Source organism: Solanum verrucosum, unplaced genomic scaffold (genome assembly GCF_900185275.1).
Source record: "Solanum verrucosum unplaced genomic scaffold, falcon-dt-bn FXZP01000261.1, whole genome shotgun sequence".
Taxonomy (NCBI): domain Eukaryota; kingdom Viridiplantae; phylum Streptophyta; class Magnoliopsida; order Solanales; family Solanaceae; genus Solanum; species Solanum verrucosum.
In genome coordinates, this window is record NW_026019969.1 from 6,011,997 (window position 1) to 6,156,175 (window position 144,179).

The following is a 144,179-nucleotide window of genomic DNA, read 5'->3' on the forward strand; positions in this document are numbered from 1 at the left end:
AGGCAAGCCCTATGCAACATGCTCGACTCAGAAGGCATTGAGGGGAGATCGATCCCGGGTCATCCATGTGGATAACCACTTTCCAATCCAACTAAGTCATTCCGAAGGACGTGATTCATAATTTCAATCATACAAACAAGCATATCATATAAATTGATATTATTACTGTTATTAAAAAGTAAGTAAAATTTATAAAATATCATTCAAATCTTCTCTTATTCTCCGTATAATTAGATTAAACTAAAAATTATTGACCAAATATAAAACTTAATAAAGCAATCCCTCGATTTAAATACCCATAAAGAGAAGTAGAAAATCTTAGAAACTAACTAAAATATAGTAGAAGTGGGGCCCTCTTTAAAGTTTAATCTAGAACAAGTGAAAGAAAACAAAAAAACAGCAGTAGAATGTCTACAAGTAAAGCTAAACGGAACCTTCTGCCCGTAAATTTTCTTCTACCTTACACTTGCACCCCCTATTTTTCTTCAATCAGTTCATTCTCATCCTATTTTCTTCTCTCACCGCCTCTCTTTCTCTCTCTACGCTGTAACACGCAATTCCTCCGCCATCTGCCGCCGTTCTCCGCCCTACCTCATGACCTCTACCCTCTCTGCCTCCTCCGCTTGGCCCGAAAGCCCTTTCGTTCCCCCTCCTATGTCGGAAAATTCTCCTGATTCCGATGATCGTTCCTCTCTCTCTGACCTCTCCGATATCTCAGCTGCCGTAACTGACGCCGTTGATGATGATGAACGTCGCTCTCAAACCTCGGTTGCCTCTCCCACTAATACAGCCGCCACTAGCGTACAGAACGTGAACCCTAGCCCTAATTCTATTTCTCTTCCCGTTGATTCCTCTACTCCGAATGTCCTCTACCTATCCTTCAACCAGGATTACGGATGCTTCGCGGCAGGCACCGATCGAGGGTTCCGGATCTACAACTGTGATCCACTCCGTGAGATTTTCCGCCGCGATTTTACCGGCAATTCTAATGGTGGAGGTGGAATTGGTGTTGTTCAGATGCTTTTTCGGTGCAATATCTTGGCGTTGGTTGGTGGAGGTCCGGAACCTCAATATCCCTTAAATAAGGTGATGATATGGGATGATCATCAATCTAGGTGCATCGGCGAACTATCGTTTCGATCTGAGGTGAAATCTGTGAGGCTGAGAAGGGATAGAATTGTGGTTGTTTTGGCCCAGAAGATATTTGTTTACAACTTTTCGGATTTGAAACTGTTACATCAGATTGAGACAGTGGCGAACCCCAAGGGTTTGTGTGAGGTGTCACAGGTATCGGGATCAATGGTTCTGGTTTGTCCGGGTCTTCAGAAGGGTCAGGTGAGAGTGGAACATTATGCTTCTAAGAGGACCAAGTTTATAATGGCACATGACTCGAGGATTGTGTGTTTTGCGCTTACAAATGATGGGAGGTTGTTGGCTACTTCTAGCAGTAAAGGGACTCTTGTCAGAATATATAATACTTTAGATGGATCTTTGGTCCAAGAGGTATACACTTACTCTGAATTAATGGTCATACTTTGTTGAATTGTATTGTTTACATGGTTAATATGGCCATTTTTTTGGATTTATGGTTAATATGGTGGTGTCAATTTCCGATAGAGATAGTAATCCAAGGTGTGTTGGGAATAGAGAAAAAATGCTTTTCATGGAAAATGTGTTCTTTAGGAGATAGTTGTCCCATTTTTGGCTAGGTAATAAAGTATATGACAGATGATACTTGTACCAGTAAGAGCATAGGGTGTAAGGATAGTGTTTTGGTACTACTTTTAGATACTAAAGGTTGACGGTAATGTCTTAGTATTATTGAAGCAACTGATGTGAAGTAGGAACTATGATATTGGGAAAAAAAAAAATGAAGCCCACTTGTGCCTTCTTTTGGTGGGTGACGTTTTCCACAACGGGAGGAATACATGGCAAACATTTTCTACGTTTTAAGTAACCAAGGTAGCCAAACATTTGAAAGATATTTCAGTAAAAGCATTTTCTGTCACTCCACAGACACCATAAGTTTGACGATGTTTTCTTCCAAATGAGCTGCTGCATCTGCAATATCTTACACGGGGATCTCAAGTATATTTCTTGTAGCCCTTGGACTTCTCATAGGTATTTTTAGTGAACTTAACCTTCGGCAAAATTTTTGAAAACCATGATATGAAGCTAGGTGGTTTTTCTGGCTAATAAGCTCAACATGTGTGGAGTTCTTCCGAAATGGAACTTGGGTGGTTTTCCAATAGCTGTCTTACGGGTGCAACATCAGCAAAGATCATTGAAATGAAACTAGATTGCTCTCATAGCCAGTTATTGATTGCCTTAACTTACATGGGTCTCTGAAGTCTAGATGTTTTATCATTTTGTTAGATGGTACTATAGCTTCCCTGTAAATGGTAAGGACAGGTTTTTGGACTTTGTTAGCTCCCTGATTTTAGTTTAGACTTTACTGTAATGGAGCTAACCATCTTTTGTAACCTTTTGCCCACATTACATTTTACTGATCCCTTCCAATGATTACTGTGTACTTCATTAAAAAAACAATTACATGGGATGGTTTTACCTGTCAATACTTTCCCCTTTTCCCTCACTTCCAAGGACTGTAAAGTTACAGTTTTTCTAGGTACTGGTTCTGTTATAGCCTCAGCTTGCACCTTGATTCTATCCCTTCGTTTCTCAACTATCGGACCTATCAACTGGCAACTAATGTTGTTCTCTGTTAAGTAAAAAGATAGAGATGAAGTGGATTTAAGTTGGTATTATTTCAAAAAGTTAGTTTTCAGTCTCATGATAATTTTATTTTAATGCATGAATATCTTCTAGTTTGATAACCAGTTTGCCTTTTTATTTCTTGTGTTGTAAAGATTTGTCTTAACGGTCTCCTAATATTTGTACATTGCTTTACTATATGAATAGAATAACTAAGACGATGTACTTTTTTATTTTCTAGAGAATCAGTTTGCCTTGGTATTTGCTTGTATTTGGCAAAACCAAGTAATTTGCTCATTGTAATATTTTCCTGAGATTTGATGTTTCCATCTTCATATATATGTTTGATGAAGTTAGCCTATCAAAAAGTACAAGGAAAGTGGCCTCCATATACTTGAGAAAAATTTAGCCAACTTCACAACCAGTCTACCTAAAAGTATGAAAAAAAAAGAAAAGTAGGTTGATGTCCTACTCAATGCTAGTTACGGTATTCATGCATGAAACACGATCAAAATATTAGTATGTTCTTTCAATGCTTATTGCTCTTCCACTTTTGAAGGACTAGCAAGTAGCAACTACGACAAATAATTTGGACAGAGACTCTGCATCAGGCATAAATAATCTTTTACATGCATTGCAAATGCCTTCTATTGCTACCATTTCACTGAAAAATTTGAATACCTTTTGATTGTCAATGAACAATTTGGTGTGTTATTGGCTTATTGCTAACAACTGCCACTTCAGAAATGGAATGTGCTCTTTGGTCTTTAGTTTTTGATCTTAAGCATGTTTTTTCGCTTAATACAGGTCAGAAGAGGTGCAGATAGAGCAGAAATTTATAGCCTTGCTTTTTCTCCAACTGCACAATGGCTAGCTGTTTCCAGTGATAAAGGAACTGTCCATGTGTTCAATCTAAAGGTTGATTCAGCAGCTTTAGGAGTTGATAGACCAAGAGGGGCAGCTGAGTCAAATGCTACATCTCCATCAGCTGGGTCTCATCTCTCCTTCATAAGAGGTAATGGGCCTGTTATATTATTGTCTTTAGTTACTAGACTCTAAATGCAGATGTTCCTGAGGAAGTGTGTGATATTTGTAGTGTCAGAGGTAGTTCTGTTATTCAGAGAACTCCATGAAGTGCAAGCATCTGTTTGTTATAATCACTGGATGTGACATTCCTTCATGTCCCATGGAACTGTTATCTTATGTATAGTGCCCTGCATTTACTTTAGTGCGTGGTTCAATTATTTCTTCTCTGCTATAACTGTGATGTTGCAAGTTGCAACACAAGGAATTTTGAAAACAATTTTTTGGCAATGGTGAAAGAGCTGCCATAAGAACTGGACAGAAGACACTGATGCTATACCTGTTTGGGTCTAAAATTTGCTCGAACTAGGAATCTGATGGAGGTTTTTGGCCTCAACAATTGAGTCGTGTCTACTAGAAAATGTAGGAATTTGTTATTCCAAGTATGATCCTTCGGAAGAATTAGATGAAGGCAAGTAATCTGAAAGATAAATTATGCTTAAGAAAAACATGCATTACATTAAGTTCAGCATATTTGCACCCCTAAATTATACGTCTTTCTCAATTCAAAGGACTTTTATGTGCAGTTATTTTTGAAACATATTTTACTGCCATCATATGGTTTAGATTTTAGGAAGAGGTTCTTGCAATTTCAATCTTTTCTTGGTTTATTTTTGAGATGACACTGACTGTAGGTTTCCGTCGAACAGTCAGAACAGGTTCTTCGATTTTGTAGTTTTGTCGCCAATATACTCGGGACAGAATTTTTTGGAGACGTTGCTTAAGAATTAGTTGGAGAGTTTTGTTAATAACTCAATATTTTAAGCTTATTGACAGACCTTTGTGGTGTTCCTCCATGCAGGTGTGCTACCAAAGTATTTCAGCTCTGAGTGGTCTGTGGCACAGTTCCGCTTGCAAGAAGGTCTGCAGCACATTGTGGCCTTCGGTCACCAAAAGAATACGGTTGTGATTCTTGGCATGGATGGCAGGTAAGGGTGTTGTTTTGTAGTCCTTGTATCATTTTTTTAATGTTGTCCCAATTTTTGTGACAAGTGAATCACATCTTTGGAAGTTCGATATTAATTCTTTGATGAATTGGAAATGCAGTTTCTACCGATGCCAGTATGATGCAGCAACTGGTGGGGAGATGACCCTGTTGGAACATCATAGTTTCTTGAAGTCCGAGGAGAACTTCTAACTTGGGAAGCTAGCTGGGTGCATGCTACCCTACTTCTTGTGTGGCTTTTGTTTTTATTGTATCTATTTATAATTTCGCAGGTGGACATGGTAGTGACTGTAAATATGCAGACATAATCCAAAAAAAAAAAATGTACATATATAAAAGATGAGAACAGGTCGGCTTTTGTAACAACCTTCTGGCTGTATATAAGTTACTGTTGTGTCATCGTAGAACTGAAGTATTGTTATGTGCATGTTTGTCATCGTAGTGCTGAAGTATCTATTTAGTTATTTGTCTGGCTCCTTACTCTTCTGTTTCTCTAGAAAAAAAACTATGGCCAGTACATGAGGCTGCGGATGGAGTATATCATTAATGGTTTCTGGTGAAAGTGTACACATAATTTGACGCTTCCTAAAAGCTTATGCAAACATGGCAACTAAAAAGTGCCAGCAACACAGAAAGCAAACAATATCAGGGAATGGTTGTTTAATACCGTCAATTATATAGCGACTGTAGGTCCAACTAGTTTCATTTTTATATATATCAACAACTATGATCGGCCTTCAATTTTCTAGTCCATAGTCTAGGAGAAAAGACGCAGACGTCTACAATTTCAATGGACTTTTTAAACAGTTTTAACTGGAGAGCTAAAGCCTAGTGAGTGAAAATATAGGAAGGTGATGACTAATAATTTCAACTAAACTGGAATAGCAGTCGTGAAAATCCTACCAAAAAAAGTGGCTTAAAGGAGCTCTATCTCTGAGTGTATACCATACAAATGGCACTCTAGCAAAATTACTTGTAAGCAGGATTCTTAGGAATATGTTCATAACCTTCTCTGCTTGTGACAAATTACTGAATAATGTTATTTCTCTTCTTTATCTTTTTAGAATGTACTTGTGTACACAAACAGGCATCCCATAAAAGAGAATTGGTGAAGGAAAAGATGCCTCTAGTGGTAGCCTTTTTTCTGTTTTGACTATTTTGGAAGAAGCACCGCCTCTTGTTTCGTCTATCTTGGCACCTGACCAGCGTGGAGAAGAAAACGAAGATACACTCCAGCTGCATGCAGAGTTTCTAATAGCATAGGCTCTAGTAATGATACCGATTTTTGTGCTACTCCTAGTAGTAATTTTTTGGGCAACAATGACCCATTGGATCTAGACAGGCAACTAGAGCCGCAGAGTAACCTAACAATAATCCATGGTCTGATTTTCAGGATCAGATTTATGGTCCAAAAGTTGCCAGACAAAGGATCTGCACCTACAGACAAGCAAATTGAAGGAGACTTACAGAAGGGTCTATCTTATTTATTTCACTAATCTTTACTCTAAATAGCACATCTATAGCAAAACTGGCACTTAGTGATAATATAGACGTATCTGTACTGCATATTTAGATACTTAAACGCATACTCATTCATTTTATACAGGTAGCAAATGGTATTCTACTATTCTTCATATAATATGTAAGGATATTTACATTGTTCCTCAAGAGTGCTATAGCATCTAATTTCCAAGATATAGAAGAGGACAAAACATTCAAAATAAGCAGCAATTTACCTCCCCAATAAACTTGCCTAGGAAACAAAAGAAATGTTACATTGAATGCGAAATCTTTACATCACTAACTACTAACCAATGCACTTTACAGCACTAAAAGTGTAATTGATCCTATAATTTACTCTCTTTGCGTGTCTCCGAGACCAAGATCACTACTTTTAACACAGCTGCAAGGAAAAAGGAACAACAAAATAGTTAAAAAGGACAGAAATTTTTCCTTGCAGATGCAAACACTTGATCAAACTAGATATATTAGGTCTCACAACCATCCAAGTTTCCCCAGTACACTTTATTAGGCATGGTCATCCACATTTGATCTATGGCACAGAATTTATACACAGTATATGAGCAGCTGCATGTTCTGATCATATACTTCACAACACTATAATGGCTAAGCCAATCCCAGGATGAAACTTACTTGAAGTGCCTTCTTTCGCAGCTGGAAGTGCACTAACTAGATTTCACTTTACAGTAAAAACCCCAGAATATAAATCAGTACAGACAACAGCCCCTGCAAACACATGAAAATCTTCTAAAGCTTACATCGGTGATCAACCTGCAAAAAATATAATTTGCAAGGCTGGCTCATACATACATGGATAGTCACAAGTATGTGAATTGAATTCATACAAGTAGAGGGAGGTGATTGTACATGACTGTCATAGCATAATGGTTTGTGTACATGGCATGAAAATGTACACAAACTTCCATCCATCTGGTGGTACCTGATGTAATGGGTCTAAATGAAAAATAGCACTCTACTCTTGACATTTTGCTCAGTCTAAACTTCCATCCATCTGGTGGTACCTTGAGTAGTAAAGACTTGAAAGAATCTGATGTACCTTGTTCTATCCATGGAACGCCAGACATAAAACTTGCCACAAATTTCAGTAACCACACAAAAGAACACTAGCAAAAAGGAAAATAGATGCCAGATATCCCTGAAGAGAAAATAAGATACTAACCAATGCACTTTACAGCACTAAAAGTGAAATTGATCTTTAATTAACTCTCTATGCGTGCCTCAAAGTCCAAGATCACTACTTTTAACACAGCTGCAAGGAATAAGGAAGAACAGAATAGTTAAATTTTTCCTTGCAGATGCAAACACTTGATCAAATTTAAATGCCCATGACAGAACATCAAGTACTACTAATTGCTACAAAAACAATAAGCTTACAAACAATCCAATCCCCTCCTTCTGCACTTCACACCTATGCTTACTTCTTGAAAGCTGAAAGAGAAAGCAACCAACAGGATGGCAAAATCCTAGACTTGTTTTATATCAAGAGGCATTGAGCAATGCTAGAAACAACATTGCACACACTATTCCTGGAGAACTGACCTTCAGTTAACAAAAACTCTTTGAACGAAATACTGAATGAAAGAGCAAATCCACAATATTTCAAAGAAAAGATAAATGGGACATGTAAAACAGCTTTCTGAACCGAACTAGAACAACGCATCAAAATTTAAGTGAAAGCAACAGATATGTTATCCCTGCCACTACAACAAAAGAGTCTACAATGTTATCACACAAATGAAGATAATGCAATTAGAGACAAATAATACGGAATTGTTTTGCTTGTTCACTCAATCAAACCATTTAGGAACATAAAGGATAGGCTTCAGTTGTTTTGGCCTACTTTGGTTTACAACACAGGGACCAAAAAACCTCGATATTGAATCTATGGATTTTAGTCATTCATTTTAGTACTTTCTATACTTTCGATTAGACAAGCAAAGCGACACAAAATTTCACCTTATAATCAATCAAAATATCAAAGCACACAGTGAACACAAAAGAACTGCGACCGGATGATAGAAAATGAGATAATTTCTATTATATTTCCAAGCACGTTACACCAAGGTTATCAAACCATAACAGAAATCTACATCCTACTACTAGAAGTACCGATAAACTAGACAAAAGATTGCCGCATATTTAACCCAACGGTGAAACTTCTAATTGAGTCTTATGCCTTCTTTGGCGACTTTGCTGCCTTGGATTTAGGTGCTTTCTCATCGGCAACTGCGGATTTCTTAGGCAACAGAATTGGGTTAATGTTAGGAAGAACACCTCCACTTGCAATTGTAACTCCAGCCAACAATTTTCCCAACTCTTCATCATTCCTCACTGCCAAAAGCACATGCCTAGGAATGATTCTGCTCTTCTTGTTGTCTCTGGCCGCATTTCCAGCCAACTCCAACACCTATAAACAAAACCCCATAAATCAATACAAAATCACTATCTCCATAATCAACAGAAAAATACGGATCTGAGAGAAAATTAAATGGGTTTATTAATTTAATGTGTTTTAGTACCTCAGCAGCAAGGTATTCCAGAACAGCAGCGAGATAAATTGGAGCACCAGATCCTACACGCTGAGCATATCGACCTTTCTTCAAGTAACGACCAATACGACCGACTGGAAACTGAAGACCAGCTTTGATTGACTTGGTGACGGACTTCTTCCTTGGGCCACCCTTTCTTCCTCCGGCACCTTTGGTTGTCTTAGTAGCATCCATTGCTGTGTGAAGAAAAGCTTAAAGAGAGTAATACAGATGAAAGCTTGAGTGTTTTGATTGAGATTTGAAAGCTGATGAGAAAATGAAAGTGAAGAGTTTATTATTTATAGGGATGAGATGAGATTGCCACGCTGGCGATCCGCGTGAGGAGCATCTAATTTTAACGAACGGGATTCGTTTCTGTTAATGTGATCTAACGGTTATAAAAAGATGAAAGGAGAGCGATCCTCGTCTAACGCGAATAGCCAATGATTTAGTGACACGTGTATGTGCTTAAGTGAATTGGTTGAGTAAGTGGTAAAACCGCGCGCGGGGATTTTGAATTTTCGTAAAATTTTAATTGCGCTAAGTTGAGAATTCGTGAATGCTTTAATTAAGGAAATCCTAACTCCTATTTTTATCTAGTTACACATTTAATTAAGAAAATCCTAATTAATGGTCACGATCCACATATCATCGAGAAAAGTCTAATGGTGAAACAAGAGCTTATATGGATCGATTTAGTTATGATTTTTAGCTTATAAGTTCTTTTAGACAGACTTCTAATACGTTACATATTGTAAACACAATTGATTCCACATATTGTATTTTCATTTATTTGGTCCGATTGTTATGTATATTTGGTAGATAGTGAATTGAATAACTTATTGAGCAATTTAGCTCATACATTTCAAATAATAGCGGAAAATAGTTATTTTACACTGTACAATTTAATTTACTAAAAGATTAAAGTATCAATTTGGTTCAACTTGTTCAATCAGTATTAGTAAGCGATATACTACATATGTTTGAATTAATACCCTTAAACATATTACATAATTTATGAATGAATGAGATATATACCTCTCATAATCTATGAAAATCTATATTAACAATATGCATATCTAAAACTTGACGTATTAAATATGTTTATATGATTTGTAGATGATAAAAAGAAATTCTATATGGTCTCGACAATTGAATATGGATAATTCAAAAATATTACCAATCTTTGGAGGATGGACATAGAGTCGTATACCATTTAGGTGGTTGATGTTGTAGAGCTCATGGGATAAGGGTCACTAACGATTTTTTTGATAACGGTGACTTGGCTCGGGACATCTAAAAGTTTACTTGTAGTTCTTTCGGTGTCAACTATAAATACATTTTTATATATTATTTTAATTTATTATTAAAACTGAGAGTCCATAAATTTATTTATAACTATGAAAGTATATATATACCCTTATCGTATCATTGGTTGATGAGTAATTTTTTAACAAGAAACCCTAATGATATCAATACAGTATATATATATATATATATATATATATTGATTTAGTATCAATTAAGCGAAATTATCAACCTTAATTATTCTAATACAGTATATGATACTGAACTAGTATCAGTTAAGCGAAATTAGTAGGGGAATATATAGTAATTATTTAGTGGGGTATGAATGTAAGGGAGTATATGTTTGTAATTATAAGGTATTTGCTTAGTTTCCTCTGAATTCAAATGAGTTGGGTTCATGAGTAGTAGTAACTTTTTTTTATTACGGAATGTTTTTTCTTTTCAATTACTATTGTCTTTGTGTTATCTTATGTAAATAATTGGCCACCAAGTATATTATATTATATAGATGGTTAAGTTACAACACATTGTATGTTGTGTGTATATTCATCTCACACACAATGCATATTGTGTATATATATGTTGTCACAAAATATATTTATATGGACGTTTATGTTACAACACAGAGTATATTTATGTGGACATCCATTTTCCAACAATGAGTACTGCATTTGACAAATTTTAAAAAGAATTTTGGAAGCGTGACGTTCATGTGATGCCTCTTCCCCCCTCCCACCCCCATCCCCTCGTGGTTAGCGGTGGGAATGGTATGGTATTTGAAAGTTATGATACCGTAATTTCAGTATTCGATTTTTAAAACATTATATTATTACCATACCAATTTAATTTGGTATGGTTCAATATTTTGAAGTTCGATTTTGGTATTTTTACAGTATGGTAAATCGATAACCATAGTTTGTTCAACTTCGACTAATATATACTCGTAAAGTAGAGTATTATGACTTTAACAATTTTATAAAGGTCTCAGTTGTATCACACTAACACATTACAAATGTAAAAATACATATTCAAAATAAAGTACAAAACAACTCCTTTTGTTAATCAATTACATTCAAAGTTTCAACTTCTAAACATTTAGTGGTCATTTGGTAGGCCGCATTAGAAGAAATAGTCCATGTATTATGTAAGGTATTATTTAATACCATGTTTGGTAGGAATTTGTGCCTATGTATAACTAATTCATGGATTAGTAATACCTCCTATATGGTATTATAGGATGTATTACTAATACCTTCCATTTGGAGGTATTAGTAATACATAGGATATAATACCATGGGATAAGTCTATGTAAAGACAAAAATATCCCTCAAATCATTTTAATTTATTTTGTTTATTTTCTTGATTTTATGATTTATATTTGCACTAGTAAATTTATTTAAATAAATTAGCTTACAAATTATTTAGAGAGAGTTGTTTGTTACTAAATAAATCTAATACAAATTTAAAATGTGAGTTGTTTATTTGTGTATGACGTTTGTGATTATATACACACACACATATATATATATGCGTGGTTTTCTAATTATTTGTATTTTAAACAATTTAAAAAATTACATACACATTATAACTACCACTCGCAAATTTTATGTGTAAATGTAGATGGTTTATTCAATTTTACCATTGTTGACCCTTTTTTTTAATTTTAAAAGTAGATTGTTTATCTTTTTTAAATTGAAAAATGATTTTGTGAGTAATTAATTTATTAAGATGACAATTATTTATCATCAAATAATTTAAGTGAAAAAATAGCAAATATCACAACAAAATTGTTCTTCTCATAGCTAGTTAGAATGTTATAAAAAAATATTGTATGACAATTATCTACCTTGACCCAATTACGTAATAATTCAAGGATATAATTGGAAAGAAGCTTTTTATAAAGTTTTAATTCAAACACAAGATGAGGTTGGAAAAATTGAACCAAACACTTGATAAAAATAAACTCTGCATTACTAATCCAGACACTATTAATTCATGCATTATTAATCCCTGCATTACTAATCTCCGCGTTATTAATTTTTGTACCAAACGACCCCTTATAGTTTATACTAATACTAAGTTGCATATTTGTTAGTATTTTAATAATATATATGTTATTTATGTAACTATGTACCTTGGTATGATATTCGGCATTTCAATGTGTTGTTTTTAAATACCAAATATCAAGAATAATTAAAATGTATATCATATACATACTAATTATATAATATCAAAACCATAGTATTAAAATTTTCAAAAGGTATGATAATTCGGTATATACCATAACATGCCCACTCCCACCTATGGTACTTCAATATGAAAAGCTCATAATTGGGTAATAGAAAACTCCATATATAATTTAAGGGTCTGTTTGACCATGCGATATGAAATCATAATATGAAATCCTAAGATGAAGTTGAAGTTTTGTTTGGACATGCAATTTATATATATATTTTTTATATTGTAGGTTTTCTCATAAATATAAAACCCTCACAAGTTATAAAAGTTAAAACTATTAAAATTGTCTCAATTCTTTATACAATCATACCAAATAAGCAAAAGTTTATAAAATCATATATTACACTATCACAAAACTATATATTCTTAAAAAAGTACAACATTTATTAATCAAACTTTAATCAAATAAAAAATAAAAGTGAACATACGTCGTAATGCACTAGTTTTTAATATAATCCTTACATAGTACATACAACATTCTCACGTCGAACTTGCATTTCTCGATCACATGACCGAGAAGACGAATCAACATTGTTACCTTTTGCCATTGGTAAATACATTTGATCAAAAATAATAAAATTGGTGAATATAAATGGTAAAGTAGGGATTGATTTGAAATAAAAATAAATTTTATGTTGATGAGAATAATCGTTATATGAGATATAAATAATTTTAAAAGTAATGATATGAATTATAAATTTTATTTACATATGATATAAATGGTTAGTAGATATAAACGTGAGTTGTTTTTACAAAGTATAAACTTGCATACTATTTTTTGTATTTTCAAATCATGCTTTTTGAAGAATTTGAAATTTTATCTAACGATATGAAATAATGAGATCAACGTTTGGACATACATATCCAAAGGCCTAGTAAGTATAAAATTTACAATTTAGAGGTTTCTTGATATATTAACTATGTTAATTCAAATTGGATGACAATTTTCAAAATCTAAACCAAACCATGCAAACTAAAATTAAAACCAAACGCACACCCATTTTCAATAACTGCGCAAAAACTTTTCCCAAATATGTATTTACATCAGATTATAGTTTTAATTAATTATAATTAATAATATATTGAACATAAATATACATCTTTTAACAATGTTTTATAATTATAAATTTTTTACTAGTATTAATAAAAACGCGTGGCGTGATGGATACGCACCCCAGTGAATCACTTATATATATAACCTTGGCTTTAATTTATAGGCGGGGTAAATGGCGCGGCAGAGGAGGGGATCCAGTTTTCCCTTTCTTTAGCACTAGGGTTTTCAATGTCGTTCGTCTACGATATTGTAAGAATCTTTTGTTTATTCAATTCTTGATTAGCGGTGTTGTTCTGAATATTGCAGCATTGAATCAAGAAAACTGAAATATTTTCCGAATTTCGAAGATGATATTAAGAACAACCGTTGTTGGAAACAGTAAACAGTCAGTGTAATGGGGAATATAATTTGGCGATAATTGGGAAATTATGTAAATATTGTGAGAACTTTTTGTTGATTCAATTCTTGATTTCTTGATTGAAGTTAAAGGATTGTTAAATTATCCTTGACCATAAATTTTTTATTGGTAATTCAATTCTTGATTGAAGTTAGAGAATTATAAGATTCTCAGTAAACTTTCCAACCGTAAAATTGTTCTTGTTAATTCAATTCTTGATTGAAGTTAGAGAATGATTAGATTATCAGTACACTTTCCAACCTTGAAATTTTATTGTTAATTTCACTCTGGATTGAAGTTAGAGAATTATAAGATTATAATTCACTTTCCAACCTTCAACTTTTTCCTGTTTATTCAATTCTTGATTGAAGTTAGAGAATTATTAGATTATCAGTACACTTTCCTACCTTGAAATTTTGTTGTTAATTCAATTTTTGATTGAAGTTAGAGAATTATAAGATTATAAATACAATTTCCAACCTTAATTTTTTCTTGTTAATTCAACTCTTGATTGCAGTTAGAGAATTATTAGCTTATCAGTGTAATTTTCAAGATTGCAGCATTGAATCAAGAAAACTGAAATACTTTCCAACATTAAAAACAGTCAATGTAGTTGTAAGTGAGTTCTTTTTCCTCTATCCAGAAGTATTCAATTTGTTTTATTGTATTTACATAATCAGATAGATGATATTTAGAACAAATTTTGTTGGAAAAAGTAAACAATTAGTGTGATAGGGAATCACTTGGCAATAATTGGGAAATTATGTAAATAAAAGGTCGACTGTGAGAACTTCTTGTTAATTCAATTCTTGATTGAAGTTAGAGCATTGTTAGATTATCAGTGTTATTTTTACGTGGTTGCCGCATTGAATCAGGAAAACTGAAACACTTTCCGACCTTAAAATTGCTCTTGTTATTCAATTCTTGATTGAAGTTAGAGAATTATTAGATTATCACTGTTATTTTCAAGTGATTGCAGCATTGAATCAGGAAAACTGAGACAATTTCCGACCTTAAAATTTAGTTTTCTGTTTGTAAGTCCATTCCTCACTTCTTTCTCTCATTCAAAACCGTGCATGAGACTTTCATCTCACACGGCTCCTAAGTGATAAAAGAAAGAAGAACCCATTTTCTTTCTTTTTTGATTACCTTCCTCGCGTATGTATAAGACCTTTAAATCTTAACGCCAGCATAATCATTGAAAGAGTATCTTCTTTTTCGCCCTTAAAACAGTCAACGTTCTTAAGTTCTCAATTTGTTTGATTGTAGTTCAATCTGGATTCTCTGACTTTTGTGTGTATGTGCACTCTTAGCTGCATCGTTCTTGAATCAATTATTACAGTATGGACCCAGACCAAGTTGTTGCGAAATTGGTTGGAATGGGATTTAAGTTATCTGATTTTACAAATTCTGTAGAAGTTGTGGGTCCATCAATTGATGGTGTGATTGACTATGTACTCGATGATTCTCGAAGAAACACTGCAAGTGCATCAACTAGTACTGCATGTTTCAGCAGCCGTGCTGGTATGCTGGAAAAAAGAAAAGAGGATCCTCTTCTTCATCTTGTTCTGCAGGCAAAATATGGCAATCAAGCATAAACGAATTCATTCAATCAGCAATTAGACCTAAAAGAAGCAAGACAATGAATAAGTTGAATATGTCTCAATCAGAAGTCTTGCAAAGAGATACCGGAGGTCAAAATGTGCATCCTCCTCTAGAGGATTCTGATCTCCATGTTGCAATTGTAAAAGCTGTATCATCATCTTATTACAAAGATGAAGATATTGGACCAGATTGGCAAAAGAAGTCAAGAATTTGTTGCAGAAACACTTTGGACTTTCATTGTTGAAGGATTTTCAGAAGGAAGCTCTAGAAGCTTGGTTGTTTCACCAAGACTGTCTTGTTCTTGCAGCAACAGGATCAGGTACTATCCCCTCACACTTTTTCTTTCTTCGCCATTCTCTCCCTTCCTGTAAAATATGATTTTCGATGTCTTGGAGTTATGTTTCTGTCGGGAAATCTTTGTGTTATCAGATTTCGGCATTGCTGACTGGGAAGGTTGTCATTGTTATATTGGACCAGATTGGCAAAAGAAGGTCAAGAATTTGTTGCAGAAACACTTTGGACTTTCATTGTTGAAGGATTTTCAGAAGGAAGCTCTAGAAGCTTGGTTGTTTCACCAAGACTGTCTTGTTCTTGCAGCAACAGGATCAGGTACTATCCCCTCACACTTTTTCTTTCTTCACCATTCTCTCCCTTCCTGTAAAATATGATTTTCGATGTCTTGGAGTTATGTTTCTGTAGGGAAATCTTTGTGTTATCAGATTTCGGCATTGCTGACTGGGAAGGTTGTCATTGTTATATTGGACCAGATTGGCAAAAGAAGGTCAAGAATTTGTTGCAGAAACACTTTGGACTTTCATTGTTGAAGGATTTTCAGAAGGAAGCTCTAGAAGCTTGATTGTCTCACCATGATCTGTCTTGTTCTTGCAGCAACAGGATCAGGTACTATCCCCTCACTTTTTCTTTCTTCACTATTCTCTCCCTTCCTGTAAAATATGATTTTCGATCTCTCGGAGTTATGTTTCTGTAGGGGAATCTTTGTGTTTTCAGATTCTGGCATTGCTGACTGGGAAGGTTATCATTGTTATATCACTGTTGATTAGCTTGATGCATGGTCAGTGTTTGAAGTTAGCAAAACATGGTGTTTCTGCTTGCTTCATTGGATCTTGTCAAACTGATCGAAATGTTGAACAAAAAGCAATGGCAGGCATGTATAGCATCATTTATGTATTCCCTGAGACAATTCTAAGGTATTGAGCATGTTAATCTTTTGAATTGTACTTCTTTGACAGATGAGTTTCCTGGGTTTTTTTTCCTTTTCTTTCAGACTCATAAAACTCCTCCAAAGCCTTGCAGAAAGTCATGGCATTGCTTTAGTTGCAGTCCGTGAAGTTCATTGTGTTTCTAAGTGGGGACATGATTTTCCACCAGATTACAGGTTTATATTCTTCTATTTGTTTGATAAATCAGACCAATGCTATTTTTTGAAATCGGTCAAAAAATTTCAGCACTGAGTAAGTCCTTTGATATAAGATGAATCCTATAGTCTCTTTTCCTAGAGTGCAAATAAATAAGAAGGTACTTCTTATGACCAAGCCAGCTACAGTCTTTGCAGGAGGTAGTTCACATTGGGTGTGTGGTGGGGTGGGCTCACCTTTCGAATTCTAGTTCTATGTTTGTGTGAGAAATATATGGGAAAAATAATATTGAATTGTGTATCTAAATAATTACATTGAGACCCTATTTATAGGCACTACATTGGAATCCTTTTCCAACTAGGATTCCTATTCTTATTCTTATTCCTATTCTATTCCTATTCCTATTCTAAGTAGGAAATACTTATTTCTATTCTAACACTCCCCCTCAAGCTGGTGCATACAAATCATATGTACCTAGCTTGTTACAGATGTAATTAATACGAGGACATGTGAGGGACTTGGTGAAGATATCTGCAAGCTGATCATTTGACTTCACAAATTTCGTAACAATATCTCCCGAGAGTATCTTTTCTCTGACAAAGTAACAGTCAATCTCAATGTGCTTAGTCCTTTCATGAAACACTGGATTTGATGCGATATGAAGAGCCGCTTGATTATCACACACAAGTTCCATCTGATCAATTTTGCTAAATTTTAGTTCTCCCAGCAACTGTTTGATCCAAACTAGCTCACAAGTTGCTGTCGCCATTGCTCGATATTCTGATTCTGCACTAGATCGAGCAACCACATTCTGTTTCTTACTCTTCCACGACACCAAATTACCTCCTACTAAAACGCAATATCCGGATGTCGAACGTCTGTCAGAGGGTGATCCTGCCCAATCAGCGTCTGTATATCCAATGATATGCTCATGGCCTTGATCCTCAAAGAGTAGTCCTTTACCGGGAGCTGACTTTATATTTCGCAGAATACGAACAACTGCTTCCCAATGACTATCACACGGGGAAGTCATAAACTGACTTACAACACTTACAGGAAAAGAGATGTCAGGTCTAGTCACTGTGAGATAATTCAACTTTCCAACAAGCCGTCTATACCTTTCAGGATTACTAAGTGGCTCCCCCTGTCCTGGAAGGAGCTTAACATTCGGATCCATAGGAGTGTCAATAGGTCTACATCCCATTATTCCTGTCTTCTCAAGAATGTCTAAGGCATACTTGCGTTGAGAAATAACAATACCTGATCTCGACTGAGCAACCTCAATACCTAGAAAATACTTCAATCTGCCAAGGTCTTTAGTCTGGAAGTGCTTAAAGAGATGTTGCTTCAAATTGGTGATACCATCTTGATCATTACCAGTGATAACAATATCATCAACGTAAACAACCAAATAGATACATAGACTTGGTGCAGAATGACGATAAAACACAGAGTGATTAGCTCCATTACGAGTCATGCCAAACTCCTGAATTACTGTGCTGAACTTCCCAAACCAAGCTCGAGGAGACTGTTTTAGACCATAGAGTGACCTACGCAATCGACATACAAGGCTACTAGACTCCCCCTGAGCAACAAAACCAGGTGGTTGCTCCATATAGACTTCTTCCTCAAGATCACCATGCAGAAAAGCATTCTTAATGTCCAACTGATGAAGAGGCCAATGACGAACGGCAGCCATAGATAGAAAAAGACGAACAGATGCTATTTTAGCCACAGGAGCAAAAGTGTCACTATAATCTAGCCCAAATATCTGAGTATACCCTTTGGCAACAAGGCGAGCCTTAAGTCGATCAACCTGACCGTCTGGACCAATTTTGACTGCATAAACCCAACGACAACCAACAGTAGATTTACCTGCAGGAAGGGAGACAAGCTCCCAAGTACCACTCTTATGTAAAGCAGACATTTCATCAACCATAGCCTGCCTCCATCCAGAATGAGAAAGTGCTTCACCTGTAGTCTTAGGAATGGAAATAGAGGACAAAGACGACACAAATGCATAATGGGGTGATGATAGACGATGATAACTTAAGAAGGTATAATGTGGGTTAGTATTTCGAGTGAATCGTATACCTTTTTGAAGTGCAAGCGGTTGGCTAGGAGGAGGCAAGTCCGCAGAAGGGGCAGGGTCCGGCGCATGACATGAATCATCTGGGACTAGGGTTGGACGTGGACGGCGATGATAAGTCAGTAGTGGTGGCACTACAACTGGAGATGTAAAAGTAATCGTAGATTCCTCAAAGGTTGGCACAGGTAAAACCTGAGGTATGGGTAAGACCATAGATACATCAGGATGATCAGAAGATGTATAGTAAGGTTGAGACTCAAAAAACGTAACATCAGCAGACATAAGGTATCGATGAAGATCATGTGAATAACAACGATACCCTTTTTGAACTCGAGAGTAACCAAGAAAGACACATTTAAGGGCACGAGAAGCTAATTTATCTTTCCCTGGGGCTAAATTATGAACAAAACATATGCTCCCAAAGACACGAGGGGGGATAGGATAGAGATGTGACTGAGGAAATAGTATGGAATGTGGAACCTGATTCTGAATAGAAGAAGACGACATTCTATTTATTAAATAACAAGATGAAAGGACTGCATCACCCCAAAAACGCAGTGGAACATGGGATTCAATGAGGAGAGTGCGAGCAGTCTCAATGAGATGCCTATTCTTTCTTTCTGCTACACCATTTTGCTGAGGAGTGTATGGACAAGATGTTTGGTGAATAATTCCTTGATGAGACATAAACTCCTGAAACTGGGATGATAAGTATTCTAAGGCATTATCACTACGAAAAGTACGAATAGAAACACCAAACTGATTTTGTATTTCAGCAAATAAACTTTTGAATATAGAAAATAACTCAGAACGATCTTTCATTAAGAAAACCCAAGTGCATCTCGAATAATCATCAATGAAACTAACAAAATAACGAAATCCTAAGGTGGAACTGACTCTACTAGGACCCCAAATATCAGAATGAACTAATGCAAAAATAGACTCTGAACGACCCTCAGTACTACGTGAAAATGTAGCACGAGTGTGTTTCCCAAGTTGACACGACTCACAATCTAATGTGGATAAACTAGACAAACTAGGCACCATCTTTTGCAGTTTGGATAGACTTGGATGTCCCAAACGTTTGTGAATTAGATCTGGGGAATCTGTAATAGAGCATGCTGTTAAGGAATTTGAAGAGGTAAGATAGTAAAGGCCTTGTGATTCATGTCCTGTTCCAATCATCTGTCCCGTACTGCGGTCCCGTATGAGAAAAAAATCATCAAAAAAGGTTATGCTACAATGTAGGGCTTTCGTCAAACGACTAACCGATGCTAGATTAAAAGGAGAACCAGGGACATAAAGAACAGAGTCTAGGGTGACAGAAGATACGGGTTTGGCTTTTCCAACCCCTTTTGGTTTTGTTTGGATCCCATTGGCTAAAGTAATAGCTGGAAGAGATTGTGAATAAACAATATCTGACAATAGTGATTTATTACCAGAGATATGATCAGAAGCCCCTGAGTCTATGACCCATGATCCAAGAGTGCTAGACTGTGACACACAAGTAAATGAATTACCCACAACAGAAACATCAGGTTGTGCAACCGAAACTACTTGTGGAGACGTTTGTTTATTTGCACGATACCGAAGGAACTCTTTATATTCCTTTAGAACAATAGGATCATAACTGGGTGGTGGACCATGCAAAATATAACATACGTCACGAGTGTGCCCAGGTTTATGACAATGACTACACTTGGATCGAGATTTTCCAAAATGTTCTCTCCTTCGTCGATTCTCCATAGACTGGTATGTATGCTGGAAACTGACAGAAACTGCTATAGTGGTCTGAAAATATTGGAAGTTGCCGGAATCTGCCCACAGTGGCCTGAAAATTCTGATTTTATAGGGAACTTGCCGGAAACTGCCCTGCAGTGGTCTGCTTTCGCCGGAAACTGCCTGAAAATCACCGGAACCCTAATTCCGGTGATCGGATCTAGAGAAAACTGAATGGGTTCTGGTCGGAAATACTGGGCGACCCCAACAGAAGAAAACAGCTCGAAAAAAGATGACCGGAGCAGTATTCACGCGCCGGCGCGTGAACAGATCTCGCCGGAAAACTTCCACCTCCGAACGGCGCGTGGGGGGTTGTTTTCCGGTGGAAATTCTTGGGGTTTGGTCGCCTGAGCTTCCTGAGCCTCGTGATGGTGTTGTCTTTCGCACAACACCTTCAGAACGAAAGATGACACAAATCAGTCCCAACCGTCGTCGCCGGAATTTGACACGGTGACTTGAAGTTTCTCACCAATGCTCTGATACCATGTGAGAAATATATGGGAAAAATAATATTGAATTGTGTATCTAAATAATTACATTGAGACCCTATTTATAGACACTACATTGGAATCCTTTTCCAACTAGGATTCCTATTCTTATTCCTATTCTATTCCTATTCCTATTCTAAGTAGGAAATACTTATTTCTATTCTAACAGTTTGTTTAGGCACTTGATCAGTTGAAGCTCAAGGAGCCTCTGCTGTTTCTGTTACTACTGACAAGCAATTATTGAATTTTTTCTCCTCGTTAATCTAGTAACACACCACAACAACTTTCTTAAGTTCCTTGAGTTTTGTTATCATTCTGTTGTGAAGATAGTGCTTGCACTGTAGACGTGGTCTTTTGCTACACCTGACTCTAGTATGTCCCACTTATTTCCTAGTTATTTCTCTTATTCAATTACAGGGACTAATTTACCAGTTGAGCGTAGATATGACTCTTAATACATCATGCTTATTAACTGATTAGAAAATACCATGCATATGACTAGACAAACTCCTCGGATATATCTCATATCAACTCTGTTCTAGCCAAGCAAAAGCTGCAAGAAAATATTGTAAAATTTTCCAGGAATCATAGGCAGTTATCTGTTTTGAGAGAGAACTTTAGAATGGATACCATGAAGTTTCTGAAGTTTGACATTCCGATCATGGCACTGACTGCTAGTCTGCTACTGCCACTACTCGTGTTCGAGAAGACATTCTGCAGTCATTGCACATGTCAAAGGCGACACAAATTGTTCTCACTTCATTTTTCCTGCCAAATCTCTGATTTTATAGTTAATTAATCTACACCGTACTACGGTAATTTTTTTGGTTTGGTATTCCTTGTATGTCCTGCATTTGCAGTTGCTGCACCGTTTCATTCTTCGCTTTGTTTCTCTTATTTTTTCCTTATTTTGTTTGTTGTGTATGTGTGTATGGGGGGGTGGGGGAACTGGGAAGGGGCACACTTATTTATTGTTAATCATCCATACACCATTTAAACTTCCATGAAGTTAAATTATTCAGAGTACTCAATACTTAAAATGTGTCATTATGTTTGCCTATCAATTACATCCTGTATTTATACTCAAGAACTAAATTACTACTTTCTTTGACTAGTTATGGTATTTAAACTAGATCTTTAATCTTTGTGTCACTTTATGTCTGCTGCATAATACCATGACAGGGCTATAATAAAGTTTCCATTGAGTGTTTTTAGTTTTATTTTTGCTCAAGTATTAGTGTTTGAACCTTCTAAAGGTACAGTCTTCATTCTCTGTACATATGCTGATAGAAATAATAGTAAATCACTTCATTTCTGCTCCTTGCTGGTGAAGCACTCTAAAACATCATCTTTAGCATCCTACAAAATGGATTTTCATGATGGATAAATTACTTATTCCAGAAAAGGAAAGTCCTCGAAAAATAAGTTAATGTCTACAAATCTGGAGGAGAACTCTGAAAGCTCTGATAATGCTTCCAATGGTTTCATGGATGAATGTAATGCTTCATTGTTTCTGACAGTGACAATAAAGTATCTTCTCCTGGGAGATATGGTTTAGATTCATTGAAGATTGACAATTGTCTGTTGAGCATCCGGAAGATGAGTGTGATGTTATGCAAGTTGTTGATGATTTGGATGGTAAAACTCTTCTTTGGGTGAAAAGATCTGTTTATACAGTACAAATCCAACTTAAGAGAAAATTTGATTGATCCCATCTTCCACGACACTAAAGATTACACAACCATTAACTGGATTTGTCAAAGTCTGAAAGCCACTTCAGAGACCTTGAAAATTATTGTGTAAGCATAGGAAATTTTGAAAAATTTAATGTTAGTTACCTTACTGTGGATTGAAACAATTCCTCTTGTTTTGTTGTAGTTGCAGCAGTACTTTCATCTACAATGTGAAGTGTTTAAGTTTCAATTTACTCACTTGCAACAACCACTGGACAATCTATCGTCACATCGGTGTAAGATTGTTTAGTATGAGATTTCAAGAGGATATAACCTTAGCCTGAGATAGATAAGCCCCTGGCAATGGATAAAAGAAAAAACCTTGCTTCATCTTATCCTATGACACAACTCTCTTAATATATGATCGACCACATAAGATAACTCTTAATACAAAGTGTCTTCTTGAAGGTACTTAGTTTAGAAAGAAAAGTAAACATAATAATGACACAGGTAACAATTAAGGAAGAAGTTGATGATAGGATTTTAGTGCACTTACTAGGAAAATAGATATGGTGAAAGGAAATCTGACATTGTCATAATATTACTATATGAATAGCTTTGGTGATAAGCAACCTCATGCCTTCTCCTGGATTTAGCAGAGGATCCTGCAGTGCATAAAGTTTGATTTTGATACACTTACACCAAATGCTCTCTTATTCAACTTAAATTATCCAGAAGAGTCATGTTTATCTATTGATCTGAGACATCGGCTCCCAAGAGGGAGGGAGGCACTACATGTATTTTTAAGTTGTTTAATTTTTTTGTGAAACAGTTCTGTATGCAAACTTGTCAAGAACACCTACGCTTCTACCAAGTCAAAGAAGTGAGGAGCAAACAAAACAAGTATATAAGATGTTATCTGATTACTTTAGGTTGTAAGATAATTATTAAATGAACGACTTCAATTAGTACTTTGGTTTCCATCCTATGTGTTGGTTATGTTCAACAGATATGGAATGAACACTTCTTGCTATAGAGCCAAGACACTTGTGGAGTACTTTGGCGAGCACTTACTTTTGGAGATATATCTCATGTATGTCAAGACACACTGGCTATTGTGCTTTTTCTTTTGTTCCTTGCAAGCTGCTTCATGTCAAGGATGTGTGCTTGTGCTTCTCTATTGATTTTCTTCCACTTTTCTTTTCGGGGTGGGCTATTAATTTGTTTCTAATATTTGATTCCTCTTAAGTTAGTCTCTAAATTGAGGTTTCTGGTACTCGCTTTATCACAGGACATGCCACATAAAAGAGAGATTCATTTGTAGCAGTTTGAAGTAAAAAATGACTTCCTATGCATGCAAAGATGTGCCAAATGCATCCCATTGCTATTATCTTTTTCAATTCATGCTTACTGATGTTTGCCTTTATCTCTGAGTAAAGTTAATTTTCGCTCAAGAAAATACTTGTTTATCATAGGTTTTCTTACTTGCAATGAGAGGTCAGTTTCTTAGTTTATGTCATTTACCTGGCACATAATGCACAGGTGTGATATATGCATCAATGGCCCACCTGAAAGACAGAATTTAAAGGCTGAGGCGATGATCATCTTGCAAGTTGTTGCTACTCATTGTGTGAGTACGTCTGCCATCTCACATTTGCTTGCCCTCCTTCGTACTTTGTCATCTCATTTTGGCATTGCTGGTCATTGTTAATCCTTTCTGGCGCAGAGGAATTTTGCAGACATCTCCTATGGTGGTTATGAAGGGAGACTTGGCGAGAGGCCAAACATCAAGGCTTTAGTCAGCAGAATAAGAGAACAGGTACTTATTATGCTCAAGGCCCTCTCTCTACCTCTTATCCCTTGCTATCTGCTAGTTTGATGTGCATGCCCCATTGAAAATTCTCCCCGAGGGCCCTTTTAGAAAGCATGTCTGCCAAGGGATATGACAAAGAACCTACAAATCTTCCTTCAATTTGAATGAGCTTCTTGTTACCAGTTTCTGGGATCTTTCATGCCCTGCCAATAGAGTTCCTTGGAGATATATCATGTTTGCAATTTGGATTGCTCTCAAAGAGACTTCTTCAAAAAAAAAAGTCGACATCAATCATATGTTGGGATGCTTAATAATAATCTGCAATTCCCGTCTTATGGTGTAAAGCTACTACGTCATACGGAAAATAGGTTCAACTTGTCAAGCAGCTGTCCTCCTGCTACATGTTACTCTACTCTTAACAAGGTCGTGTTTTATTTTGCTCATCTCATAAGTGCCAATTTTCTTTTACAGAAAACTGTCAATCCGCTGTGCATTTATTCTGGTATACTATACCACTTTAAATTTTTTCATTTTGTAGAGAGTACCTTTAAGTTACTCATGCATTCTTCTATTCTTGTAAATTCTCGTACATATCGAGAATTATATTTATATCTACTTTTGGTTTCAATCTTTCCACTAGCATATAACATCAACTCCACTCTTCTATTTCGTGTTCAACTAATGCACGAGAATCGCCAGATATTTCTTTTATTGAAATTGATCTGTGTTTGTTGTTTTCCAACATTGTTGCTAAGGCTCTTTTGTATTTACCGTTTCCTATTGCAACTCTAATCTTGTCATTTGTCTTCTGTGTATTTTGTTGTAGTAGCAACAATTTAGTGTAAGTGACCTCTTGTGGTGGAGAGGTCTTGCTCGACTGTGGGAAGTTGAAGGATTTATTAGGGAGGGCGATGACATGGTATGCTTTCTGCATATAAGGTTGTACCGACTAAGTTTTGGCACTATGTTTCTCAAATCCATCCATTCTTCGTTACTTTTATGACCTATCTGATATATCCTTCTCATTTTATACTTTACTGTATTATGGATTAAGTTAGTCATGCTGTTCTCACTGCTGAAAACTCTGATTTTAGAATCATGTACGATGTTGCAGCCTAGCAGGGAGTGGAAACAAATACTTGGAATCCTTTCTAATTTGACCAAATTTGACCAACTATCCATAAAATATGCTATTTTTCTGTCATACCAAAAATACAAGTGAAATAGAAAAGATCTTCTAATACTTTCTCTGTCTTTCGCACTATTATGAAACATTCGCCTATTTGTACATATTCTGTTTGTTCTGTATACTCCAAAAGACACGAGGAGGTTTTGTCTTCCAAGCTGCCTTCCTTTCATTGCCTATCCTTTCCAATCTCCAACTTGTAATTGTTTCCTCCACTGTCAGTGATTACACCCAAAAGATGTAAGGAATGAGAATGCAACACTCCATAGTTGTATAGCCAACCACCAATGCAACGAGACATGATTAGTATCTTCTCCAGATTCTTCACACATACATACCAACTCACAAATATCCTCCTTAAAATTTCATCTTGCACCGCACACCAAACAAGAAAAAGTTGCTTCGGAAATTTGATGTTTCAAACCTTTTTCCACATATTGTTATTATATCCCATTTCTGACAACTCTAGAATAGTCTAGATCATAGGTTTCAATGGTCTTTAGCACCCACACCTCTATTTCATTTTATCCCCTCACTCATCCTCGGTTGGATAATTATTATTTCTGAAAGTAAAGCAGTACTGTTGTTATAATTTGAAATGTCCTGGATATGAGTTTCTTTTAATTTAAGAAAGAGGTCAAGGGTTTTGGGACAAAGCAAAAAGACAAAAGATGATTTTATTGGGACAGGACTGCCTTATGATAAGATTGTCTCCCAGGAAAACTGCAGTAGTTTGAAACTGTCACTAAGAATAAGACGTTTAATTACCCTTTTGCTTGGTTTGTGCTATATTTGTGATTTGCTTGTTTTACTTTATCCGTCTGGTTCCTCCTACTTGATGGAGAATGTGGAAAGATAGAACTAGTCAAACGTGTGGAAGTTTGATTGTTAAAACAGCTGTTGTTTCCTAAAGTGATGCATCTTTAGCGGTATATTTCTTCTGGGAGGGGGTGGGGGTTGGTATAGGTTTTCATTTGGTGCCTTATTTTCCATTTTCTTTATGTTATGTTACCTTTGAAATCAATCTTGAACTTTGGAGTATGTTTGTATGTGGTTATTTTCAATGATACGGATGATCATTTATAGTGAATGTTGCCGACCGTGTGCAGATAAAATATCCAGAAGTAACAGAACGTGGAAGGCAGTTCCTCAGTTCTGAAACATAGCAGCCATTCCATGTTTATCCTGAAGTAGATATGTTGCTGTCCATGACAAGTCCCAACCCCTTTTCCAGTTTTGCTGAATGGCAAATAAAGCGAACATGGAAATCTCCAAGAAAACGAAAATGTAAACGTAGCCTGATTCTAATACGGTTCGAGGAAGATTGACTGCCATGCTAACAAAAAGTGATGTCTATGTACACTTAGCTTGCCTTGAGAAGGAAGCTCTTAAGGTTTATTTAGGATTGAAAATAAGAGAAACACTTCTATAATACGTTATCTCCGGATCTGTGTTTGCCTGCCCCCCTCCCCCCTAATTAGTTAACTTTAGTGGCACCATTAACAAGAAGAAGCGCATCTGGTGTAGTGGTATCATAGTACCCTCCCACGGTACTGACCGGGGTTTGATTCCCCGGATGCGCAATTAGTTCATTTTTTACTTCTATTTTTAGCTTTATTCCTTTCTGGAATATAAATCACTTCAAGCAAGTGATATGAAGTTATGCCCCTATTGATTCAAAGCAAAGAATCAATTCCCCTTTCTATTTTACTTCAACAACTCATCTACTTTAGATGAATTCTTAACAGAACCTCAAATGTATTTTAACAACATTACTTTTGCAATTATAGGCTTCACATCATCATTCTTGCTATACTTGCCAATCTTGAGGAAAAGGCAAAAGAAGCAAATAGCAGCAGAGAAATTGAGGATAATAACACAAGCATTAGAACAAGCTGAGGGCAGAGTCTTAAGGTATGAAGAAAGATACTTAACCAAATTTGTTCACATTGTTGATGCTCGAGCTGATGATTATGAAAGTGCTTCAAGCCCTGTTTGGTTAATTGGGAAATCAAGAAGACAAAGGAACAATAATAATTAGCATAGATCAACATACTATTTCCTTTCATCTCTGAAGATTTGCAATATTCCTTTTCTTTACATTGAAATCTTTGCAAATTTTGGCAATAACAGGCAATTTGTCTAATATGTGATTATCATCATGCTAGTAAGGGTGTTCACAATATTAGCATCAACAACAATAATAATTACTTTACTATGTCCCAGTTTCCAAACAAGTTGGATTGGCTATATGAATATACACTTCTTCATTTAAGCTCGGATTATATCATTAAGAGGGAATCACAAATCACAACAAAATAAGTTAGAAATTTCAGGGTGGGAAAGATAGTAACATACGTAATAAAGAAAAAAAAACAGAGAAATATGTACCAATAAACTTTTTTCCTAAGTTTGCGAAATTATCCTTAATCGAGAGGAAAAATAAAAGAAAAAATTTAGGGGTTATATGTAATTAAAGGTTGTTTTGTGCACAAATGTGCAATAAGTTTCTCCAAAGTGGTACACATAATATTGTTTGCATTCCTAACACCAAAACAGTCCGCTGTAGCACTGGCAATTCTATCTTATTGAAGAATCCGGGTTCAAATCCCGGCAGCGGAATTTTTTAAATACATATTTTTCCCTTTATCGTTTGTGTAACATTATCTTTTTCAAACTTTCAATAAATAAATGTGAACATTCCCAACATTATTAACAATTGCAAACATTTAAGTTAGATTATTTGTACTTAATGAAGGTCATTTTTTAGATCTTAGTTATTAAGTGTATTTATTTTTTAATGTTGTAATCACATAATTAATAAATATATTTCTATCGTGATTATAGAATATAGATATAACATAAATATATTTTTACTAGTGAACTTGTTCGCACGATTATAAAAGACGATAAGATATCAATAATTTTATTAAATATAATATAGATAAAAGAGGTGTGCATATATATAGTATACACATTACACATATAATTGATTTCATAGAAGAAACTTTTAATTAGTAGTTTTAGTAGATTCCAACAAAGCCATATGTTACTATTTTGAACTAAAATAAATTGTAAATTTACGACAATTAGATATTCATATAAAATAAATTGAAATTATAGTGAAAACATAAAATAAAATAATGCAACATCACTCTTATGACCTTAATCACTGAAAAAATAGAAGAAGAAACAATACGAACTCAATGCACATTCCTATGAGATTTTGTTCATATCCATTCAAATGAGTTGATTGTCATTCAATATCCTTCATCTTATTCATTAAGTCAAATTAAAGCATGAATATAATATATATAAAACTATAATAACTTAAAAAACTAATTTAATAATTTCTATAGAGTCTTGTAATATCTATATTTATAGGACTAAAATATCAGATAAAGTCATGAGTATGACTTAAAATTATTTTAGAGGTTATGATAATAAAAGGTTGTGTGAGTAATAAAAATACAGATCATTGAGTTTTACATTAAAGAACAAGAATGGATTGTCAATGACATATTTATTATTTTACAATAATAGAGAAGTAGGAGAATTTATCAAAAATCATGAAAAAAAATTATAATGACCAAAAAAGTTATAAATTAATATTTTTAACTAACAAAAATTATAAACCACAAAAGATAGAAATTCATATAAAATACAAAATAAAGAAAGAAATTATGGAAAAATAAATATATTATTCTTACAATCTTAATAATTAAAGATAGAATAAAAAAATATAAAATTAATGTAAAATCTTTCAATTATTTTGTCAACATCCACTCGCTCAAGCCGTTCATCATTCAATAGTTTTTCTTATTCTTCGAGTCAAACTAAATCATAAATATAATAAGCATACAACACATACTTAAAAAAATAAGATCATTTCTATAAAGTTTTTACAATGTCTCTATTAACACTAACATAAAATATAAAAAAAATATAATAACTATAAGTAATAAAAGTATTCCTTACAATCTCAACAGTAAATGACACTGTAATGCATTCTATCATCATAATGTTTTTGGAGGATGATAAACTCTCCATGATTATTTTTATTTCTCTCTCAATATGCATATTTTGGCCTATGTGATGCAAATTCTAATTTGGTAGAGTAAAGTAAAACTTTTCTCAAACTCCATTATATAGCTTTCTTCTTACATAGGGGAATATCAGAGTGTGTTTTTTTTTCTTGTTCCTTTTCTTACTGTAATATAACAATGGCATGTTAATAATTAGTACTAGCAAATGATGTTTCTTTTGGCTTGTTATTTGTTAGATAATTTTTTTTGAAATTTTAGGTGTTACTAATATAGGGAAACAAATGTTTGCTTAATGGTGGATTTTATATGTTTTGAATTAAGTTTAATAAGTTGAAAATTAAATAAATGGTAAAAAAATAATTTGAAAAAAATAGAGAGAAAAAAAATGAATGGTCTAGGAAAATCATAGATATGTGTCAAATCACCTCTTTATTTATCTATTTATTTTATTTTTAATAGCTCCAAGAATCTTTAAATTCAATTAATCAACTATTCACCTTTCAATATTATTATCATCATTATTAATATAATTTAAAAGTTATGATCGCCAATAGTCATGGAAATAAGGACAATTAAATTGTTATGCTAAAGAACATGAACGAATGAAGAAATAAAAATTAACACATTCATTTTTACACAAAAATATCAAGAAGAAAAAATAATAAAAGATGTCAAAAAATGAGAAAAAATAAAAATAAATAGGATCCTTGGCCCAAAAAAAGGTGACACGATACTTTTCTTTTATCTAGTTTTATGTTATATATAACTTTCTAACAAATGTACGTCTTAACTAAAACCCGTATGACCTGATATTTAGATGAGTTGAACGTCATGTGAAAACCGCCTCACTATCCTCTTCATATTTACCCCCCCTAATAATTTTCAAGTAAGTAGATATCTTTTTTAAAATTTTAAAGTAAGTAAATATCTTTTAAAATGTTTTCACTTGTTTTTAATTTGTTCTAGCAAAATGATAAAATACAATTTATGCACCCAAATATTTATCAGCCATTATTAATTATGTTTGCAAAACATATATGACATAGTGTTTTGATTTTGTATTTTTTTTAAAAAGTATTAAAGATTAAGCATAACTTTTAAAATTTGGTTAGAACATTTATATGAATTTAAAAATTAAAATTTATTGCAACAGAAAATGACTTCCATCTAAATGTGACGGAAGTTATGTTCTCCTTTTTAAAAAATACAGTTTAGCAATCAAACAACAAAGAATGGTATATTTTTTTAGAAAATGTTCTTCAGTAAATATTTCTTGTAAAAAAATTAGAAAATTAAGAGAAGACGAGAAACACATATAATTTACAAAATTAGGTTTTAACTCTAGAGGAAAAAGGTCATTATTTTTCAATCCAAAGAAAACCTTTGAGGTTACGTGTAATGTTAATAGTTGCTCCTTTCGTTTCTATTTGTATGTCATCATATCAGATTTTCATGTCACTCAAGAAACTAGATAAATTTATCACTATATCCTTATTTAGTGATTTTTTTAAGTTAAGATTGCAATAAATAAACATAAATTAATTAAATTGACCAATAAACATGAATATTTAATCATTTAATTTTCATATTTTGATGAAATTCATATTTTTAAGGCTAATAAAAATAGTGCTTAAATTATATAGAGACTTCCTCCAGCGTACAAAAGAAAATTCAATAGCCTCAGCCAGTTTTTTTTTCTTCATAATGTGTTAAATATATTTTGTTCGCAACATTTATACCAAACTAGTCCGTTGTAGCGCTGGCAATTTCAATTTGAATACTGAAATCCGGGTTCAAACCCCGGCAACGGAAATATCTTTTTTGATGCATATTTAATTTCCTTGCCATTTAACATTATCTTGATTTAATTATTAAGTGTATTTCCTTTTTAATGTTACAATCACTTAATAATATGAATAAATTTGAATGATTGAAATATATAACACAATTTTAATATTATCAAGATGTTCATTCATTTTATTTTTTTTAAATAATGGTTCACTAATTTCATTCATATTTCACCATGATCGTAATCGTTTATCATTATAGGCAAAAAAAATAAAAAAAATTAACAAAAGTGATATTAGATCAAAAGTTTAACGAAAGACGAAATTGTTCAATTTCCAATTTCTAACAATACATAAATAAATTTGGCCTTTACCCCAAATCATAATTAGAACAAACTTAAGCGTGACATCAAGTTAGGTTAGGACAATTTTGAAACTAGATGTGATCAAATACATGATGATTGAACAAACGAAAATCACCAGTAGAGAGATGAATAGAGTCTTGCTCCATTTTGAAAAAGAGAAAAGGCTTCTTAATCTTTTCTTTTCGTCCCATTTTAACTGTCGTTTTAATTTTTTTCACTCTCATAAAGAAAAATAATGAATACAAGATTTAATTTACTAAGTTATTCTTGATATAGATGTTTTTTTTGAGAATTGAGAAGTATTTGAAAGAACAATTTCTTGGATATTATTAAGGATGAAGTTCAAAACAAATTTAAAACCGAATACACACCCTTTTTAATTAACCGTGTAAGAATTTACCCGAAATAAAAATTCACATCAAATGAAATAATACATTGAAACAAATACTAATTATAGCTTTTTTAGAAATAAAAAGGCGTGTGGCGTGATAGGTACGCATCACGCGGTTAATATCCTCACTTATATATATGCGGTGGGAGACGACGCTGTAACAATATTTGCCTTCAAACCTTGGCTTTAATTTAGGCGGGACAAATGGCGCTGTAGAGAAGGGGATCCAATTTTCAGTTTCTTTAACACTAGGGTTTTCGCTGTTCTTCGTCTCCATAGAAAGGTAATCACATAGATGATACTAAGAACAAATATTGTTGAAAATCTTTATTAGATTATCGGTCTTGTTTTCAAGATTGCAGCATTGAAGCAAGAAAACTGAAGTACTTTTCGAATTCTGACATTAAAACACAGTCAATGTAGCTGTAAACGTGTTCTTTTTCCAATTCGTTTCATTGTATTTACATAATCAGATAGATGATGTTAAGAACAACTGTTGTTGGAAAAAGTAAACAATTAGTGTAATGGGGAATATCACCTGGCGGTAATTGGGAAATTAGGTAAATAAAAGATATATTGTGAGAACTTCTTGTTAATTCAATTCTTGATTGAAGTTTGAGAATTATTAGATTATCAGTACACTTTCCTACCTTGAAATTTTATTGTTAATTCAATTCTTGATTGAAGTTGGAGAATTATAAGATTATCAATTCACTTTCCAACCTTAAATTTTTTTCTTGTTAATTCAGTTCTTGATTGAAGTTAGAGAATTATTAGCTTATTAGTGTTATTTTCAAGATTGCAGCATTGAATCAAGAAAACTGAAATACTTTCCAACCTTAGAAACAGTCAATATAGTTGTAAGCGAGTTCTTTTTCCTATGTCCAGAAGTTTTCAATTTGTTTGATTGTATTTAATGATATTTAGAACAAATGTTGTTGGAAAAAGTAAACAATTAGTGTGTGATGGGGAATATCACTTGGCAATAATTGGGAAATTATGTAAATAAAAAGTCTATTGTGAGAACTTCTTGTTAATTCAATTCTTGATTGAAGTTAGAGAATTGTTAGATTATCAGTGTTATTTTCAAGTCATCGCAGCATTGCATCAGGAAAACTGAAACACTTTCCGACCTTAAAAATTAGTTTTGTGTCTGTAAGTCCCCCAAAACAGTAAATATTCTGAAGTTTTCAATTTGTTTGATTGCAGTTCAATCTGTACTCTCTGACTTTTGTGTGTATGTGCACTCTCAGCTGCATTGTTCTTGAAACAATTATTACAGTATGGACCCAGACCAAGTTGTTGCTGAATTGGTTGGAATGGGATTTGAGTTATCTGATATTACAAATGCTGTTGAAGTTGTGGGTCCATCAATTGATAATGCGATTGATTATCTACTCGATGATTCTCGAAGAAACACTGCAAGTGCATCAACTAGTACTGCATGTTTCACCAGTCGTGCTGGTATGCTGGGAAAAAGAGGCTCCTCTTCTTCGTCTTGTTCTGCAGGCAAAATACGGCAATCGAGCATAAACGAATTCACTCAATCAGCAAGTAGACCTAAAAGAAGCAAGACAATGAATAAGTTGAATATGTCTCAATCAGAAGTCTTGCAAAGAGATATGGGAGTCCAGAATGTGCATCCTCCTCTAGCGGATTCTGATCTCCACGTTGCAACTGAAAAAGCTGTATCATCATCTTATTGCAAAGATGAAGATATTGGACCAGATTGGCAAAAGAAGGTCAAGACTTTGTTGCAGAAACACTTTGGATTTCCATTGTTGAAGGATTTTCAGAAAGATGCTCTGGAAGCTTGGTTATCTCACCAAGACTGTCTTGTTCTTGCAGCAACAGGATCAGGTATTAGCCCTTCACACTTTTTCTTTCTTCACCGTTCTTTCCCTTCCTGTAAAATGTGATTTTCAATGTCTCAGAGTTATGCTTCTGTAGGGAAATCTTTGTGTTTTCAGATTCCGGCATTGCTGACTGGGAAGGTTGTCATAGTTATATCACCGTTGATTAGCTTGATGCACGATCAGTGTTTGAAGTTGGCAAAACATGGTGTTTCTGCTTGCTTCCTTGGATCTGGTCAAACTGATCGAAGTGTTGAACAAAAAGCAATGGCGGGCATGTATAGTATCATTTATGTATGCCCTGAGACAATTCTAAGGTATGGAGCATGTTAATCTCTTGAACTGTACTTCAAGGATAGGATTGGCTGTTGTTTGACAGATGAGTTTCCTGTTTTTCTTTTTCCCTTTTCTTTCAGACTCATAAAACCCCTCCAAAGCCTTGCAGAAAGTCGTGGAATTGCTCTATTTGCAGTCGATGAAGTTCATTGTGTTTCTAAGTGGGGTCATGATTTTCGACCAGATTACAGGTTTTTATTCTTTTATTTGTTTGATAAATCAGACTAATGCTATTATTTGAAATTGGTTCTTGCAGTTGAAGCTCAAGGAGCCTCTGTGTTCCTGTTGCTTCTGACAAGCAAATATCGGCTTCTTTCTCTTCATTAATCTAGTAACACACCACAACAATTTCTTTAGTTCCTTGAGTTTTGTTATCATTCTGTTATGAAGGTAGTGTTTGCACTGTAGACACAGTCTTTTGCTAGACCAGGCTATCAAATTACACCGGACTCTAATATGTCCCATTTATTTCCTAGTAATTTCTGTTATTCAATTACAAGGACTAATTTACCAGTTGAGCGTAGATATGATTCTTAATACATCATGCTTATTAACTGATAAGACAATACCATGCATATGACTAGACAAACTCCTCAAATATATCTCTTATCAACTTTGTTTTAGCCAAGCAAAAGCTGCAGAAAAATATTGACACAAATTTTCCATGTATCATAGGCGATTGTCTGTTTTGAGAGAGAGCTTTAGAATGGATACCATGAAGTTTCTGAAGTTTGACATTCCGATCATGGCACTGACTGCTACAGCCACTACTCGTGTTCGAGAAGACATTCTGCAGTCATTGCACATGTCAAAGGCGACAAAAATTGTTCTCACTTCGTTTTTCCGGCCAAATCTCCGATTTTTAGTAAGCTAATTTACACCGGTATTTATTTTTGGTTTGGTATTCCTTGTATGTCCTGCAATTGCATTTGCTGCACCATTTCATTCTTTGCTTTCTTTCTCTTACTTTTCCTTATTTTGTTTGTTGTGTGTGTGTGGGGGGGGGGGGGGGGGGGGTTGAGAACACACTTATTTACTGTTAATAATCCATACAACATTTAAACTCCCATGACGTTAAATTCTTCAGAGAACTCAATACTTAAATTGTGACATTATGTTTTCCTATCAATTAATCATGAATTCACACTCAAGAACTAAATTATTACTTCCTTTGAATAGTTATGGTATTTAAACTAGATCCTTAATCTTTGTGTCACTTTATGTCTGCTGCATAATACCATGAAAGGGCTATACTGCATATTAATAAAGTTCCCATTGATTGTTTTTAGTTTTATTTTTTGCTACAGTATTAGTGTTTGAACCTTCTAAATGTACAGTCTTCATTATCTGTACGTATGCTGATTGAAATAATGGTAAATCACTTCATTTCTGTTGCTTGCAGGTGAAACACTCTAAAACATCATCCTTAGCATCCTACAAGAAGGATTTTCATGAATTGATAAGCATTTATTCCAGAAAAGGGAAGTCTTCCTCGAAAAATAAGTTAATGTCTACAAATTTGGAGGAGAACTCTGAAAGCTCTGATAATGCTTCCAATGGTTGCATGGATGAATGTAATGGGATCAATGAGATTAATGTAGACGACGTTGAGGGGGATGCTGTTTCTGACAGTGACAATGAAGTATCTTCTCCTGGGAGATATGGTTTAGATTCATTGAAGGATAGACAACTGTCTGTTGAGTATCTGGAAGATGAGTGTGATGTTGTGCAAGATGTTGATGATTTGGATGGTAAAACTCTTCTTTGGGTGAAAAGATCGTTTATACATTACACATCCAATTTAAGAGAAAATTTGATTGACCCCATCTTCCATGACACTAAAGATTACACTACCACTAACTCGATCTGTTACCAATGTCCGAAAGCCACAGCAGAGACCTTGAAAATTATTTTGCGTAAACATAGAGAATTTTGAAAATTTTAATAGTAGTTACCTTAGTGTGGATTGAAACAATTCCTTTTGTTTTGTCGTAGCTGCAGCAGTAGTTTTATCTACATTCTAAAGTGTTTAAGTTTCAGTTTACTCACTTGCAATAACCACTAGACAATCTATCGTCACATCGGTGCAAGATTATTTAGTATGAGATTCAAGAGGATATAACCTTAGCTTGAGATAGATATGGCTTATCCCTGGAAATGGATTGAAGAAAAAACCTTGCATCATCTTATCCTATGAAACAACTCTCTTAATACATGATCAAAAGACCACATAAGATAATAGCATCTCATCCTACTCTTTCTTGCATTCTCATACTTGACCTTTTTGTGTGACTGATAGTCTCTTCATTTCTTAAAACCAAATAAGGGAAATGTTTTTTGTGGGTTTTCCTTAGCCTCTAACCAGCACTGTTGCAGCTTAAGTAAAGACTTCATCTTCTCGTCCAGGGTACTTTTTAGGGGTTTCCTCAATTTCTCATTGGCTACTTCGAATGTAAATTTATTACTTTAAATTATAAGCTTGGTCATTTACTCCTATAACTTACTTTATGAATTCAAATAAATTGTACTGATGTTAATAATTGCTGCAGTTTCTTGTGGTGAATTTAGTGGAAAACTACCACTGAAAGGTTGTAGTGGTTTTCTGTTGCACAAAACTCCTGATCTGGCCAATGATCCAGGAGAAAGAGCAAAGCTTCGACACAAACCGTTGGAGGATGGACCAACAATAATCTATGCCCCAACTAGGAAAGAAACATTAAGTATATCAAAATTTCTTTCTAAATTTGGGATCAAGGCTGCTGCTTACAATGCTAAGGTAATATATATCCATTCAGTTGAATTAATTATATTGCTTTCCCTCTGGTTTTATCGAGTTGCGTTTAATTCACCACAAATTATAATTGTTTGAAGGACATCAGATAATTTTGCATGGTTGCATGGTGTAGGAGCATGTCTTTAGGATTCAAAATACCATAGTTGTGAAAGTGGACTAAAGGTGATCATAAGCATGCTGTTCAATTGGTTTTCTTTCATGTAATTTAGGTATAACTTGTCACCGAGATATTATGTGGTAGATGTCTGCTAGATTATAGTCAAGGTCTAAAAATTTCACTGCTCAAGCATTTGGACATATTGTCCACTTTTGTGCAATTGACCTTACATATTGGTCTCTTATGCTACATCACCATCGAATCCAAAAACACGCATACCATCCAAACTTATGGTATGTCTTATGTAACACCTCACTCTTTTCTCCCTTTTTGATGTGAGATTTGCCTAAAGTGTCATATGTACCCCTGAAGCTTGCCAATCTAAAAACTTTCCAATCCTCATTAACTGAAAACTTTGACTCGTCCTCATTAACTCACCCTCCGTCGTGAGTGTCACATGAGGGTGCCTCCTTACAACTAAGTGTCCTTGCTAAGATTTGCCCCATCATCGTACTTCGGGAACTTGGCTTTGATGTCATAGTTGGTGTAACATAAGCCTGTGGCACATATTGTGCGCTTTGGCTTAACAGAACCCACAGATTTGTCTCCTGGACAACACTATCATCAAGCCCAAAAGCACTCATACCATATGAACTTGTGCTATATGTTCTTATATATCACTTCACTCATTTTTCAAACTTTTCGACGTGAGATTTTCCTATGGTGTCATATGTTACCCTCTGTCAGCAGCTTGGTAACATAGAAGCCTTCCAACTCTTTCTCTTTGACCCGCCCGCATCAGCCCTGGGCATTACAAAAATGATGCTGTTTAGGAATGAAGTTTCTTGATATACTCTTCCTTGTCAATTGAGCAGTAATGTTTGCTCTTTCGCTTTTCAGTTGCCAAAATCACATCTGAGGCAGGTGCATAAGGAATTTCACGAGAACACTCTGCAGGTAAAGCTAGGTGATGTGTTAGATGGAGTAATATTAACAAACATTTTGTATCTTATTTAACAATTTATTGCATGTCTGTAGGTCTTTGATCCTTTGCACTCAATATTTTAGAGTGATATGTGTATACTCCCGCATGTTCATGAAGAAGAAATTCATCGTTGAACTTATTGTCTTCATTTTTGTGTGAATCAAGTTCGATCAATCTCTATGTCCTGATCTCATATGCTTTATAGGTTATTTATCTGAACTTGGTCCGATTGAGGATTCATATGCTGAACCCTTCTAGTTTGGCATTGAGGCATAGTACTAGTAGTATTTGTTTTTATTGGTTGAATTAGTTTCTGTGTTGTCCAATCTCTGTACTGTCAGATACAATTTACTAATAGATGATTCTAATATAAGAGGGTTTTTGTTCATTAAGAATATAATGTGGTATGCAAATCTAGGTTTTGACTCTTATTATTTAATTCCTGCCTCAATTCTTATGGATGAAATTTTTTTAAAATAATTTATTAGTGACTTCACTTCTAAAAAAGATTTCACCCGTTTACATCATCATTAAATGTTATTGATAAGATGCCACAAAGAAGTCCGCAACATGGAATTGTGGTTCTACGGTCATGTTTCACGAATCACGAGTGGTTATCGTATCTGTAAACTGTCTTCAAGTCAGGCAATATGATTTTCTTATTCTATTTTGTTTTGATTGAACTGTCATAAGTAAGTCATAATGATTTGAAAAAAATTCCTGTTGCATATTTCTTTTCAACATAGGCTATCATTTTTTTTACCATTATTGATAATTGGTATATTAAGATGAATCCATTGCAAAGGTTTTCTGCTAAATCTTTTACCAAGGTCAGTGATATTCAAGCATGCTGTGCAATCCTGCATCCACTTCAACTCTTTGATAATAGTATCTTCAAGATATTTTGACAGCAGATAGGCAATATTCTTGAGCTTAAAGTTGTTTACTTACATTTAGGTTTTATGCTTGTTTATTAGTTAATTGAGGCTATGCATTGTACTTTCTGATATTCAGGTCATTGTCGCAACAATTGCCTTTGGGATGGGCATTGACAAGTTGAATGTGCGAAGGATCATCCACTATGGTTGGCCCCAGGTGCAATTACTCAGCTAGATATCCTTAATATATTTTATTTAACTACGTCTGTTTACTCATGTAAACGGACTCCATGTGAATCTTGAGCACCTTTCTTATTTTGTCTTTCGTCCTTCTCAAAACATGATTGTATATATGTTTATATGTGTTGTTAAGAAGCACTATGTGAGAGGACTTATTTGAACTATTTTCTTTTAGTTGCCTTTTTGTTACTATTTCAGTTATGCTTCTTGGTCAAGCTATTGTAACCTTTACAGAGTCTGGAGGCTTATTATCAAGAGGCTGGTCGAGCTGGTCGGGATGGAAAAGTAGCAGAGTGTGGTTAGTTGATTTGATTTTTTTTTATGTGTTGTTTATTTGTCGTTATCTTGAGAAGAATCATTTTACTTCCAAGAGAAAAATAATGTTATCCGCTGGTTCATCATTTATACTAATGTTTGGGATTGTGAGATGAACAATTTCCCAACTGATGCATGAGATCAGTTTCTCCGAGAAAAATAACCTATAATGGGCATTGAAGCAGTGCTGTTTTCTAGTAAAATTGGAAGTTCTATGTTAGAATTCAAAAGCTAAGGACATAATTTCTATGAAATACTTAAATATTGTGGATTTGCAGTCATGGAAAAAGGTTATGCAACCTCTTAATTCTAATCTAACATGGATGCACATTTGATGTCCACAGAAATTTGGCATGATTACATTTAACTGTTTCACCTTTTCTAGTTGTTTGACATTTTTTATGAAGTGATTGACTTTAAAAACATAGGAGCTAATCCTAGAATCATATAAAAGAAATGCTAGACATTGTAGGGTCAAAATGGTTCTCATTACAAAAAGTTAAATGAATGTACAAAGTGTCTTCTTGAAGGTACTTAGTTTAGAAAGAAAAGTATACATAATAATGACACAGGTAACAACTGAGGAAGAAGTTGATGATAGGATTTTAGCACACTTACTAGGAAAAATAAATATGGTGAAAGGAAATCTGACAATTGTCAAAATATTACTATATGAATAGCTTTGGTGATAAGGAACCTCATGCCTTCTCCTGGGTTTAGCAGAGTTTATCCTGCAGTGCATAAAGTCTGGTTTTGATACACTTACACCAAAATGCTCTCTTATTCAACTTAAATTTTCCAGAAGAGTCATGTTTATCTATCGATCTGAGACATCGGCTTCCAACAGGGTAGGCACTACATGTATTTTTAAGCTGTTTGATTTTTTGTGAAACAGTCCTGTATGCAAACTTGTCAAGAACACCTACGCTTCTACCAAGTCAAAGAAGTGAGGAGCAGACAAAACAAGCATATAAGATGTTATCTGATTGTTTTAGGTAGTAAGATGATTATTAATTGAACGTCTTCAATTAGTACTTTGGTTTCCATCTTATGTGTTGGTTATGTTCAACAGATATGGAATGAACACTTCTTGCTGTAGAGCCAAGACACTTGTGGAGTACTTTGGCGAGCACTTTCTTTTGGAGAAATGTCTTGTGTATGTCAAGACACACTGGCTATTGTGCTTTCTCTTTTGTTCCTTACAAGCTGCTTCATGTCAAGGATGTGTGCTTGTGCTTTTCTGTTAATTCTCTTCCACTTTCCTTTGGGGTGGGTGTGGAGGGCAAAGAAACAGCACTATTGATGAGCTATAAGTTTGTTTCTAATATTTGATTCCTCTTAAGTTAGTCTCTAAATTGAGGTTTCAGGTGCTCGTTTTATCACAGGACATGCCACATAAAAGAGCGATTCATTTGTAGCAGTTTGAAGTAAAAGATGACTTCCTATGCATGTAAAGATGTGCCAAATACATCCCATTGGCTAATATCTTTTTCAATTAATGCTTACTGACATTTGCCTTTATCCTCTGAGTAAAATCAATTTTTGCTCAAGAAACTACATGTTTATCATAGGTTTTCTTACTTGCAATGAGTTCAGTTTCTTAGTTTATGTCATTTACCTGGTACATAATGCACAGGTGTGATATATGCATCAAAGGTCCACCTGAAAGACAGAGTTTAAAGGCTGAGGCGATGATCTTCTTGCAAGTTGTTTCTACTCATTGTGTGAGTACGTTTGCCATCTCACATTTGCTCGCCCTCCTTCGTACTTTGTCATCTCATATTGGCATTGCTGGTCAGTGTTAATACTTTCTGGCGCAGAGAAATTTTGCAGACATCTCCTATGGTGGTTATGAAGGGAGACTTGGCGAGAGGCCAAACATCAAGGCTTTAGTCAGCAGAATAAGGGAACAGGTACTTGTTCTGCTCAAGGCCCTCTCTCTCCCTCTTATCCCTTGCTATCTGCTAGTTTGATGTGCATGCCCCATTGAAAATTCTCAGCGAGGGCCCTTTTAGAAAGAGCATGTCTACCAAGGGATATGACAAAGAACCTACAAATTTTCCTTCAATTTGAATGAGCTTCTTGTTACCAGTTTCTGGGATCTTTCATTCCCTGCCAATAGAGTTCCCTGGAGATATATCATGTTTGTAATTTGGATTGCTCTCGAAGAGCTTTCTTCAAAATCTTTTTTGACATCAATCATATGTTGGGATGCTTATAATAATCTGCAATTCCCGTCTTATGGTATAAAGCTACTACGTCATACTGAAAATAGGTTCAACTTGTCGAGCAGGTGTCCTCCAGCTACATGCTACTCCTACTCTTAACAAGGTCGTGTTTAATTCTACTCATCTCTGAAGTGCCAATTTTCTTTTACAGAAAACTTTGTCAATCCGCTGTGCATTTATTCTGGTATACTATACCACTTTAAAGTTACTCATTTTGCAGAGAGTACCTTTTAAGTTACTCATGCATTCTTCTATTCTTGTAAATTCTTGTACTTATCGAGAATTATATTTATATCTACTTTTGGTTCCAATCTTTCCAGTAGCATATAACGTCAACTCCACTCTTCTATTTCGTGTTCAACTAATGCAAGAGAATTGCCTGATATTTCTTTTATTGAAATCGAACTGTTTTTGTTGTTTTCCAACATTTTTACAACATTGCTGCTAAGACTCTTTTGTATTTACCCTTTCCTATTGCAACTCTAATCTTGTCATTTGTCTTCTGTGTATTTTGTTGTAGTATCAACAATTTAGTGCAAGTGACCTCTTGTGGTGGAGAGGTCTTGCTCGACTGTTGGAAGTTGAAGGATTTATTAGGGAGGGCGATGACATGGTATGCTTTCTGCATAGTAACCTTTGTTATTTCATAAAAGGTTGTACAACTAAGTTTTGGCACTATGTTTCTTAAATCCATCCCATCTTCGTTACTTTTATGACCTATCTGATATATCCTTCTCATTTTATACTTTACTGTATTATGGTTTAAATTAGTCATGCTGTTCTCAATGCTGAAAACTCCAATTTTAGAAACATGTACGATGTGTTTGCCTGGCAGGGAGTGGAAACAAATACTTGGAATCCTTTCTAATTTGCTATTATTGGTCTAATGAAGGTTCAGTTGGTTTATTCTATATTGTAAGTCTAGAAGTTTCACTAACAAACATCAAGTTGGTGCCAAAAAGTTAGTACCCTTATGTAAGGATTATTTTTTTGAAACTAGTAATGTTGTATTCCTCAACATTAAGGATATGCTGGTGACCTCCAAAAATTAGTACATAGAGGGACTAGGAAGGCTAATTACAAAGATCCTAGCATAGCTACTAGTTGCTCTACCTCCTCTATACATTCCTGTTTACACCAAAAATACAAATATGCAATACAACAATTTTCTTTTAACTTTCTGTATGGAGTTTGATTTGTTCTCATAGCATCTTCCATTTCTTTCCTTCCATATTGACCACCATATGCATGCTGGAATAATTCTCCACCATGGCTTTTACTTCCTTCTCTCCTGATTCAGCAACTCAACGAGTCAGCAGTATGCCCTGGCATCATCCAGCTGTTACCAGTGAGCCTAAAAAACAGAGACCATAGTTGATCTGTGACTCTACAGTGTAGAAAAAGATGGTTGTTGGTCTCATTGCATAGAAAACACCTTGGTACTAGTTGTGCACCTTTACTTTGCAGTACCTCCTGAGTCAGACAAACCCTCTTAGCTACCATCCATACAAAACATTTGATCTTGGTTGGTGCTTGGCTTGTCCGTACATATTTCCAGCCAATCTGAGGCCTTGCTGAGTTTCCAATTCCTTCTTATAGAGCTTGTTAAATGTGAACCTTCCATCCTCAGAGTGTACCCACGAGACTGTGTCTGGCCTTGCAGCAAAACAATTAAACTCATTGATTACATGTAACAATTGTGCCACCCTATCTATTTAACAATCATTGAAATGTCTCATGAAAGATATATCCCATCCATTTGCCCAACTCTCAGCTAGAATGATATCTGGATTGCTACAGAAAGAAAATAAGTCAGGGAAAGATTGCATTAATGCTACCCAAACATCTTTCTAGAATAGTATTTTAGCTCCATTTCCTATTCTGAGTTTGATGTTTCCTGCTAATTTGGTAGTTTGGTCCAGAAGGATCTTATTGTTTTCCATGTTGAAACTCCATATGGTATAGTGACCTCATTGGTACACCATTGGGAGTCCTGGCCATACTTGTGATGTATAACTTATCTCCAAAGAGCCTGTTCTTCTTCCACATATCTCCACAGCCATTTCATCAAGAGACACTCATTGTGGATTCGAAGAATCCTAACTCCAAGACCACCTGAGAGCTTAGGTAGCTGCACTGACTCCCAGTTAACCAGATAGTACCCCTTCCTTTCTTTGTTTCCAAACCAAAGAAAGTCTCTTCTAAGTTTGTTAAATTTCTCCAACACCTTAGCAGGTAAGGGAAATAGAGACATGACATAAGTGGGGAGGGAGTTTAGCACTGCATTTATTAATGTTTATCTGCCCCCAAGTGACAAGTATTTGAGATTTCCATATGGCTAACTTCTTCTCTGACCTATGGATTATCCCATCCCATATTAGTAATTCTTTGTCTTTGCTTCCCACAGGCATTCCCAATAAGTTGTTGGGAATTGCTCAATCTTGCACCCTAGGATGTTAGCCAATCTTTGCATCTGTGCTACTTCCTTGATAGGGAATAAACTGCTTTTCCTCTAGTTAACCCTCAGACCAGAGACAACTTCCAGGATCACAAGTATCACTCAGATATATCTGATCTGGTCTTCTTTTGCCTCATAGAAGATTACAGTGTTATTAGCATACAACAATTGGCAAACCCCATCTGTCTTAAGATGTTTAGAAAAAACCCTCAATTTACATGGTCATATGCTTTTTCCAAATCAAGTTTGCACATGATGCCTGCTTTCTCTCCTCTTAAATTTGTGTCCACACATTCACTGACTATTAATGCAGCATCCATGATTTTCCTGCCCTTAATAAATGTCATCTGGTGCTTGTTCACCAGCTTGCTTACCACCTGTTTGAGCATTTTGTACATCCCACTAATTAGACTTATTGGTCTGAAGTCCCTCAGTGATGTAGCTCCACTTTTCTTTGGGATAAGTGCCATATAAGTGACATTTATGCTTTTTTCAATAACTTGGACCTCATGGATACACTTCATAGTGTTCAAGATGTCTTCTTTAAAGACACTCCAAAATTCTTTAAAGAAGCTCATTGGGAAGCCATCAGGTCCTGGTGCCTTGTCACTGACACAAAAATTGATGTCTTTTAAGACTTCTTCCTCCTTGAACTGTCTCTGCATCCAGATCTGTTCCTCCAAGCTAATTGTGAAGTCTTGTAAGTTTAGATTAGGTCTCCATGTTTGTCTCTTTGTAGAGATTGTGATGGTAGTCTTGTATTTTCATCTTGATAACTTCTGGATCAGTGATATGTCCCTTCCTCTTCAATTTTGTCAATGGTGTTAATCTCTTATTTGGTGTGGCCATTCTGTGATAGTATTAGGTGTTCATATCTCCATTTTTCAACCATTGGATTCTAGACCTCTGTCTCCATGCTATCTCCTCATTCTTGACCACCTTCTCAAACTCCATTACCAAATGAACTTTCTGGAGTAATTCATCAACCGTGAGTGCTCTTTGCTCCATGATATTTTCTATCCCAGTAATTTGGTTCAGGATGTCCTTCCTCCTCTGTCTCCAGTTATTCTTGTTTTTCTTCCCCCATTCTTTTAATTTTCCTTTTAGGAGTTTTAGTTTGGTAGTTAAGATGTATGCTGGGCTCCCAGTTACATTGAAAGAGGCCCACCATTCTTTTACCCTCTCTTTGAAACCATCCACTCCCAACCACCATTGTTCAAACTTAAATTATGACTTCTTGAAATCCATATCTCCACATGTAAGCATGATGGGGTTGTGGTCCGATCCCAATTTTGGCATAAGTGATTGTTTGATGTGTAGATATTGTTCCTCCCACTGTGAAGAGTAGAGGAATCTGTCTATTCTAGAAGCACTCTCATAATTTTCACTCTTTCTCCAAGTGTAAGACCCTCCAAATAAAGGAGGGTCTACAAGCTCCATGCCATTGATCTATTCTGAAAACATCACCAGATTTCAGGTGATGTAGACCCTCCTCTGGATATCTGGTGATGTTGAAATCCGACCAAAGTTCCCTCCTTTCCCCTCACATTCTGCATAAATTGCACTTAAAATGCCATGTCAGTTCTTGCTCTATGCCCTCAAATCTACAAGTAAGCATTTGATTTCCCCTGTCTACCATTTCCCCCTTCCAAACTCTTTTGTCCCATAGCACTACTATCCCCCCCACTCCTTCCAATAGCTTCTACATGAGCTTGTCCCAACCATATGTTGTTCTAGATTTGTTGGTAAAGATTTGAGTCATTCCTTGTTAGCTTAGTTTCAACCAACACATGAATGTCAGCCCTCTATTGAAGCAACAAATTTCTTACGAGTGCTCTTTTGCTCCTCCCCATTTAACCCCCTAACATTCTTAGATAATTTATTTTTTTGAGAAGGTAACAACTTGTATCCTATTCCAAAACAAAAAACCAAAACCTGGCACAACAAATTACAGGTTCCTAATTACAATTGTGGAGTAGCAGGAAGATCTTCAATCCTATAGCAAAATTTACAAGGAACCTAAAACATCTGTAACTGATTCTAGATCTTCCATGTACTCCTGTTTACACCAAAAAAAGAAACAACACTAAGCAGTTCATCTTAATCTTCGGGATGGAATTACTCTTGTTTTGGAAGCATCTGAGATTTCTTTCTTTCCACACAGACCACCAAATGTAAGCCGAAATGATTTTCCATCTCATTATCCCCAGTAATGCTTGCATAACTGCTCCATATCTTCAGAGGCTGGGTAACTTTCTTAGGCATAACCCATTTCATGCCCTTCAGATTGATGAAAACATATCACAAAATGTTGGTCCTTCTATCGTGAAGGAAGAGATGGTTGACAGTCTCTACTTCTTCACCACATAGGAGGCACCTATGACTCAATTGAATATTTCTTTTCATAAGATTATCTTGGGTCAAAACTGCCTGCTTAGCAAGGAGCCAAGTAAAACAAGACACTTTTTAGGGGATTTTAGTTTTCCATATCAGCTTCCATGACCACCTATTTCACTGACTGTTACAAAAATTAAACTTCTTGTAGGCTCTTTTGACACTGAAATTATTTTGATTGTGATCCTGCCATCCCAAACTATTTTGTGCATGAGTAGTTCTTTTGAGTTACCTCAAGACCTTGTAAAACTAACCTTTGGATCTCCTAGTCATTTAGAGGTCTTCCAAAACTCAGATTCCACCTTTGGTTTGACCACATCTCTGCCACAATGGCCCTTTGCTGCTGGTTTAGGATGAAAATATCCGGGAACAAGGTTTTTGAAGATCCTTGCTCTAGCCATCTATCTTCCCAAAAAGAGGTTTTCCTACCATTAGCCAATTTAATACTGCAGTTTCCTCTGAGCTTTGGCCAATGGTTTCTGATGGCTCTTAAAGGCTCGATCTGTAAGTGCTAGTGACCATTTTAGCTATCCAGAGATCCTCTATTTCATATTCTGCCTGTATTACATCTTTCCACAGATCTTGCTCACTGGAAGCAAATCTCCATAGCCACTTCATCATAAGGCACTGATTTTGGATTTTTAAATTCCTTATTCCCATCCCCCCTGCTTGTTTACTCTCAATAAGAGTATCCCACTTAACCAAGTGGAGTTTCTTGGTTTCACCCTCCATAAAGCATCAAGTCTGTCAATAACACCATCATGAATAGGGAAAAACGACATCATATAGGTAGGCATAGAGTCCAAAACACTGTTGATGACTGTTAATCTTCATCCTAAAGAAAGGTACTGACTCTTTTAATTCACCAACTTTTTTTCACTTTTTTCAATCACCCCATTCCAGATGCCTATAGATTTGCTTTTGGATCCCAAAGGCATCCCCAAGTATGTAGTTGGTAGGTCTCCTGTCCTTCCCCCCAAAATCCTAGCCAGAGAGGGTATCAGGGACTTCATTTCATTTACAGGATACAAGAAACTATTGTTCCAATTGATGTGAATCCCAGAGATAGCTTCAAAAAGAACAAAGATTACCCTTAAAATCTTGAATTGGTTCCTATTTGCATCATAGAAGACAAGAGTGTCATCTGCATATTGTAAGTGAGTAATCTCCATATCAGCCCCCACTCTACTGGATACCTTAAAACCTCTCAGCCACAACTTTTCTTGAGCGATTTTCAACATATCATTTAGCCCCTCCATAGCGATAATAAAAAGAAAGGGAGATAATGGGTCTCCTTGTCTTAAACCTCTCTGTGAAGAGAAGAAACCTGTGGGAGAGCCATTTATTAGAACTGAGAATTTCACGGTGCTGATGCAAAACTTCATCCATCTCAACCATATACTTCCAAAACCCCTTTTAGAAAGAGTCTCCAACAGGAACTTCCAATTGAGGTGGTCATAAGCTTTTTGAATGTCCAACTTACATAGGATGCCTGGGACACTGCTTCTAGTTCTAGCATTAACATACTCATTAGCCATAAGAATGGCATCCACTATTTGTCTCCCTTTTATGAAGGCCAACTGTTGGGGGGGTCCACCAGTTTGTGCATAACCATTTTGATTCTCCCGGTGAGTATTTTGGAGATGATCTTGTACACGCTATCAATTAGGCTAATGGGTCTGAAGTTAGTGAGCTCCTTAGAACCCATTTTTTTGGGAATTAAAGCCAGATAAGTAGAGTTGAAGCTTTTCTCAAAGACACATCTCTCATGAAAGTTCTTGACTGTAGCAATCATATCTTTTCCAATAACCTCCCAACAATGGGTATAGAAGGCCATGGTAACACCATTAGGGGCAGGAGCTTTGTCACTAGCACAAAGTTTGACACTATCCCAAATCTCTTGGTCCTCAAATTCCTTCTGAAGCATGAATCTTGCACCCACCTGAAGGTCTCCAGAATATAACCCCATATAGAAAACTACAATTTTCTTCTTTATGTCTTCTGGATTCCTGACTACTCCACCCCCCAAAAGCAGTAAAGTATATTGATGCCGCTAGGCATCTACTTAGGAGTTTGTCCGCCTTTGGATTTGCAGGCATGAAAAGAGTTTACCTCCTGCTGTATTTCTTGTTCTTTTTGAGCCCATCTGTTCCTGTGTAATGCTTCTTTATAATTCCTTTCCCCTTCTGTGTATCTGGATGTAATATAGTCTCTTTGGTATTTAATGCAAGCTGTGTATTCAAACCATTTATGAAGCCTTCAATTTTCGTTGCAAGCCCCAACCACCCCTCATTAAAGTTGTTCTTAGGTAGAATTATTACTGATCTGGATGCACCATTTACTGCAATCATAGAGATGAATCTACCATATTTATTGAACTTCAAGGATAAGTATAAATAGGCAATCAGATCTTTGCCTCTCCACAATTTAAAAGCTTTCCCCCTTATGTCTGATGCCTCTCGCAACCTCTTGACTAACCATAACAATGCTGCTTTGCTAAGTGTCACCTTCGCATGTGGAGTTTTGAGCTCTCCACCCAGTTGAACCAAGTTCCGTTAGAAGATTTTGTCTCGGTTAAGTTGTATGATCTACCCCCCAGCCTGAAATAAATACGATTGGAGGAGAGAAGGTTACATAAAGGAATGGGAAATACTATCCCCTTACGTAAGGATTATATTGCCCCCAATTTTCATGAAATACAAGATGCTCATTGAATGCAAGATGCGCGCATGACTTTGCTGGAGTCATACATTATCTTCCACCAAGTTTGACCAACTATCCATACTATATGCTATTTTTATGTCATACCAAAAATACAAGTGAAATAGAAAAGATCTTCTAATACTTTCTGTCATTCTCACTATTATGAAACATTTTCCTATTTGTACATATTCCGTTCATTCCGTATACTCCAACAGAGACGAGGCGGTTTTGTCTTCCAAGCTGCCTTACTTTCATTGCCTATCCTCTCCAATGTTCAACTTGTAATTGTTTCCTCCACTGTCAGTGATTACACCCAAAAGATGTTAAGGATGAGAATGCAACACTCCATAGTTGTAAAGCCAACCTCCAATGCAACGAGAGATGATTAGTATCTTCTCCAGATTCTTCACACATACATACCAAGTACCAACTCATAAGTATCCTCCTTTTTCTTGTGTTGTCCGCTGTTAAAATTGCATCTTGCACTGCACACCAAACAAGGAAAGTTACTTCGGAAATTTGATGTTTCAAACCTTTTTCCACATATTGCTATTATCTCCGATTTCTGACAACTCTAGATCATAGGTTTCAATGGTCTTTAGCCCCCATCCCTCCATATCAGTTTATCTCCTCACTCATCTTCGGTTGGATAATTATATTATTTCTGAAAGTAAAAGTAGTACTGTTGTTATAATTTGAAATGTCCTGGATATGAGTTTTTTTAAATTAAGAAAAGAGGTCAAGGGTTTTGGGTCAAAGCAAAAAGACAATAGATGGTCTTATTGGGACAAGACTGTCTTATGATAAGATTGTCTCCCAGGAAAACTGCATTAGTTTGATACTGTCACTAAGAATAAGACATTTAATTACCCTTTTGCTTGGTTTGTGCTATATTTGAGATCTGCTTGTTTTACTTTTATCCGTCTGGTTCCTCCTGTTTGATGGAGAATGTGGAAAGATAGAACTAGTCAAACGTGTGAAAGTTTGAGTGTTAAAACAGCTGTTGTTTCCTTGGAACTATGGTTTCACAACAATATTGGTATGATGCATCTCTAGCGGTATATTTCTGTTAGGAGGGGGTAAAGGTTTTCATTTGGTGCCTTATTTTCCACTTTCTTTATGTTATGTTACCTTTTAAATCAATCTTGAACTGGGAGTATGTTTGTATGTGGTTATTTTCAATGCTACGGATGATCATTTATGGTGAATGTTACAGACCCGTGTGCAGATAAAATATCCAGAAGTAACAGAACGTGGAAGGCAGTTCCTGAGTTCTGAAACAGAGCAGCCATTCCATGTTTATCCTGAAGCAGATATGTTGCTTTCCATGACAAGCCCCAAGTCCTTTTCCAGTTTTGCTGAATGGGGAAAAGGGTGGGCTGATCCCGAGATCCGTCGCCAACGCTTGCAAAGAAAGCGAACATGGAAATCTCCAAGAAAACGAAAATCACGTAAACGTCAGCCTGATTCTAATACGGTTCGAGGAAGATTGACTGCCAAGCTGTCAAAAAAGTGACAGATGTGAAGTTAAAAAGAATTCCAACTTTGTTGGAAATTGAAACAATCAGCCTTGTAACAAGGTTGAAAGATTCGTAATTTGCACCATCCCATTCTTTAGTTATTCGTCCATTATACGTTCTGGTTTTTAATTGGCGGATTCTTTTAAGATGCCACGTTTCTCTTTTTTATTTTTTTTATCTGAACTTGGCTCCAAACTTGAGAATACAACAATATCATACCTAGTGTAATTTCACAAGTGGAGTTTGGGGAAGGTGGTGTGTACACAACGTTGCTCTTACCTTGTGAAGATAGAAATTTGAGTGGAAAAACAGTACACGGGGAGGGGGTCACGTGTGAAGAGATACATTTCGACTTGAAATGCACGAGGGCCTGAAGCAAAGACCCTAAAGGAGAGACTTGGGCCGAGAAAGTGATAACAAATGTATAAAGGAAAGATCAAGCTTTCAACATCTATTACAACAACATACCCTAATGGGTCGTTTGGTGTGAATGATAATACCAAATAGTCTTGGGATTAAATTATAGTATCACTTATTTTGTTGTTTGGTTGGCAAGTCTGGGATACTTATCCCGGGATTAAAATAAGTAAATGACAAAAATGTCTATTTCAATTCTTTTTATACATCACTTTTTATAATCATGAAGGGAATTTTTGTAAGCAAATATATTTTTCTTAATATTTATTATTTTAGATACAACAAATCAAACACTCAATGAAAAATTATCTTATCATAACTAATTTCATCATAATTTATCCCATTATAATTAATCTCATCATAACTTGAATTCAAACCAAACGATCCTAAGTGGAGTATGGGAGAGTGACGTGTATGTAGACTTTACTTGCCTTGAGAAGGAAGCTCTGAAGGTCTATTTAGGATTGGAAATCAATGAATTAAAAATAAAAGAAAGAATATTTTAACACTTTTTTTCCCCTTTCATATGATAAGCCTTGTAATTTGCCTTTCCCCCTAAATTAAAAGAAATTATTTCACTTCAGTGATATTTTCACAAGAAGAAGCGCATCTGGTGTAGTGGTATCATAGTACCCTCCCACGGTACTGACCGGGGTTCGATTCCCCGGATGCGCACTCAGTTCATTTTTGGTTTATGCCTTTTCCATTTAGACTTATTGGTTTATTCCTTTTCCATTTATGTCTAATTTCTGCTTCCAGATTCTTTCATTTCCTTTACTTGAAGGAATATAATTATTCACTTCAAGCAAGTGATAAGAAGTTATGCCAATTTTGATTCAAGGCAAAGAATCAATTTCCCTTTCTATATTTTACTTCAACAACAACTCATCTAACTTTAGATGAATTCTCACCATGTATTATAACAACATCACCTTTGCAATTATAGGCTTCACATCATCATTCTTGCTATACTTGCCAATCTTGAGGAAAAAGCAAAAGAAGCAAATAGCAGCAGAGAAATTGAGGATAATAACGCAAGCATTAGAACAAGCTGAGGACAGAGTTTTAAGATATGAAGAAAGGCACGACAACATACTTAATCAAATATGTTCACATTACATTGTAAATCAAGAAATAGTAGAAGCACTTGCTGGTGCTCGAAAAGCGATGAATGAAGCATTAGAATTTGCAATTACTCTCAGAAATTTGCAGCTACAAGTTATCAGATTGTATCCTGATGATTATGAAAGTGCTTCAAGCCCTGTTTGGTTAATTGGAAAATCAAGAAGACAAAGGAACAACAATAATTAGAATAATTGCATTAGCATAGATCAAGATATACCTTCTTTTTTGTATTTCTTGATTAATTTCATCTCTAACAATAGATTTGTAATAATCCTTTTCTTTACATTGAAATCTTTGTAACTTATGGCGACAGTATTAGGCAATTTTTCTAATATGTGACTAGACTATAATATTCAAATACTAGCATAGTAGAGGTGTTCGCAATATCGACATCAACAATAATAATTACTTTATAGTGTCCCAGTTTTCCAACAAGTTGGATTGACTACATGAATACACTCTTCTTCATTTAAGCTTGTATTATATCAAGGGTATTCACAAATCACGACAAATTAAGTTAGAAGTTTTAGGAGGGAAAAAGATGGTAAAATAATAAAGAAAGAGAAGAAAAGTATATACCACTAAGTTTTTTCTAAGTTTGCGAAATTATCCTAAATCGAGAGGAAAAATAAAAGTTTTATCTGTTTAAAGAAAAAAATTGAGGGTTATATGTAATTTAAGGTTATTTTGTACACAAATGTGAAATAAATTTCTCCTAAAGGTACAAATAAAATATTCCCAATCCCAACACAAAATGAGTCCGCTGTAGCACTGGCAATTCTATCTTGTTAAGAATCCGGGTTCAAATTCCGGCAGCGGAATTTTTTTAATACATATTTTTCCATTATCGTTTGTGTAACATTATCCTTTTCAAACTTTCAATAAATAAATGTGACTCTCAACACTATTAGCAATTGCAAATTCGGATTTAGTCGGGCTACAATGTGGGTACCGGACACTGGATGGAAAACCAAAAAAAAAAACAATTGCAAACATTTAAGGCCGACTTATATATAACATAAATATATCCCTATTTCTAGCGGACGTGCACCTTAACTAAAACCCGTGTGATCTAATATTTAGGTGAGTTGAACGTCATGTAAAATACCACCTCACTATCCTCTTCATATTTCACTCATCCCCTAATATAATTTTTGAGTAAGTTATATCTTTAAAAATGTTTTCACTTATTTTAAATTTGTTCTAGCAAAATAATAAAGTACAATTTCTGCACCCAAATAATTGTTAATTATGTTTACAAAGACATATAAATTACAAAATTATCTTTAACTTTAGGTCATTATTTTTAAATCCAAAATAAAACTTTGAGGTTATGTGTGATGTAGTAATAATTATATGTCTTTAATAAGACAACTAAAATTTGTTCCTTAAACAACTACCAAAGGTTCCGCTATTGCACTGTTTGGAATCCGGGTTCGGGTGACGAGTTTCAAAAAATGAGTAAGCGATTGAAAAGGAGGTTCGATCTGGATATTTTCAAGTACACCCTTGAAATGTGCTCCATGCACAAAATCTTAAAACGAATGCCTAACCCATTCAACATTTTTATGTTTTTTTCTGTCTTAATTTACGTGGTACATTTTAATTATAATATGAAATTTAAGAAATAAAGTATGAACTTTTATAGTTATGACTAAAATAAGTTAATAGATATTTCTATGATTATAAATCATCTAATTAACTATGTTTTGTTGCTCAAATTTAATGAACACTTGATGTATTGACTTCTAATAATAATAATAATAATAATGTGTATCGACCTTTCTAGAAAAACCTAATAAGACTCTTAGGGCTCGTTTGGTGTGAGGTATAATAACAAATAGTCCCGGGATTAAATTATAGTACCGCTTATTTTGTTGTTTGGTTGGCAAGTTCGGGATAACTTATCCCGGGATTAATAATTAGTACCGGGATAAGTTATCCCTCTCCTTGGGTGGTATAGTAATCCCGGGATAACTTATCCCGGGATAAAATAGGTAAATGACAAAAATGTCTCTTTCAACCCTTTTGTTATATCACTTTTTACATTAATGAAGGGCATTTTTGTAAACAAATAAATTGTTCTTAAAATTTATTATTTTGAATACAACAAACCAAACACTCAATAAAAAATAATCCCAACACAACTTATCCCATCATAACTAATCCCAACATAACTTATCCCAACATAACTTATCCCATCATAACTCATTTTCAAACCAAACGACCCCTTAGGTTATGTCTCATTCTTTACTTTTTTCCGAAAGTTATCATTATTCATAGCTATTACCTTTATACTAAAGAAGAGTTTGATCAATGCTTTATTTCTATCCTAGATGATTCTAAATCAACATAAGGACGCACCCCAAATTCTCAACCCCAGCATATCTTTTGTGCTCTTATCTTGATGGGGCCTCAAGTAAAAATAAATAAAAGAAATGTAAATATGATGATATTTTTATTTTGAAAAATAAGTAGAATGAATGAATGACATTGGTGGTTGAAATGAACCTTTCATTAACAACCAACAAGCTTCATAAAGAAAACTAATAATTGAAAGACAAACCAAATCTAGTTTTAAAGATATATAGTTGATACTTTTGTTGTATGTTTTTGAGTAAAATCATTGAGTATATGGACTGCATGTGAAGACTTTAAAGAACATGAAAATCAAAATAAATAAAGCCACCAAATGCCATCCACCTTTTGATGAAATCTTTTTAAAACTTGAAATGACATTGTCATGATTTGTATCAAACCCTACTCACACTCACACCTTATGTTGGAAGATATTTTTATGTTGGGAAGATCTCTTTAGTACAATAATGTAACATTTTGATATTTCAAAATTGTGTGAAAAGATTGGTAAATTAACTTTGAGTAAATTTGTTCCTTTAGTCATTTGACTATTATTGTAATTCTAGAACATTGTCGGTAGAGATAATTTCTTCAAATGTTGATGATATTTTATTGGAAAACTAAAAAAGTACTAGAAACTTTATTTTCTCTGTTTTAAAGAAAAATGTTTTCATGTTTTCTTTTTAACTTATTCAAGCTAAAAATAAATTCTCCTATTTCTTTCATTTCTTTTGTTAAATGAAAGTTTAGATTTTCCTCCTTGTTTAAAAAAAATTATTGGGAAGAGAAACTCTTTTAAAAATTATCTAATTCTTTCATTTTTATTTAAAATATCAAATGGCTATTAAATTTATCTCAAATAGCAATATATATATTTTTTTATAGGATTTGGTTGAATTTTTGGACAAAATAGTTCAAGTGCTAAATATTTTCAAACTTCCAATAGCAAAAGTTGAAGGGCCATCGAAAGGGTTTTAACTAGAAAAAGGAAAAGGAGAATTGACATTGTGATAGGCATTAGGCAAGGCTCTTTTTTGTTTGATATTTATTACTTCTCCCCTTTCATTTCATGGGAATGTAACTATTTGAAAAGTCAAATTGTTTTTTATATTATAATATTCGAATTAATTTTAAAAAAATATTGATATTTATTTATTTGATGGAAACTATTGTATAAATATTTCAATCTCTTTGTTGCATTTGATTTCACCAAGAAAATATGTAACAAAAACATGTTAGCATTTTCAGGGGAAAAAATGGTAAGAAATAAGGAAAGAGAAGAGAAACTTATGAGTACCATAAAAACTTATTGACAATTGCAAATACTTAGGTCTAATTTGCTTACACTAAAATTTTAATTTTAATTTTTCAAATCTCAATTATTATTAGTTTACTTGTTTTTTTGGGTTGTTTGACAGAGTTTTGAAAGTCCATCTAACACAATAGTTAGAGATGTCGTCAAGCTATCTTCCTTTTTTGTCACTTCATTTATGTTTTTTGAACTCTATTCTTGTGTAATTTTTCATCAAATCTTGTTTCAATTAAACAAGAGCCAATTAATTATATATATACGAACAAAGAAAATTAGAAGGATATTTTTTTATCAGGTTAAATCGAAAATGAAATTATGAAAAGACATAACGAATATTTTATTAGTTCAATTATCAATTTAGCACGTACACAAACTGATAACTAATAAATCAAATCAATAATATATGATATGAAACCGATATTGGAACCCTTTGACATAAATTGGGACAAAAGTGAGGTGAAGGATATTATTGCCAAAACTAAAAAAAAATAAAAATGAATGGGGAGCTTCTACAGAGGAAATATAGACTTGATGGGTGGTTTTGCAATATTCATAATAATACTTAATTGCTTTGTACTATAATTCTGTTTTGTCTCTCTAATTGGAGATATACAAAAACATAGTTGTGGTCCTTGTGGATCATCACTATTATTTTAAGTACTACTTATTACAATAATTAAGAATACAACGCATTCACTATTTGCCGACAGTAAAGACCTTTAAACTTATACACTCATAAATTTAAATTCTTTTAAATTGTTAGGTGCAATTTAATTGCTTATAACGGATTATAACTCTATTTTTCAAGTCAATTATATTTGCTTGACATGATGATACATTGCTTTTATCCTAGGTCAATTTTACACTGACAAATGTAAATTATTTGTACTATGCTATTGTGAGAAAAACTACAGCTGATTCAGTAGATCTTAATGACATGAATTTTAGTCTAGCAGACCACCATATCAAGTCAAATAATATCATATAAAGGAAACAAATTATAAGTGCCCTACATAACAACTCGAATAATAGCAATAATGTTCAATTAGTAAGTTTTCTACTTGAGAAAAATATTCTTATCTCATCTCTTTTTTTCAACAAAAATGACTCTGGTTAAAACTTAAGAAACAACATTGCTTAGTTTAAATGATAATAACTCTTGCTTAGTTCTAGATAATTCAAATTTATCTCTCATCTTATACCAAAAGGAAAATACTAAATTAACTCAAAAAACTTAATTTGATTCCTTCATTGTTTTTTAATCTACTATACTTTCTGCAAGGAATCTAATTCAAATCTTCATCAAACCTTTCCCCTCTTTTGACTCATTTCCTTATTCTTTTATTCTCTCTCAAAAAAAATTTGTTGCAAGTAAAAAAGTGTAAACATAAGAAAAAAAAATTCAAAATGGATGGTCCACACAAAGAAACAGATCCACATACAATTTTTCTTTGTTCACATCATGAACAATGAAAAGTGAAAATTCAAACACAGAGCATTCAAAAGTTCTTTAAGTAGCTCAAATTATTAACAAATCAAATCAAATAACAGTCAATATCAAACAGTACCCTGTAATAAGAAGAAGACAACACAATTTCAAATCCAGATCTGGAAAAAACTCAGAAATGCCAATAATTTCCATTCAATATCAACAGCAATAAGGTTACTCCATTTGTGCAAACAGAGAATAAAAGCCAAAATCATAAATAAAAACAGATAGTACCAACAGTATGTTTAAATTGAATTATTGACAGACAAATTCAGTTTACTATAAGCTGTAGTATATAGAAACACCATTAAAAGAGAAAAAAATGAAAAAATAATTTTAAAAAAAAAGAGTTTATGACAACAATCAATACCCATTAAGAGCATCTCCTCATTCGTATACCAAACAAACCCCATCTCCAAAAAAAAGGAAAATAAAAATAAAAATAAAAATTCAATATACCAAGAGAAATACATTTTTTTTATGGATGGATCCTGTGGAAGAGGAAGAGAAATTAGAGAACCTAGCTCCTGCAACGAGTAATAGCACTGCATCCACGAGTGTAGGGATTTGCTTGAGCTCCAGGTTTGCAGTTGTAGTAGGAAGCTCCACGGCGAGAACACGGCACACTGTTCTTCTGGAGTGCACCATAGCTGATGTACTTTTTGGTTGCTAAAATACGCCTGTTTGACTCACTGTCAAGCGCAAACTCATCTTCTTCAGCCATGCACTCTGCAATACTCCCCTTGCATTCACCGGATCTCGCCGGCACCATCCAATCGTAGCTACCATTGTCGCCGGCGGCAGCCATTGAAATGAAAAAAGCTCCAACAAGAACACAAACAATCAAATACGAAGGAACTCCCATTTTTTTTCCTTGAATTGAAAAAAAATGAAGAGAAATTAAATCAACCTTTTGCTAATTCTTCTCGTTTATGGTTCGGACGGCTGATTTTGCTGTATTTTCGATGTTGAAAATTTGTTAATTTCTGCAAATTGTGAAGAAGACAAGTTATAATGGGAAAGGCCAGTTGTATTATAAGTAGAGGTGGTTGTTTATCTACCCCTAATACTTGACTTTATTTCCAAATTGCCACGAAGGATTAGAAGACTTTGATACTTTGGTTTATTGGATGTCCACTAACTTTAATTTCAACGCGGAATATTTAGAAGAAGAATTTTTTAAAAAAAAAATAGAAGCCAGCGTTATACATACATATACATAAATATAATTGGTGAGGTAGCTATCAAATATTGAGAAAATTCCAATCACGTATTGAGTTTGACAGTTTCCACAAAAATAAAAATTGCAAAAAATATAGTACTTGATATATAATGTGATGTTTTTCATATGGACCAAAAAGGATTAGCTTGTTGGATCAATTTCGTATAAATACAAGTTGTTTTAAATTTTAAAAAAAATATTCTTAGTAAAAATTGATATTTACCAAACTGCCTAATAATACAAATAAAAGCTAACATCACATATTTTTTGGCAATACATTTATGATGGAAGTTTCATAAAGCTCATTATCTTACAATTTATTTTTCAGATTCATAAAGCTCCTCGGTGTATCTTACAAGCGTGCTTTAAATAATTTATCTATTTGAATAATCCTAATTATGAAGTAAATTTTTATATAATTTGTTTTTGTAATTGAGCGCCCAGAAAACAATATTTGAAAGAGTGACTACGAAACTTTATAATGCAAGTTGCTTTTGTAATACTAACAAAAGTGATTTTTCAAATAGCTTATAAAAACACAAAATGTTATTATTTAAAATATTTGTTAATTTTTTCTTTTACAAAAATACTTTTTTCAAATATAAAGTGAGACTATGAGGTAACTATATGTTGAGAAAAATCAAATCAAGGGATGATTTGACATTGTTCAATAATTTACAAGTTAGTATAAAATACTTTGTCTAATGTGTGGTTTCTTATGTCACCAAAAAGATTAGAATGAATATTGGTCTTTGTTAATGTGCTTACCACTACTTAGTATGTAATTCTATTTAGTTGGACATAATCAATATGCACACTTATTTTATCATCAATTTGCTAACTTTGAAATTATCTTTGATCAACCACTTGAAAATCTCTTGCTAAAATAATCTTATATAATAAAATTACTTCTAAATTTTTTTAATTTGGAGATAACAATTTTTTTTAGAAAACGTTCTTACTTAGAGAAAATGTGAATGAAGGACACCTCATTTAAACATTAATGAAACAATATTTTTCCTTATTACCTTGAATTTTACATAAAAGAAGCATTGTTATGATTTTAAAATATTAAATGTTCAATAATATTTTCTCTTTTGCACAAGCTTTCAGCTTAGTGGAACTAATACACATAAATTTATTTATTTAATTTCAACTAATTTAAACAGAGACACAATTGCTAGATTGATCAATCTTATAATTAAAGCAAAGCATAAATAAAACATCAAGAAAACACAAAATTATGCAATTATTTATTACGAAAAATAACCATGAGTAGGAGCAATGTATATGATCATTCCTTAACAGGAACAAACAAAAATGATTGAAAATGATATAAAGTTGGTCGTAATTAATATTATTATGATAACAATATCTCTAGGAAAAAGAAAGGATAAGAAAAAAAGATTAAAAGGCAGTATGAACTTTTGATAAGGTTAGGTAGGGGCAAGTATCGTAATAAGTAGGAAATAGGATGTCCAAATTGGGTAGAAAACGAAAAGATATTCGATTGACTGAGTTGTCAATCGCTCACGTAGTAGTAGGAAGAAAAGAATAGTGGGGGCGCTGTATCCGGGTAATTCCGTCTCAAAATACCTGTTACGTTTTTTTATCGTCGAGAATCGAGATTAATTTACATGAATTTTGATTAAATTATTAAATTTATATGAGACTAAATATGATAAGTATATTGAAACGAAATAAAGAGGTAAATATTTTTTTATTCAAAATAAAAAAAAGAGTTGATTATATAAAAAAAAATTAAATATAAAAGAACAAAGACGGCAGAGTTAGTCCGTCTAATAATTTTGTCAACCGAAACACGTTTTTGCTCTCTTCTTCCTATGGTAGCTGCCTTTTGTGTCCAGCTCATTCCGTCACCGTTACAGATTCGCCGTTATCAATCATTGTGTTTCTGCTCAGTTTTTTATTTTTATTTTATAGTAAATAAAATAAATAAAAGGTATGTCAGTAATTAACTAGTTACACTAATTTGACTTACTTTGATGATTGATTAACCACAACAATTAAATATTTTTTCTAGATCTGGTTTTGCTAAAGAATAAAACTTTCCTGCAATGCTACTCTATTTTATGACAAACTTCTTTCCAGTCATTTCAATTTACTTGTTTTATTTTTTTTTTATATATTATATTTATGATCACATGATTTAATAAAAAAAATTGATTGAGCATAACACACGCTTAAACATGTGATCTAAGGTTAAAAGTAGACATGCATATTATATCGAAGTAATTATTAGGTTCACGTTTTACTTACTTGATGTGTGTAATAGGTTAACCTTGTAAAATGAGAAAATCTTTACAAGTTAAAGGATATTAGTGTATCTATACTATACTATATAATCTAGAAAATATTACTAGTATAAAAACAAAAATACATTAATCAAGGTTTTAGACAGAAAAGAGACAAGATAACATTTTCAAATAAGGCAACGGTAAAGAAGTCAGTCTCGAAATTATCACTAAGAAAGTTGGGGGAAAAAAGAAGAAGATAAAAGAGTACTACTTACATTTGTGGGGGAAAAAAGAAGAAGATAAAAGAGTACTACTTACATTTGTTTTATATTACTCGAATTAAAATTTTAATTAGAGGTGTATTTTATTAAAATGATACATATTACTTTATATGTAGTTATTCAATACTAAAAAAATATGAGAAATAAGTAATAAAACAGAAACAGAGGAAATAATGTAACACCAACATATTCCCTGAAATTTCACTAGTTGAGTTTGGAGAGGATACAATTTACATGGATCTTACTATATTGTGGAGGTAGAAAAACTGTTTTTGAAAGACCCTCGACTCAAGTGTAGTAAATCTAAAGAATAAAATAATAATACAACAATTAATGAGAGAAGCAACTCAAATCCTACCAAATAAAAAAGAACAAAAACACAAAATAGTTTGATAATCGAAACACAATAAATAATAAGCGATGAAAAAGGAAGAGTAACGGCGTTAAATTGAGTTTGAAAAGTGTAGTTGAGTATCCGTTATATTAGTGTGTGTGGGTGGGGCCGTATAACAGATCACAGGATCGGTCGGTGTATGCGCGTCCCTAAACAAACGCCAAAGCCAGCTGTATCTTTCCAATTAATTACTCAAAAATGCACCAAACTTAATTATTTTTTATCATAAAACTAATTAATACATACTATTTTCAGTGCCTTTTGTTAAAGGGAATTTAGCCACCACATAATATAAATATATATGTATGCGGGCGCTTTAATAAGTTGTTTTGGTAACTTCATTCATTTCCCCCAACTTTGATAATGCTATGTTGGTTGAACTATTTCCTAAAACAATATAATAACATAACAAATGAAATTTAAGTACTTTATGTGTTTCATATGAGTGTAAACAAGTTTGTATTAGTAACACTATCTTTTTTATTTATGAGTTTTTAAGAGACGTGTAAAGAAGAAAATGAACACCATATTAGTTTAAATAATAAAGCTTAGGCTTTAACTATTGGAGTAATTACTAAAGTAGAACTTATTAGCTGACTTTTAGGCATCCAATAAGTTATTAGTAATATTGTACTGATTTGTAGATGCCTAGAGAATACCAAATTCCCTTTACCAAACCCTATAATGGACTTTTAATTGAGAGTAGTTGTAATTTTTAATGAAGAGTTGAATGACATCCTGTCATGTAAGCATTGTCCTAGGATCATACTAATGTGAACTGTATCACATCAAAATTAGCTCAATTCTCATTGACCTATGACATATAAGAGGGAACCATTTAAACACCTAAAAATTCATGGGATGATGTTACTCAAAGAAACAACTATTCTGCAAAAAGTAAACAAATTAAATTACTGCTTTATAGGGATTATCCAAAGTATAAAAAAGATTGCAAGACCTCTGAAATTCTCTTTATTGATGGGAAAGCACTAAAGATCATCAAGAAAATTTCATGATCTGTCACATCTAATAATTTTAACAAGAAAGAAAGAATGTTCACTGAGCTGTTTAATAAATAAACGACTAGCTGTGTGGAGCCTGTGCTGAGAACGAGTCCGAGTCCGAGTCCAAGTCCAAGAAAACTAACTGATGCCGGCATTGTAAGAGCTGATGTAACTACATTAGCTGAAGGCCACAAAACTGAGTTGCAGAAGCTCAAAGATGGGAAACCAAATGCCACCTGATACAGAATGTCTGGTAGGTAAAATGCCGGAGATAAAGAGGAGAAAATGAAGAAGCAATAACCCGTTGGGTTTATAAACAATGCAGACAATCCATCGAGCAAAACTCAAATGCAATTTCAGAGAGACACAATGAACACATATGCTAGAACAAGTTCAATGTGGTGTCAGTAGCATGACTATTAGCAACCATAGATTTCCTCAGCAGGCATATTGCACCACACACAAAAAAATATACCAGAACAGTCGAGCCGTAAGCTAAACACCAAAATACAGTAGGAAAATTTGCACATGTAAGAGCTGCCCCAAACTTAAACGAATGAACTTTATGCATCTTTCTGTTCTTGCAGTGACAGAACAAGATAATTTCTGACATCCAGAGACCGTATCTATTAGCACTTTTGAAGCCCCTTTTCATTTCGCTCCATGACAGAGCTGATGTGTTTTGAAAAGAAAAAAAGGTTCAATTTTCAGCCAATATAATTGAACTCAGAGAATGGGCAACAAAAGAATAGCCCATTAATGAAGCCACAAAATGAACCAAACAAGGTTTATACCAATCACATAAAAATTCTGCACCGTTTTAAGCATTAACGGTATAACTAAAAACCCTCTCACACAAGCATAGCTCAATTACGTTGGCAATTTACTGCAACAGTAAGGACAAAGAAGAAAAACATGCGTCCATATAGAAAATTAAGAAACCAGACTATCTGAGATACAGAAAGAAGGTATCGTAAGTCTGGATCTTGATGCTAGATACTTTCTTTACAACATTAGCCGACTTCAGTGCAATTTTAACTTTGGGCTAGGCAGCATAGTTCCAATGTGGAACATAAACTGATCATCCAATTCTGATAAATAAACAGGAAAAAAAGGGAGTCCCATATTGCAACTTCCTTAGGAATAAAAAAGCACTCTTTAAGGTAATTAGTGCATACCATTTTCATTCCATTTCTTCAACCAGCTATCGGGCAAAATACAAACTGCTGTTCGTACTTTGGAGGACATTCTCCATGCTGACCTTCTTCAAATTATGCTATGGCACTCTTCTACGATTATGTTGAATAAACAAACATAAGTAACATACTAAAAGAAAAACAACAGCAATTTCCATCGTTCACCTTAGAAAAATTCCACAAAAGCCATTCGTCTCATCTTTAGTGATGATGACTAAAAGGACAATTGGAAATATCATATGGACAGACCAAAAAAACTATCAGCACACCCAAATAATAAAGGCAAAAATTCTGAATCACCTACAGCGTAATTGAACAAAATCATAGCTTTGTTGCTCCAACTCTTCAGAAATATAGACAGGTCTGTGTCAAATCCTCCAAAAGTAGTGCATTTTTTGAGTATCTGATACGGGTACGGCAACATAGCATAAAAGCTGTTGAATCTACAACATCTTCATTATTGTCATCATCATCTTTGCCAATTTGTGGTGGATGAAAGGTATTGAAAAATCTTTTGCAGGTACCGGTCCGGATTATAGGTTTAGCATCTTTTGACCCCTTCTTTGAATTCCCTTTTAGGATCTTGTGAGTCAAGCCTTTACTTGGATAGTACCATTCAAATGTCGGTCCTACAAGACATCCCACATCAAATGAACAAACAATAACAGGATCATATGATATAAACCCAAGAAGTTAATACCTACCATAAGGCCTTCTCCAATTTACGCTCATCATCATCAATCATGTGATAGGTTTTAGTAAAGACAGGACTCTTGAGAAAAGGTTATGTATCAAAGAAAGAAGTGAAACTTATAACCCTTTAGATCAATAATCCAGCACCACTTGATATCTTGAGGTAATTCAAAGTGTCTTCATCATGCTGTAAGATCTAAATCAGAGTCATTTGCACTCAGTTAAATGATTCGTGATTCAAACCACAGAATATTTACATGATTTGTTATTTACCTCCTCTGTGAATATCTTAGTCTTCAATGCAGTCCGCCAAAAATTGAAACATCTCTCTGCACCAAAAGTTCACACAAATAACAAAGTTAAAGCCTACCAATCAATATGCATGGATGAAAGAAACTATCCTATAAATAACTTTAACCATTTCAGTCTTTTCATGCTTGCCCTCATGGGAATTGGGAGCTATATTAACACCCTACACTTCGACAACCCCATTCATGCTTGTAAAGATATGACACTTGGGCCTAACTCAACCCCAAAAACTAGCTCATGAGGGGAGGATTGTCAAAGTCCATATAAGCAAATCACCAGTCCATTCCCCAACCAATGCGGGACTACAACCCACTCTAACATACCCCTTCACGTCTAGGCCTGACTGGAATGTGGACCGGGAAACCAAATGGGGAAGAACCTGCATATGATACCATGTAAATATATGGCACTTGGGCATAACTCAACCCCAAAAGTTAGCTCGTGAGTGGAGAATTGTTCAAGTCCACATAAGCAAACCACCAGTCCATTCTCCAACCAATGTGGGACTGTATGCCATTTTTTCTATTTGGAACGGAAAAAGCTAATTTCAACTCCAGCAAGCAGACGTGGAACAAACAACTGAAACACTTTCTCTTCTTACCACTATATTCCATGGTTCATACATGTTCTGGCATTTAGCTTCAACTGCAGACTTTTCCTCGAAACTTTGCTTCAAGCTCTCATCATGTTGGCTCTATATTTAGAAAAATCATGTCAAGTATTTGCGTCTTCCTTTTACAAGAGGAGCAATTGAAATTTACTCAAGCATGTTAATATACCAGCATAAAGTAAAAATCTTAATCCACATATCATATAATTGACCTGACAAGTTTGGTCCTTGGGGATTGAATCATCATTGTTGTTGTTGTTGTCATTAACACTTTTTTTGCATACCAAACTACCCCATATTCCCCAATTAAATGTCATATTTTTCCTGTAGGTTGTCACAAATTGTGTGGAAAATGAAAAAAAGAAATTCTACACTAACAAATATCTTTTGTCATCTATGATCAAAACCAATAAGCTTAGAAACTTGAAAGACTTCTCTTTACAGCATCTACATGATTTAGGATTGATGATCTTGTATAGTTTCTGAATTTATAGCTCTAAAAATAATCATTGTAAATGGATTGCATTAAGGGAAAAGCTTATTTTTTGTAGGCAATGAATATAGAACAGTTTTGACTTCCAATACAATTGAGTAGAAGTAAATGAGGTAGAAACCAAAAAAAATGGGAAAGAATAACTTACGAAAATTCTTGAAAAGCAGATATAAATGTCCTGATTTCTCTCCTTTTTCTTCAGGTCCTTTGCATTATTTGTTTCTTCTCATCTGCTCGGTTCTCTTATCCACATAACTTAACCTGATGTTTCAAGAGAGAAACCAAAAAAACAATAGAAATTCATCCTTAAGAAACTTCTTATTTTTTCAAGAATCAACTCTGCTTTGTCTTGTGCCATCTGTTCAACCACCATTCTGTATCATTTTCTCCCGATTTTGAAAAGCCAGGATTGATATAACAAAGGGTGGTTTCTTTTGGAGTGAAACCTTTATCTTTCATCTCTTCAAGTAGCTTTCTTACCTCACTCCGGCATGACAGTCTCAATGACCTTTCAAGCTCCGGCCTTTTTGATAGCTTGCACCATCCAACTAATAGTATGTCATATGTTGAAGAATTTGGTATTACCCCTCTGACTTGCATCTCGTGCATTAGTTCCTGGGCCTGTCTCATTTTTCCCGCCTTTGCAAAGTCAAAGATGAGTACATTATAGGTACTAGTGCGAGGAACAAAACCTTTTGTAATCATCTCACAGTAAAGTTTGATGGATTCCTTTTTATTTCCAATTTTCCCATGGCCAGAGACTAAAATGTCATATGTATTAGCATTAGGGACAAAACCCCTTCCCTTCATTTCATTGAACAAATCAGCTGCTTCATTCATCAGTCCAACGGCTGACAGAGATGCTAACATAGTGTTGTATGTTGCAACATTAGGAGGAACTCCTTTAGCCAGCATCTCAGAATATGTTGCAAAAACCTTTTGGAATTGGTAACTTTTGCAATATCCACGTATGAAGGCATTATAAGTGGTAGTATCAGCTGAAAATCCTCTTTCTCTCATGTTTTCTAGTACTGACATTGCCTTTCTGGTCATCCCAAGCTTGCATAAAACAGCAATAACAGTGTTGTGAACAGTCTGATCAAGCTTAAGTCCCATGCCTACAAGCCGCTCATGCATTCTCAGGATTATATCTGCTCTTGTATGGCCTGAAGCAGCATCGAGAACAATTTTGTGAATAGCTGGTGAAGGACGAAAACCAATTGTCACTACATCCGTTAACAAATCCATTGCTTTTTCAATATCACCTACTTCACAAAGTCCCTTCACCAATATATTACAAGTGATTGAATTAGGCATTATCCCACTGCTCTTCATTTCAACCCAGACTTTGACAGCACTTTCCAGCTTCCCCTCTTTGCAGTAAGCATCAATTAAAGAATTGAAAGTTTGAATATCTGGAACTAGACCAAGTTTTCTAATTTCAGCATAAACAGACTGTACCTCATACTGACCAATTCCCAATAATCCGTTAAGCAGTACATTGCATGCTATTGTGTCAAAGCATATTTTTTTCTCTTTCATCTCTTCGACCAATTGAAGAGCATCTGACTCCTTCCCTTTTTTGAAGAGTCCATCCATCAATGATGTGTAATTCACATGATCGGGTGACAAACCCTTAGATACCATATCCATAAAAATGGCCTCAGCTTCATCCATTTTACCCAGTTTTTTCAAATTATTCAAAAATGTATCTAACAAGAATTCATTTTCCTCAACACCATTCGACTGCATTTCCTCATACAGAGCAAGAGCCATATCATGTTTACCAGCCTTAAAGCAGCCATCAATCAGGGTATTATATGTGAAAACATTAGGGTTAACATTTATGCTTACCATTTTCCTCATAATTTCAATAGCTGCCTCAACCATTCCACTTTTGGCATAACCATTAATTACAGAAGAGAATGTGACAACATTTGGTAAAACACCTTTCTGTTCCATTTGTTGCAGTAAAATCTCTACACTCTTTAAGTCACCAGATTTGCAGTGCCCATCAACCAATGCAGTATAGGTAATATGATTTGGAGTTATGTTAGACTTCAAGAGTGTCTGAAACACGTCTTTTGCCTCCCTGGATTTTCCAACTTTAAAAAGCCCATTTATCAAAGAGGTAAACAAGACAACATCGAAAGGCACTCCTCTAATCACTATTTGACTTTGGAAGTTAGCAGCAACCTTTTCGGCCATATTTTTGTACAAGTGATGAATAAAAATAGAGTATGTCACGTGATTAGGATCCACACCCACTCTTCTCATCTCATCAAGAAGTAATTTGGCCTCATGAAACCGTTCATTTTTACAAAGACCATGTATAAGGGAATTATAAGTAACAATGTCATAGAAGAAGCCAAGCCTTGTCATTTCTTCATATGTAGCAAATGCTTTCTCAAACTGAAACCACTTAACATATTTACTAATCAATGTGGTGTATGTAATAGTATTTGGTTCTAAACCCAAGTCTCCTACTACCAGGCCCTTATTTTCACCATCATCATAGTCATGTTTTTCTTCATCACCGACATAACTAACATTCACATTTTCATTAGAGTCCAAGAGCTCATCCATGATACAATTTGCAGCATCAAAATCTCCCATTATGCCGAAACCATTAATCAGAGTATTATATGTAACAATGTCAGGTGATAAACCTTCTCTTTTCATCCTCTCCATCATCTCAAATCCACCACTCATCTCAACAGCCTTACAATATCCATGAATCAGAGTGTTAAAACCGACAACGTCTTTACAAACGCCCCTATGTTTATCACTCAACATTTCCATCACCGATTCTGCATTATACAAAAGACCCTTATCACAATACCCCTTAATTAATATATTACAAGTGATGGTGTCAAAGAAAATACCCTTCTTTAACATATCAGACACCAATCCAAAACCCATTTCAACAAACCCAATTCTGCAGAACCCCCATATCAAAGTGTTATAAGTAACTGTGTCACTTTCGTTCTCTCTAAGTAATTCAAGCGCTTTTTCCAGTTTCCCAACTTTGCAAAGCGAATGCACGACTATATTGCGAGTAACCACATTAGAAGCCACTCCACAAGCAAGCATATCAGAATAAAGGATAATTACCTGATCAACCAGACCTGCTGAATTGAAATGATGCAAGAGACGATTCCATGAAGGAAGGTCAGGGACAAGATTGTAATTTCTCATTGAAGAGAACGTTTCCATGGCTCTGGAAAGGCGATGGCAGCGAAGGAATAGATGGACAAGTGTGCAGAAAAACGAGGTGTAGAGGCTTTTCTTTGGATGAGTTTGGATTGGTGTACCGGTGGGCGTTGCCGATGAAGAGAATGGGAGGCATATTCTGAGCTGCAATGAGATAGCAACGGAGAGCAGAGGGAGGCTCTTTGTCCTGCCTATCAACTGTTTGATGAAATGCCGATGTGAGTTCATTGTCTCGCAGTTGCCACCATTCCCGCGGGCGTATATGTGGAGCTGTTATTTTCCGGCACAAAGTTGTAGTAATAGCTCAATTTTGACACATATTTGACTATATTTTAAGAGGATGTTTGGATTAGCTTAATAGTTGATTAAATCTATTTTTAGGTCAGTTTTTGACTTTTGAAATTTTTGATAAATATAAAAAATAACTTAAAATAAAGTAGAATTTGTTAAGCAAGGTAAAAAATGACTTAAAATAAGTCAAAAATAAAAAGTGAGGAAAATCAAAAGTAGGTCTTCCCTACTTTTTATTTTTTAACTTAAAAGTCATTTCAAACTTATTATTTTTGACTTATAATTTATTTTTATTTTTAAGTCAATCCAAACAAGCTCTTAGTGAGCAAGGTTAAAACTAGCTTGTTGTACTTTTATAGGAGATGGTTCTACTTGACCATCCATCAAATATGTTTTTATTATCTTATCAAGGTGCATTATTTCAACTTTCAAAATGTGAATCGACAACAAAAATATTCCTAGTTTAAAATAAATTGAGATCGACTATATAAATTTTTACTATTTCCTTTAATTTAACTCATGACATCATCACACCAAACATAATCATATAAAAGTAAATCGAAGCAATATACCGTTGATATTACTAGTAAATGAGTTATATTGAAGAACAACATACATTTGTGTTTGTTATTTTTGACATTACAAATAACAAACACATGTAAATAACTTATCTGAACTTCTTTTCTAATATTCTTTTATTACACAAAGGGGAAGTGAATGGGAAATTAGCGAGAGTATTACAAGACAGACAATCAAACCTTCACCAACAAAATGAAAGTCCAGCTAGTCAACTAACCGACATTGATCTAATTTCTAAGATTTAATTAGAGTTTTCTTTTGGGATTTTTTTGTAGCATTTTTTATCCCGCACTCTAGTTTTAACAAATTTTTAGCAATGTTGCCATTAGCACCACGAGGAAAGAACCCGCCATGAGCATTTTCACTACCAGTGTTATACATAATCCTTAGAATCTCTTCAGGAGTTCGCCACTGAGAAAGAGAATAGAAATCAGCTGATAATATGTTTGTTGTTGTCCGATTCTCTGCACCAAGCTGCCATGGCACGAACAAGCCTTCGTCTTTAATACCACACATTGCCAAACGGTTTCTTAAATTTGAAATGTGGATTGTGAACTCCGCCACAGTGTGTCTGTAAGGATATACTACTTTTCCAGCTCTCTCGTAAAGGTACATTCTGATCATCGCGTCTTGTCCTGATTCAACACCTAATAGTCCTGCCAAAAGCTGCAGTAACAAAGACAAGTTGAATTATTACTTAATCTCGAATACTTAATGAAAATTTAAGATTAATTCTTTACCCTTTTTGATTCATAGCCTTGGATGAGGGGATTTGTACCAACATAGCCAACTAATGCAGCATATGGTAGTGCATAGCAAGACAACATGAAATTGAGACTATCTCTATAAGGATCAAATGGGGGTTGTAATTTGTAACCAAATGCTTCATCAAATAGATGTGCAAAGTGTCTAGAACTTAGATCCATCAAAGGTCTTGGCAAACCACCTACTTTCGATCTAAGTGCCCTGCAATTATCCCAAAACAGAACAAATTAGTTATCGTTTGAGTGACCTGATACGTAAGTCTTTTTTAATATTGTCAGTGTATATAAGTTAAACTGGGATAAGAACGGACCTTAGATGACCAACTTCTTGCATGGCAAACTCATTGATGATGTTACTTGTAAAAAAATCAAGATTTGCTTTGCGGACACCAATGGGAGGAGGCCCTCCCATGGCTAATTCTGGTGCTACAATATCAAGACCATAACCATGTACAGCCCACAAGAAGTATTCAGCTTCCAAAAACTCTAAATTCTCAGAGAATTGCAACAAGTCAATATCTTCTTTGGTTACTGGGAGTCCGACCTTCGGAGTCCCAGTTGGACAAAGAAGATTTTGAGAAAGGGAAATGCAGAACATCTTGCTTGACAACAAAATCATAAATATTGTTATTAAAAGATGGGAAGGTGAAGTAATTGATATTATAGGCATCTTTAGTGTTTCTTTTTTTTGTTGTTGGTTAATTAAGTTGTAATGAAGATTAAAAGAGAGTTTATAGGGATATATACTATGTATTATGACATACTTTATACCTAATTTTAAGCAATGTGATTTGGATTTCTATCAATAAACACCTTATTAGTGACTAACCAAAACAATGTGAAGTTTATATGCCTTAGCTAAACTCTACCTGCCTTCAACCTACAACAAAATAGAAGAAAGATAAATTAAGCCTGGAAACTCAACAACTTAATGAGTGTGTTCAAGTTAAATACATCACTTATTTAGGAATAGAGTGAGTATCTTCTTGATCATTACACTTGTTTTAATTAAAAATTCTACTTTATTTGTACACAAACTTTTTATGATTAACATGATTAAAAGAAAATCAAATAGTTGATGAACTTAAAAAATCTCCCAAGTTAAATGAATCTTTTGCTTGACAACCCTATAAAATCCCCACAACATCAACCTTCACATTTCATCTTAAGAGAGTTAATACTACAATTTGTTTACTACTATTAACCATGGCCGAGAAAAATTGCCTTGTTACATTTGTCATTTGCATTTTCCTACTTGTCAACTTAGCTTTTGCAAGTGAAATTTCTGATTCATCCTCAAATGATGAAACTAGTACTACTCCACAAGCTAAGGGACTAGATAGTTACTTTCCATGGATTCAATATACACGTCCCTGGCTATTTCCTCGTCCATGGCCGTTCGTTTATGGTGGTTACCATCCTCATCAATGGCCATTTGTTCTTCCTCAAATGCCTACTGGTTTCTTTCATCCTAGGTTTCCTTATTTGTGGGCTTATCGTTTTCCATGGTCATTCGTGTATCCACCAGCTCCGTCTCCACCTAAAGGAGACGAAGAAGCAGGGAAGAATTAAGAATATTTACTAATAAAAACAAGTGAATTGGATCACATATTTGTTTCTAAGTTAATTTATGTCTTTTAAGATCTTATTGATCACATTATTAATTAGTTTTTTCTGATTTTCAATGTTGTTTGATTCAGCTTGTTATGAAATAAAATCTGAATTTTCATTTTTGTATGAATTGTTCTCCATAACCTGTTTTATGAAGACTTAATTAATGTTTACCAGCACAACGTAAACTTTGTATGCCCCAACTAGACTCCACCTATAATCATAAAAAGAAGATTTACAAAAAAGAAGAGTAAAAAATACTACTAATAATTAAAAAAAATAGAAGAAAGAAAATAGGCCGTAGATCCATAGGATTTAGGCCCCGAGCCTAGGAGCTTTTATCTCGCCTTGTGCTACCTTCTTTTATTTAGTACTTGTCATGATAACATTTTGCAACACTTCAACGGTAAAGTTGGAAGACAAGTAATATAGAAATAACTATATTTAGAATACATGACAACTAAAAAGAAGGAGAAGGAGTATATGTTATTTCACATATCACGAAGGGTAAAGGTTTAAAAAAGAAATAGTTTTTTTTTTTTTTAAAACAAGATGCATGTGTAGAAAACACTATTTCTTAGTTTTTTCATTTTTGAAATTCAAAAATTGCGACGAGGAGGAGCTGTGAAGGGTAAACAATTAGTATTTGGTTTCTGTTAAAATTTAAAATATAAATTAAAGAGATTACTTTCAAGCAAACTCTATTGATCCAATAATCACTACTATTATATATCTTATTGATTATTACACTTATTATAAGAATTCTATTTGTACACAAACTTCACTTATGATTAAGCTAATAAATAAAAGAAAATCAAATACTAGTTGATAAACTTAAAAACTCTCGTAAACCAAATGAATCTCTTGCTTGACAAGATGGAATAATTCCCCACTACACCAACCTCTTCACATTTTATATCAAAAAAAGTTGATAAACTTACTTTTAGATGATGGCCAAGAAAAAATACATTGCTACTTTTGTGATTTACATAGTCTTACTAATTATCAACTTATCTTTTGCAAGTGCTACTAGTAGACAACCTAAAGGACTAAATAGTCTCTACCCAATATGGATTCATCCTCATCCATGGCTACCTCCTCGTCCATGGCCATTTGTTCATCCTCCTCCTGCTAATTTCCATCCTCATCCATGGCCATTCCTTCATCGATTCACCCTTGCCTGCCCGCGGCTGGATTTCATCCTAAGTTTCGTTATTCATGCATCCGCCAACACAACAAGGAGGAATTCACTAATAAAAACAAGTGTGGGATCAATATCTTATTGATCACATATATTTGTTTCTATCGTAGTTGTTAGTTTCTATCAATTTCCAATTAATAACTAGTTTCGTTTTGGTAGGAATGTTGTTTGATTCGACTAATTATGAAATAAAATTTGAATTTTTATTTCTATATGAATTGTTATCCACTTCTTTTCTTTTTAAGTTAAAGCTAAATCTACATAACATTAAAATTCAATATTTAAAATCATAATTATTCTTATGTCAATATAATTAAAAAGATATTTTACAATGCGATCAAAGTTCGACTATTTTCTTTTATAATCTAGAAAATGCAAATTTTGGCTATTTCATCAGTGAGCCTAGCAAAGCGAAAAGTTTTTAATAGTGAAACATTTTAGAATTTTAAATTAAACTATTCAAATTTTTATACTAATAAATATTTTTTTTACATTAGCATCTAAGTAATCTATTAAAAATAGGCTAACATCTTCTTAAACTAAATTGCTATAAATAATCCTCAATATGGTTATAAATAATAATATTATATTAATACTATATTAAAAACAACAATTATGAAAGATTTTTTTTAATTTTAAGCCATTAATTTTATTGAAATATGTCAGAACATGTTCGGAAGTAATTGGACACAACTACAATTACCTTTAAAACAATAACTAATAAATAAGAACATTAATGTAAATGCGGAGACCTGTTCAAAATTCTTTCTTTTCTTATTTTTATAGAGAGATGGATGAGCTCAGGCTACGTGGTTTTGTTTGATTTGGATCCTTCTGTCTAAATTTTGTTTCTAATTTTATTGAAGAAAATGTTAACAAGCCACCAAAAAATGTTTTTTTTATGTCTACTGTTTACTTTTTTGGGTAGATAGTTAATTTAGTTTCTATTAATTTTCAATTAGTTTCGATTACCAAAATATTGTTTGATTGAACTAATCATGAATTAATTTTGAATTTTTTAGTTAAACTATATTCATTATTATTCACTTTCATTTTTATGTAGTTATTATATTTAATAATTATTGTTCTTAAATCCAAATAATTATGTGTTCAATTAAATATATAAGCATGCTAATTATTATGAAAATTGTGTATCTAAATTAAAATTCTTTTAATGACGATTTATAAAATACAAACATAAGTAATCTTACTAACTTAGTTGGTTGAGTGCTTAAATTTTCAATTTGTTTGTGAGCTTCGATTCCCCACATTCCCAATTCTCAATTCTCAATTTTTAAAAAATAAAAAGACTACAAATTGCATACACAACTACGCAGCCACATGTTTATAACTTTTTATACACAGTTATAATGAAATTAGTGGATAAAACATATTGCATAACATCATTTTATATAGTTATAATGAATTAGTGGACACCTTTAATTACTTATTTTCTTCAGCATAAGATATAGTTCCATGCAAACCATTTATTTTTTCTTTCCAATATGATGTTGTCCTTAATCTATTGGGGCCGAAAACTCTTGGTTGCTTAGTGATATTATCAAAGAGATTTGGAATGAGAAAAAAATTAAGGAACACCATTAAATATTTATATAAAATTTTAAACAACACGTTAAGGAAATTAAATAAAACAATATTTTACTTCATTTACTTTCTTTTTTTAAAATCAATAGGCTATTTACTTCATTTACTGCATCTTTATGTAAGCAATTATTGGAAAATTCTTTCAATATTAACACCATACTACATGTTTATTTATTTCATAAAAATTTATTACAAATATAGATAATGATAGTTTAATCATTTTCATGGCTATTTTAGAAATTCCTTTGCAATTTGTCCATTAGCACCCTTAGGATAAAATCCACCAGGCACGTGTTCATCTCAGAACTGTATACGATCCTTAAAATCTCAGCAGGAGTTCTTTTGTAGGAAAGTGAACCAAAATTAGCTGATAGTACGTTACTTCTAGTCCGATTCTCTGCCCCGAGTGGTGGTTGAATGTATACGCCCTCATCTTTGATCCCACAATTACCTAATTTATTTCATAGTCCTGATATACGAGAGGTGAAATCAGCCACTGTGTATTGATAAGGGGGAACTAATTTTGTTGCACTCTCGTAGAGGTACATCCTGATAACTGCGTCTTGTCCTGATTCAACACCTAATAATCCTGCCAAAAGCTACAAAAGAAAAAAAAGTATTATTTGCAATGAAAAAGGGAAATGAACTAATTTATTAACAGAAAAGAGTCATATTTTTGCCTATACTATTACAAATAAGTTTATTTGTCATTCACTATACTTTTTCAATATATTTGTTATTTTCATCCAACTTTAGAGTCATATTTGTTCAAATCTTTTGCCAGTCTTGAACTTTTGATCGTTGTTTCACTCATGGGCAAACCTTTAGTGTTAGAAGTTAAAATTGTTGAACTTAAATTTTTGCCCACGAGACAATCAAGATCAAAAGTTCAAGATCACCCGCCTCTAAAAAATTTCTCGTAAATCATCCAGGGAGGGGGAGTGGAGGATTAATACATATATATTTACTTACCCTTTTGGTTTCGTAGCCATTGATATTGGGTTTTGTACCAACATAACCAACCAATTCTAACATATGGAATTACATAGCAAGATAACATGTAGCTCAAACTGTCTCTATATGGATCAAATGGAGGTACCAATTTGTGCCCAAAAGCATCGTCAAATATCTTTGCAAAATTTTTAGCACTAAGATCTAACAAAGGTCTTGGAAAAACACCAACTGTCAAGTTAAGTGATCTGCAAACCAACCAAACACACATTACACAACCTAATTATATAAATACTTCGCACGATGGTACATAAAACTTAGCTTTCTTTTGAACATGCAATTTAATATTATGATATGAAATTTGGTTATGCGACGTCAATAGTCCAAATTTTTCAGGATTCCAAATTTCAATTTTTTTTTAAAATGCAAAATTCGAATTTACCTTAGATGACCAACTTCTTGATTAGCAAATTCCATAATAATATTGTTTGTAATTTGATCAAGATTTGCTTTTCTAGCACCAATAGGAGGTGGCCCAGACATAGGCAAATTTGGTGCAACTACATCAAAGCCCAAATCCATAAGAAGCCCATAAAAAGTACTCTGCTTCCAAAAACTCTAAATTCACTGCAAATTGCATTTGTCTATCTCTTCTTTCTTCACTCCCACTCCCTCCTCTGGGTACCCTGATGGACAATAAGTATTTGTTGTATATGAAAATGACATCAAGAAAATTTCATTAAGGACCATGTAAGTGATTAAGAAATGGATAAAGAGTAATTTAAAAGACATAATTAAGCTTAATGTAGAATAAGAAAAGAATGTTTTTTTTTTCCAAGATGTTGTAAATGTGTGCTTTTTGGTTCAATATATATACTAGTAATATCCTCATTCTTCTCTTCTCTCCTAACTCTCGCTAAAAATGTAAAAGTTTAGATACTCAATAAATCATGCTATTAATATTTTCCAACCCCATTTGATGTGGCTTGTGAGATTCATGTATTTGGTGAAAAGAAAAATACTTAATATATTTTTATGAAAATAAGGAAGTTTTTTACTTATTTTGCTATATTCGGTGTTGAAGGATGGAGAAGACACTATACGTTATAGATTCACCAACCTTCACATTTCAAAAAAGTTGATACAATTTCTCTACTTACTAAAGATGATGGCCAAGAAAAATTGCATTGTTACTTTTGTGATTTACAAATTCTTACTTATCAACTTAACTTTTGCTAGTGCTACTAGTAGACAAGCTAAGGGACTAAATAGCTTATATCCAATATGGATTCATCCTCATCCATGGGCCATTCCCGCGGGTGGATTTCATCCTAAGTTTCGTTTCATGGCTATATATTACGTGCATCCACCAACGCAACAAGGAGGAATTAAGAATATTCACTAATGAAAACAAGTGTGGGATCAATATCATATATTTGTTTCTACGTAGTTATTAGTTTCTATCAATTTCCAATCAAGTAATTTCGTTTTGTAGGAATATTGTTTGATTCGACTTATCATGAAATAAATTTAAATTTTTATTTCTATATGAATTCTCTTACGTGACACTTTTCTTTTTAATTTAAAGATAAATTGTATTAGATCTAATTCTACATAAAATTAAAATTTAATATTTAAAATCTATATGAAAAATACTTTTAACTTGTAATTATTCTCACATCAATTCAATTAAAAAAAATATTGTATAATGTGATCAAAGTTTAATTATTTTCTTTAATAGCTATCTAGAAAATGCAAACTTTGGCTATTTCAATAGTGAGCCTAGGAAAGACAAAAGTTTTAAATAGTGAAATATTTTAGAATTTTAAATTAAACTTTTCAAATTTTTATAGTAATAAATATTTTTTTTACGTTAACATCTAAGTTAATCTATTAAAAATAGACTAATATCTTATTAAACTAAATTGCTATAAATAATCCTCAACATTGTTATAAATAATAATAATAATAATAATAATATATTAATATTATAATAAAAACAACAATTATGAAAGAAAAAATAATAATTTTATTTTAAGCCATTAATTTTATTGAGATATGTCATGTTCTTAGGTAAACCAACACAACTAAAATTATCTTTAAAACAGTAATAACTACTAAGATCTGACTTTTGTCCATAATGTAGCATAACATGGAAAAAGATGGTGAGAAAAAAACAAAAATGGAAAAGTATGGTGAAGTAATAGTGGAATAACGGTGGAAACTTACATTTATACTCATATAGTTAATTTAGTTTTTATTAATTTTGAATTAGTTTCAATTAGCAAAATATTGTTGATTGACTAATCATAAAATAACTCTCAATTTTTCTATTTAAATTATATTTATTATTCAATTTCATTTTTATATTGTTATTATATTTAGTTCAAGTAAATATATAAGCTTGCTAACTATTATGGAAATTGTGTATCTAAATTAAAATTCTTATAATAGTGATTTAGAAAATGCAAACATTTGGAATCTTACAAATTCAATTGATTGAGTGCCTAAATTCTCAACTTGTTAACATACGTTTAGAGCTTTTTCATACACAGTTACAATGAAATTAGTGGATAAACATATTGCACAACATCGTTTTATATAGTTATAATGAATTAGTAGACACCTTAATTACTTATATAATTATTTTCTTTATCCTAAAATATAGTATCACAAGATTTATGTTTTCTTTCTAATATGATGTATAATATTAGATATTGTCCTTAATCTATTTGAGCCGAAAACTCTTGATTGCTTAGTGTCTAGTGATATTATAAAAGAGATTTGGAATGAGAAAAAAAAATAAGGAACGCCATTAAAAATTTATATAAAATTTTAAACGACACGCCAATGAAATTAAATAGAACAATATTAGTTAACCTTTTAGTCTGAAACTCAGGTTTTATATTAAGCAATAATTGGGCTTCTCTTGAAAATTAAGACCATGCTACATATTATTTTACTTCATAAAATTTATTACAAATAGATAATGATAATTTAATTATTTTCATGGCTCTTTGAGAAATTCCTTGGCAATTTTTCCATTAGCACCCTTAGGATAAAATCCACCAGGCACATGTTCATCTCCAGAACCGTATACGATCCTTAGAATCTCAGCAGGAGTTCTTTTGTACGAAAGTGAACCAAAATCTGCTGATAATACGTTACTTGTAGTCCGATTCTCTGCTCCGAGTGGTGGTTGAATGTATATGCCTTCATCTTTGATTCCGCAGTTACCTAATTTATTTCTTAGTCCTGATATACGAGACGTGAAATCAGCCACAGTGTATTGGTACGGGGGAACCAATTCCGTTGCTCTCTCGTAGAGGTACATCCTGATAACCGCGTCTTGTCCTGATTCAACACCTAATAATCCTGCCAAAAGCTACAAAAGAAAAAAAAAGTATTATTTGCAATGACGGGTCCCGAATTGGAGAAAAGATAATGGCATGTTGTTTTTCTATTAGTATGTAGTTTTTACTAAGGCTATTTACTATTTCTAGTTTCCCATCCTTGGCAGTTGGCATATAGGAAATTACACCCAATGACTTTTAAAATGAATGGTCTTGAACTTTTGACCCCGTTTGACTCATGAATAGACCTTCAAGATTAAAAGTTAAAAAAGTGTTATATTAAAAGGTTTACCCATAGGACAACCAGGTCAAAAGTTCAAGATCACACACCTCATCCCGTAGGGGATGCGGAGGATTAATACATATATATTTACTTACCCTTTTGGTTTCGTAGCCATTGATATTGGGATTTGTACCAACATAACCAACCAATCCAACATATGGAATTACATAGCAAGATAACATATAGCTCATACTGTCTCTATATGGATCAAATGGAGGTGCCAATTTGTGCCCAAAAGCATCGTCAAATATCTTTGCAAAATTTTTAGCACTGAGATCTAACAAAGGTCTTGGAAAAACACCAACTGTCGAGTTAAGTGACCTGCAAAACAACCAAACACACATTACACAACCTAATTATATATAAATACTTCGCACCATGGTACATAAAACTTAGCTTTCGTTTGAACATGCAATTTAATATCATGATTTGAAATTTGGATATGCGACGTCAATACTTCAAATTATTCAGGATTCCAAATTTCAATTTTTTAAAATGCAAAATTTGAACTCACCTTAGATGACCAACTTCTTGATTAGCAAACTCCATAATAATATTGTTTGTAAGTTGATCAAGATTTGCTTTTCTGGCACCAATAGGAGGTGGCCCAGACATAGGCAAATTTGGTGCAACTACATCAAGCCCAAATCCATAAGAAGCCCATAAAAAGTACTCTGCTTCTAAAAACTCTAAGTTCACTGCAAATTGCATTTTGTCTATATCTTCTTTCTCCACTCCCACTCCCTCCTCTGGGTAACCTGATGGACAATAAGTATTTGTTGTATATGAAAATGACATCAAGAAAATTTCATTAAGGACCATGTAAGTGACTAAGAAATGGATAAAGAGTAATTTAAAAGACATAATTAAGCTTAATGTAGGATAAGAAAATAATGTTTTTTTTTCCCAAGATGTTGTAAATGTGTGCTTTCCGGTTTTATATATATATATATATACTAGTAATAATACTAGTTGGAAGCTTATTCGGGAAACACCAAGAACAAGGTCCTCATTCTTCTCTTCTCTTCTAAATCTCGCTAAAAGTGTGAAAGTTCAGATACTCAATAAATTGTGATATTAATATTTTCCAACCCCATTTGATGTGGCTTGGGAGATTCATGTATTTAACGGAAAGGAAAATACTTAATATTTCTTTAGGCAAATTACAGAAATCACATACTTTTAAGGCAAAATTACAATCTATCCCTTAAAAATTTATAATTATAGAAATCCCTCAAACGGATACAATAATATAAGCGCTGATATATTAATCTGATGCGTGAGATACATTAATCGTTAAGTAAGATACGTTACATTTTATACATGATACACTAATCTGATGCGCGAGATACACTAATCTAATGCGCGAAAATGAGGAATTTTAGAGATTTGTAAAACTTATAGGGGATAATGGTAATAAGTAAACTTAAATGTGGGATTTCTATAATTTTTTCTTTTATGTAATATAAATACATTACATATATATGCGACCATTTTAACTGATTTTTTTTTTTTTTACTTACATATATAATTACATAAGATGCCCTTCCAAAGGGTCAAATGAATGATTAGCGACTTAACTTATTGGGTTCTAAAATATATTAGAAGTCACGCTCAATATCTCAACATCTTCCAAAGGGTCAAATGAATGATTAGCGACTTAACTTACACTTATTTAAGCTAATAATTGTAACATTAATATTGAGACTATATTTAATGGCATATCAAAAGAATATAATAATTTGGTTAGGTTCTTAATAATCATATAGAAAAAGACTGGGAAACTAATCTCACCTTAATCAATAATTGACATGTCTAAAATGGAAAACCACTTTTTTTTTCTTCCATTGTTTGAATAAACCAGTGAATATTAGTGGTCCATTTATCAAGGCTTTCTTTGTATTTGTTGGGTTGGTTAAGCAATCTTGTTTGAGCAGGCCGGAAGTCATAAGGTTGGACGCCAATCCTTAATTCTATTTGTCTCAATTTACATAGTATCGTTCAAATTTGAGTGTTAAATTTTTGGGTAAATTACAGAAATCACATACTTTTAAGGCAAAATTACAATCTATCCCTTAAAAGTTTATAATTACAGAAATCCCTCAAACGGATACAATAATATAAGTGTTGATACATTAATCTGATGCGCAAGATACATTAATCGTTAAGTAAGATACATTACATTTTATACATGATACACTAATTTGATGTACATTTTATACATGATACACAAATTTGATGCGTGAGATACACAAATTTGATGCGCGAGATACACTAATTTGATGCGCGAGATATACTAATCTGATGCGCAAAAATGAGGAATTTTGGAGATTTGTAAAACTTATAGGGGATAATGGTAATAAGTAAACTAAAAGGTGGGATTTCTGTAATTTTTCATATTTCTTTTAGGAAAATAAGGAAGTTTTATACTTATTTTGTTATATTCAGTATGTAAGGGGTGTTGAAGGATGGCGAAGACACAATCAATACAATACAATATATAAGAAGATACGTATACGTTATAGATTCACCAACCTTCACATTTCATCTCAAAAAAGTTGATACAATTTCTTTACTTACTAAAGATGGCCAAGAAAAACTGCATTGCTACTTCCTCATCCATGGCCATTCGTTCATCCTCAAATTCCTCCTCTTGCTGATTCCCATCCTCATCCATGGCCATTCGTTCATCGATCCACCCTTACCCGCGGGTGGATTTCATCCTAAGTTTCGTTATTCATGGCTATATATTCGTGCATCCACGGAGACAACTCAAGAAGGAAGAATTAAGAATGTTCTCTAAAGAAAACAAGTGTTGGATCAATATCTTATTGATTACATATTTGTTTCGAGTTAATTATATATTAATGTCTAAGATTCATTGTTTCATGTAGTTATTATTTTATATCAATTTCCAATTAAGTAGTTCTAGTTTCGTAGGAATGTTGTTTGATTCGACTTATCATGAAATAAAATTTGAATTTTATTTGGCAAAATGGTCTGGCGGACTCTTGTACTTATATGTGTTTGTATTGTAAACCCTTCTATTTTTCCATTTATCATCTGAACCCCTGAACTTATTGAAACACAATATTTTAAACACTATTTCTGTCTTGGCATCCTATGTGGCATCTAATACCAGAGTGCGTGTAAAACACACCTATTAGGAGCGTGAGACCCTTGGAAAAGGGTCTAAAAGTCACATTAGGGCTTTTATAAAGCCATCATCTTCCTATTTGGATCCCACATCATTGTTGAATAGAATTTGAGGTTTTCTTGGCCATTTATTTTTTATCTTTTCCCCCCAAATTTCTTATCTATTGTTTATTGTCATTATAATGCTATCTTTATTATGAAACACACCATGGAAGACATACACTACTCCCAAACATCTTACACTAACATTAAGCATAAAACAAAGCAAAATTTCCAAAAAAATCAATGTAATTGATTAAACCCCAAAATCAACAAAGACACAAATAGAAGACCAAATCTAGATTAAACAACAAATAAAGTTGAAAATAAATTGAAAAACTTACCTAGATAAGTTGAAAATCAAACAAAAACAACAAAAAAACAATTTTCGAGATAGACCCCTGTTTCAGTCATCCACCACTCAAATGACCCTTGTTTCAAATCCAACCAAACACAAATTTACTGCCTTCCTCTCGTCCCCTTAACCTTCTCTGACCAGAACGTCTTCATTCTCACAGCCTCCAACAAGCTTCAACCAGCAACTATAATCGAGAACCACCACCAACAACAAAAATACCAAACCAACTCCGCCAATAAGTCTCGACCTTCCTAAAGCCGCCAGCCCCGAGCTCTTGCGAGATTGTGAACAACTAGAAACAATCAGACCCCCACTCTTCCTTAGGCCACCGATCACCACCAAAACCCCAATTCAATAAAATTCAAAATCAACTCTGAACTCAGACGAGATTGTGAACAATCAGAAGTCATGCCAACATTTTTGACTCCAATGGAAAGAGTAGAAGAAGTTTGAAAAAGGAAAGGTTAAGGAAGATTAGATTAGAAGAAGGGATGAAGTGAAATTGTGATGATGGATACAGTTATAGCAAAAAGAAATAAAAATTGGAAATAAAAGTGTTGCTACATTAATCTAATATAATAAAAGAAAAAATGACGTGGAGTGACTATATATGTGTGTGTCATTTTATAATCATACATGTCATTTTATAATTATTTTTAAATTATGTGTCAGGCGTTTGTGATACACACAAATTGAGTAGTAAAAAATGTGTTTAAAATGTTGTGTTTCGATGGGTTCAGGGGTTCAGATGACAAATGGGCAAGTAGAAGAGTTCACAATACAAATACAAGGGTCCACCAGACCATTTTGCCTTTTTATTTCTATATGAATTGTTTTCCAATTTATCTTACTCACTCCTCTCTTAAGTGACAGTTTTCTTTTAATTTAACTAATGTTTAAAACTAAATTGTATTAGATCTAATTCTACATAAAATTAAAATTTATTATTTAAAATCTATATAAAAAAAAACACCTTTAACTTTTATTCTTATGTCAATATAATTTTTAAAATATTTTACAATGTAATCAAAGTTCAATAGATAGCTATTTTCTTTAATAGCTATCTAGAAAATGCAAACTTAGGCTATTTCAAGAGTGAGCCTAGCAAAGCCAAAAGTTTTTAATAGTGAAACATTTTAGAATTTTAAATTAAATTATTCAAATTTTTATAGTTATAAATAATATTTTTACATTAACATCTAAGGCAATATTATTTTTTTAAAAAAAAAAAAACTAACATCTTATTAAACTAAATTGCTATAAATAATCCTTAATATTGTTTTAAATAATAATATTATATTAAAACAACGATTATGAAAGAAAATAATAATAATTTTATTTTAAGCCATTAATTTTATTGAGATATGTCATGTTCTTGGATAAATAGAAAGTTGGAAATAAATCCATCAGCAAAAACGTTTTCGATGACTGTTGACCGAAAGGGTCCATCGTGGAGACAAGTTCAAATTAGGAAATAGATTTCTTTCCTTATTTTCATAGAGAGCTTAGATGGGATGGGCGTCATTTCGAGTAGATAGTGTCACGATTCGAATCTACACCCTCGACGTGGCGGGCACTTAAGAATCATTGAAGGTCCCCAAGCGAACTCTCATCCTGGCTGACTACAAGCGGAAGACTAACCTAAGCATGCAAAAGTTTAAAACTGAATAAAATTCAATAAACTCAACTTTTCAAAACTTTAACTCAAATGAACAATTTAGAATAAAAATAATATATTCAACTCGCCATAAAATAGGTTACTTAAGTCTTTAAAAAATTTAATAAAATAATGAATAATACAGACTTCTCAACTATACTGACTATCTATGAAGCCTCTAACTGATGAAGATGAAAGTCGGGACAAGACCCACGACATCCTAACTAAACTGAAAAGTAAATGAAATCCCTCGGAAAATAAGGAGGCTCACCATAGCTAACTCGAACTCTCGAATGTATCAACGAATCTCCTGTTGATGATCTTGAATACTTGTGTCTGCATCATGAAAAGATGCAGGCCAAATGGCTCAGTACGTGAAATGTATGAATATGTATGGGGAATTCTAAAACATAAACATAAGCTTGAAACTTGATAAAAAGGAAACATACTTACCTCTTCTCAATCTTACCAACTCAAGGAATACTCAAGGATACTCAAAACTACTGAACTTACTCAACTCAGAAGTACTCAAGGATAAGATACTCAACTTAGAGATTAGATACTCAACTCAAAAATATGATACTCAACTCAATATAAAAAAAAAATACACATGCAATATATGAAAAGCTTTATAAAACAGTAAAACAACTTAGTTCGTTAAAGAAAATGCAATAACAAACTCAACTTTACTTATATAATAAAGTATTATAGTTTCTCTGGGAGATTCTCTAACCGACAACCACCACTATGAGCCTAAGTGGTGATACAACGTTTTACCTCACGCTGCCAAGGACTGCCTTATACCTTGTCGTCGGTATAGAACCTGAACTACTAAATGGATCCACTAGTCTATGCTAAAAGAATCTTAAGGAGACATCTAAAAAGTATGATCATTTACTACCCATGATGGCTACATGGTTTATGGAGACGTAAGTTATCTGAACTGAAACTCGCCCCCATATCGGTGCTCACTACTACTCCCAAAATATACTTAGCTCATATATTTGTAAAAACAAAACTCTTTCTTAGTTTGAGATAATTACTCAAAAACTTAGATTAAAAGCTCTTTTGGAATCGATGTTCCCTTTCTTGATCAAAACTCTTTTGGAAATCTCAGTTTCCTCTCATCTTAAATGTGAAAACATTTACTCTTGGAAATACTTACTTCTCATATATCATTTTAAAGAAAATGAATGTTGCTCTTACTCTTTACTCAACTTCAAAGCTTAAGTATTAAAACAAAGTTTAAACATTTCTAAAAGACTTCTTAAAAATATGGTTCACGCCGAATTATAGACGTGAATGACTCAATGCAAGGTTTTCAATAACCATAGATAGAACTCAAATACTTGGAACTCAAGAACTTCAATGATACTAGTAATTTCAAGAATGCTCAACTCAAAGTTCATGCGAAATTATGAGCATGAACTACTCAGCTCAAGGACTCAAATTTAATTCTCATCTCAAAATTGTTCGACTTATAATGTTCATGCAAATTATGAGCATAAACAACTCAACTTATGGACCACATGGGTAATAGGTAATAGTCTCGTGATTAGGATTATAATCTCGAAAAGGTTAGAAACTTGATACTCAAGACTTAGAACTTGAAGATACTACTCTTTTCAAAGATACTAAATTGATGGAGTCCATGCGGAAGTTATGGGCATGAATGACTTGACTCAAGGGTCAATATATCAATAAGAAACTCAGGTATACGACTCTTCTCATTCTCTGACTTACTTCATCAAAACTTAGTTCAAATCGATAGTTGATCTCAAAGGATTCACAATTGAACTCAAAAGCTTTCTTGAACTCTACTCTTAACTCTCTCTTGAATATGAATTATGAATTCAAGAGTTATAGTTCATGATAAGAACGATCTCATGATGACAAGGTAGACTCATGAATACATTATTCTCACTCTCATACTCACTTGTTGGAGTCTTGAAACAAGTTATTAGAATTTGTAGAAAACTCCTCAAAAGGACAAAAAGGAATTTTCTGAAAAATGTTCGAAAGAACTCTCAAGACTTGACTTTCAACTCTACCTTGAATATGATTTATGAATTCGAGGTTGAGATTTGTGATAGGAAAGTTCTCATGATGTTTAGGAATGATTTTAGATAGCTAAACATGAGAAAAGACTGAAAACCAATATTTGAGAGTGGGTCCGCGACGCGGAAAGGCATTTAAAATTTGGTTTTGAAAACGTCTTTTGAGGCAGAACACCTTGTGTCAGCTCCATGACGCGAAGCTGAAATTTCAAATTTGGGCACTAGGTGCGCGACCACCTTCAAATTTCGTTCGACGAAATTTCTTCTACGTTTTCTAACTCCAATTCGCCTAAATTTGATTTTTTTTTTTCTCAATCTCTCTTTAGATTTAGATACCCAGCACATATACACTAGAATCTAACTTTAACCCCTCTGTAAATCGACACATTAACCTCAAGAACGAAAGCAAATTCATGAATACATAACAAGAACATCAAAGCTTTCAACTTTTAGAACGAATTTAAAGCTGAAATTAACATGATTGGCGTGTGGAACCCAACACTATGGAAGTTTACATACCTGAAGGAACCATCTTCTTGAAGCAACTTGAAGGAAAAATCTTGAAAGATGAACCCTGGCCTTAGCGTTTCTTGAATTCCTTGAGCGTAGAATTTTTGGACTGGATGAGAGGATTTGATTTATGAAAAAATTGGTTTTCTACACGTTTAGGGCAATTTAGATGACCTCATAAGGGTTTGTAGGACTAAAATACCCTCAAAGAAATAATTAAAACAAGCTGGGAGTCGGAATAATTTTTCACGAGGCAATGAGGTCCGTATTGGCTCCGTAACGCGGAGCCATAGTGGAGCTGCTGCCAGGTTTGCGCATCGTTAGTAAATCAGTCATAACTTTTTACTCAGAGCTCGGAATTTAGCAAATTTGTGGCGTTGGAAAGAGGACTCGAAGGGATTTAATTTTCTATCTTGTAGCTCACCTAACTCATCTTGTACTAGAAGTTATGGTCGTTTGAAGTTGACCCAAAACTTAAGAAAAATTTAGGAATGACTTGAATGAACTATCTTTAGTTCTTCTTGGAACTCAAGGTGCTACATCTAGTGACCTTAATACTCAAGAAATTTTAAATTCCTTGCAAAAATCTCACTCACTACGAAGAACGGTTCGAGTCTTAGCTCAAAAATTTTCTGGGGTGCTACAGATAGTTAATTTAGTTTTTATTAATTTTAAATTAGATTCGATTACCAATATATTGTTTGACTAAAGTGATCATGAAATAATTTTTGATTTTTTTATTTAAGCTATATTTATTATTCAATTTCATTTTTATATGGTTATTACATTTAATAATTACTGTTCTTAAATCCAAATAATTATGTGTTCAATTAAATATATAAGCATACTAATTATTATGAAAGTTGTATATCTAAATTAAAATTATTTTAATGGCGATTTATAAAATACAAACATAAGGCATCTTACTAACTTGGTTGAATACCTAAATTCTCAATTTGTTTATGAGCTTAGATTCTCCACTTTCCCAATTCTCAATTTAAAAAAATAGAAAGACTACAAATTGCATACACAACTACGGCTACACATTTATAACTTTTTCATACAGAGTTATAATGAAATTAGTGGATAAAACATACTACATAACATCGTTTTATATAGTTATAATATAATGAATTAGTGGACACCTTTAATTACTTATTTTCTTCAGCATAAGATATAGTTGCATGCACAACATTTATTTTTTCTTTCCAATATGATGTTGTCCTTGATCTATTAGGGCCGAAAACTCTTGATTGCTTAGTGATATTATCAAAGAGATTTGGAATGAGAAAAAATTAAGGAACACCATTAAATATTTATATAAAATTTAAACAACACTTTAAGGAAATTAAATAAAACAATATTTTACTTCATTTAATTTACTGCATCTTCATGTAAGCAATTATTGGAAAATTCTTTCAAAATTAACACCATACTACATGTTTATTTTATTTCATAAAAAATTATTACAAATATATATAATGATAATTTAATTATTTTCATGGCTATTTCAGAAATTCCTTAGCAATTTTTCCATTAGCACCCTTAGGATAAAATCCACCAGGCACATGTTCATCTCCAGAACCATATACGATCCTTAGAATCTCAGCAGGAGTTCTTTTGTAGGAAAGTGAACCAAAATTAGCTGATAATACGTTACTTCAAGTTCGATTCTCTGCCCCGAGTGGTGGTTGAATGTATACACCTTCATCTTTGATCCCGCAATTACCTAATTTATTTCTTAGTCCTGATATACGAGAGGTGAAATCAGCCACCGTGTATTGATAAGGGGGAACTAATTTTGTTGCTCTCTCATAGAGGTACATCCTGATAACTGCGTCTTGTCCTGATTCAACACCTAATAATCCTGCCAAAAGCTACAAAAGAAAAAAAAAGTATTATCTGCGATGTAAAAGGGAAATGAACTAATTTATTAACAGAAAAGAGTCATATTTTTGCTTGTACTCTTTACAAATAAGTTATATTTGTCATTCATTATACTTTTACAATATAGTTATTATTTTTCGTTTAACTTTAGAGTAATATATGTGCAAATCTTTTGCTTTGTGTGTGTGGAATACGAAATATGTTCTTGTACCTATTGTTCTAGTTCATATCATGCTATTTTTGTGGAAAAAATAGGAGTCCCGAATAGGAGAAGAATATGAAAGGTGGTCTTTTGATTAGTATGTAGTTTTTTCTAAGGCTATTTACTGTTTCTAGTTTTCCATCCATATAGGAAATTACACACTTTAAAAATGAGCGGTTTAAAATTTTGATTGTTGTTTGACTCATGGCCAAACCTTTAGTGTTAGAAGTTAAAATTGTTGAACTTAGAGTTTTGCCCATGGACCATCAAGGTCAAAAGTTCAAGATCATCCGCCTCCAAAATCATTTTCGTAAATCATATGGAGAGGGGGGAGTGGAGGATTAATACATGTATATTTACTTACCCTTTTGGTTTCGTAGCCGTTGATATTGGGATTTGTACCAACATACCCAACCAATCCAACATATGGAATTACATAGCAAGATAACATGTAGCTCAAACTGTCTCTGTATGAATCAAATGGAGGTACCAATTTGTGTCCAAAAGCATCGTCAAATATCTTTGCAAAATTTTTAGCACTAAGATCTAACAAAGGTCTTGGAAAAACACCAACTGTCGAGTTAAGTGACCTGCAAAACAACCAAACACATATAACACAACCTAATTATATAAATACTTTGCACCATTAGTTCATAAAACTTAGCTTACGTTTAAACATGCAATTTGATATCATGCAACGTCATATCCCAAATTCTTCAAAAACCAAGATGGGATTCCAAATTTCAAACTTTTTTTACTCATAAATTTATAATTCATGGGAAAAAAGAAACATAATTTGAATTCACCTTAGATGACCAACTTCTTGGTTAGCAAACTCCATAATAATATTGTTGGTAAGTTGATCAAGATTTGCTTTTCTGGCACCAATAGGAGGAGGCCCACTCATAGGCAAATTTGGTGCAACTACATCAAGCCCAAATCCATAAGAAGCCCATAAAAAGTACTCTGCTTCTAAAAACTCTTAAGTTCACTGCAAATTGCATTTTGTCTATATCTTCTTTCTCCACTCCCACTCCCTCCTCTGGGTACCCTGATGGACAATTAGTGTTTGTTGTATATGAAAATGAAAATGACATCAAGAAAATTTCACTAAGGACCATGTAAGTGACTAAGAAATGGATAAAGAGTAATTTAAAAGACATAATTAAGCTTAATGTAGAACAAGAAAAGGGTGTTTTTTATTCAAGATGTTGTAAATGTGTGCTTTTTTGTTCGATATATATAATAGTAATATTAGTTGGAAGCTTATTCGGGAAACACCAAGAACAAGGTCCTCATTCATCTCTCCTCTCCTAAACAATTCCTAAAAATGTGAAAGTTCAGATACTCAATAAATAGAGCTACTAATATTTTTCCAACCTTGTCTGATGTGGATTGTGAGGATCATGTATTTGCCGAAAGGTAAAAAAATGTTATTTCAGGAAAATAAGGAAGGTTTTTATTTATTTTCTTATATTGTATACAGGGGCGGATCTAGCCTTATGGGTGGGGTGCCACGGCACCCAGTGGCCTCGGTTAAAACTTTGTATATATATGTGTATGAGTATAACAAAATGAATAAATATTACATCTGCCACCCAATGAATAATATGTTCAATGGTGCAACTGGCAAAGGATGTAACTTTCAATGGAAGTGTTGAGTGTTCAAAACTCTTTTGCAGCACTAACTTTTTTTATTCTTCGCTTGTGTGAATGACTTTCAGGCTCTTCCTTTTTTTTGTCTTTAGTTTCTAGCCAATTTTTTTTGTCTTTTGCTTTAGTTTCTCGCTCCTCTCAATTAGTTTCTTTATTTGCTACTCCTTGCTTATTTATCTATCTTTAACTGATACGAGTGTTGCGTGATTTTCTATATTAATTACAGATTAATATAGAATTTTGAACGTCACATAGAATATTAATAAAAATATACTTAAATAGATTTTATTTTTTTTGAATTTTTTTTTTAAAATGATGGATATTATTATGTTAAAGTTTTTGAATTTAAAGGTTCTTTCAATCTTTAACGTCACACTAAGTGGAGATAACTAGATTGAAGCTATAATTTTTATTTTTTCTCAACTATATGGTGTTAGATTATGTATACAAATTTGAATTTTTAAGGTGAAAAATCTCTTGTTTTCTCAAAGTTATAGAGGTATCTTATTCCTAAAAAATATATCAAAAAACACACTATTTAGGTGTATATCTTTAATATTAGAATATTTAAAAGAATTTTTTTTTTACTAAATATGTATATTTGATCAATGTATTTATAGAAATCGAAAAAACTAAATAACTCGAATCATAACCTAAAATGAAGGAACCGACCCGTTTACCATTTAGATGACATGGCACCCCTAACCTTCGAATCCTGAATTCGCCTCTGATTGTATATATGAAGATACGTATACCGTTATATATTCATGGACCAATATTAGGACAATCATAATTTCACTACATTAATTTGTGAATAATACTCATGAAGCAATATTAGGACAATGATATTATTACCAAAAGATTCCAAGCAAAATAATTGTGTTCATTAATTACTGCCAACACATTGCCACCACGCATATATCCCACATGTTGAATTAGTAATACACTCTTTCTGTTTTGATTTGTTTTGTTTATTTTTTAGCTCTTTTTTTAGTCCATTAAAAAGGTATGTGGATTTTTTTTTATTTTATGGGATTTGTTTTTAAAAAAAATTCTAACTTTTCAGTGTTAATATAATATTTTAAGAGTTAAAAAGACCACAAGATTAAAGGAATATTTTGATACATTTTCATATCTTTAATTTAAGATTTTAAGAATCAATAATCTTCTTTATTTTCTTAAACTCCGTTATTGTCTAGTCAAAAAAATTTAAAAAAAAATTAAAACGAAAAAAGTACCGATAGACTAGTATTTGGATTATATCACCCGTTGCCTTGAGATTTTGAATTATAGAAAAATAATACATAAAAAGACACGTTTTTCCACCCCTGCAAGAAGACAATGTCTATTACTCTTGGTTGATGTGGTCTATGTTGCACCATAAAGTTTTTCATCCATTTATCATATGTGGATACTTTGTTGAGTCTATTGCCTTGTAATTTGCAGCTATTTTCATGGTCCATAGCTACAGCTACAAGGAAAAAAAGTATTATCACAGGCGGCTCAATAAAATTAGTGACTTAAAAGCTAAATTTTAAATTTTGTAACAGTGGGACAGACATTTATTTTTCTTCGGAGAATTTTGCCCTCGTGCTTTGGGAAGGGTGTTTTGGCATATGATGGGATTGTGAGGCCGTGTCTCATTTATGTATTGAAGAATGATGATAAACTCACATATTTGCTTTCCGTCATGAATTAGCACTGGAACTAACTGTCTTCTCAATAGGATTCATTTCCAGTTTCAATGTGATTTTGTTCATCTAATTTAATTGTATCGTATTGTATTGTATTGTATTGTCTCTAGTTAGCCAATTCTTGTGTTTTATCTAGAAAGTCTAAGATAACGCGATCGAGTAGGTTGAAACAAACAATGAACTAGTTAGTGTAAGAGACTAAACAGAATAAGTAATTTTCATCCATTTAGACTGATAAAATTAGTTCATCAAATAGAAACATTTATAGTAAGATTAATAGTTTACTTCATTTGAGATAGGCTAAATATTACAGTGGTTCGTCCTGCATTTTTACTTCTTTAGACAAAATAGAGTTTGAAGTATGTCTGGACAACATGAACTCCTCGAACGTTCCTGAAAATATATAATCGAAATGAGAATCTTAGACAAATTGTTACTCGTAAAAAAATAATTCTTACTTTGTTAGAGTCGTTGGTTCGATAAGCCTTCTCCATTTCCCTGCCTAATCCCATCCAAACTTCAGAACCTATCTCATTTTCCAGAGCAACATTCGATTTCTCCTTAGTTTCCACTGATCCGGTCTGTTCATCGTTTAGTTGCTGAGACTTTGCAAGATCAATGGAAAAGCATTGATCACTGAATTGGTAACTCGGGGTTTGTTGAGCTTGATGATGAAGTTGATCTTGACTAACGCTGATATCCTCCGTTCCCTTCATGTATATTGATAGTAATTCCATCAACTCATCACATTTATCACCATTTTTTTCTGTTTTTCTTTCATCAATATGTGTAATAGCACATGAAATATGTGCATCAAATTCACAAGAGCTGCAATGGTAAAGCCACCCTTTATAACTAGGCTTTTTGCATAAGTCACATTCGAAATCATAAGGAGGACAAAATTCTAAGTCCAGTTTATGGCAATGAGATGGCAATTCCATTGAAAGAGGTAATGCTAATAAACATAGTGTGTGATAATAAGTAGAACATTTGGTACACGCGTAAGAAAATCCCAAGATTTCTTTTCTACACGCGTTGCATTTTGATGAAGAAGGTACTGTGGTTAGTAGAGTGAGATGGTGGATTGGATCCACTACATGCTGCAAACTTTTGGGCATATTGAAGCATTCTTGATGAAGGAAAAATGAACACGTACTTTTACATTTGTAGTAGAATTTACCAGGCAATATATTGAGTTTACATCCAGAGCAAATTGCATTACTTTGCTTATTGATGTACACAAATTGATGTCCATGACTAAAATGTTTGAATACACTATTCTCCTCTGTGTTTCCCATCATTAAGTACCAAAATCCCCTTCTTTCTTCCTCATTAAAGGCGCTTTGAGCGCCAAGTGTTTGTTTTTTTTATGTTGTTTGCTTTTTCTTGGAGGCAACGGTGGTGAAATATTCAACTGTCTTGTTACAAGAAAAATGCAGCTATCAAGTTGCTTTAACCTAAGTTTATATTCCTAAAATCTGAATAAAGGACATATAAAATGCCTCTACTAAAGATGCCTTAACAACAAGAGAGTACATTTTACAATGGAACAGAACCAATTGTTTCTTTCGAAGAGTTTGTTTGTATGTAACCAAAACATAGAGACACCAGAAAAGTTATTTTAATTTATTCAGCTTATGAGTTCGGAATCCGTCTACATAATTTAGTTTAACGCTACAACTCCAGACTTGTACCAACCGAACAGAACACTTGTACTACTCAAAATATATCTACTTATTAGATACAAAATTTAAATAAAATAAGTACTAATAATTTTCGTCGTATCGAACACCTCTTAATCTTTTTCAATTTGCACCAGCCAAGGCTGCAGCATCTTTGAATCCCCTAAAAACAGCTTTGACAACATCAGGTGTAGGAAGACTTTGTTGAATAATAGGAAGTTGAATGAAATTGTTGATCCATGCATGTAGACAAGGGTATTTTGTTGAATCCATTGCTTTGAATTCACCAATTTCTTCAATATATTGGAACCAATAAGCAATCCAACCAATTATAATGTCAAGGTACCCTAGTTTCTCACCACCAAAAAACTTTTTCCCAATTATTTGTCCTTCAAGAAGATGTAAACCCTCTACCACTGATTCAACCCCCTCTGCTTTTGTTTCTCCAGATGAGAAAAATGCCCTCTTAGCTGCTTCATAGAACTGCATCAATGATTTAAAAAAAATAGAGAAATCGTGAACCAGAATAGAAGAGCTTGCCCCACTCGAGAATAAATATTTCATAGTAGCCTCATATACAATGATAGTTATTAATTCGTTAGCACCACATTAAAACATTCCCCTAGACTCTAGAGCACATTAAAACATTCCCCTAGACTCTAGAGTAGTTGTTAATACGAATAAGGGAAACAACTATATATCTAGACAGTATTGGCTTGATCCAATAATTTAACCTAACCACTTGCATCAATAATTAAGCTAGTTGGACTAATATTAAGATCTATCGCATCGTTCATAAGAAAGTGAGATTAGTATACGATGGAAAATAAGAAAATTATCCGTTACAACAAATTAAAATACACTAATATTTTTACCTTGCCATCAACAAAACGAGCCCAAAAACGACCAGAAGCTCTTTCAAAAGGATCCACAGGAAATAAAGGATTAATAAGTGGCCATGTTTCTTCAATATACTCAAGAATAACAAGTGATTCAGCTAATGATTTTCCATCATGAACAATAACAGGCACTTTATTGTAAACTGGATTAAGTTTCACAAGCAATGGACTACTTCTGCTGGAAAAATCCTGCTCAATAAATTCATAACAAATGCCTTTTAACTTAAGTGCCCACATTATTCTTTGAGTAAATATACTTTCTTTTGTGCCCAAAAGTTTCACATCTTCCATTCTTAATAATTTCTCCAACAAAATTATGATAGTATATGAAGTTTCAACTTTTTTGGGGAGTGAATGAATTTAATTTAAGTTATTCCATGCAAAATAAGATAACAAGAGGTTAGGGACAAAGTACCTTATCCCACACACTAGCTTTATGTCACATCTTATTATTTTGTGTTAGAAAACCACACGTTATCACTAAGGTCTTTTTTCAGGGGTGATGATTTACTGATTTTTAAAGGAAAATATATATGAAAGATTCTATTGATACAAAAAAGGAAACAGCACAAATTGATTTTAGGCCACTCTTTGTTCTAATGGATAGAGAACTATGTAACACAAGAAAGAATTATGAAATTTCATAATGAGCAAAAAATAAAAAGGGGAAAATTATGTGGCTTAGCTAACTCAACCCTCTATTCATAGTAGTAATTTTAAAAAATTATATAGTGATAGTTTGGAGTTTAATAGCAAATATGCGGATACATTTATTATTTGCAAAGATGTAATTAAAGAGATATATTGTATACGCGTGAATATAATAAATTTCGCTATCGAATTACTATTATATATGTGCGTATACACTTATTTTGTACGCTGATACAATATGTTTGACTATTATTATGTACATGAATACAATATAATTCATTACATTTTCAACCAAGATTCTAGTATTATGTTTTGTAACTAACTAAAATCTCACTATTTTTCACAAATGTGAGCTCAAAATACCAATATTTATTAATATTTCCCAATAAAATTGAAAAAACATAATAGACATACTTCACTACTATATATATCATTATTATTATCTTTACTTTTAAAATATTACTTATCTTACCACTAATTAAAAGTTTCTTATGTATCTGGAGTGATTCACATATGTCTGGAATACCATATACATGAGAGAGTGGCGAGCGAGATGGAGGACAGTGGCAAGGGAGGCGGGGGAGATTTGTTATGTATCCCTGATACATATGAATCCATTTTGGATATAATGTATCTAGAACAAATTACAGCTCCATGTATTTGAGATATCTGAACATATTTAGAGGCACTGAAATTTGATAAGATACATAATATTTAGAGAGGTGTCAAAAATGAGTTCGACTATAGGTAAACTCGGAATTTTAAGGGTTGGGCTCAAGATAATTTTAATTGGATTCAATCTCAACTCATTCAAGCTTTAGCTCATTTGAAAAGAATCCTCAATTGAGCCCAATTTAATCTTCAATTTCAACCCATTTAAATATTCTTTATTTGCATTGATGTAATGTATGTTCCAATGTTGAATTAATATATGAATTACTATTTATTTTATATATTTTATGATTTATTTATCTATTTATAGCTCCTTCTTCTTTTTTTAATTTTTCTACAGTTGAAATTCAAATTATGGTTATAAAACTTAAATAACTATATATTAAAATTGTTGAAATTAAGCGGGTCAAATTAGGTTGGTCAAGACCCAACCTATTTTATGCACATTTGAGCCCAATTCAATTGAGCCAAAAGTAAACTTGAACGGATTAAGATCCAACCAAATATTTATTTCAACTCATTTTAGTATCTCTAATTTCAACTCAACCTACCTATTTAACACCCCCTAATAATATTACAAACTATAATACACGTAAGTAATTTATCTGCTGAACTAGTGAATTTATGCAAGTTTCTAATAAAATTAGTCACAATGCTCAAAGGTAGCGTAGTTGTTTTGAGTTCCCGATGGGTCTCGGGCCCCTTGAAACGTAAAAGTTCTAAAACCTATACAGACTAGGCCTGTAATTAACCAAGTCAGAGATTCCAAGTTCTAACTGTACTTTACTTTGTATAGTTGTATTTTATATTAACTGAATCTGTAATATAATAAATATATATATAAAAAAAATAAAAAAATATTATAATTTTTATTACTGATTTTTGCAAAATCATAAATATATTTTTGTAAGTAGTGTAATTTAACTATTAGAAAATATAAAATTTCAATAAATAAAATGACAAATATGGAAAAAAAAATCTAAACATCCATCTTAAACTTTAAATAATGAAAAAAAAAGTCTCAAAAATTCACTTAATATAAAACAGAGAGGGTATTATTTAGAGATTGTTTAATTGATGCTTCATATGGAAAAAAAAAAAGTTATCACTTGTCCAATTAACACTAATAATTGTGTTAGTGATGAAACAACTTAACTTAATGCTTTATGTTTTTGAATAACTCTATATGCTTAGAATCTTTCTAATAATTAACGCAAGGATTATAAAATTTGAGGGGTTTAGCAAAAACGGTAAAAACAGAATATTTAGTTGACTTATTTTTGTCTAACAAAGTTTATAGTATTTAATATTGAATGTACATTATTACTTACTTTAGATTGTTGAACGAAATATATTTTTTGTCAAGATTATCAAATGAATGAATTAAGTTAAATTTGGAGATATTAAAATGGACTGATAGAGATATTGAGTTGGATAATGAATCACCCAAATTTACTTTGCGTTCAAATGAGCTAGTAATCGGGTTGGGTTATGACCCATTCAATTTGACATGTTTACTCACAATAATTTTAACATGTTATTATTTACCTTTTATAATCATAATTTGAATTTTAACTCAAACAAATGAAAAAAAGTTACAATGGATATATAAATCTTAGAAGAAATAAAATAGATTGTAGTTCATACTTTTAATATGAGAACATACATTAAACCAATGTAAATAAAGAGTTTGAAAACGGGTTAAAATTGAAGATTAAATTGGGCTCAATTGAATTTTTTTTTAAAAATGGGATAAGAGTTGAATGGGTTGAAATTGAACTCAATTCAAATTATCTTAAACTCAACCCATAAAATTATGAACGAATTACCTATATTTGGACTCATTATTGATGACACCCTAAATATTCATCATGAAAAGAAAAAAGCTAAACGAGATTTTCTGCTTAAAGAATTTAAAAAGGAACAATTTTTTTAATTAGAAGAGAGAAATATATAATTAATTGGGAGGTTGTTAGTTAATGGAGTGATTAATATACCTTCTTAGACTAGGTAATCAACCTTTTCAAAATCAAGAAAAGGGATGGAGAAGATTCACCAATTTGCTTGGACAAACAAGTGGACGGAAAATTGTTAGTTTTAATGTAACTTTTTATTATTATTATATATATATTACCAATGTATTTATTATTATTATTATTATTATCAAATCATTTAAAAGGTATAAAAATAATATTTTTTTCTTATAAAAGGAATTTGTAATTTTAAAATTACTATAATTTACTTATTAAAGATATGACCTGATGATGTAAAAATTTCTCATACAAACTATATGTATTAGTTAAAGTCGTCATATTGACGCTGTTTTGTTTAGTCATTTCTTTTTTCTAATTAGAAACAATTAAGTAACTAAGTAAGTTATGATCTGATTTATTAGTGAGAGTTTTGAAGCTTCTAGGACCATCAAATTAAAGCAAATGATGACAGAATTAATGGAGCAAAAGATAACTTTTCAAAACATTGAGGACCCCAACAAATACCCTTATTCCAAGGACTTCTACTTCAATTATTGATGATTTGCAAAGAGATTTTTATTTTTAAAATTTTGTTATTTTGCAAATCATTCCCTTCTTTTCTAATGTTATGATTAACCCAAGATATTCCTTTTTGTTCTTAATTATTTATTCACTTTTTTCTTTTTTAGTTATTCTTAATTACTTGTTCATTTTAACAATAAAAAAAAATAACAAAAAAATCTCCTTATAATATGCTCAATTAATTACTTTAAAAAAAAGTAGAAATTCTTGAAAATCTTATATTTTAAATTCATTCACTTCATAATTAATATGGATAAAATGATAAATTCACTATCATATTAAACATTGTTTTTTTAATAAGTATATCAATTTAAAAATAAACATATAATTAGGGACAGTTAAAATACTTTTTAAATCATTAACTATCAGACAATCAAACTTTTATTATTAAGGACTAGATAGCAAATTATAAGGTTGTGAAGCTGCTTGAAAGTCAAATCATAAATCAAAGTTTCATTGATTTTGTACAAAGATGGTACTGTGGGGGGTCAGTTTTTACGCATTTTGATTATGTTATTATCTTCCACTAGCAAAAGTCGTAAGTAAATAATTTTGCCATCAAAACTTGAGGAGGACCTGATTGGAAGGATACAAACTTATAATTAAAATTTTGACATAATTACATAATTTGGTCTATTTGTCTGGTAAAATAATTATTTGATCGGCATGAAATTAGATGCAATAGAGATGAAGCAATTACACTCTAATTCTTAAGAAAATGCATTGATTTCAGTAAGTTTTTTTAAAATATAGATATATACTAAAAGAATATCAAATTGTGTAGTTATATTTGTGAAATCAAATAAGACATCAAAAATTACAGTGTGATTATTTTATGATAAATAAACATGTTATCACAATTATTATATTATGTAATTATTTCTCTTATAACTTTCACATAAATGATAAATAAATGAAAGAAAATTACCTAATATTTTTGTCAATTACCAACTTTAACCTTTAGCGGTCATTTGATAGGAGAAGTAGGAAATAACTAATTTCTTAAAAAATTTAGGATAAATTTATTTAATATTTGATTGAGATTAATTATTCTAAAATTATATATGTGCAGTAAAGATTTAATGATTTTTTTTCCCATCCGATGTTCGGTATCCACATTGAAGCCCGCCTAAATTTGGATTCGCGTCGGAAAGTCTAATGGGTAAAATGTTCCCTAACAAAGAAAACTATATATCTAAGGAGACTCAAATCCAAAATCTCTTGATTAAGAATGAAGAAGTACTTACCGCTTTAGTTCAACTCGGATAAAGATTCATTGATTTGCAAGCATGAGTGGGTAGTAGGCAATTCCAAGAATGTCATTCATTCATATATTCTTTTCATGCAAAATGTGATGTTTGAGCCAATAAAAACTCTTTTTTTTTTAAACTCTTCCCTACTAAGTACTAACTCAACAAGTGCGCTTCACTTTTGGGGTCAATTTTCCTATCAAACCTTTTAAGAAATTCTAATATTTAAAAACCATTTTTTTATTACTATTATTATTATTTTGACAGAAGCAATAGTGAAATTAAAGATAAATTTCCAAATTTAAAATTAAAAATTTCATGGTGAGAGTGACAGTACCTACTGAATATGAATTTAAATGAGAAGTATTTTTAGTAATTTAGATAAGGATATTCTGGATTTTGACCAGCATCCAACTAAAACTAGAATCAGATCTGAAGAAATTCTGATAGAGTAACTTTTAGCATTTAAAATAGGGCATCAAACAGTCAAACTTGTAGTCAAAATGAACCTTTTTTTTCTTTGTCACCACTTAAAGACAAAGGGAAAGTAGTTGTTTTGTTTTTGTTTTTTGTTTTGTTTTTGTTAAAAGAAGTGATGGTTAGAAAGAAAGAATAGGAAGGAAGTGCTTTGGATCACATGGGGAAAGTGGTTTAAAAGATTCAAAGTAACAAACACAAAGTGATACACATCATTACAACTAAGAAATAAAACAACTCATTGACTACCTAGGGTATAAAGACTTTATAATTTATACTCATTGTACTCATATTGTTATTAGGCAAAAAAGAAGATTATATTATCAAATTATGATTACATCTCAATTATAAATTATAAATCTTAAATATTATAAAGGATAGTTCGATAAATTAAATTTCCCCTATACACGAAATTCAAAAAAGAATTATACCAAAATGGTCTATTATACGTAATTTTATCTTTTTGCTAGTAACTGTTTTTACCGTTCAAACTCGTATGCTCATATGATCACATGACAATTTTACTCGTTATGGAAAGATTTTCTTTTTGTAGCATATAATAGCATAAAAAAGTACCTACATCAATATTGATGCGTATAACTCACACTCGAGTATAAAGTATGGTATAGTTTTCTACACTCGTCCCATGTTATGGGTACATATTTCTATTAAAAAAAAATATAAAACTTGTTCTAACTAATAATACTAAAAAATCATTATCTTTTGTTTTACTTTTAAATTTTTATGATTACATGTGTGCAAGACAATAAAATTTAAAGTATTGAATATTACTATTAAAATTTTATCAAACAATTATTACGTTTCACTTTTTAAGAATAAGAATCAATTTAATCAATTTTTATATTTAAATTAAATAAATATAATTTTTTTATACTACAATTTAATTATTTAAGAATTACATATATTTTTTTTTATAAATTATAACTTTTTATATTAATATGATGATAAAGTATTAATTAAAATTCATAATACAATTTAATTATTAAAAAATAAAATATGACAAATATTTTAAAACAGACAAATATATGTGTAGTTAACCTACAGTAGAATCTAGCTAATACTGAAACAGGAACCCTGAGGGGTAGCTCAGCTGGTAAAGGCCTGGGACAAAGTCCTTCAGGTCGCCGGTTCGAGCCCCAGCAGGGCCACTGGAGGCATTACAAACCGGCCGCGTCTCCAGGGCCCCGTGGAACTAACCGTGGTGGACCCGCCTTGAAACAGCGGGACCCGGTGGGTACAGCTAGTCGGGTTCGCAAAGCGACGCCCGGAAACCACGGTAAAAAAAAAAAAAAAAAAAAAAAATACTGAAACAGGTGGTGTATAAAAAAGAAAAGGAGACCAACAATGACGGAGTGGTAAGTACATTTTTTATTTTTAATTAAGAAGTTTTGGAGTTTGAATTTCTTTGAATACAGAATCACATTTTTAATTAAGTGTTTTACCTTTAATGTGAAACTGTTCCATGTATATTTGAATTTAATCCAACTCTAATAGACTTTTTGGCGTCAGGTGTGAAATAAAAAATGTGTGGAGAAGAAAAGAGAATAAAGTGGTTAGTGTCATAATTAGATTAAGCAACAAGGACAAAAGACAAAAGAACCCATCAAAACCTCAACTTGTATTTTGTGACTTTTCATGAAAGTTCTCTCTTCCCTAAAAGAAACACAAAAAACAAGGACCTCTTCCCCCCTTGCCTAACCTTCTTACTGCTCCGGGATGTTCGATAATTATATTAAAATTGATGAAATTTAAATTTGTATAAATATTTTTTATAGTAATGCTGTAAAGAGAATTTTTTATTTTTTATTAAGAGTTTAAATTTAAAATTTCTTAATTAGGAAGGAAAAGATCCAATCATCCCACAACTTATGTTGGTCTTTTTGTTACAATTCTGATCATCACCAACTTCACTTTACACATCATTTAAAACCTCTCATGGATTTGCTTGCCCAAACACAGCAACAAAATTAATGCATATGTACACTCCTCATTTTTGTGGGGATTTTTTCTAGTTTTATTGAATTTGAAATAAAAAGTTTTTTAAAAGAATCTTTTGAGCATTAATAGCTTATATTTATTAGCATCTGGCGTGATTTAAATAATTATTAAATAGGAATTAATATCATTTTAATTGTCATTAAAAATAATTAATATTTCATAATTAAAAGATATTTTTGGCTAACAAGTGTTTCGACATTTCTTCATCAGCAAACAAAAAATAATTAATATTTGTATATGTAGGAGGATTTGTCTAGAAAATAAGAAACCCTTTTAACATTTTTCGACATTTCTTCATCCGCAAACAGAAAATTGTTGTGGAAATAAAGAGCCACGAGGCTGATTTTTGAATAATAATAATAATTAAAAAAATATATGTAAAGTTTTTAAGTGAATTGACTTATTCGAAAAAGCTCTTAGCATATTAAAATTGTCTTTATGCATAAATCTCATGTGACGAACTTCTTAAAAAGGCTTAAGAAAATAGAACAAAATTATAAGTGAATCAATATTATTTCAGTTGAAGTAATTTATAATATTGTAATATAATGTTTAATGTATATCGCAAACATTGAAATTTGATATTTGCATTACTGAAATACCCCTATTCATTTCTAGAAAAAAATGATTTTTGAATTTTTTATATATAAAATGAAAACTTCTTATAAAATTTATAGACGAGAACTTAAAAAAAAAAAGAAAAAAAAGGAAAATGGAATCTTTCATGAGCATAGATTCCAGTTCTCACATGAAACGTGCGTAACAACTATTAATAGCTAGCACACATACTCACTCACTAATATAAAATGGGACAAAATCAAATTTCAACGTAATATAAATGTTTATATATTATAAAACAATCTCCTTAAATTGATTTAATTTTGAACATTGATTGCTCAATTGTTTGGTGTTTCTTAAGTTAAAAGGAAAATATTGTTTGCTTCTCTGCTTTAAAATGGGAAAGAGAACAACTTTATTTCCATTCTCTAGTCTCTAGGAATTATACTTTGGAAAACTATTTAGCACAGTAATTATTTATACCAAACTTCATTGGTATTCCATAGTTATAATTGGTAGGTTTAGGGAAGATCACATGCTAATCAATTATGACTAGGGAGAAAGGTGTATATTCTATAGTTAAAAAAGAAATAGCCTGTAAACTCCCGATTTAGACATGAAAATAGGCCATTTCTTTTCCTCATGGAACGAGAAGATCGATGCCACTATCGCCTCTTGGCTTTGAAAGCTGTATAATTTAATGTGTGAAGCATAGTGAGAGTGACACAGATCTCCTTTTTTCAAATAGGGAAAGCGCGTAAATGGTTCGGACATATGAAGACCTTAGAGGAGTGTGAGAGATTGAATATTATGGATATGAGAAGAGGTAAAAGTTGGCCGACAAAGTATTAGGGAGTGATGATTAGGCATGATTTGACTCATCTGCACTTAATAAGGACGTGCCACTAGAATCTAGATAGAAGAATATGAATGTTGCAGATAGAATAAGAGCTTAGTATATAGTCGCATTGTCTAATTTTCCTTATTAGTGGTATTATTTTCTCTTATGGCACTGTGTTTTGTTCGGCTTTTATATTATTTGTTGATGTTAATGGTATTCTCTACCGTATTACCTTCCTCCTTTTTTTTTGTTAGGCTTTATTTGAATTGAGTGTTTGTCAAAATAGCCTAGCTATCTTAATAAGGTAATAATATGCATACACACCACCTTTTGTAGATTCCATTTATGAAATCTTACTGGATAGTTATTTTTCGAAAAAGGTTTATATTGAAAAAAAAAAGTATCGTATATTCATTTTTTTTTGTGAGAACATCATATCTTAGCTAGTTATTTTCCTAATACTTCATGAGTTCATTAACATTCTGATTTACTTGGAAACTAAGTTTTATACTTGATTTAACACATTTTGATTTGCTTGGAAACTAAATTTTATACTTGATTTAACACATTTTGATTTGCTTGGAAACTAAATTTTATACTTGATGAGTTAACATTTTAATTTATTTGGAAACTAAACTTTATACTTGATGAGTTATCATTTTGATAAATTTGGAAATTGGATTTGTTGGCCCCATTTTATTAGATCGAATAGGTACATTGAATCTAATATATACCTTTATGTTAAACTTTAAGAAATTTTAAGACTCAAATCTTTAGTACATTCTTATTTATTAATTAATTAGGTCTACTATTTAGGCGGAATACCATCCTCCATTCTTATTTAAAAATCGTAAAAAACATAACAACTAGGAGGATGGAAAGTGAGGAATAATTACAAGTTCTTGTATAGATCCAAGTTTATTAGTTATTCCGTGATTAATGTTGAATACTTAAATTGGTAAATCCAAAACATAATTAGAGAGGAAATAAAGGAGACGAGTGAGGCAAAAAGGCCAAAATACAACTAAGCATTACAAGGCTAAGCAACTTTTAAGACTAAAAAACGAAAATGTTTACTAAATAAAGCTACAAACTTCAACAAAGAGGCAACAACCCACTAAAAGATTAAAGACCCCCAACACTAACACCTAATATTTTCTAAATTATACCCTAATTTCTCCATTTTTATACTTATATCTACATAATACATGTACTTATACAAGTAGTATAAGCCTGTATACACCGAAACCCTACGTATAAACATACATAGGATTTTGTAATTGCATTACATAATGAAACATCCATTAGGATTTTCATCACTAAACATTTCAAACGAATCCAACGGCTGATGTGGATACGTATCCACATCGGACGGTGGAGGTTCCGTTACATGACTAGGACCGGGATACGTATACGCATACGAAGTTGGAGGTGCCGGAGCATAATACGACGCCGTATAGTTAGCCGTAGGTTGAGCCGTATTGTAGCTAACGACGTATGCTGGTGGTGGGGCGTAGAATTGTGGGCCCTGTTGCGGGTAATAATGATAAGATGGATGACGTGGAGGGCTATCATTGGTTGGGGCAAAGACTTGTGGTCCCATGTTATGATTTTCGAATTCTGGACCAGCCGGAGCAACAATTGATGGTGTGCCCTCAACATTGTTACTGTTTTGCCCTTTCTTTTTCTTCTTTTTACCAGTACTGCCACTTGCTTCACCAACTGGGCCACCACCGTTTTTTTCGCCACTAGCAGAAGCATCATCACTATCAGTAGCCTTTTTCTCCGCCGCTACTGGAATTTGTTGTTTACCGGCAGAGTCGGTTACCGTTTTTTTACCTTCAGATTTCGATTCAGTAACTGTTTCATCGCTTTTCTCTTTGTCAGCCACCTCCGGTTTATCACCAGAGGCGGTGCCGGTTTCTTCCGCCGGTTTAGCTGAACCGGTGCTGGGTTTCTCCCTCTTTTTCGGTACTGCTTCATCACTTGCATCTTCAATTTTTACTGAAGGTTCTTTGGGTATTGCAATTTTTTCATTTGATTTGACATTTTTGTGGGTATTGATATCGGGTTGGGTAGTTGATTCTGCTTCTTTGCTCTTGATTTTAGCAGACTTTTTCTCCTTGTGATCAGTCTCTTGTGGTACTAATTCAGCGTGTTTACCGGATTTCTGTAGTTTCCTGAGGAGAGCTTCTGCTTCTACGTTCCCAGTTACTGTTGCTTTCTGTTGCTTGAGATCAATATCTATAGTATGCACTCCTGAAAAAAAAAAAAAAAAAAAAAAAAAAAAGAGTTTCAAGCCTCAATAATAGAAAATAACAGAATACAGAAACTCAAAAGTTGTTTTGTTTAGATAAATTAACAAGAGCATGTAAAAAGCAAAGAAGGGAGGGATATGGTTATATTTACCAGCTACTTGTTGGAGAATTTTCTTGACTTTCCTTTTACAGCCTTCACAGTGAATGGAAACTTTCAAGACCCACGTCTATATAGCAAAACACAGCAGAAAATGTTAGACCCACAAAAAAAAAAGAGATTAAAAAGGAAAAGAATAAGAAGGGAAGAAAACGAACCTTGTAGTTGAGGAGTTGTTCTGGTCGATCTTGTGCTGCCATTACTAAACTATAAGCGTAGAAGAAGAAGGAATTGAAAGATTTGTTTGCTAAAGAGAAAGTATGAAGAGAGAGATTTGCTTTATTAAGAGAGAAAGGAAAAGGGGAAAATGGAGAAGAGTGAAGCGCGAAGTTATGTGAATGTTTACACGGAGTGTATTTTATACTGTCAAGTTTCCGGACTTTTCGAGTTTTAACCAACGGGTCAATTAAATCTAAATTTTGTTTTGCATTATTTTGTGAATCATTTTGTCTTCCTTTTAGGCAAATATTACTCTTAAATAAATGAGTATTAATTATACGTAAATTTAAATTATTTCATTTTCATTTTTATTTTTATTTTAAAATATAATCTCTCTACGTTAAATTATTGTTATATAAAGGTGTTAGTAATCTTTGAAAATAATTATTACTAAATTTAAAATTCAAAAAAAAGGATAGAGTAGTTAATTTTGTTTTGAATTTTTAAAATAATAATTTAGAATCATAACAGATAAATTTAAGACAACTAGTGTCAAATTTATGATTTATCTATCATATTCTTCTTTTACATGTCAATTTACAAGATATTAATGTAGAAGGGTTTAACTATTCAGGTCTTAAAGTATAATTTTTCTGTAATGAATATTTACTTTATTTATGTGTCAATTTTTAAAAATTGGAATGTTTATAATCCTAAAAAACAATTCTATAAAATGGGAAAAGGCAAACAAATTTATCTGTAATTTTAAAAAGATAAATAATTTGAGACGGATGAAGTATTATTTAACCTGCCTGCTTCGTAACTTGGGGAGTGATGGAATAAAGGGACAAAATAAATTTATTTGAGAAAATGGGAGAAATTTTTTGGAGTGTCTTTTTTTCAAAAAAGTTATTGTGTACAATCATTTTCTGGTCGACCTTTCTGTATTTTTGCAAGAATTTTATTTTATTCGTATCAATTTTAAGAATTTGTGGCGATAATTTTAACCAAAAATTATTTATTAACACAAATGTTAATTAATTGAAAGTATATGTACTAAGTCATATGCTACGAAGGACAAAAATTAAATGTTTGAAGCTCATAATTCTTTTGAAGCTAAAATTGAAAGAGTAGATCAAGCACAACATTTTTATTCGTTTTGCAAGCTCATTATTATCCTTGATAAATTTGTGAATCAAGAAATTCATTTTGATTAAGTTAATCTTTTCTAATTTTCTCTTTTTTATGAATCAATAAGATGTGTGTCAAGAAGAAGAAAAGTCCTCTAACATATAATGGAACTTTCATCTTTGACGAAACATATAACAAATAGTAAAATTAACAATTTTAAATTAGTGTGAAATTTCATCTAAACATATGAACATTGATTGGTACCATCTCTGAAATTGTACCTGTAAATATAAGTTACTAAAAATGAAATTACGGATATTCCTTCATGAAAATTAAACTAAAAGAAAAACTTTGCTTTAGTCTTTGTTCTTTTTCTTTTCCATCAACTTTTGTGAATGCAACATGTAGACAAAAAAAAGTAGCTAGAAAATACTAATATTTATTTTCATGCGTTTGTACGAATGAAAAAAAATAATCATTTTATATTTTTGGGCTAAGACTTTGGTTTCTACGATGAGAAATATGTAATTGAAGATTTGAATTCCACTTTCTATGAAGAAAATGTACTGGATAAAGAAGAAAACGTGTATATGTGGAATTTATTGCGAGAAAAAAAAAATGTCTTTGGAGGCGGAGCCAGATAGAATCGAAGAGTTCATTTGATAGTAGATATTTTTTTATTTTTTTTTTTCTAAATTTATTTTTAATGGAAATTCTAACTTCGCTATTGTATGTCTCATGAAGATGTTCCTATAACACGGTTGCTTTGTGTGTTTTTAATTTGTTATATACTAGTACTACTATAAAAGTAGTAAAAACTTTATTTGAACAAATAAAAAGGAGACAATTTTGGATCAATGAATGTCTTAAAGAAATATTAAAGTGTGTTTTCAAGTATACTAAATCAGTAAGTTTTATCCTTTTTTTTTCGTCGAAAGCAAACCCTATATGATCAAAATCTAAACTATTATTTCTTCAAGTGGATGTATATTTTTTCTTAAAACACTATAACTTTTTTCCTTAAGAAAATTGTCTATCCTAATTAGTAAAATTGTGTCAGGATGAAATTCCTGTCCAAGGTCTTTTATTTTATTTTTAAATATTTTTTTTCCGTGAAAAGACGATGCATTTCATTTATGGTAAATAATAACTATTCGCATCGATAGCTATATCATATCAAATAATTTGATTTGATTATCATTAAAGTGAGTATGAATATAAGCTAATTATGATTAAAAGATAATTATGTTCATAAAAATTAAAAATAGATATCTTGAATTCATTAATTTAGTAACCCTTAATGTGTAATGATCTTCAACTTTACTTAAGAATCTCAAACACAGAGTTTATAACATGTGTCAACAATTTTAATTACATGGACAAGACCATTAACCATATCATGAAGTCATCTTTAATTATTTGTAAATTAATTAATTCTTGTTCTAATAACTACTAACCATCATAACTAATGACACGACTCTATGAACTAGGAGACACATATAATTTTGAACTTGCTCATAATTAGTTTTTACAATTCTCCAATTGATAATAAATTGGATCAAATTCTTTCAGTTTCTTATTTGAGGTTTGTTATTTATTTTAAATATTGATTAAATTTGAATTTATATAGTAAATGTCTAAATTGAAAGGTAAAACACTTTATTACACAAGCGACTTCATATCTAATATATGAACTAGTGAATAATCAAATTTTAAATAGAAAAGTACTAATGACTATATCTACCAATATGGGTTGCGGTGCAGTGGTGAAGTGGTTTCATCCTTAACCAAATGTTTCCAGTTCAAGCTTTGGGTATGGAGAAAATTCCGTTGGGAGCAGTGCGCAATTTAAATTTAATCGAAATACTAATGCGGACTTCGAACCCCAAATAAAAAACCCAAAAAAAACTACATCTACGTTTAAGTTTTGTTGTACATGTTGTTACATGATTTATTATTATTTTGGATAAACTTTACTTAGCTTTATTATGTAGTCTGAGATCAAGATACATTTCTGATTTCTTCACCTGTGACTTTTCACAAATTTAACGAATCATTAAAAAGCTAAACCATTCAAAAATTTGATGAATATTCATTTTTGTATGGTCTCATCTTTATTATATATTTTTTTGTTTTTCAAATCAAAATAATTTAGTTCTAAAATCCTTTTATGGCTTTATTATGCTAAATTTGTATTGTCACTTTATATTTGAAGGTAATATAGTTCTAGCAATAATTTAAATATCACTTATTTCCTATATAAAAAATAATAATTAAAATTAAACTTGTTTAGCCAAATATTAAGTGACCACAACGTAACCAGAATTAATCAATTAGGGACTAAAAGTGCAAATATCCTCTTTTTTTTAAAAAAAAAATCCTTTTCTGAATCCTTTATCTTTTTTGTATTTGCTCTCCTCTTTGATCAATTTTCTTCTCTTTATCTTTTCCCTTTTCTGGAGTTTAAATTCGTATGAGATTTGCAATCATTATCGAAGAAGAACAAATTTTACCATCGTGGACATTATCGTAGAGTGATAATTACTTCTTTATTCTTAATTGTAATTTTTGGTTTCAAATTCCATTGGATGCAGAATCATATTTGTCAAAGAATGTTTTATCCTCAACGTAACACTTCATAATGCAAATTCAAAATTAATCAAACTTCAATATGCGTATAGAATATCGAATAAAGAAAAAACAACTTTAAACAAGTATGTGACAGTGCACATGCATTGAGAGGGGACAATGTACGAGTTTTACAATAGTAAGTCCTTCAAGTAGCAAGTTGGAGTAATGATACCAATATGAGTTTGTGGTGCAACGACGGAATTGTTTTACGCTTAATCGAAGGTTTTGAATTCAAGTCTTAGATATGGAGTAATTCCTATTGAAAGTGTCATCTTCAAATGAACTTTACCGTGCACAATTTAAATTTAGTCGAGGCTTTAATACGCAGGCTTCGAACACCAAGTAAAACTATTATAATTTTTTTTTTGGAGTCATGATGGAAAAGAAATTAAATTGACACTTTTTTTTGGTTAGAAATTTAAATTCCTGAAAAAGACAAATATTTTCTGAAATAAAAGCCCATCAAAATTATTGAATCTTCCATCTTAAATACCACAGCTACTACTCTTGTCAATTCTGTTTCTATTATTATTGTGATAGCTGTGAACATTAATTTTATTTAATTTTGCGCTTTATTGCATATTGATTGTTTCAGCTATTGGAATTTATTTCCCAACCTTAGAAAAGAGAGTCATAAATCTTGAATTTGGTTATGGAAAAAAATTCTACTAGGCAGCTTATTATTGGAGTCTTATGTCACACGAATTTAAATTAGTAAGGGCATTATTACGTGGGTAGGGGATAACTGATAAAAAATAAAAAAAACAAAAAGAAAATTTGATTGGATCAGTTCAAAAAATATGGGTCATTTGCCACTCAAAAATGATATTCGAGCTGAAATAGGTAGGTAATGAAATGAGCTAAAATTGAGTCATAATTCAACTAATTCAATTCTTACTACTCCTTCGGTTTGATTCAAAATTTGATTTCAGAATAATTTATTTAAAAACCTAATAAAACATTTTCCCTTATATTATCCCTATATAAATCATTACAAATAAAAAATATCTTATTAAAAATATTTAGAAAAAGTTTCAAACGAGGGCTACATCTCTGGCCAGATTTAGAATGAATTGAATTATGCGGATCAAAATGAATTTAACTAAAAAGATATAAGCATATTATTAATCTGTCTAAACCTAAACAAATGAAATGGTCATAATTTTATAGATTGATTTTGCCACCCATAGTATGACCATGTACATGAGATGTAATTAAATTAATTTGATGGGTGTGAAAATTTTATTCACGGTCAATGTAATATAACTAAATTTATTTCTTTTCTAAATGCATAGACATGACCATTTTTATTTTTTATTACTTCAGGCTATGATTGTTTTCCCTTATATTATATGCTGGTTGGTCCAAATTCATATTTTAATGTCTCACTTAAAAAGTTGTTGGTTGCCAAATTGTAAACTTGACATTGACATATTTCTTTTTGCCTTAGAAGATCAAGATTTACAAAAGTTTAAATAGTTGGACTTTATCCTCCCAAAAATTGATTATTAGTAATTAAAAATACATACTCTAAGAATTAGGCCTTTTAAAAAAATAAAATTATATAGGAAATCAAAAAATATTTTTCCACTTTTTTTTATTGGCGGTGTTCTCTCAGCCTCCAACACATCATTTTTACCCCTTTTCCTTCCTCCCCCCTTCCCGTCATAGCTCCCATCCAGACGCCCTAATCTCCACCCTCAGCTCTCATAGCATTTATCTATTCCTTCGGTTTCATATTATTTGACTCTTGTCGACTTGACACATTTTTTAGGAAAATTTTAGTTAGGGATGTATTTTATTAAATTAACCTTATTAATATTATTTGAAACTTTAAGTTCGACTATTACTACTTTATATAGCTACTTTAATACTAGGGTAGTATGAAGAAAAAAACTCTTTTGATTTACTAAAATGTACAAGTAAAATGAAACATCTCTTTTTGATATAGGGATCAAGTAAAATGAAATGAAGAATGCAGATACTAGATAGATATTATTAGGATAAAATTATTACTCCCTCTGTTCCTATTCATATGTCATCATTTTAGATTTCACGCCCCTTAAGAAATTAGATAAATTTATCATTGTACTTTTATTTAGTGTTCTTTTGAAATCAAGTTCTTATTAAATGAACATTACTGAATTTGACCAATGAACATGAATTAATTACTTAGTTTACGATTTCTTATTTTAAAGGCTAATAACTCTCAAGGGTAAAATAGAAAAAATAGTGTTATTTATGCATTTTTGAGAAATGACGAGTATTAAGGAATATTTATTTTTAATAAGAACGATATATAAATAGGAACGGATGGAATATTACCATGAAATTAGGTCTAAAAGCTAAATAAAAAAACGTAATTATTCAATTGGAAAGTAAGATTTGTCTACTTCGAAATCCTTTTTGTGCTAGTGAAGGTCCACTTAATTAGGCACTTGTTATATTGGACTATTAGTACTAGTTATGGACTAGAACTTTTATATACAACAGGATATGAAGAAGACAGTATAATTAGAGGAGATAAACAACAATTAGGATATACTTAAAAAGTCTAATTAAAAAATCCATGAATATCGCTTCTTTTTTTCCAGAACCTAATCATAGTACGCCCCTAATCATGTATAAATAATTTATAAAATGTGTAGAAAATAACAAAAATGGTCCTTTATGCTTGATGTAGGGCTAAAATAGTCTCTTAAATATATTTCTTTAAGTAGAAAATCATCTACTCCTCGGATTTTGATTTAAAAATCTAACTCTCCCTCAACTTTGAAAAATATCATTCACCCTCTCTTTAAATAAATAAATTATTTTATGCAAACTAATTAGCTTTTTGGACTCAATATTTCCTTTTCGTTTGTAATATGTTGTCCCTTTCCAACTTTTCCTTCTTTTTTATTTCCTCTCTTTTTTTCAATCAGAAGAGATATGTAAGAAATCCAGGTATATAATGGCGGCTAAATTGACACCTATTTATTTTTGCATATTAGGATCCAAATCAAATAGAGGAAACCTCAGAGATAAGGTATATATATGAATATATATAATATATGTTAGCCTAATTTTTTTAGTGGAAGCTATTTAAAGCAAATTCCAGATAGATTTGAGTTCTAGTAATCAACTTTACAGGTTAGAGCTTTATATAGCTGACAAAGTATTCTGCTTTCTAACATCATTCCATATTAATTGGAGTCAAGCTCAGCATGCATCTCAAAAGTAAAAAAAAAAATGAAGAAAACTTATTATTATGTTACATAATAATAAATAAATACCTATGAGACTTATTTTACATATATAATAAATAAGTTTGAATCTTAGAAATTTTCTTTATGAAATTCAAACTTTGTGCCTGTCTTGTGTGAGAAATCTTGAGATAGATGTCTTAGTTCTCCAACTAGACCTTGTGGACCACAATAAAACACACCTGTCATATAGATGAATTAAAAAATAAGAATGTCAAAAATGGAGCAAAACATTATTAATTTGACAAGTGAGGTTTGGATAGGATATAGTCTGGGAAGACTTAAGCTTATCCGTAGAGAGGCGGTTTTCGATAAACCTCAAAACTATATTAATCTTAATGAATAATAATTAAAGATGCTAGATAAGTACTAACCAATTCTTTGATCAGGATGATTAATTGTAACACGTTTGAAAACTTGGCGCCAATTTGGTCTAGCAAAATGAGTCTTGACCCTTGTCCCAGAGACAATGTCGACGCCACTCTTAGCTTGGTGGATTGATTGAAGCATTGTGATTAGTGCAGACCGGGCATCGCCTTCTTCATAAACGCTGGTGCAGTAGTTGTGAAGCTCAATTAGGCCTTCTTGATCGTTCTCCGAGACCTCATCCATCACACCCTTAAACCACTCAAACGAGCCTTGCTCGCGTGTTACCCAATAGAAGTAAGCTCGTTTAGTTGCAAAAGGACTTCCTTTAGTGCCATCTTCGATGTCCTTTTGTTGCTTGATGTTATTGAGCACATCTTTTACTATACTTATCAAAGGTGTTGCCCCAATGCCAAGGCCTACTAAGAGGACTACATCGTATTTCTTGTAATCCTGTGCTGGTGCTCCATAAGGGCCATCAATCAAGAGCTTTGGCAATCTGTTATACATTGATATGAATCAAAAATGTGTACAGAATTCAGGGGAAAATAAATTTTCAAACTTTACTCCCTTACCTAGGCTTATAGTCGGCCTTCGCTATGTCTGCTCTTAAAAGGCCACTTTGATCACCAGTTGGAGGCTCACAGACCTAAAATATGATCAGTACAAGAATTATTAGTCTTCCAAATGAGCATAAGTTTCTTCAAAAGATTTCGTCTTTGCTGTGTTATTACTGATTTTATGAATTCGATACCTTAGAGAAGAGAGTTTTAAGCTGAGATGTCCAATCACCCAATGTTCGAATGTGCATACTTAGGTAATCATCTCCTGGAGCTGAGGAGATAGTAAACGGATGCCTACATTACAAAATGTGCATGATTTTTAGAAGTTAAATAATAATTTGTATTCAGTTTATTTGATCAAGAGCTTAGTTTATTTCAAACTTACCACTGAAATGAAGAAACATCAGAACAGTTCACAAAAATGTACTGTCCACTTGTGTACTTAAAGCCCTGAGGCTTAGACATGTGCACTGCCATTACATTTCCAGGATATACAGCTACCTGAAAACTCGAATTTTAGATAAAAATTATATTCACATGTAATCGAACTAGGAATCTTAATGCTTGAAATGGTCTAAGCTCTTATGTACCTTCAAAATCTTCACTGCCTTGTACCCGGACCTAAATGCACGAAGCAGACGTTCACAAGCATATAGTATCATAGGCACCGCGATATACATCCATGTCTGCTCAATGTTTCGGAGAAAAAAGAAAGATATTAGATCATTTTATGGGAAGGCAGGGCATGATTAGTATTAGATATGATTTACTTTGTTAAGAACTTACTGTTTTCTTGTACCATTTCTTTGAGAGGTAGAGGAAGTATCCGTGAATGATGAAGAGGACATAGACTATAACAAATAAGTGATGGGAGTACCAAAAAGCGTTAAATCCAGTGAGTTTCTTGATTGTTGATGGAAGATTGAGTCGGTTTCTACGAAACCATGGTTGGGCTAGTACATAGGCTATGATCATAAGGACCACCATCACAACACCGGTCCATCCTTCCGTGCCTTTCACAAACCACCAGTAGTTGTTTGGCCTTTCATCTCCGAAAAATGGCTTCATTGGCTCATATTCCTCATCCGTGGCATGTAACAGCCGTGGGAAATCACATGTTAAGTGTGAAATTGCATGTAAGCCTACACCAACTGCTATTCCAAATGCAATTACCTAAACAAAATTGCATCAAAGAACACGAAAAAATCAGTATAAGTTCAAAGATTTCGTGTTTCCATTTCTATTTTCAGGCTATATACCTTGTGGAAATTGATGTTATCATCAAAGGGGATTATTTTCCCAAGCTTAGTCCTACTTCTTAGCCAAGTTATGGTATTTCTGCATACTGGCAATAGAACTAAAGCCATGTTGAATTTTGTTGTTTCAGCCCCTCCTTTTGCTACAGAGACACAATAGCCCATAACATCAAAGACAGCACGACGTTTATATTGAATAAATTTCCATGTAAAGAGTCCTACACAGATTGATAGCCACAAAGCCATCACCCAAATCCTCTTCCAATTGTCCTCAATGAAATAGTCTAGCCTTCTTTTGCATCTTTTAAAGGGATTTCGCTCTTTCGTTGGCTTAAGTTTCTGACTGAGCATCCGACTCAGAACTCTGCTGTTTGTTGAAAGATTCATCGACTGGCTCGGAGCCTGAAGAAGCAATGTCTCCAAGTTGTACAGCTGCATCAAATACAACCATTTATAAGCTCATGTCCTTGTTTAAGAATTTGTTTTATACTGTCAGTGTATATAACTTAGACTCTTGTTTCAAAACGAACCTCAATGTATCCAACATTGCCTGGATCTAGTTCTTCCATGATGAGAGCTGCATATTCATCTGAATTGTCTTGGATTTTTGACAAATTATTTGCAGAAGCACTAAGACTGATGATCTATAAGCTTATAAACAAAGTATGAGTTTTGAGTTCTTCGAATTCGTATAATTTCATGAATTAGTTCAATAATCATCTTGAGATCTCACCTCTTTCACCTCTTCTTGAGTAATTCTCCCATCTGCGTCTTTGTCCACCCTATTTTTTTTATCATACCATTATTAGCTATCAACAATATCTTTTACCATATCAATGCAGAACTTAAACAAGTTTTCCTATTGAGAATCTGATGACAAAGTGCTGACTTAATCGAAAATGTTCAAAGTAGTAGCGATATGTGGCATGTAATAGACTGGTGTTACAGTTCAAGACATCATTAGCATTCATTATGTTATAGGGTTGATTCATAGGATAGTTACTCAACTAATAGTTATTTTCTCAGAAAACCACAATATAACTATTTAGTTGAGTGAGAAATCAACTCGTATCATATTTGTGAAATTCTATCTGTAAAGAGTTATATAAAATCTTACATGTCGAAGAAAGTTTGCAGCCTGGCATCAAAGCTAGTATCTGTTATTTGTTCCCAGAATTCGCGTAGCTCATCTTTAGTCACCGCGGGAGATGTGATGCATCTCTTCCTAGCTAGAGCATCAAATAATTCCTCAGCAAACTCACTTGATTCCTTCATACCTGATTACAAGTACAAAATGTCGTTATTATTATTATCAACTTTATTGTATAAATCCAAAAGAATTTGTGTAATGAACAAACAAACCTATGCATTGACCAAACAATGATTTTGTTAGCATTCCATTAACAGCAAGTTGATCGAATCGCGATTCAACCTCAGACCATCCTTCAGTTCCTACATTCTTGTTCATGAACTGAAGTCCACGTAGAGCACGAGCAGCACCAGACTTACTCCTATCAATTTTCTGAAACTTATTAGAAGAAGTCATTCTTTTCAATTCCTTCGAAACTTGCCTCAGATGAAACGAAAGTTGTGATCCAAGCGTATTGTTAGGCCTCTTTTCGAGCCTGCTAGCTAACAATGCAGCTTCATGATCAGCTCCCTTAATGTTTTGTACCGAAACAGAATCATCGCGAACATCAAGAGTGATCTCTACATACGATTCATCATCTTTGAACCTTGCACTTTTCTTCCCACTGACTAATGAACCGCTGAATCCTACTCTCGATCCTCTCATACTATCTGAATCCCTCGTGTTTTCGATCTCCATTTGATTTTCCCGCTCTGTTTTTTTTGTTTTCAAAATGAAATTAATAACAAGTAGTATCGACCTATGTAACAATAATGTAGAAAAAAAAAATTATGAGAAAGATTGAAAAAATAGTAATAAGAGTATTGAGTTGAGAAATTGAAGAAGAAAGGTGATGTGTATATATATATATATATACAAGGAATTAAGGGAGAAGAGAAAAGTCAGATAAGAGGGAAATCAGGGGGCGGATTTTGTATTGTTTTTGAATATTTGTGATTATTGGGAATTTCTCTCCAACTTACAAAAATATAACGAACTCATGTAAGTGGTCAAACATTTTATAATTATTTGTTTTTCTATATGAAATTGGATGTAATTATAAGGTCAAAAGTTGAACATGATAGTCCTATTTAAGAATATATAATACATGAAAAAGATGAATGTAGGAATTTTAACTAAATGGATGTGTAATAACATCTCACCTAATACTTGTTTTGTGATAATAATATATAGAAACTTGGTAGAGTGTAATAGGTTTAACAAAATTAGTTGAATTGAATATATATGAGATATGCTATTGTGAAATTGAGAATAAACATTGTCACAGTCATGATTACTCTGATAATGTTTCTTCTCTTTATTTTTATTTTTCCTTTTGACCTATCTTATTGAAGTTTTGCAATCAACATGCTTATTTTGTTCTCACTCATTTCTTCCATGAATTTGGATAGTAGAAAATGAAAGACAAATGAATATCTCTAAGTTTCGATATACATGGAAAAAGTCATTAAAAATGGTGCAAAATGATCATCTAATGCCTATGACTACTTTACACATATATATAGAGTTCGGAGCCAAAAGAGCAAAAAAAATTGAGTAATTTTTTTAAAAAGGCAACAAAAATTGAGGATCAAACCAAAAAGACAACATTTGGATGGAAGGATGGATGTTATTAAATCATAGGTTGGAAGGCGCATGCTGACATGAGACTTATAATACACATGATGACATGTAGGTTGAAAGTTGCACACTGATATGAGCCTTGTAAGGCCACGCTGACATGAGCCTGGTAAGGACAACATATAGATATATAGAGTGCATGACACTAATCCTATAAGGTCATGCAAATGTTTAGTATGGGTAGGAGTTCAATGACGCCTTTGATAGATCACATGCATATCGTATGTCAATCGAACATCCTTAAAGTTTATAGATTCAACTTTTAAAGTTTAATTTTTAGCATTGAACTTAGCTATAGAATATTTGAAGTTATCGGTTTCATATCTACACTCCTTATATAATTTTATTGAATTTTTACACAAAAAATTATGTATTATGAAAGTACTAGGTACTCAATATCAGAAAGTTGTATTTGCCCTATTTGTAGACATTAAAATTTGTGAGACTCAACAGACGTGTTCGATTCCACTTAAGATTCTTGGAGGTTACTCTACCCTAAAGTCTAGTTCATGTCTATGCAAATGGTATTATATTCCTTTAAGAGGCATCTCGAAAATTTCATAAATTCATGGGATATTCAGAGATCAAGATATGACCTCTTACGTATATGTCATTAACGGCCCTCAAATCACAGAGAAATCTAAAGATATATATAAATTTGATTAATTTTTGATATTTTAATTGAAAAAGGTTGAATTATGGGATGATGGCCCTGTAAACTCTCATGGCATTTTGTGGGCAGTTCACCTAAAGAATCTTAAGTGATGTTGCCATGAGATCATAAAGATGTTTAACAAGTTGCTTATTTAATTAAATTGCATTTTATTACAGCTCATATAATAAATGGCTGACTTTAGTTGACTCTTTCATGGTGCAGCCCACAGTTTTAACTTCCCATTTCTATTCCATTTTTCACCTACTACTACTAAAACCCAAATTGTATTATATGCCAAAAAAACCAATAAACAAATAAATACACAAACATTCATGATTTGTTGAGGTTTACCAAATCTCTCAAATAATCCTAGGTTTACGGCTTAATCATTCTAGTATTATTCCAATTAAAGTATAATTATATATCCCATTTACTGGTAAAGTTGATAATATTACTGGTGTAGTTTTTGACTAGAGGTGGAAAAATAATAATTCAATTTTAGCTGATGAAATTATTATCTATCAATGTGCTTAAGTTTGGACGTGTTAATGACTCATTCATTTATACAGCTTATTTTAACTAATTTATTTAAAAGTTTGAGTGATTTGCAACACAAAATGATCCAATATGTGAAATATTGTTAAAAATATTTTTATTAGATAATTAAATAAGTTATTAGAAAAATAAAATAAAATTAAGACTTATTAAGAACTAAGCGAATTAGACTATCATAGTTATTTAATTTATTTTGATTCGGATTATTTCAACCAAAATAACTTTCTTAGCAACTAATTCTCTAGGGTGATAAGTACAATCAATTTTGGTTTTCTATAATTCTATGTTAAGTCCTCGTCGACAATGAAGATTTTAGGATAAGGTTGAATGGTGTTATTGTTTTTAATTATTTTTAGTCTAGGTTAGTTATTTCACTAACCTTTTGAAATCATTATACGTGTAGATTAAATTGATTTGATTATAAACAGATGAATTGATCACAAGACAAATAGTTACTCTCCAGCTTTCTCCACATTTTTTTATTTTTTATTTATCACGAAAAAGCTGGAGGGACTGCTAACTTTTTGGGCTGGTATTCAAAGTTTGGCCATCATTTAAAATATAATTAAAAAATATAATTTTTTTTAGAGTGAAAATAAAATTTGAAAGAATTTAGAGTAATTGTGGAAAACTCTACTTTTCCTTCTCAAATAATCTATCGTCATTATTAGTTCCACACCCCTTAAAAATATTAATTAGGAGAAGTTTCAAATTATTTTACTCTTTATTGGTATTTAGATAATCGTAATATAATTTATAAATGATGTCGCCATCAAGGGTAAAATGAAAAAAAAAAATTATCTTGAACTTCTAAAACTAACTTAAAATAATTATTTTTAAAATTACGATAAATAATTTAAAATAGAGAAACGATATCTATAATGAGGTTTGAACATTTTCATCAATTCGAGTTCCCAAGTTTTTAAAATTTCTTGGAATTTTGAACTCTTCACAGTCAAAACTCCATGATTTTTTAAAATGAAATTTCGAACTATAAAAAATTTAATCAATAACTAATTTTCTTTCTTTTGGTTGGGGGTTGAAGGGAAGTTTAAATAATCAAGCAATAAGTGGTCAATGGCTTAAATGTCAAAGTGCATTCCATTAACTAACTGAGACATCATTAACAATTAGTACTAATGAGTACTCCTCCATTAGAAAAATGACCAAAAGAGAAAACAATATCCAAATGGATTAATGCTCATCTTCCATCAAAAATAAGAATATTATTGTATTTCCTGTGTTTTAATTTATTTATCTACTTTTTTAAAAAAGTTTTATTCAAAACGAACGTGTCTTTTTTTAAAAAAATTTACCGCTCTTTTATTTTAACTTTCCACGTAACATGTTTAAAATCATAAGATTTTAAATAACATTATGATACAGTCAATGTGTCTTTGATTTACAATCATAAATTCAAAAATCTTCTTAATTTATTAAAATGTGTGTCAAGTCAAAATCAAACATATAAATTGAAATAGACGGAATAGTAATAAATGTTCATGATTTTGGTGTGTTTACAATGTGGAGTATCGAACCCTCACGAATAAGATGAAAATTTAGATAAAAAACCAAACCAACTGAGCTACTATGATTTCGTGCGCACGTGATTATAATTTAATAATGGTAGTGGAGATTATTATGGATGGATGAGTAATTAGGAGTTGGTAAGAGGTGAGAAGGTAAGCAGCCATTGAGTTAAGACTTAAGAGCCTCTTGTTTTAGGGCAAAACCACTAAACCATAGGCAGTGGCAGACCAATTCATGATGACACGACTTTAAACCCCTATACATAGGATATGACTACGCGGAGAATATCATATAGCAATAAAATCAATTAATTACAAACCTTAAAAGTTATAACCACCAAAAAGTTAAAGCTCAAAATTTTACCTACATTTGTTGGTAACCAATAAATATTCCAAATCAAAATAAAACCTATTACTAGTAAGTCGCCTTTTGTTAGAAAATAATTTATCCCTTAATGTAAGATTTTTTAACGTAAATCATGATTTAATCGAACTTCAAGGTGTACACCAATACACATGGTGAAAAATCAAAATAAAATAAAATGAAAGCTACGCTCATCGAGAAACATCTTAAATAAAAAAAGGTATTAATTCATATTTTTAATTAACAGATAAGTAACCAATAGTTCAATAAATTACAATACATCAGTCATGATGATGATGATGACACACAAGAGACATGAAGGGCCTGGCATGAGATACATAATATCCTCATGACTCCACCAATAATGATACACTCAAAAAGAATTAGGGAAATACAGCTTAATTAAAAGCACTTTGTTTTAAGGATCATTAAAATACTCACACATAATGCATATTAAGTTTTTTTTTATAAAATCCCTCTAAATATTGATTATGATTTTAAATATCTCTGTCCTTAGTGCACTCTGGTGGCGGAACAGGGTACCTCGCTTTATCAGTGCAATAGTTATAAACAGTGTATTTTTGACGGACCCAACGAAGTCTCCTGTATTGTAATGCATCTAAATCTTGGAAGGCCTTTTGATCCCACCATTTCATGCCTTTAGTGTTACAAACTTGGACTTCTTGTGGCGTGGCAGCTTCACATCCGTCCACGTGGAACGATGTGTATGACGCGGTAAATGGGGCATTGGACCAATCGGTTTTCTCAAGCCCACCTCTTGTGGCCCAATCATCTGCGTCCCAAAGACTTGAGTATATCTTCATTGGCTGATTGAATGGGAATTTCACACCAAGGTCTTTTGAGTTTTTGAATGCTCTAATTGGGACGTCGTCCACAAAGATCCTGAAATGTTAACACAAATATATTAGCCCAATCCATTTGGTAGAGGCCCAATGGAAAAAGCCCATTGTTGAATAATAGAAGAAAAAATTGTTTATTGCTTTTGAGCATCTTTTCAACTATTGTACTAAATTTTCAAAGCAAAGTGGTGAATAGTCTTCCACAGAACTTTTGAAAGAAAAAAAGATCACTTTTTACGAGGAAACATTACTTTTAGGTGCAAGATAGAAGACAAAAAATTTGTCGCAAGGACACCAATTAGCCAGCTTGCTTAAAGTATGTAGGACCAAATAATTTGAAATGGACATTTACAAACAAAATCTGGAAATTTCATACGAATCGTCACAATATGTTTAACATCATATCGATTTAAATGTTTAATATCCAAAATTAAAGATCATAGATGTCAGTTTTGACCAAGGTCTAACTAAAATTTTGTGATGAAGTCAAGAAGGAGTACATGTATAATAAGCATTAACATACATACTATTAAAAGTATATTTATCAAAAACATAAATATTGATTGTACATGTATAATAAGCATTAACATACATACCATTAAAAGTAAATTTATCAAAAACATAAATCTTGATTATCACAAAAGGACCAACATACATACTCACATGACAAAGGTTCTTAATGTTTATACCATGTTAAACTTACAGGTTTTCATGCTTCTTTTATCCTTTTAACTTAAACAAATTCCTAGACAAATGTGCATTTTGTATTAAACAATTGTTAGCACACTAGTTCTAAGCATTGTAGTTGTAGGACCACCACGTAGAGTAAAACCAAGTGCACGCATCCCAAGAAATAATTGGGACCACATAAGAAGAAACTTTACAGAAACAACAATAATGAAACAAGATTAAAAATCTCTAAATTATTTCATCCTGCTGTTTGATTAGATGTACTCCATTAAATAATTCATCTCACTATTAATTAATATCTAAGTAATGGATGAATATGGAATAAAATACTTAAACTAAAGAAGTAGTAGTAATAACTTACACAATGAGGTATGTGTTCCAAAGAACAGAATAAGAATGGTAGCCCTTGGTTGGATCAAACCAAAGATAGATTCTCTGTTCTCTGTTTCCTTTTCCTCCTGTGAACACATTTGTCTGCAATATGTATGGCTGCCCTGTTCTGTTCCCCAAAAATTCAAAATCTATCTCATCGTGCTCTGCATTATTCGATGACAGCTGAAAAACAAATAGTAGTAGTATTTCATTATTACTTCACTCTGAACAAAAAAACATACTCCATAAAGGAGGAGAGTTGAAGTAAATCGAAAATCATCGACATAAAATTAGTCATGATAACATAATATGTCGTTGAAGAAATGAGAAAAGAAATACTACTAGTAATACAGATCTAACTAGTGTCCATTTTCTAGCATAGTGCAACAAAACAGAACAACTCCAAGTAATGAAAAAATATGTTCTCGTTTTAAATTGAGCATATGCATATAATATACTAACAAAATGCAGTTTTATGATTATTTTCAAACATACCATCCGAGATGAAAAAATAATAATAAGGAATTACTATAGAAACTTATGTTTTTTTTAAAAATAAATAAAGAAAAGTAAGATACATAAATTGAAAATAAATAAAGAAAAGTAAGATACATAAATTGAATCGCGAGTAGTAGTATATACTTACGTAAAATGCAGTGACAACACCAGCTGAGTCTCCACCAACGAGCCTCATTTTCATGCTGAAATGCCCAAACAGATATGATTTCTTTGACTGAAATCCAGCTCCTTCAAATACAATAAGAAAATGTAAGAATATAGAAAATGTGAAGTTTACGATAACTCAATTAATAATTATTATCTCAAAAAATTATGTCTCAGACATCAAATTGAAAAACATAGTCTAGTTAGTACCTGAAGATCTGTCAAGAATAAGATCAGTAGTGGCACCACCATTGAGGAACTTAATGTGGTGACTAGCCCAACTTGGCTCATAGTTTTTCCAAAAGGGCACATCTACTGGCCTTCTAGGATACCCACAAAATCCCACAAGTGACAAATTAATCAAAACAATACTAAATAAAACTCCTTTTATGGTACCCATGATGAGAAAAACCAAGCCAATCAGAGATCAGTGTTTTGTTTCTCTTGTGTTTGTGTTTTTTACTTCTATTTTTGAGAATGAATATGACCCAATGGGAGTGAGGAAAAAGGAAGTGTAATGGCTGGTTATTTATAGGTGTAAAAGTGAGTGAGTTGGACTCGTGGTTGAAAGTTGAAACAAAGTTAGATTTTTGAAATTTTGGGTGGTTGTAACTTGTCCTTTCGTCAACAAAGGTTGTGATGCAGTGATAATAAGTATTCTTTTATCCTTATTAGTAGTCTCAAACATATTCGAACTCTCTTTGGCGAAATTTTTTATTATTTATACCTGCTTAAAATAACTTTTTATGTATGTATAGGTGGTGTCGAACCTCTTTCAAGCTACTTCGTGTGTCTATTTCTATAGATTTTGAACCTCCTTATTGAAAATTATGAGTCTGTCACTAGTCTCAAATTCGACTCCCCCTGAATACATAGTCATTTTTGTTAGGTAGCACTTTACTGCTTAATATGCACTTTTTAATATAAATTCAAATTTAGTTGAGCTCCAATATAAGTATCGAACGGATGAAAAACCAAAAAAATTAAACAAATTTGGCCTTTCAAATAATTGTCCCAAAGAGAGGTTAGAGTTAGTGGGTAATTGCACATTGGGGGAGTAATTAACGGGGACATGCACATGCCCGTATCAGAGAAAAGCCTTGTCACCTCAGACCGAGGAGGAAAATTTTATGACCCCATTCATCTCACTCGACCAAATAGCGCGTGCTTTTGTTTTTTTCGATTTTATACGATTTTTTTTTAAAAAAAAATAAGTCTAATAAATTAAAAAAATTATTAAATCTTGTTGTTTGAAGTATGTGATGTAGAATGTTGAATACGAGTTATTATACAATGACATACAAGTGATTTTTTTTATAGCGGGTGGGAGTGAATTTTTCTTGTGATGATATATAAGTGTATTTCATAAAATACAAATATGAGCATGTTATCTGTAAGTAAAATATATGGTATATACAGGTTAGTTGGATGTGTGATATTTCTGGATGATGATTGTAAAGTGTATTATTTAATTAAATTTATTTTATATCCGCATAATTTGAATAAATAGATATTATATGCTTATTATACGTAACATATACAATATAATGTATTATGCTTACATTTTAAAATTAGTGTTGCTATATACAAACTTTTCTCTTCTTTTTATCTGTTTAAATTTAATTCAAATCATCGAATCTTAAAATATAGAACGATACTTCCTCTAATATATGTGACTCTTTCTTTGTTAGTAGTCCATCTAAAATTTTTTTTTTTTTATTTGACAATTATTTAATAATACATCTTTATTTTGTCATTATTGAGTTTCACCCAATCCTCTACCGAAGAAATATCAACTAAAAAATAAATATTAAAGTAATTATAATAAAAAATTATACAACAAGTATAACAAAAAAATTCCTTTATTTCTATGTAACAATATCAAAATTTGTGACCGACAAATAGAGAGAGAAGAAAAGTGGATAAAGGAAAATGACGGGTAGTGAACAGCGTTATTTGTAGTGCAGTTACCCAATAAGTGCATGTGGTATGTATGGTTCGTGTTTCTGCGTAACTTTTGACGGCTAAACGAACGCGTCGGTGCAGACGGGCCCCTCCATAAATGGGCTGGCTCTGCTACACTACACACTCGATTTGGCAAATTGGGCAAGACAGAGACATAATCACATACACCTTCTTTTGGTTCCACTTCATGCCACGTTACCTAAATTTCCTTATTAATGTTAACATACCAGAATCTAATAATTGAACTATCTATTTTCAATTCACATAAATAACTAAGACAACCATGAATAACTAAGTAATCAAGTCTCCATCCTAAAAGGGACCGGACGATCTATAAGAATCCATTTATTGACTTTGTTATGATATTACGGATCGTTTGGTATAGTGTATTGAAAAAAGATAATGTACACATTATTAGGATGGTAAAAGTCTCACATTGATTAGAGAATGGATTGGTGGTTTTCTTATATGGACTTGGGTAATCATCTCTTCATGAGCTAACGCTTGGGGTTGAATTAGGTTCAAGTGTCATATCTTTAAATATATTAACTTTGTGTATTGTTAGTATTTTATTTGGTACAATTTTTAGCTATATATGTATACTAATGATTGCATTAGTTATATACATATTGAAGTGTATTGTATTACTAATATCATGAATTTTCATATATTAGAAAAATTTTTAAAAAAGTGTCAACACATGCATTAGATAATATTAATGACATAACTATCTCTCAAATGACCTCTTAAGATATTTCCCACTTCCCAAAGCTAAAGAATGGTGGTTATTTCTGTAAACTAACATCTTTATTGCAGAAGGTATGTAATATGTTTAATTTTTAATATACCGAATAAATCAAACACCGCATAAGAAATAATCTCAATAAATCTAATACAAACATTACTAATATACTCATTCAACATTATTATTCTTGTATACCTTATCAAACAAACCCTATGTTAGTTTATTAATTCTTAATACGCATACTAGTGAATCACTATGAAGGCATAATATTAGTGTTTTAAAAAACTCTGTTGGGACTCGCCTTGGGGCTCACACTAGGGCGGGCCTCTAACAAAACACATCAAAACTCAAGTGTGGGGCTTAGTTCTCTAAGACTTACGCTCGAGGCTCGCCTAACAGATCTTATACAAATTATGTGTTAAAATCTTTAGTTAACACTGTTGACCCTCATAATTCTTGAATAATTAAATGATACTTAATAATTTTTATTCTATTGAGATAAGAAGATTGAGAATAACTCAAACAACAAGTTTTAGTACCATATCTTTCCTATTTGGTAACACCGTGAAAGTAATTATATATTATGTAATATTTCTTTTAAAAAATATGTCGCGAAATTTTACTTTTTCACTTATTATTGGTCTTCATGGTTTTGTCATATGTCTCAAAATTATCATACTTTATTTAGTCATTTGAAAGTAATTTTATTTTTATTCATGATAGAGTGATGTTTTTATCATAATACTGGTAAGTTTATTAATTATTTTCTTTTAGGGGGTGAATTGTACGGTATGATAAGAATATATTTTTTGAGAAATAATAATTCTTTTATTATTAGAAAGTTAAGATATTAGATTATTTATACTTATATAATCATGTTAGAACTTTTATTTTCTATTAGTTTATTTAATCATATTTATAATTATTTCAAACTATTGATTTATTTTTATAATTTAGTGTTATTATATTGTTATACTAAATTATAAATTAAAAATTTTAAAATCCATACAGGACTTACTCCCCACGTCTCGAGGCTTAGGCCTTGCCCTATACTAAGTAAAACGCCTCGTCTCACGCCTCGCCGTTTAAAATACTGCATAATATCATAGAAAGCTATCAAAACCAATTGATTTCCTATTTATTTATTCGATCTATTGTTAATTTAATTTTTCTCTTATCTGGGATATAATGGAAATTACATTCTATGCCCAATTCCAATAATTAAAGATACTAAGAAAATATATTTTTTGGAATAAATATTTTTTTCTAATAAAAAAGTAACATGAATAGGTAGAGACAGTCTAGCATGATTGATACCAAATGGGTGGTCAAGTATCATATCATACCATATGGACAACTGATTATTATAGCTGTAGCTGATATCAAATTATTTAATTTTATTGAATATATGTTTGATACTGTCGTCACAAGGAATTAAAAAATTCAATATATAGTGCACCTCTATCACCAATTTCACTATCCTTGTTACTCCTATAACACTTCCAAATCTAGAAATATAACCATCAAACTTTGAGATATATAGGTATTTAATTAATTTAAAGAGAGAAAATAATGGTTACAGGATTAAAATAAAATATACACAAGAACCTTATATATGAGGGTGTTTTGGTATGAACAAAAATATTTAATACTTTTTATAAAAAAAATTCTGCTGAATATTTATATGTAATTTAGAAAAAGATTTCTGAATTAGGGGAAGGAGCACCATATAAAAAATAATCATTAGCAGCAATTAATTAACGATAATAATTTAACTATCGCTAAATATGTATTTTTAGCAGCAATTAACACTCTTGTGTATGTCACTCAAGCCTTTAGCGATATTGGTTCTAATGACACTTAACTAATTCTCGGTAAAGACTTTAACACTTTTCATTAATGTCTATATTTTTTGCCGCTAAAAATTATTTTTGTCGTAATGGGGTGTCGAGGGTGGTAGGGACTGGTGTGATTAAGGCGTGATGGATGGATTTGTCGAGATTAGGAAGAAGATAATAAACTTGAAATACCAGTTATAAAAATTATTTTACCTTGCTAGTCGTCCTACTAGAAAAGTCATTTTATAAATTAATTTCCTAGAGATTTTTATTTCAAAACATAAAAAATTACAAAAAATATTTTCGTCAATATCAAACACATCATATGCTAAACCATCAAAATGTTTTTTTATTTCTGTTTGGTTCAATTGCCAACACATTTTTGTTTTCTTCATTTTTTTTTTCAATCCATGTATCATTTTGTCTCGTGAATATGATATGTTTGATTATGTCATTGAAAGATAGTATGCCTAATTTTCCTGTTATTATAATATTTAACATTAATAGCTCAAAACATTAGCATTATCTTACTCATCAACTCATATATACAAATTGAACTTAAACATATATGCCTATTTATCAAAATCGAAATATATAACTGCACACCCCTTGACAAAACCATAAAATGGTTCTTTTGTTTATATTATATTCCATTTTATTATTTATATATATACGCACACATCTATGAGGGAAAAAATAGGAAACTTGCAATTGAAATATCTCTAAGCTAATTTTATGTGTTGGAGGATAGATACCATATCTCATATTATTTGAATAATATTACAATGAGCCCCACCCAAAAAAAATACAATTAATTAATACACTGTGAAAATCAAATACTAGTGAAGACAAATTTTGACACATCTTGCCCCGTCAAATTTGACCTAGAAAAAAGACAAATCTCAAATCACTATATGCGTGCCATTTAACTTAATTTCAAATGTTGTTATGTTGTTCAATTTTGAGTGTGTACGAATAAATATTTAAATTTGTGTAAAGCTGAATATGTAAATCACATGTGCGTGACAATTCGAGTGATGAGATATAATAGGCTAAGACACTTAAACTTGTTTAATGTTTGAGTGTATTGTCACATAGGACTCACATCTCTACTGGTTCAACTTTAATTTATACAAATTTAAGTATCTACTTAAACTGTTAGACATATCTAAAATTGAAGAAAATAGATGTCAACTTAGACCAAATTTAAAGACACGTACATTAATGGCCCTAGTAATTGATCTCCATCATTAACTGTACAATTCACGTATTGTAAGCTCTAATGAGCCTATTGTTGCCTATTGCATAGATTGGAGAAAGATGTAATTAATTGGAAACTTTGCAAAAATGACCTCTTATATATTTATGAATGACCCTCATACGTAGGCCTTGGTGTGTGAATAATGAATCGAAGACCTCAAAAAAAAAAAAAAGTTCATTAATTAATATGCATGTCTTCTAGACTAGTATAACTATTATCAACATAATTTGTATGTCCCATTTGTTATAATATTAAGCACATGACTTGTAGGGGAATGAAATTTGGACAGTCTTTCTTTAATTGAAAAGATGAGACTACACCAAATTTCCTGTTATATATATATATAATATATAAATAAAAAAGAAAGCATTTGATATATATCACAGTTATGTTTAGAACTACCATAATCATTGGCGGAGCTATAGTTTTAATTTCTCTATGAATTCAAGAATTTTGATTCATATTTTGTATTCGTATTTAAAAAATCACTTAACATGTATAAATATATATTTATCAAGAATTCGCTGAGCTAATTTTTTTAAAATTCAAAACTTATAAACTTAAAATTCTAATCCTCAAATGCACTCAAAGAGTACATTTCCAACAGGGTTTTTTTTAAAAAAAAATAAATGCATCGTGCAAGTGGTTAATTAAAAAAATACAAAGAAGTCTGTCAACTTATTTTCAATCACATGCAAGTTGGCAGTTGGGGAATAATATGTCTTTTTCAATCCTTACGATTATTTCTGGAAATAACCCATCTTTATCCGTAGTGTCCAATTCAGATGAAAAAAACAAAAAAATTGTACAACTGTATCCAGCAAATTTTAATTAAATGTATTTTACTATAGCTAGTAGTAACATTTTGTGCTTAATTAGATGAAGTTATTTTTCGCTGTCAATATAGGCCGATCCAACACATGACACGAGCTTTGAAGTTTGACGGGAGAGGGTGAGCTGGCACACGATTTTGATGGGCCTTCAAATAGTCAATCAATCCATTGCTAAACGGGTTGCGAGTTGATCTAACACCAACACATTTGAATCCGCTTGTGATTAGGCTGTCTTTTAACAAGTTGGATCTACATCTGAAAACTACGTACACGGGCTAAGCTAAAAAGCCTCATTTAGCCTCAATCTTAAATGAGTTCCAAAAGATTTTTAAGTCAAGCCCTCTCAATAAAGGAATATTTGGGATGGTTAATGGGAAAAGGGTGCAAAACGTTGTTCAAGAATATGAAATTAATTTATAATATTTGTTCTCAGTTAATAGTTTGACCTAATCATATCTTTATTGTTACTTAACTGGGCAAAATATTCTTTTATTTCACATAAAATTGACAAGAGTATAATTAGAAGACTAATGGAAAGGACAGTTGATCCAATTTAGTTCTTAGCCGTTATTATGCTATATTTTAATTAAATTGTAAGCAAAAATTTCACCAATTTAAGAAATTACATAAAATGTATTTTATAGCAACTTACAAATATTATTTTGTGCAATTTAAATCAAAAGCTCTAGATATAAGTATGTTCTTGTGGGTAAGATAACGTGGAGAAACATGATAAAAAGGAATATTCAAGAAATTGGACTGGGTTTTCTTTTGAGTCTTCTCCATATGGGCCAACATATTTTACATAGGGTCTTTGAGACAATGAACTGGAAAACAAATATTTTCATTTGCTTATCTACTATTATAATCATGGTGTCCAGACCAATTTGCATTATTGCATGCACGTCGACTAATCTTAGACTTCATGATTTTCAGTCCATTTCATTAATCGCTTGGATAGTCAGCCCATATAATTTTGGATTTGGTTCCCCTCCATTACCCTTTCCCTTTATTTCGTCAAGTACACATCTAGATGAGAAACATATGTACTATTTAATTGATAAAGGTCAAGATTATATTGCATTAACTAGTATCATAACCATAATTAAGTGAATAAGTTTTGGAACATAATCTTGACCTTTAACAATTAAATAGTACACATGCTCTCATCTAGATGTGTACTTGACGAAATGAAGGAAAAGGGTAATGGAGGGGAGCCAAATCCTATAATTTTCATATCACCAATTGTAGGGTTACATTGTAAATAATTCATATGGAAGAAGAAATTAAATTCTTATACAATCCTTTACATAACTAAAATTTCATAACAATAAAAAGAAAAAATTACTTGGATGGGTATCTTCTCATGAATAATTATTAATTTTAGCGATACTTTTTATTATTACCATTTATAGCAATACTATACTAAATATGCAATATGTACTAAAAGTGAGTTAAGTATGCAATATATATGTGTTATAATTGTTTTTAAAATATATTATACTTGTTTGGTAAGAAGTTGACACATTGTATTATAAGTGTATTAAAATGTGTGATAAATATATTATCCATCAATAAAACTTGTATTATATGTGAAAAATAAATTGCTCTTTGTAATGTATATTAAAACTGTATTATTAATGTATTAAAAGTGATCGAGTGAAAAAAAAATGTTATTGCTATAAATGGTAAATATTTTTTTTATTATAGTATATTTATGTAAGTTCCCCACAAAAAAATCATCAAACTGTTTTCAACCACAACATGTTTTTACGTTCCATGAAACCACCAAATGCCATTATTTCAATAACACAACAAACATACCAATTGTTTCAATAACATATACATACGAAGAACTAGAAAGAGATTATTTTTTTTGAACAATGAAACATTTCATAAATAATTGAGAGAAATAAACACGAAAGATGACTTTACTCCAAATGCCTAATTATGCCAGCCACAGACCTGTATGAGGGGGATATTTGGCCCAACTAAGTAACGGTAGGAGCATGAATGAACCAAACTACTAACAAAGGACAAATATTGTGAATTTTCACATTCCTAAAGGACATCAAGTATAAAGTAAATCATAACAACAATGTTGAATAAGAAACATGGTTTTGCATTAAACTTCAGAATTGAATAAAGAAATGTAGTCTACTGATAGCTTGAATTTGACAACAAAACCGCAAAACCTAAACTTCCATGGAAAACGTTCAGACGTTTTTCTGTTTATGGAATTGAAAGGGGTAAAAGATAAAAGGAAGATCCATAACAAAATACGAGAAAAAAAATAAAAGACAAATGAGAATGTTCCATAGTAAACTAGTATTTTCCACCTCTGCTACTAGCCATTGAATTCCCTGGTGATATAACTCTTTTTCATCACTCGTTGGGCTTGGCAAGGCTGCAATACGAGGGATACAGATATAAATCAGTTGACAGTCACAAGGATAGTTCCTTTTTGTTCTTCTTTTTTATTATAATTCTAATACAAAGTTGTTAAAAACAAAAAATAACTTACCCTAAGTTGGGGTTCAGCTTGAATGCACGCAAGTAAGGATCCATGGGTAGACCCATGGCAGCATACCTTGGATCGTATGGCTCAAAAGGAGGACTGCATTTCAAGTCACATAATTAGTATAACAACAGATAAAGTTAATGTAGGCTTTGGATTTGGTTTTGGCAAAAAAATTGGAGGAAAGTTGTATGTTGAAATTAATCTAAAGAGAAAATGAAAAGAAAAAACCTACATACACTTTAGGATTGTCTTCGTATATCCGAATAAAGGTGTTTTAAATTTATGGAAATATATATTTTAAAGGCTTTTGTAAACCAAAATGTGGAATGTTACCTGATCGCCTGAGGATAATCTATCCTGCTCTGTCTATGTTCTGGCTCAACAACTTCTCTCTGCATTCATTTCATAAAAGATGGAAAATTAGGAACATAGCACTTAACTATTTTTTAAATCGCTACATATAGACATTTATTGAAATTTTTAATTTTTTAAAAATAGATTGGTTAAACTATTGAAAATAAATTAGGGATGAGATATACTCCAGAATGAGAAGATGATTGATGCAGCCTCGGCACTCTGTTACATGCATAGTCAGTCTGCATTTATTTGCATTATTAGACGATGAGCTATTCAATACAGAGTATCAAAAAGAAGTTTGAGTTACATTAATAACTCAAGAAAAGAGAAAATGTCATAATTAGAGACCATACCCGTTTTCTTTTAGTGGTTGAACTTTCCTCACTTGTCGCTTTTTGCATTGCTGCAATACAAGGGATACAGATACCGAGCAGTTGATATTACACAGTGCTAGTTCCTTTTTGTTCTTCTTTTGATTTATAATTCTAAGAATACAAAGGTATTTTAAAAAATAAAATAACTTACAAAAGTGTGGATTCAGCTTCATTGCACGTAAATAAGGATCCACCGGTAGACCAATGTCAGCATATCTTGGATCATATAGCGTATATGGAGCAGGCCTGCATTTCAAGTCACATAAGTTCATGATTTTAATTTTGTGGTAATTTTACAGGTCATCACATAATTAGTATAACAGGTGTTTTAAAGGCTTTGGATTTGGTTTTGACAAAAAAAATGGAGGAAAGTTGTATGTTGAAATTACTTTTAGAGAAAATGAAAAAGAAAATAAAAACTACATACATAATACATTAGGATTGTCTTCGGATATCCGAATAAAGTTGTTATCAGTTTATGGAATTTTTCTTTTTTTTTAAAAAAAAAGCCTTTCTAATCCAAAATGAGGAATGCTACCTGATCACCTGAGGTTGAGGATAATCTATCCTGCTCTGTCTATGTTCTTGCTCAACAACTTCTCTCTGCATTCATTCCATAAAAGATGAACATTTAGAAACATAGCACACCTACTTTTAAATGGTTACATATACACATTTATTGAAAATTTTAATTTTAAAAACTAGACTGGTTAAATTACTGAAAATAAATTAGGGATGAGATATACTCCTGAATGATAAGATGATTGATGCAGCCTTGGCACTATACAACGTGAATAGTCAATCTGCATTATTAGAAGACGGGCTAGTTGATATGGAGTATTAAAAAGAAGTTTATATTTACATTAACAACTCAATAAAAGAGAGAATTTGATAATTAGAGACCATGCCCTTGAATTATTAGCGGCGTAACCTGCTAAAGCCAATTCGAGTTGGCATTATATTTTTATACCAAAAAAAAATTAAAAATTATATGCATGGTAAGGCTGAAATACAAGTATTCAGCTATCACAAGAAAGATTTCAAAAATAAAATAAACACGTGATAAAAGAAACAAACAAACAAACAAAGAGGTTATAGAAACATACCACGTAATTTAAGCCGTTGGTACTTGCATCAACAAACACATGCCTAGGTATGTTTAAAACTAGCATTTAGTGGATTGTAAAAAAAATATTGCCGTAAAAAGTGAAGGATAATCCATTAGTAATCAAAAAAGTAGAGGAAAGAATCCACATATATTGTTCAAGTTGATTAACAAAATGACTACCACGAATATGCTCTAGGTAAAAAAACATACTATTAATTTTACCTCGAGGTTGGAGACACATCAGGTCGATTCATCACAAACAGATCTGTTGGCAATTGATTATTGTGATGATGTGATTGATAGTGTTCATTGAATTGCCTGTGGAGGTTACATTTTCCAAGAGATATAAACAGAGTACAAAGGCTATGAATAGACCATAAGATGTAGCGTAACTAAAAAGGAATTATAATTGCAGCTGATAACATCCACATTCAGAATGACTCTAAATGTATGTGAAAATTTGAAATGAGAAAAAACATCTCTTTAATGTATCGTACACTTGTAAATGAGTTAAATCAATGCAACCCATTGTGACATATTTAAAATAGAATATGATTTCTCATGAAGAGATTTGTTAAAAATTAATCACAAATAAATCATCTCTCTCTTTTAATATCTTAAACCTCTGAATAAAGTAAATGAACCATTTGACACAAATAAATCATCTCTCTCTTTTAATATCTTAAACCTCTGAATAAAGTAAATGAACCATTTGACAGAGGGATCCTTTCATTCTGATTTTTCAGAAAGTCCAGAGATTTGAAACCTCCAGGCAATGAAAACATGAGATTTCCAAGTATTCTTTTATGAATAGGGATGTTCTATTATGTTAACATACTTATTTACACGAACCAAATAACTACTACCTGTGGCTGCTGAGTATAGACGATTCCTGCGAATTTTTTGGGTAGGTTTGGCAGTAAAAATAGTCAAGAATTGGTGGAACCTCCCCAAAGTAACTTGTGAAATTATCATCGGTTTGGGACCTAACACAAGCATAAAACAAATTGTTAGAATCACTTAGATAAGCAAGTGTAAGGCCCTTTCTTTTTTATAAATTGGTACAAGTAAAATTGTAATAAAATGACAATTACAGATGAATCCACAAAAGAATAAAAACCTTTATTTAGATGGTATAGTAAAAAATGTTTATTTGATAAAACACACTTAAGACACTAGCAGTGGTGGCAACAAATAGTGGTGGTTGTCAGTGGTGATAGTTATGAGGTGGCGATTGGTGATTATCATGGTTGGTGAGGGGCTGTAGTAGTGGTTTTGCAGTGGTGGCTGATGATGGCTTGTGGTGGTGACTAGTTTCATTCCTTGTTGCTGTGATGGTTTGCAGTGATAGTTGTACAGGGGAGGTAATTGATGATGGCGGTAGTGGATAGAATGGTGGTAAACTCACAGGCATTTTTAAGTGAACAACAAGTTCAAAATAATCTATATGACTGTTCTCTTGGACAAGCTTATTTCCAAGTCTATCAAATTTGATCAACTATTAACGAATAATCCTAATGTAGGTGGATTTGGTCAGGAGATACAGAAATAGTACTTCAAGACCTATTAGATCTGAATGAATTAGACCTAATCAGAATAAAGAAGTAATATTAAAAGGAAAAAGGAAATGTTACACTATGAGCTGACATCTGAAAATGAACGCAATTCAAACCATTATTAAGGTCGAAGGCCTCATTTGTTTGCATTTAATCATTAAGTTTGTTTGTTTAAGTGTGTTTGTTTTCTTATTTTACTCCATATACTTTCGGTCACCACCCACAACCACCATTTCAGTCACAACTATCACACCACCGCCAATCACCACCACCTACCATCCACAACCATCCTCGGCCCAACCACAACTATCACTACCGTCAATCACCAAAACCAATCGTCATTACCTTTACCATTATTTGCAATCATCACCACCAACTACTATTAATTACATCCACTAATCACAATCGATAATTACCACCATTAGTTAACAATATATATTGCTAACCACCATCATCATTCACCAATACCACTAGTTATCAGTATCATTCCACTACAAATTATCAGTCATCACTACCAACAATCACGATTAATCATTAGTGCCAACCACTATACCATAAGAAGTCGTTTGGTTTGAATTCAAGTTATGTTGATTATTTATAATGGAATAAGTTATGATAGGATTCGTTATGATGGGATAACTTATGCTAAAATTATTTTTTATTGTGTGTTTGGTTTGTTGTATTCAAAATAATAAATTTTAAGAACAATTTATTTGTTTACAAAAATACCAATTATTAATGTGAAAAGTAATGTATAAAAAAGGTTTAAAGGTATATTTTTGTCATTTACTTATTTGATCCCGAGATTACTGTATCGTCCAAGGAAAGGGATAACTTATCCCGATACTAATTATTAATCCCGAAATAAGTTATCCCGGACTTGCCAACCAAACAACAAATTAAGTAGCACTATAATATAATTCCAGAACTAACTGGTGTTAACCTTCACACCAAACGACCCACACAACCACCATCAGTAGTCAACGTCATCTGGTACACACAATCACCATCGTTAGTCATCACCACCACCAATTGTCATAAAAAAATTAAAATATTTATTGATATAATATTAGATTAATTTAGTATTTTTAATTGAATTTTATATTTATTATTTTCTAAACAAAGATAAATTTTATACATTCAGATGTTGAGAAAACAAACGGTCTTAACTATATAGTATTCAGATTCAGACCTCTAAATCTTAAAGAACATCTTAATATTCATATGTGTATTGAGATTCAAACGTTTTAATCTTAATGAAAACAAATGAGGCATAAGACATATAACTGGGAGAATAAAAAGAAAGCAAGAGAAATGTTCTTACATTGTGAAATCAAGGAAACAAGAGAGAAAACCAGAGAGTGATAACTTCAAAGACGACCACACGTTTCTGCAAGCAAGGAGGATCTAGAGCGTAGGCCCCACCTATTCGAGAACGGATGGTCGCTCCGCACCAGCACCCAACCTTTCTTTTGCTCTACTTCGATTTGCCTCCAGGAACGCGCCACTTGGGAACCCTAATAATATTCAAAAGCTGCTACATAAGCATCTTATTTATAATGCTCAGAATTTAATTCCTCTCAAGCAAATGGAATGAAAATGAATTATTTACTTCTAAATTAGGAAGAAAATTTAAATAAAATTAAATTCTAAACATATGAGTGAATTAAATATTCATACTTCTAAATTAGTAAGAAATTTGAATGAAATTAAATTCTAAGCATATGAGTGAATTAAATATTCATACTTCTAAATTAGTAAAAAAATTGAATGAAATTAAATTCTAAGCATCCGAGTAGATTGAATATTCATAGTTCTAAATTAGTAAGAAAATTTGTTCTAGATTGATATTTAGATTACCTTCACATGATATTGAATTATGTGTATTATTACTTTTATATTCTAGATTCACTTCTGGTCCATAATATTTGTGGACTATCGTAGACTTGGAAGAACATAATTTTTTTTAAGGGAAGCTAAAAAAAAGAAATAGTAGGAAAAGGAACTTTAATTTAAGTTGGTTATCTGCCACTGTACCAACAAATTCCAATATTCTCAAATCTCAAATGTCATCGGCAATCAATTAACTTGGAAATTCGTTCATCAACATCTCCCCTCGAACTAACAAGTATAAGTCTGCTCTTGAATCTTTAAGAACATATAAGTTTGCATACTATGCTAATGTTGCAAGAAATTCACCAATATTGGGCTACATGGAGTGTTTTCAACCTCAAATTACAAGAATTTGAGTCCAGTACTCTCTTTAAAGCACCTGCTTGTTTATAATTTATATGTTAACCAAATATATGAGCTAATATAGAAATATGTCAAGTATACCTTAGTCCAACAGCATGGGATGAGATGTTTGGTTTCTTCTCATCAAATAGTTCCTGACAAATTCTAAGAAATGAGAAAAGAGGGAGGGACAAGTTCATTGTTATTTTATTTTTTTTTATGACATGGAAAACCCGCAGCCGCTACCCTTTGGGTGCGCACAGGGTAAAACCCCACCTCCTATGCAATAGCTCGCAAACCACATAGTTGAGGTAACCCGCACTAGGCAAGCCTGGTGCGACGAACTCGACCCAGAAGGCAAACCCCTTGCTTTCGCTGGCAAGGGATTTCAAACTTGAGACCTCCAACATTAAAGTCCCAAGCCCAAACCACTGGGCCACCCCTAAGGGTAAGTTCATTGTTATGATGACACTAGTCAACTATAATTACGAAAACTATAACCTGAAAATTTTGCAACGCGCTTACTAGTGCATTTATAAGCTTGAACTTCTATGTTATCTCCTCTAAAGATCTTATTTTCATGGAACATATCTTCACGATTAGTTTTGCGGACAAGTTGTCTTGTCAATTCTTTTTATTTTTTTGATGAAGTAAGTAGATTCATTCAAAGGCATCAAGAAGATACAAGCTTTACAAGGATAGATCAGTTAAGCTCACAAAAAAAGGATTACTCTAAAAGACTCTTGCTTGACTCAGAATAATCTCATGAGGAGGAAATTCCAAATAGTCAACAGATGCTACATGTGCTTGTGCAACTCAGAATCTATTAATCACTTGTTCCTTCATTGCACAGTTGCAACAGGCCTATGGAACATGTTCTTCTCACTTTTTGGACTCACTTGGGTCATGCCAAGATCATTGAGAGAGGCTTTTGTGTGTTGGAGTTCTTGGAAAGTTGGGAAGTCCATCAAGCAGATCCGGTCTTTGGTTCCAGCCTGTATTTTGTGGTGCTTATGGACGGAGAGGAACAAAAGATGTTTTGATGGCACCCCAATTCCCATCTCTACCTTTAAAGCAAGATGTTTGATTACTCTTTTTGGTTGGGTTAATCTCTCTCCTGTACTTAGTGCCGATTCTTTCCTGGAATTTATCAGCTCCATAGATCTCTGTTGTTAGCTGTTTAGATAGCTTTTTTTTGCCTTTTTGGGAGCTGATATTTCTTTCTTTTGTAATCTGTGCATCTGCTTGATGCTTGATGCTTTGTTAATGACATTCTTCTTACTTCATCAAAAAAAAAAAAAAGGATTTGTAACCTCTTTCTAAGCTATAGAGCTAACAAAATCCAGGAAGAGTTCTAAATTATTTACAGGGGTCAATTTGGACCAACCAAAACGGCTAACTAGACATCTGCCTCGCAAAAGATTTCTAAAAGTTGAAATTCCAATATAAACATCTTTTGTTCCTCTCTGTCTATAAACACCAAAAGATAGCACCAGGGATCATCATCGACATATTCTTGATGGATTTGTCAACTTCCCGTGAACTCCAACTTTCAAGAGCATCCCAAATAGAGAAAGGCATGACCTAGGAAAGACCAAAAAAGCAACAAAACATATTCCAGAGGTCTAGGGCAGCTGGGCAGTAGCAAATGGTTGACACTTTCTGTGTGCTTGTGGCAGAAATAGCATCGGTTAGCAAGTTGGAATTTCCTTTTGGAGAGATTATCCTGTGTGAGGCATGAGTTATGCAGTGCAGTCCAGCTGAAACAGATCACTTTGGTAGGTAATTTTGTCTTCCATATATGCTTCCATGGCCATTTGTCAATTATTGAGTTCCTTGAGCATAAACTGTGTTATCCTTCCTTTGTTGTGTAGTGACCTTTTCTTGAGTTACCCCATTTCAATCTATCAGGCTCTTGGGGCGAAAAGGAGCAAGACTGCAATTTGGCAAAGAGACCAAATATGTCATTAAGTTCCCAGTCATTTAGGTTTCTCTTGAACCTTAGGTCCCAAATGTCGTCTGATTTGTTGGATGCTATGGTAGAATTTGGTTCAGCTGCAATGAGATGCAAATTTGGAAATTCCTCACCCAAAGTTGTGTCTCCCAATCATATGTCTTTCCAAAATTTGATGTGAGATCCATTGACAACTCTAAATGTGAACAATACAAACAAAGAAAAAAGTTTTGAAATAAGGAAAATGGCAGGAAAAGGAGGGAAAGGGCTAGTGGCGGGGAAGACAACAGCTGCAGCGGCTGCCAACAAGGAGAAAGACAAGAAAAAGCCAATCTCTCGTTCATCTCGTGCGGGTCTGCAGTTTCCAGTGGGAAGAAATTCACCGTCAGCTCAAGACCAGAACCTCTGCCCATGGCAGGGTTGGAGCAACAGCAGCTGTTTACTCTGCTGCAATTCTGGAGTACCTGACTGCAGAGGTTCTTGAATTAGCTGGTAATGCAAGCAAGGATCTTAAGGTGAAGAGAATCACTCCCAGGCACTTGCAATTGGCCATTCGTGGAGACGAGGAACTTGACACCCTTATCAAAGGTACCATTGCTGGTGGTTGTGTCATCCCTCACATCCACAAGTCCCTCATAAACAAAACCACCAAGGAGTTAAATTCTCCTGTGTTATCTTAGATGTATCTTGACATTGTGTGTGCTTATGTTTTTTTCCTCTTTATCTGGGTTGACTAATGACAGGGCACTGTTGGTTGTGTTTGATTAGAATAACTTATCTGATGTTATGAGCTTATGAACAAAAAAAAAGAAAAAAACTCCAAATGTGACGTTCCCAGCAAAATCTGGCCAAAGTTTACTGATCCTTTTCCATACACCAACTCCATATGCATCTGCTGAGACTTTAGTGGACCAGTGAGTAAGCTCACCCTGTTTAGCTTTGATCACCTCTTTCCACAATCCAAAGTCTTCAGTTCCGTACCTCCATAACCATTTCATCATCATGCTTTTATTGTGAGCTGCAAGGTCTTTGATACCCAAACCCCCTTGAGATTTAGGTTGTGTCACTTTTGCCCATTTAACCAAGTGAAACTTATGATCCTTGATGTTGCCTTCCCATAGAAAATTCCTTCTCATTTTGTCGAGCTTTTCGAGATGCAGGACTAGGGAAAAGGGACATATGATATGTAGGGATGTTGTCCATTACACTATTAATCAATGTAACTCTTCCTCCAAAAGAAAGATAATGCATTTGCCATGTTGCTAGTCTATTTTCAAACTTCTCAATTATTCCCAACCATAACTCGTTAGCCTTGAAATTTGCACCTAAAGGCAACTCAAGATAAGTTGTTGAAAAGGACCCTATGTTGCAGCACATGATTCCTGCTAGCTCTACCAGATTCTGCACTGAGTTTACAGGATAGATAGTGTTTTTTGACATATTTGTGTGTAGTTAGAGACAGCTTCAAAAATGTGCAAAATCAAGTTTAGCTTAATAACTTGTGATCTATATGCCCCACAAAATAGCAGAGTATCATCTGCATAAAGCAGATGTGAAACTGTGACATTGTTTCCCGTGGGCCTGCCTACTTTGAAGCCTTCAATCAATTGTAGTTGACATGCTTTTTGGAGCATCTTACTAAGGCCTTCCATAGCAAGGATGAAAAGAAAGGGAGAGAGGGAGTCTCCCTGCCTTAGCCCTTTTTGAGGAGAGAAAAAACCTGCAGCCCCCTGTTAATGAGCACAGCATTACCATTGTCAGACTGTATTTGATCCACCTATTCCCAAATCCCATCCTTCTCAAGATTGTGAACAGATAGGCCCAATTAAGCTTGTCAAAAGCTTTCTCTATGTCAAGTTTAAACAACGACCCTGCGTCTCCTGATTTCTACTTCCAATTCAGCACCTCATTTGCTATCAATACAACATCTGAGATTTGTCTACCCTTAACAAATGCATTTTGGTAGTCTCAGCTTCCCAATTACAAATTTAAGTCTCTCCACAAGAATCTTTGCTATTAACTTGTACACTATCCCAATAAGACTGATCTGTAATCTTTTAATTCTATTGCCCCTTTCTTTTTAGGAATGAGGGCAATAAAGGAAGCAATTATAGGACTTGACCATATGACAGTTATGGTGAAAGTGGGTTTAGGGCCCCGATTACT

The 144,179-nt window shown here is 32.7% G+C and overlaps 12 protein-coding genes, 3 long non-coding RNA genes, 2 other non-coding genes and 4 pseudogenes across 28 annotated transcripts in view; 6 read left to right on the forward strand and 15 right to left on the reverse strand.

Annotated features, from left to right (window-relative positions):
- The first annotated feature begins 458 nt into the window (after positions 1 to 458).
- LOC125815686 (autophagy-related protein 18a) lies at positions 459 to 5,110 on the forward strand. Its single transcript, XM_049495224.1, has 4 exons — positions 459 to 1,503; positions 3,523 to 3,730; positions 4,601 to 4,727; positions 4,846 to 5,110. The coding sequence occupies exons 1-4, from the start codon at positions 595 to 597 to the stop codon at positions 4,934 to 4,936; spliced, it is 1,335 nt and encodes a 444-aa protein (XP_049351181.1). The 5' UTR covers positions 459 to 594; the 3' UTR covers positions 4,937 to 5,110.
- A 3,189-nt stretch (positions 5,111 to 8,299) lies between these two features.
- LOC125816129 (histone H2A.1) lies at positions 8,300 to 9,085 on the reverse strand. The gene is made up of 2 exons (XM_049495720.1): positions 8,806 to 9,085; positions 8,300 to 8,693 (listed from the first exon to the last, which is right to left on the reverse strand). Exons 1-2 carry the CDS (start codon positions 9,007 to 9,009, stop codon positions 8,457 to 8,459), a joined length of 441 nt encoding a protein of 146 aa, XP_049351677.1. The 5' UTR covers positions 9,010 to 9,085; the 3' UTR covers positions 8,300 to 8,456.
- A 5,639-nt stretch (positions 9,086 to 14,724) lies between these two features.
- On the forward strand, positions 14,725 to 52,866 carry LOC125815226 (ATP-dependent DNA helicase Q-like SIM). 11 transcript variants are annotated; one of them, XM_049494652.1, is made up of 16 exons: positions 14,725 to 14,845; positions 33,663 to 34,269; positions 34,360 to 34,579; positions 34,679 to 34,789; positions 35,274 to 35,463; positions 36,001 to 36,349; positions 37,148 to 37,374; positions 38,390 to 38,446; positions 39,489 to 39,569; positions 39,827 to 39,890; positions 40,803 to 40,902; positions 40,980 to 41,063; positions 41,544 to 41,631; positions 41,728 to 41,820; positions 42,656 to 42,748; positions 50,907 to 51,213. In XM_049494652.1, exons 2-16 carry the CDS (start codon positions 33,693 to 33,695, stop codon positions 51,204 to 51,206), a joined length of 2,634 nt encoding a protein of 877 aa, XP_049350609.1. In that variant the 5' UTR covers positions 14,725 to 14,845; positions 33,663 to 33,692; the 3' UTR covers positions 51,207 to 51,213. The 11 variants fall into 11 exon arrangements, 6 of the variants coding, with proteins under 6 accessions (XP_049350609.1, XP_049350608.1, XP_049350611.1 ...); XM_049494651.1 differs by lacking the exon at positions 14,725 to 14,845 and adding an exon at positions 33,503 to 33,564; XR_007442160.1 differs by lacking the exons at positions 14,725 to 14,845; positions 50,907 to 51,213 and adding an exon at positions 52,574 to 52,866 and having other exon boundaries at positions 33,573 to 34,269; positions 41,544 to 41,635.
- On the forward strand, positions 15,155 to 27,861 carry LOC125816749 (ATP-dependent DNA helicase Q-like SIM; annotated as a pseudogene).
- Positions 27,333 to 27,403, forward strand: TRNAG-CCC (transfer RNA glycine (anticodon CCC)). Its single transcript has one exon. It is a non-coding gene; the product is annotated as a tRNA-Gly (tRNA).
- On the forward strand, positions 52,232 to 52,302 carry TRNAG-CCC (transfer RNA glycine (anticodon CCC)). Its single transcript has one exon. It is a non-coding gene; the product is annotated as a tRNA-Gly (tRNA).
- Positions 52,867 to 58,395: 5,529 nt separating the features above from the next.
- Positions 58,396 to 58,913, reverse strand: LOC125816123 (rapid alkalinization factor). The gene has a single exon (XM_049495715.1). It carries the CDS (start codon positions 58,774 to 58,776, stop codon positions 58,432 to 58,434), a length of 345 nt encoding a protein of 114 aa, XP_049351672.1. The 5' UTR covers positions 58,777 to 58,913; the 3' UTR covers positions 58,396 to 58,431.
- A 6,956-nt stretch (positions 58,914 to 65,869) lies between these two features.
- LOC125816079 (pentatricopeptide repeat-containing protein At5g14770, mitochondrial) lies at positions 65,870 to 69,862 on the reverse strand. The gene is made up of 2 exons (XM_049495674.1): positions 66,520 to 69,862; positions 65,870 to 65,962 (listed from the first exon to the last, which is right to left on the reverse strand). The coding sequence occupies exon 1, from the start codon at positions 69,810 to 69,812 to the stop codon at positions 66,705 to 66,707; it is 3,108 nt and encodes a 1,035-aa protein (XP_049351631.1). The 5' UTR covers positions 69,813 to 69,862; the 3' UTR covers positions 65,870 to 65,962; positions 66,520 to 66,704.
- A 713-nt stretch (positions 69,863 to 70,575) lies between these two features.
- LOC125815868 (desiccation-related protein PCC13-62-like) lies at positions 70,576 to 71,905 on the reverse strand. Its single transcript, XM_049495431.1, has 3 exons — positions 71,530 to 71,905; positions 71,195 to 71,420; positions 70,576 to 71,120 (listed from the first exon to the last, which is right to left on the reverse strand). The coding sequence occupies exons 1-3, from the start codon at positions 71,886 to 71,888 to the stop codon at positions 70,689 to 70,691; spliced, it is 1,017 nt and encodes a 338-aa protein (XP_049351388.1). The 5' UTR covers positions 71,889 to 71,905; the 3' UTR covers positions 70,576 to 70,688.
- Positions 71,906 to 75,863: 3,958 nt separating this feature from the next.
- On the reverse strand, positions 75,864 to 77,378 carry LOC125815718 (desiccation-related protein PCC13-62-like; annotated as a pseudogene).
- Positions 77,379 to 79,593: 2,215 nt separating this feature from the next.
- Positions 79,594 to 81,106, reverse strand: LOC125816758 (desiccation-related protein PCC13-62-like). Its single transcript, XM_049496379.1, has 3 exons — positions 80,737 to 81,106; positions 80,318 to 80,543; positions 79,594 to 79,971 (listed from the first exon to the last, which is right to left on the reverse strand). Exons 1-3 carry the CDS (start codon positions 81,084 to 81,086, stop codon positions 79,594 to 79,596), a joined length of 954 nt encoding a protein of 317 aa, XP_049352336.1. The 5' UTR covers positions 81,087 to 81,106.
- An 8,370-nt stretch (positions 81,107 to 89,476) lies between these two features.
- On the reverse strand, positions 89,477 to 91,273 carry LOC125815717 (desiccation-related protein PCC13-62-like; annotated as a pseudogene).
- Positions 91,274 to 93,768: 2,495 nt separating this feature from the next.
- Positions 93,769 to 94,739, reverse strand: LOC125816178 (uncharacterized). Its single transcript, XM_049495768.1, has 2 exons — positions 93,897 to 94,739; positions 93,769 to 93,831 (listed from the first exon to the last, which is right to left on the reverse strand). The coding sequence occupies exons 1-2, from the start codon at positions 94,737 to 94,739 to the stop codon at positions 93,769 to 93,771; spliced, it is 906 nt and encodes a 301-aa protein (XP_049351725.1).
- Positions 94,740 to 95,242: 503 nt separating this feature from the next.
- Positions 95,243 to 96,335, reverse strand: LOC125816367 (glutathione S-transferase U7-like). The gene is made up of 2 exons (XM_049495964.1): positions 95,996 to 96,335; positions 95,243 to 95,603 (listed from the first exon to the last, which is right to left on the reverse strand). The coding sequence occupies exons 1-2, from the start codon at positions 96,308 to 96,310 to the stop codon at positions 95,244 to 95,246; spliced, it is 675 nt and encodes a 224-aa protein (XP_049351921.1). The 5' UTR covers positions 96,311 to 96,335; the 3' UTR covers position 95,243.
- A 9,755-nt stretch (positions 96,336 to 106,090) lies between these two features.
- LOC125816442 (heavy metal-associated isoprenylated plant protein 35-like) lies at positions 106,091 to 107,754 on the reverse strand. Its single transcript, XM_049496048.1, has 3 exons — positions 107,616 to 107,754; positions 107,452 to 107,527; positions 106,091 to 107,301 (listed from the first exon to the last, which is right to left on the reverse strand). Exons 1-3 carry the CDS (start codon positions 107,655 to 107,657, stop codon positions 106,328 to 106,330), a joined length of 1,092 nt encoding a protein of 363 aa, XP_049352005.1. The 5' UTR covers positions 107,658 to 107,754; the 3' UTR covers positions 106,091 to 106,327.
- Positions 107,755 to 114,610: 6,856 nt separating this feature from the next.
- Positions 114,611 to 118,756, reverse strand: LOC125815670 (respiratory burst oxidase homolog protein B). The gene is made up of 12 exons (XM_049495200.1): positions 118,171 to 118,756; positions 117,926 to 118,085; positions 117,542 to 117,590; positions 117,339 to 117,452; positions 116,812 to 117,240; positions 116,339 to 116,725; positions 116,143 to 116,238; positions 115,938 to 116,053; positions 115,744 to 115,846; positions 115,565 to 115,638; positions 114,998 to 115,488; positions 114,611 to 114,805 (listed from the first exon to the last, which is right to left on the reverse strand). The coding sequence occupies exons 1-12, from the start codon at positions 118,634 to 118,636 to the stop codon at positions 114,696 to 114,698; spliced, it is 2,595 nt and encodes an 864-aa protein (XP_049351157.1). The 5' UTR covers positions 118,637 to 118,756; the 3' UTR covers positions 114,611 to 114,695.
- A 4,215-nt stretch (positions 118,757 to 122,971) lies between these two features.
- Positions 122,972 to 125,767, reverse strand: LOC125815607 (probable xyloglucan endotransglucosylase/hydrolase 1). Its single transcript, XM_049495120.1, has 4 exons — positions 125,477 to 125,767; positions 125,250 to 125,350; positions 124,593 to 124,786; positions 122,972 to 123,584 (listed from the first exon to the last, which is right to left on the reverse strand). Exons 1-4 carry the CDS (start codon positions 125,664 to 125,666, stop codon positions 123,179 to 123,181), a joined length of 891 nt encoding a protein of 296 aa, XP_049351077.1. The 5' UTR covers positions 125,667 to 125,767; the 3' UTR covers positions 122,972 to 123,178.
- Positions 125,768 to 134,432: 8,665 nt separating this feature from the next.
- The window catches only part of LOC125816227 (uncharacterized), a 12,596-nt gene continuing 2,849 nt past the window's right edge, over positions 134,433 to 144,179 (reverse strand). The window contains exon 3 of the long non-coding RNA XR_007442214.1: positions 134,433 to 134,525. This is a non-coding gene — a long non-coding RNA (uncharacterized LOC125816227). The remainder of the gene's footprint in view (positions 134,526 to 144,179) is intronic.
- Positions 134,763 to 135,555, reverse strand: LOC125816228 (uncharacterized). Its single transcript, XR_007442215.1, has 3 exons — positions 135,312 to 135,555; positions 135,140 to 135,189; positions 134,763 to 134,821 (listed from the first exon to the last, which is right to left on the reverse strand). It is a non-coding gene; the product is annotated as an uncharacterized LOC125816228 (long non-coding RNA).
- LOC125816226 (uncharacterized) lies at positions 135,715 to 137,446 on the reverse strand. 2 transcript variants are annotated; one of them, XR_007442213.1, is made up of 5 exons: positions 137,135 to 137,446; positions 136,491 to 136,586; positions 136,267 to 136,309; positions 135,907 to 135,963; positions 135,715 to 135,763 (listed from the first exon to the last, which is right to left on the reverse strand). It is a non-coding gene; the product is annotated as an uncharacterized LOC125816226 (long non-coding RNA). The 2 variants fall into 2 exon arrangements; XR_007442212.1 differs by having other exon boundaries at positions 135,721 to 135,963.
- LOC125816225 (probable histone H2A variant 1) lies at positions 142,228 to 142,699 on the forward strand (annotated as a pseudogene).

Bases quoted from the DNA above. Each gene is read 5' to 3' on its own strand.
- LOC125815686 (XM_049495224.1), top strand. From the start codon at position 595: ATGACCTCTACCCTCTCTGCCTCCTCCGCTTGGCCCGAAAGCCCTTTC. The intron at 1,504-3,522 runs GTATACACTTAC...CGCTTAATACAG, and splicing joins ATGGATCTTTGGTCCAAGAG to GTCAGAAGAGGTGCAGATAG. The intron at 4,728-4,845 runs GTAAGGGTGTTG...TTGGAAATGCAG, and splicing joins ATTCTTGGCATGGATGGCAG to TTTCTACCGATGCCAGTATG.
- LOC125816129 (XM_049495720.1), bottom strand. From the start codon at position 9,009: ATGGATGCTACTAAGACAACCAAAGGTGCCGGAGGAAGAAAGGGTGGC. The intron at 8,694-8,805 runs GTACTAAAACAC...TTTTGTTTATAG, and splicing joins TGGAATACCTTGCTGCTGAG to GTGTTGGAGTTGGCTGGAAA.
- LOC125815226 (XM_049494652.1), top strand. From the start codon at position 33,693: ATGGACCCAGACCAAGTTGTTGCTGAATTGGTTGGAATGGGATTTGAG. The intron at 37,375-38,389 runs GTAATATATATC...TTCGCTTTTCAG, and splicing joins CTGCTGCTTACAATGCTAAG to TTGCCAAAATCACATCTGAG. The intron at 40,903-40,979 runs GTAGTAAGATGA...TATGTTCAACAG, and splicing joins ATGTTATCTGATTGTTTTAG to ATATGGAATGAACACTTCTT.
- LOC125816123 (XM_049495715.1), bottom strand. From the start codon at position 58,776: ATGGGAGTTCCTTCGTATTTGATTGTTTGTGTTCTTGTTGGAGCTTTT.
- LOC125816079 (XM_049495674.1), bottom strand. From the start codon at position 69,812: ATGAACTCACATCGGCATTTCATCAAACAGTTGATAGGCAGGACAAAG.
- LOC125815868 (XM_049495431.1), bottom strand. From the start codon at position 71,888: ATGCCTATAATATCAATTACTTCACCTTCCCATCTTTTAATAACAATA. The intron at 71,421-71,529 runs GTCCGTTCTTAT...GGATAATTGCAG, and splicing joins CAAGAAGTTGGTCATCTAAG to GGCACTTAGATCGAAAGTAG. The intron at 71,121-71,194 runs GTAAAGAATTAA...TTGTTACTGCAG, and splicing joins AAGGCTATGAATCAAAAAGG to CTTTTGGCAGGACTATTAGG.
- LOC125816758 (XM_049496379.1), bottom strand. From the start codon at position 81,086: ATGTCTTTTAAATTACTCTTTATCCATTTCTTAGTCACTTACATGGTC. The intron at 80,544-80,736 runs GTGAGTTCAAAT...GTTGTTTTGCAG, and splicing joins CAAGAAGTTGGTCATCTAAG to GTCACTTAACTCGACAGTTG. The intron at 79,972-80,317 runs GTAAGTAAATAT...TTTCTTTTGTAG, and splicing joins ATGGCTACGAAACCAAAAGG to CTTTTGGCAGGATTATTAGG.
- LOC125816178 (XM_049495768.1), bottom strand. From the start codon at position 94,739: ATGATGGGAAACACAGAGGAGAATAGTGTATTCAAACATTTTAGTCAT. The intron at 93,832-93,896 runs GTAAGAATTATT...ATATATTTTCAG, and splicing joins GAACCAACGACTCTAACAAA to GAACGTTCGAGGAGTTCATG.
- LOC125816367 (XM_049495964.1), bottom strand. From the start codon at position 96,310: ATGGAAGATGTGAAACTTTTGGGCACAAAAGAAAGTATATTTACTCAA. The intron at 95,604-95,995 runs GTAAAAATATTA...TCATTGATGCAG, and splicing joins CTCGTTTTGTTGATGGCAAG to TTCTATGAAGCAGCTAAGAG.
- LOC125816442 (XM_049496048.1), bottom strand. From the start codon at position 107,657: ATGGCAGCACAAGATCGACCAGAACAACTCCTCAACTACAAG. The intron at 107,528-107,615 runs GTTCGTTTTCTT...TTTGCTATATAG, and splicing joins AACAACTCCTCAACTACAAG to ACGTGGGTCTTGAAAGTTTC. The intron at 107,302-107,451 runs GTAAATATAACC...TTTTTTTTTCAG, and splicing joins AATTCTCCAACAAGTAGCTG to GAGTGCATACTATAGATATT.
- LOC125815670 (XM_049495200.1), bottom strand. From the start codon at position 118,636: ATGGAGATCGAAAACACGAGGGATTCAGATAGTATGAGAGGATCGAGA. The intron at 116,726-116,811 runs GTATATAGCCTG...AATTTTGTTTAG, and splicing joins ATAACATCAATTTCCACAAG to GTAATTGCATTTGGAATAGC. The intron at 114,806-114,997 runs GTTAGTACTTAT...TCTATATGACAG, and splicing joins TCATCCTGATCAAAGAATTG to GTGTGTTTTATTGTGGTCCA.
- LOC125815607 (XM_049495120.1), bottom strand. From the start codon at position 125,666: ATGGGTACCATAAAAGGAGTTTTATTTAGTATTGTTTTGATTAATTTG. The intron at 125,351-125,476 runs GTACTAACTAGA...TTGTATTTGAAG, and splicing joins TATTCTTGACAGATCTTCAG to GAGCTGGATTTCAGTCAAAG. The intron at 124,787-125,249 runs GTAAGTATATAC...TTTGTTTTTCAG, and splicing joins GTGTTGTCACTGCATTTTAC to CTGTCATCGAATAATGCAGA.